Raw genomic sequence first — 144,179 nt, 5'->3', positions numbered from 1 at the left:
GAAATTACCTATAGTTCTGTGATGTGTATTTAATCCATGGGAAATGACTGATCATCCTCATCCCTGGGCCTGGTGACAGCAGCAGGTGTCTCTGGCAGAATCTGGTGGAGGAAGAGAGTTCCCTTCGCCCCTCACTGAAACACAGCTGTGTCTGGGATGGAATAAGATACCTGGTCCATAGGGAACAGGACCACAGTACAGCCATGTGGGGCAGGAAGTAAAGGAACCTGCAGGGGCATTCTAGGTTGGCTGATTATTTCCCGAGCTGGTCTGACTTGGCCAGGTCACTGGAGCTAGCACCTGATTGTCACAAGCAGTGCAAGGGGATCTTTAATGCCCACAAGGGGTCAGGGCGCAGAAGTACAGCACCTCCTGCCTCCACACTGGGGTCCGTAATGACTGAATGGGAAGAGCACGCAATCACTGGTAAATCCGAATCACTGACATCATTCCCTGGCGTGATTGGCTGCTCCCCAGGGGTCTTCATTCCAAGGGCTGACCAGGCCTTGTCCTGCTTAGCAGGGGGGTTAGCAACACGAGCGGGGGTGGCTGCAGCAGGCAGGAATGGGCTGATGTGCTGTGAAGGATGGGAGTGAAGAGGCCGCTGCGCTCCTTGGGGTGGCTCTCGCTGGACCCTGCTGCACGGCGCCCCCAGGGGACGGAAAGGAGAGGGTAGAGCAGGAATGCTTTGCCAGCTGGCCTTAGATGAGCCTTGGCTCTGGGATGTTATTCAAACATCCACTGGGGTTATTTTGAACAGCTAACGTCAGAACTGGAGAGGCAAACCAGACAATTAGGTCTCATACAATGAGAGCAAAGTATTTCCTCCTGCGCTGAGCGGGAGCATCTCAGCAGGGAGTAGCCATGAGGTCCTCAGTCCGCCAGGAGCTCTGTGTCTCTGCGCTCCATGGGAACATGTACAAGAACCTGCTGAGTCAGCCTAGGTGAAGCCCCGGAGTAGGCCAGCTGGGGTGGGGACGGCAGGGGCTGCCATCCACAGCTCCTCACTCTCCCACTCCAGAGAGCCACCTCCTTCCCCTGCCCCCACACTTCCCACCAGCTCCTGAGGTGAGAGCCTTGGCCTGCTGCCATGGCCTGCTGTCCCACAGGCCAGGGTGTGGTGTGTTTGCGATGCACAGCAACATGCCCGCCACAGCTATTGAATAGCAGGCACAGCGGCTGCTTGCGTGTTAGTCTCTGAGAGGCAGGTTTCACTCTTTGTCATCCTGACACGAGCTCCTCCTGCCACTCGCTACAGGACGTGGATTTCAGGCAGGGCTGGGAGAGTTTGTGTGAGGAGATGGCGGTGCTCTGTGCTTTGGTAATCGGCAAGCTGGAGCCACCAGATCACGTGGCTTCCTCTGGCACCTGCCTCTGCTCCGCCAGGAGAGCAGGCTCCTCAATACAGCCAGGTTGGGAAGACTCGCCTATTAATTATTATTACCTATGATTTATGGGATACTTTACAGCCATTAGGGCATCAACTTTTAGACCAGACTGTGGAATTTGCACGTGCAGTGATCACGTGGCCATGTGCAGCCATGGTATGTTAGAGTGGATTTTTTGGTTGCACTAATGTGCACACCCAGTTCCAAAAAGTGGGGCCTAATTTCTGTCTTCTCAAAACACTAGAGCTCCAGTGGCTGGGTCCCCATGAGCTGGACCCCCTGCTGCTCCTTTGGTATCTGGGGACAAGCCCACATGGTTTGAAGGCAGAAGTCCACTGCACAGATGTGCCCTACAAGAAGTAGCTGATGGGGAAGGTGGCATCCCTGGAGCTGGAATGCTGCTGGGAGCAGGTGCATTTTCAGCAGGAGTTTGCAGGGGAAAAGGACCTGGTGAGCAGGCGGTTCTTTGCAGAATGGGGGCAGCACCAAAGAAGGTGTGAAGCTGGGTATGACAGAGGCAGGCAGACAGCCAGTGGGAAGTGTTGTTAAATGGATTTAACCCTTCAAATGTTACCCAATTTCCGGGACATGGGAGCAGAGTCTGCAGGGGGGCTTGCTGCAGGGGGCTGGCGAGGGCTCTTTCCCAGACTTGGGATACAGAGAAACCAGCAGCTATGAGGGAGAAGTCTGGCCACTTGCTTGGGAATGCAGGGCTGGTGCACTGGGAAGAGAATGGGGTCTGTCCCTGCAGCTAGGGAGGTACTAGGAGGGGTTGGCTGCATCCATCTGTGGAGGCATTTATCCATCTCTGGCACACCAAGGGTTTATGGACCTAGCCAGAGTGCTTTCTGCACAGGTAATTGCTGTGGTATGTTTCCTCCTGCTCCCCCATTAGTCCTGGGGTGTCTGGCTCCCCTGCATTAGTCCCGAGGCAGGATTTACTGGGTTGGTTGGCTCCATTCTCTGCTCAGTTCGGTCTCCTCTGATGTAGGTTCAGCTGAGAGCCCATGTCTGTGCTATGTCTGCTTGCCTCCCCCTGGACAGATGCCAACCTCTCTGTCTCAGAGGAGGGAGCAATGCCCCTCACTGGCTCAGCAGAGCAGCCCAATAGGCCGCTCTCCCTGCAGGCCTGAGAGCTGGCAGCTCAAAGCGTCCTTTCAGGAAAGGGCAAAGATCTCCTGGCCCAGATGGTACAGGGCCTCCACACCCCCACCCTGTGCCCACAGCGGTGACGCAGGCTGAGCACAGCCACAATGCAGGGGTTTGTATGGCACACAATGGGGAGGGACAGTGCCAAGGGACTCGCTGAGCAGGACAGGCTAGGACTGAGGGGGAGGGGCCCAGATTGATGCTACCGAGAACATTTTGGCCTTTCATATGCTGCCCTTCCCTCTCCCACCATTCAGTGCAGTATCAACCTCCCCCACCCCATGCAGCAGCCCCCTGCCTATACATGTGGATAACCCCCACCTCAGCGCACTGAGGACACGAATGCCCTGTCTCCAACCCCCCTCCACCCACTGAATGCAGCTCCTTGTCCCTGACAGACCCTTTCCACCGGGCTCCCCCGATGCACAGAGTGCCTTGTCTGGTGTAGGCAGCTCCCAGCCACAATCCCTGTTTGGCCATGCTCTGCAGGTTTAGTATGGACAGGCCTGAGAGTGGCTGCCTGGCGACAAGCTGCACCCAGGAAAGGACTGTGGCTGCCGGGGCTACCCTGCCTATCTGCTAAGCTGGCTCCAGCTGGATACCCTGAGAGAAGGCAGCCATAAACTTCACACTGCAGAGAGACACAAAAGGTTAAACCTCTAGAGCTCAACTAGCCTGGAGACACCTGCTGCCCCACATGCCCCTGCTTCAGGGCACCCTGGGGCCCCTGCCTATGCCTCAGTGCTCCCCAGAGAACCCACAGGCTCCCACCTTATTCCCCCCATGGGACCTGATCCTCTCAGACCCTGCATCTGGGGACCCCACAGACCGCGACTCCTCCACATGAAAAGTGGGTATTTCCTGGCCCTGCCCTAGAGGTGTTTTGTTTAGGGAGGTGCTCTTGGGGTGTTTGCCAGTCCCAGGCAAATGCCCAGGCTCAGAGCTAGGTAAGCTTGTTCCCCTGAGGCTGGCATCCCCGCAGTGCTCAGAGGCACCCAAGAGATGGGCATGGTGACCCTTCTACTTCTAGCATCCTTCTGGGCATATGGACACAGTGAGGCTGCTGCGCGGAGCTTATAGATTAGAACAGAGAAGACAAGTAAACATCTTGCAGTCCTGGGATCTGGGCTAAGAATAGGCAGCTGGGTGAAGCCACCTTCCTTGGATTGTATGGTAATGAGCGTTATGTAACCCTTCTGCCCTAAGCTGTGTCTTTGTCAGGTCTGAGCGGGATTCCAGCACAGGCAATGACATGCGGGGAGCAGCAGCTGAGATCTGTAGGTGTCTTATGATCGTATTGTATTCCCAGCATGGCCTAGCTGGGTGACTGGCCATCTCAGGGCTAAATACACGGGTCCTGCCCCAGGGTGGTGAATGGGTTTTATTTACCAGCATGAGTCTTTCTTACCTAAACACATTAGGCTGTAACTGCATCAACTCCTATGGACTAGTCAAGGTCAAGTGTGGGCAGCGTTTGGCAGAGAGATCCTAGGGAAGCACAATGCGGAGTCAGCTGTTAGCTGATGTTGGCTCCGCATAGACTGAGAGGGGAGCTCTGCTGCTGGCTGTCCCAGCTGTTGGGATTTTTACAGTCCCACATTACATTATGACAACATAAATGCCACCTGCAGTTTCACTTGGTTATGGGTTGGCTACTACTTCATCTCTTGTCTAGAACTACTGAGTATGTTGTGACGTTAAACAGCTGTAGTACTTCACCCCAGAGGTGGCTGCATTTCAATGGCGGGTAAAGCAATAGAGCTAGGGCCAGAGTCTGATCTAATTTCCTGCAGTGTAAAACCAGAGCAACACTACTGAAGTTTGTGGTGAAGAGGGGCTCAGGCACTGGCCCTCTGGGAAGGTTGTAGCATGCTTTGGGAAGTTGACTTGATGGGCAGCCTTATACATGTCAGCTCGTCAATATGATTTTAATTTTCCTTTGGCTGGCCTGGTCACAACGCTGCAGGGAATGCACAGGGGGCAGGGTGCTATGGGGCTCCTGTAAGTGTCTATCTAGCCCAGTACTTACATGGCCCCAGCACTGCAGTAGCTGTGCACCTCACAGACAGTAATAGCACTCTGTGCAGCAGGGAAGTGCTGTTATCTTTGTTTTACAGATGGGGAAAGCAAGGCACAGACAGCCCATATTGTTGGTGCCCTGCTGTTTTTTTTATACTAGCTCTGTAGGCGTAAAAGACCTATCAATTTTCTATAAGGGCATGGAGAGAGCCCCCAATAGGTGCAGAGCCAGCATAGTCAGCTCTGTGCCCCCCCCCCCCACCTTGCATGAGTCCCTAGCAGAGTGGGCGAGCTGAAGACATTGTTCAGAGTAGGGTGGTGTGGTAGGCCCTTCCTAAGACCCTGCTTTTCCCAGCTGCTGCAACAGCCCATAGGGGCTCTGTGAGCAGCTGGGTGCAGGTTAGGACAAGCCCTCAGGCTGTGCTAACTTGCCCTGGGGGCAAAGGGACCTTCAGCAGCCCCAGACTAGGAAGGCACAAAAGTGGGATAAAAGCCACCTTTACTCCCCTCCTCCACATCCTGTGCTGAGCAGGGATGACATCAACTCAGAGATCATGTGACTTGCCCAGGGTGACAGGGAATTCCCATGCAGGCCTCCTGAGCCCCAGGCCCAGACCCTTCAGGGCACCATCCCTCCTGCCACTGAGGAGTTGATTCTGTCTGAGGGGAGGTGGCTGTGGTGATTGGTGCTGTCCGAGAGGTGAAGCAGTTTGCGTCTGGTAGGAATGCAACGTAGCCTGAAACTCGACATCTCTGCCAATGTTGCACAGGAACCCAGCTTACAAATCACAAGAGGATTTTTCTGTCTGCCAAAGCCACGAATTTCCCATGGACTGAAAACTCCAGCTCGGTTCTTTCTGCTTCTTTGTGGGATGAGCTGCTAACTGGGGTGCTGATGTGCAAGGCAGAGAGCATTCCAGTTTGCTGTCCCCTCATGGGATCAACTGCTGCAGGACTAAGGGGGCTGAGAGTTTGTATGTATTAGTAGGGTCAGTGGATCTAATGGGGTAGGGCTGGGGGGTGGCTCACAAGAGGCACACAAGCTGAGTAAGGAGCCATTTTCCCAACCTAGTCACCTCTCCAAACAATAACCCAACTGGAAGGTGGCATAGCCCATGGTGTCGAAGTCAGGACACTGAGATTTTGGTTTTGGTTCTTCCACTGACCCATCATGTGGCTGACAGGGTGTCAGGAGCTAGGACCTGTTAGCTCCAACCCAGGAGTACTAAAGGGTTGGAGCCTGTCTGAGTGGGAGGGAACTGGGTGTGGGCACACCCTGGGCCTGAAGGGAGCAGTCTGAACCCCCTGTCTGCCTGCTGTTCTGAGGGTGCAGAGAAGAGGGGATGCTGCACATTCCCTGGAATCTTTGGGCATAGAATTTTCCCTTTCTGTCTCAGTTTTCCTATTGGTAAAATGGGGCTAATACTACCCCACTTTTGTAAAGTGCTTTGAGACCTCGGGAGAGAAAATACTATATTAAGTATTATCATTACCATCCCCTCAGCTGAAGCAGGGGGTGCTTGTTGTGGCTGGGGGGGCGGGGGAGGTGCAAAGGGATTATTTGGGATTGAAGCAGAAATTGGGGTATTTGTGTAGGAAGCAGAGCAGGGGCATGGCTTGGGGGGTGGTGGGGACAGCTGGGTTGGGGAGGGGGTCTGGAGATGGGGCAGCATAGTGGGAATAGGAGCCAGCAGTTGCAGAGCCTCTCAGATCTGGGCAGACCTGGAGCGGGGATTGGAGTTTCCTCCCAGAGCTGACAACAGCAAAAAGATAAAGGCAAAGTGCTGAGCTGTATTAACTCGTGTCCTGGGTGCATGAGGTGAGAGCAGCTCCAGCAGCTGAGGACACAGACATTGTCTGCAGCTGCTGCCTTGTTACCAAGTGACTGTCTCAGGAGCAGAAGAATCTGCCCAGAGCAGTTCAACAGAAATTCAAAGGCCTCTTTCTCCTGGGGGACACAAGGGTGGGAGAACCTGGCTGCTTGTTTCCCATCCATTCACTCTGACTGGGGTGGGAGACACTGACTGGAGCTGCAGGAATCTGATCCCTAGGTTGTTATTAAAAAGAACAAAAGGCACGCACACACACGCACACCCCGCACTCTGCATCCCCCGGCTACACAAACAACCTGCACTCCTGCCCCACACACTGCCAGGCTGTGTGCAAGATACCGGGGCAGATTCTCCGCTGGTGTAATTCCCTTGCAGTTAGTGGGGCTGCTCCTGGGATAAATTTGGCCCATTTCTGTGTGTGGGCAGAGGAAGGGGAATCTCCTTTTCATTCACCCCACTGGACCATCTGTGAGGGAATTGGAATCAGCGTGTAACCTCTGGCCATTTGAAGGCTGTTCGTGCCCCTGAATCTCCCAGGCACCCTTAGCTGAGCTCTCTCCTCAAGCCAGTAGCTGTGCCGAGGTACCAGACCCTTTATTGGATGTTAATGGCTAGGGAGCCCCAATGTCACATGTCTCAGAACAGCTGGGACCAAGCCTGGTTGTTTTCATTTTGCAACGTGACTGTGGGAGAGGTTCCTTCCAGGTTGTTCTGTTCCAGCAGCGAGCCCAGCCCTGTGCAGATGTATTGCAGAGATTGGAGCACATGGATCCAGGGAGGGATGCGGAGAAGGAATCTCTCGGGCCAGAGGCAGCCTGGCTGGCTCATCAGTCTGCCGCTCATGGCAAGCTTTGTGCTTCACTAGTGCTTTCCTCGGCCCTGCATGGCTGGCCTGCTCGCCGGTCCAGTAACTGCATGTACAGTACAGTGCAGTATCGCTGGTGCCCACGTACCCGGCTGGTTATTCAGCTTTGTGCATCCAGACTGGCCCATCAGCAGCCTGTTTCCTTTGGCACATGGGGCTTGGCCTTGTACACCCTGGTCAGGGAGGCTTTTGGGTAAAATGTCCAGCTGGAAGAATTCCTCTGGGTTTCTTTCTCCCTTGCTGGTGGCTGGGGGGATGTGACAGGTTGTGGCAGGGCCAGCAGGAGCCAGTGCTGACCTGACTGACCTGTCACAGAATCAATTGCTTGATGGCACTTGCGGGGTGGAACGGCTCCCGCTCTGGGGCGCTCTCTGTGCTGTAGCTCAGACGGGCTTGCAGCTGAGGCCCAGGGCTGGTAGTCAGGATTTCTGATTCTGGTCTCAGCTCTGCTACTGACTGGGTACAAGTAACTTTAGCAGCAGGTGTCACTGGTGCTGCTAACTACAGAAGGTGCAGGGCAATGGTGAATTTCATGCTCTGTGCTTGAGCTCCTCTGTCTGTGAAATGAGGGTAAAGCTGACCTGCTGTCACAGATCCACAGGATCTATCCTATGCCCCCAGCTTTTACACAGCCCCTTAGAGGAGCCCTTCAGAGTGGCAGAACCCCCAAAGGGTCCCACTCTTCCTTCAGGGTAGGCGCTGCTGCCTCACCACCTCCAAGACTGAGCGCCAGGGCTCTAGCACTCCCGTTTCACACCAGGAGCTCTGTCCAGCTGGGCCAGACTCCTGGTGGAGACTTGTCCGCTCTTCAGGGAGCCATGCGCCTCAGCAAGTGTTTGAATGGCACCAGGCAGTGTTTTCAAAACAGAGTAGGGTTTGGTAGTCAACTGGAACTTAGCAGAGGAGAAAATAAAGCACAGAGAAATAAAGGTTAAGACACAGTCTATCTGGCCAAGCCAGTGCAATTAGCCAACCAAGCTGCTATGGACTTCATTCCAGGCTCTGTCTCCTAATTAGACCCAGCTGAGAGCAGATGAGCCTTCCCAGAAGCCAGCTCTTATCCCCTTACTGTCACCTCACATCCCCTGCCTGCCGCAGCTTCCCTCTGTTAAGCGTGCATTGTACAGTCCCTGTTGTCTCTCTGGGTCCTCTGTTGATTTGGGTCGGTTTCAGCCATTCATTCCACCCAGACAGCTAGGTGACACACACACCTCATGTCTCCTGCACTGCCCCAAGAGCAGTCTTAACCCTTCCCCACCTCCAAGGATAGCCATGTAAAATACAGAGGGAAACTGAGGAACTCATAGGTGTGATAACAATATTACAGAACATCCCTGCATTGTCACACTGCATCGCGGGGAACTGTGAGGACTGATGGATGTATGATTGTAAAGTGTTTTGAAATCCTTGTTTGGAAGGGGCTGTGGGAACCTTTTAGATGACACATGTTTATTCCTTGAGCTTCTGTGGGGCTCCAGCCACCAACCAAAGCTGCTCTATTGCAGGAGGTGGGAGGGTGATGGTGGATCACCCCAGGCCCGGGATCACAATATTGGGGTGTGTCTATCATGGGCTGGGCAAGGGGATGGCTCAGTTTCAGAATTCTGGACGAGGAACCTTGTGCATCATATGAGACCCTGGGCTGCCTGACTCGAATGCCTGGAACAGAGAGACCTCCCTCCACTGACACAAACCAAGGTTGGTAATGTTGGGTCTGCCAGCTGTGGCCCAGTGTGTCCCATGCTGGCCCATACTCACTGCAGTCCTGAGCAGCAGAGAGGGCAGCCTGGCTCTTGGGTCCCCTGCCTTGGCTCAGCCCAGGCCCTAGCCCTGGTGCGTGCTAAGTGTTAAATATTTCCTGCATTAAAGTGTTACAGTTGATAGCCCCCTGGTGTCCCCAGGACCTGGGGCTCTTTACCTGTGCAGGAGTCATTCCTTGGCTGAACAGCTCAAGGAAACCCTGAGTGCTCGCTCCCTGGCATATATGACAGGGCGGGAGGTGTGACCCGGCGGAAGTGCGCACATCCCAGGGTAAACAGGACGCAGTCGGGACAATAGAGCTCGCTTTGCATTTCAGTCTAGGCAGCCGAGAGTCTTAACCTAGGGAGTCACCAGAGCATGGCAGGGGACGGCTCCCCAGCGTGGGTCCAAGGGCCCTGCATGTGTGATTCTTCCCAGAAAAGGAGGAGGGAACCCAGTCACTGAATCAGGAACAGGAAGCTCCACAGCGCCAGCAAGTAAAGGATCCAGATGTGTCTGGTTTGTGCTGGTGATCGGCATGGAGAAAACAATATGTATGTCTACATATGTGCTTGCACCCACCCACCCCTTGCTGTTTAGGAAAGGTATTAGAGTCTTTATTTTTAATGAATGCATGTTAAATGTATATTTACATATATAATGCTGCATGCACGTTTTCCCTGTTTCCACTCATCAGTAAATCAGGAGAAAACAATACATGCCATGAGTAACTCAACAGGACACCAGCTGGGGCCCAAGGCAATGGCCTAGCCCTAGCCAGACAGAGGAGAGGGACTGGCCCAGCAGGAACTGGCAGTGCATGGGGCTGAATGGAGGCTAGCACAGCAGCGGCACCATGATGCCAAGCAGCACTATGCTCCCTGGGGCTGCGTTAACTTATACACGCCCAGCACCACTCCATGCTAGGCACTGTGCAGGGCAGTGTAACAGGCCACATTTGCTCTCTGACTTGCCTGTTTTGCTTGGCTGCATTGTGGGATCTCAGTGTCTCTGCCTGTCCAGCCACTTGCAGCAGCACAACTCACAAGCCGATCAGGCCAAAAATGTGTGTTTCAAACATAAAAACAATGGTATAATCTGCCCTATGGCCCCCCAGCCAGGGCAAAGACACTGGCTTCCATTCTGTTTCCAGACCCTTTTATTCCCTTCCACACTCTCCCACTCCCCCTGCTTCCCAGCCCAACTCTGCCGAAAGCTTTCTCTTGGACTAATTTCTTTTTCTCCCCTCCTCAATGTTCGTGTCACTTGTACTCCAGAACCAGCACTAATTGTCCTGTTCATATGCCTGGCTGGAGGAGAATTCCCGTACTCCCATGTAGTTACACTTGGATGCTAGGTAATTCTGTTCTCTGCCACACCAGTGCACGGACTTCAGCGGGATTGCATGGGTGTAAAATGAGAGTAGAATTTGGCTCCTTCACTCTGATCTCGCAGTTTCTCCTGCCTGCTAATTCACATGGGCATGCTCTGTACTGCCTGCAGGTCTAGACCAGCTCCAAAATCTCTGTCCCAGGATGGGGAAAAGGGGGCAAGCTTCCAACCTCAGTCCCTGCTTGTGGCTCTTTCTAAAAAAAAATCATTGACTGGATCTTGGCTGGGTCATTTGTTCCAACAGCATCTGGGGCTCATTAGGCCCTTTTGGCTTCATATGGTGCCTTTGGACACTGTAAATGCCTTTGTTTTGCTGAGACAAGGTGGATGAGGGAATATCTTTTACGTGCCCAACTTCTGCTGGTGAAAGAGACAAGCTTTCGAGCTCCGTGGAGCTCTTCTTCAGGTCTGTTGTGCTGCACTCACGCACTATCTGCTGCAGTTAAGGGACACCAGCAGAACGAAGGGGTTGAATGCTGAGCCCCCTACCCAGCCTTTCCTCTCACGCCATGATTTCCATAGGAGCGTCTCTGTGCCACTTGTGTCAAAGGTGCCTCAAGTTTTCTATAGGAGGTGTGTGATGTGAATACATAGATAAGGTCTATCATGGTAGGGCCTATAGTCCATCCTCACCCACCCACCCACCCCACCTCCAACCCAAGGGCCAGAATTATTTCTTCCATCCTATTCTCCAGGAATTGCTCCAGTCTAGTTTTAAATGCCCCAAGCATTGGGGCTCCCAGCACCATGCTCTGTGGGAGATGATTGCAGCCACTCTTAGGATGTGGTTCTGATATTGACATCCTAAATTGTCCTTGACTGAGTTTCATCCCGTTATTCTATTTGTGCCCATTTGTCCTGCCTTCAACCAGTCCTCTCCCTCCTTGGTGTTTCCCAATGTTTGTGGACGGTTCTATCCCTTCACAGTCTTGGGAGGAGGAGATGTCTCTGTCACAGGGAGGACATTAGCTGCTGGTTACTTCTGGCAGCAGGCAGTGCTCCACCCCTACTCCCAACCCACTCAGCATGGTGATGGAAAACCAATATGCTGCCCTGGCAATGAGCAATGAGGAATCACTTCCAAAAGTGGAGGAGGAGAAGCTATGTATCCTCAAGGCTGTGAGGATTGCAGCCACCACTCCCAGGAGGAGATGTAGGGTAATGCTGGTTGGTGACTGTCTTCTGAGGGTGACAGAGGTGTCCATCTGTCACCCTGACATGGCATCCCAGGAGGTATGTTACCTGGCAGGGGCCCATATCTGAGACATTACAGAGGGATTTTTGAGGATCATCCGGCTCTCTGACTACTACCCCATGCTCCTCATCCATGTGGGCACTAATGATACTGTGAGGTATCACCCCGAGCAGATCAGAAGTGACTACAGGGTTCTAGGAGTAAGGGTGAAGGAGCTTGGGGCTCAGGTGGTGTTCTCTTTGATCTTTCCAGTCAAGGGTAGAGACCCAGGCAGAGACAGATGCATCCTGGAAGTGAATGCCTGGCTGGGAGGATGGTGTTGCCAAGAGGGCTTCAGCTTTCTTGACCACAGGATGCTGTTCTGGGAAGCAGAGATTGGCTCCACCTATCGAGGAAGGGGAAGAGCATATTTGGATACAAACTAGCTAACCTAGATTCGATGGGGGCAGGAGACAAAGCCCATAGGTAAGTCAAAAACATGGAGACCTGCAAGAAGTGTCAGAATATGGGGGTAGCATGGGCCGTTATGGTGTGGATAAGGGAAAGACGAGAGAACATGGGGGGGAAATCAAATCAGTATCTTAGATATCTGTATACTACGTGTGAGAAGTATGGGGAATAAGCAGGAAGAAGTAGAAATGCTAGTTAATAAACACAACTATGACATAGTTGGAATCACAGAGATTTGGTGGGATAATACACATGACTGGAATATTGGCATAGAAAGGTACAGCTTGCTCAGGAAGAACAGGCAAGGGGGAAAGGGAGGTGATGTTACCTTATATATCAAAAATATATACACTTGGATTGAGGTTGAGATGGAATAGGAGACAGACTTGTTGAAAGTCTCTGGGTAAGGATAAAAGGAGTGAAAAATAAGGGTGATATTATGGTAGGGGTCTAATATAGACCCCCTAACCAGGAAGAGGAGGTGGATGAGGCCTTTTATAAATAACTAACCAAATCATCCAAAGGACAGGACTTGGTGGTGGTGGTGGTGAGGGACTTCAACTGCCCAGACATCTGTAGGGAAAATAACACAGCAGGGCACAGCTTATACAACAAGTTCTTGAAATGTATTGGAAACAATTTTTTATTTCAGAAGGCGGAGAAACCCACTAGAGGAGAGGCTGTTCTAGATTTGATTTTGATAAATAGGGAAGAGCTGATTGAGAATTTGAAAGTGGAAGGCAGCTTGGGTGAAAGTGATCATGAAATGGTACAGTTTATAATTCTATGGAATGGTAGGAGGGAAAAGAGCACAATAAAGATAATGGATTTCAAGAAGGCAGACTTTAGCAAACTCAGGGAGTTGGTAGGTAAGATCCCTTGGGAAGCAAGTCTAAGGGGAAAAACAGTTAAGAGAGTTGGAAGTTTTTCAAAGAGACATTAAAGGCACAAGAGCAAACTATCCCACTGTGTAGGAAAGATGGGAAGTATGGCAAGAGACCACCGTGGCTTAACCAGGAGATCTTCAATTATCTGAAACTCAAAAAAGAGTCCTACAAAAAGTGGAAACAAGGTCAAATTACAAAGGATGAATATAAACAAATAACACAAGCATGTAGGGACAAAATTAGAATGTCCAAGACACAAAACTAGATTAAACTATCTAGAGACATAAAGGGTAACAAGAAAACATTCTATAAATATGTTAGAAGCAAGAGGAAGAACAATGACAGGGTAGGTCCGTTACTCAATGAAGGGGGGAAAACAATAACAGAAAATGTGGAAATGGCAGAAGTGCTAAATTACTTTTTTGTTTGTTTTCACCAAAAAGGTTAGTAGCAATTGGACGTTTAACATAGTGAATGCCAGTGAAAATGAGATAGGATCAGAGACTAAAATAGGGAAAGAACAAGTTAAAAATTATGTTTTCAAGTCACCAGGACCTCATGAAATACATCCTAGAATACTCAAGGAGCTGACTGAGGAGATATCTGATCCATTAGCAATTATCTTTGAAAAGTCATGGAAGATGGGAGAGAATCCAGAGGACCGGAAAAGGGCAAATATAATACTAATCTATAAAAAGGGGAATAAGGACAACCTGGGGAATTACAGACCAGTCATCTTAACTTCAGTACCTGGAAAGATAATGGCATAAATAAATAAGCCATCAATTTGCAGACACCTAGAAGATAATAAGGTGATGAGTAACAGTCAGGATGGAATTGTCAAAAACAAATCATGTCAAACCAACCTAATAGCTGTCTTTGACAGGGTAACAAGCTTTGCAGATGGGGAGAAGCAGTAGATGTGGTATATCTTGACTTTAGTAAGGCTTTTGATACTGTCTCACCTGACCTTCTCATAAACAAACTATAGAAATGCAACCTAGATGGAGATACTATAAGGTGGGTGCATAACTGGTTGGAAAACTGTTCCCAGAGAGTAGTTGTCAGTGGTTCACAGTCAAGCTGGAAAGGCATATCAAGTGGGGTCCCTCAGGGATTGGTTCTGGTTCTGTTCAATATCTTCATCAATGATTGAGATAATGGCATAAGAGAGTATACTTATAAAGTGTGCAGACAATACCAAGTTGGGAGGGGTTGCAAGTGTTTTGGAGGATAAGATTAAAATTCAAAGTGATCTGGACAAACTGGAGAAATGGTCTGAAGTAAATAGGATGAAATTCAATAAGGACAAATGCAAAGTACTCCACTTAGGAAGGAATAATCAGTTGCACGCATACAAAATGAGAAATGACTGCTTAGGAAGGAGTACTGCAGGAAGGGATCTGGGGGTCACAGTGGATTGAAAGCTAAATATGTGTCAACTGTGTAACACTGTTGCAAAAAGAGTGAATGTCATTCTGGGATGTATTAGCAGGAGTGTTGTAAGCAAGACATGGGAAGTAATTCTTCTGCTCTACTCCATGCTGATTTAGGCCTCAACTAGAGTATTGTGTCCAGTTCTGGGCACCACATTTCAGGAAAGATGTGGACAAATGGGAGAAAGTCCAGAGAAGAGCAACAAAAATGATTAAAGGTCTAGAAAACATGACCTATGAGGAAAGATTGAAAAAATTGGGTTTGTTTAGTCTGGAGAAGAGAAGACTGAGAGTGGACATGGTAACAGTTTTCAAGTACATAAAAGGTTGTTACAAGGAAGAGGGAGAAAAGTTGTTCTCTTTAATCTCTGAGGATAGGACAAGAAGCAATGGGCTTAAATTACGGCAAGGCCAGTTTAGGTTGAACATTAAGAAAAACTTCCTGTCAGGGTGCTTAGGCACTGAAATAAATTGCCTAGAGAGGTTGTGGAATCACTGTCACTGGAGCTGTTTAAGAGCAGGTTAGACAAACACCTGTCTGGAATGGTCTAGATCAGGGGTCCCCAATGCGGTGCCCGTGGGTGCAATGGTGCCCACCAGGGAAGTTGTGTGCACCCACAGAACACTGCGCCACTGAAATGCCACCACCGAGCGCAGCCACCGGAGAACCACCCGCCGAAATGCCACGGAGAAGCGATGCTATTTCTCGGTGGCATTTCAGCGGCGGTGCTTCTTGCCGCTTCTCGGCGGCATTTCGGCTGCAGGGTGTCTGGCGCCCGCCACCATCTTCTGGGAATAGGAATATGTTATTCCCACAGAAAGGTTGGGGACCACTGGTCTAGATAATACTTGTCCTGCCATGAGTGCAGGGGACTGGACTTGAGGTCCCTTCCAGTCCTATGATCCTATGATTATTTGGACAAGTTAGGCGTATTTAGGTCTTTTAAACTTTCCTGGGAAATCCGGCCCTTCATTGCATGCATTGTTCTTCCCTGAATTCTCTTAGTCTTCTCCATCTCTTTCTGGTACTGAGGGACCCAGAACTGAACCCATTATCCCTCAGAATGGGGCTTAGATCACTCATTTTACTAGATTATTGCCACACTTTGGCTATATAACGTGATGATGGACAAGTCAGAAGGTGGCAGGAGCATGGATCTCATCTGTTTTTGTGAATGGAACACAAGAGGTGCCTGGGGGAGGGCAGAGGTTTGCTCGCTTCAATCCCAAGGAAGGCAGTTGTTGCTGAAATGTTGACTGAAGAGTTGTTTACTCCCAAATTAAAATTGCTGGAGAATATTGGAGAAGCTGAGAGGCACGTGGTGTGATACGTATGCCAGCTGGCGATTGGCACAGAATGGGGACTGGGGAAAAGCCTGTGGCAAGGGGGAGAAAGCCCAGCGTTGAGCCTGTCTTTGAAGCCAAGGCCAATAATGTGAAGAATACTTCAGAAGTGGTGCCACCCTCCAAAGGCCCAAGAGGGAAGATATGGAGATGGTTCAGGGAAGTTGTAGGCCAGAGAGCTGGTGACTTGCTATGGGGAGGCCTGCATAGGATGCTGCAGCTGCAGGGGTGACAGAGACTGTCTGTAAGGGCCACAAGGGAAGTGGATGGGACTGTGGGGCAGAAGGAGAGAGGCTGTGGGCTCAGAAGGTACCACGGGGAAGTTGTGGGGAAATGGTAGGGAGTGTTGCAGTCGGGGGAGCAGTTAAAGGCTGAGTGGGGAGGGGAATAGAAGGCACCAGAACTGTTTTAAACTCCTTTAGTCTCTGACATTTTAAAAATAAAATCCATCTACTTTAAAGGGTAAAAATATAATCTCGGCAGCCCAGTGTTTATACAGCTCTGCTGCTGCAACCTCCAATTATCTCCCTCATGCCGCTGTATAGTTTATTTTCCTGAGGTGAAGCTGTTGTGATGTGGGAGGTAAGATCTTGTGAGTGGTGACCACGGTACCTTAAAATTACCCCTGGTACTCCATTGGGTGTCATTATGGCTGCCTCAGAATAGGCTGTGAGCTGTTGTCTGCTTGTTCGCATTTTGGTCCAGGAGCCCCACGTTTGACAGAGCCATCCTACCTGCTAAGCCATGCAGCCAGCCCCCCACCCCACACCCCTGAGGGACCTGTGGCCAGGGAGGGTGAACTGGGGTGATGATCCTTCAGCCCAGGACATAGTGTTGCTCTGGGAGGCGGCAGAAGAAGCCAGGACCCAGTTGGAGCCATGGATGCGCAGGGTGTAATTTCCATTCAGTTTTATTTTCACTCCCTCCTAGGTAACTCGCCATCTTTGAGCTCTCTACCCACACTGTGGATTTGGATTTCAGGTGTCTGCTGCAATTCGGTAAAGCGCCCCAGGAGCCAGCTGGATCCGCCCCGCTGCATGGAGCTCTCATGGGGGCTCAGAAGTACATTTCTGCTGTGAGTGGGATGCCAGCTTGGCAGCACTGGGGGCTGAATCCTCCATTTGTCTATCCTCTGCACAGATTCAGCCTGGGCAACAGCCAGGGGAGCTCCAACAAGGGGCCACACAGGGGCCATTTTTGTGATGTCCCCTGGGACTGCAGTGAGCGCCCCCATTCCTGTCACAGACGGATTCAGATGGTGATAACTTCCTGCCACTCCAGACCTGCTCTAGACTAGAACCAGTGTCCTGGCTGGAGTGGAAGGCTCTGTATCCCATTCCCCTGGCCCCTAAGGCAGCTAGCCCACTTTGACCCAGGGTCTTACTGGGTGCAGTGCCACAGAGATGAAAGGCCCTGCAGCCTGTTCACAAGCCTCCCCTCACTTTTGAAAAGTGCTCTGGGATGAACCACCTTTTATTATTTCATGGGCCCGGCACACGTACAAAGGATGAATGGCTTTGCCTCGGAAGCACAGGACTGGGAGTTAGGACTTCTGGGTTCTAGTCCCAAAAACTGCTACATACTTGCCCCTTGCCGGTGGGCAATTTATGACACCCCTTGGTGCCTCAGTTTCTGGGAGGATACATTTGCAAAGTGCCCTGCGCTCCCGCAGCGGAAGGAGCCAGAGAATGGCAGTGGATGGTCATTATTAAGGTATAATCACTAACAGAATCAGAGCTCCAGGGGCTCATTTCTCTCTAGCCCGTGGCCCCGCACGGGCTCAGTGCTGGCAAGATGTCATTGACATCACCGCGGTGTGAGAGGACGGAAGCGGAGCACAGGAAAGCTGCTCTGAATTTGCTTCTACATCTTTCTGTACTTCTCTGCATTTTGTTAAGTGTGTTGGGGTAGCTGGAGGAGGAAAGGGGCAAATCCCAGCTCTGCGCCTGTCTTCTTTTCTGCCTCCCCCTGGGCAAAGGCATTCGATTCTCTCTGGGGTTTTATGCCTATAGCTACAGAAGGCAGAGAGACCTAATCCAGGCCAGCCACTGGACATAGGCTAAGGAAATCCAGCAGAGAGCTGACCCCATGGCATGCCGCATTACCTCTATAGATGGGGCATATCTCCCTTTCCTTAAACTCTGTGATCAAAGTCTCAAGCAACAAACTACATGATAGGTCACTCCAGGTCTGTAATTACACCTCCACTTTAAATATGCTGGTGGGGGTGACATAGAGGATCCTCAGGGCTTGGGAAGGAATAAATGTCAAGATGCAAATGGAATGTGTAATCGGCAACAGAGAGCAGCTGGGTGAAGGCAAAGAGCTTGTTTTTGCTGAACAGAACTAGCTGGGGCAAGCCAGGCAAAAGGCTGTGGTAGTTTGTCTTGGGACGTGCAGTGTGTGAGTCTGCATAGAAGATCCCTTTGACAGCACTCTCCCACACGCCACTCTTGGAGAACTGGCTCCTTTCCCCTGCTGTGCTCCCTGGACCCACACAACCTTTTGTCGTCTTCGTTTCTAAGAATTCCAGCTGTTGACAGCAGCTGAATGTTCCTTCTTTGCAGTCTGGAGGGAGGGGCCCAAGGCTTGGGAGTCTATAGATTCTGAGCACAACAGATTATGCAAGAGAACTCCTGAAAGAGGAGAAGGAGGAAACGAAACAAAACAAAACAGCCCTCTCTCTTCAAAGAGGAGAAATTCCAGCCAGTCACCCAGAGACGGCCAGCACTCTGACTTAGGTTTCTGTTTACTTCTTGCTCTATCACTGAGAGTCAGGATTGGAAGCAAGGCTGGCTGGGCAGTCTCTCAGTGGTGTTTTCAATTAGGGCTCCTCAGATGCTCCCTTTCCCTCACCCCTTCCTGACAGCCTGCTGGCCTTGTTTACACTATGCTGCTGGTGGACCGCCACGTCCTCCACTGGAGGCTGTTGAGATGATTTATTCTCCTTGTGTGGTGAACACCTTTCCCTGATGTTAGCAGGAGACTTTCATTTTGGTGCTTGTCGTCAGTGGATCTGGGGAGGGGAAGCTGCATGAATGAGATTTTAACAGTTAAATCCGCAGAGGTTTAACACTGACCGTCCTAAGGAACATGATGGTCCTATGGAAGTGAGTTCAAAGCAGTGCTCCCAGCCTGGAACCACATAGCACTTAAAGGCCCTACATATAAACCAAGTCATTCCTTGTTTGTTTCTATACAATGCACACCTCTGCATGGCACTGTAATGCCACATATTACATTATGGGAAGTAAAGATCACGCATAAAGGATTTGGCCCTGGAAAAAACCAATGCATCTATGTATCATGTGTGTCAGCCATCAGTTCTGTGCAGCTGCCCACATATACATATGTTGTCCTCTGAAGAGTTTATGCAGAGTGGGCTGCATATGTCCAGCTACTTGCATCTATGCAGCATCTATATGGTCATCTGCAGGCAGTGCGTGGATAGCTGGCCATGGGCATGCATGCCTTTGGAAACAGAGAGCATGCACAGAGCATCTAGTGTGTGAGCATGGAAAGGCGGCCCACCTATTCGTATTGTTTGAAGACAGAAAGGCTTGTAGCACAGGTACGGTTGCCATGGAACTAAGCATGAGAACTTGCGCATTGATAGAACAACTTTACCTTACAGCTCAGAGGCTGAGAAGTGCCATTGCATCCAGTCCCAGGACAAATTGAAACCCACCTTCTTCTGCAGGTTTCTTCTCAAGATCCTGGATCTAGCAGCCCCTCTTCCAGATGTTGTGGGGAGGTGAAACAGTTACTAACAAACTAGCAGTGAAACTGTCTTCCAGCAAACATAGGTGGGCACCTGCCTAGGTAGGTGGCCAAACATGTGGCTGCATGCGGGTTAGAGTGTAGTCCAGTGAACAGTACACCAGCCTGGGAGATGGACGACCTCAGGTCTAGTCCCAGCTCTGCCACTGACTTGCTGTGTGACTGTGGGCAAGTCCTTTCCTCCGTCTGTATCTCACTTTCCCTATCTGTAACGTAGGCATGGTGCTGTTTCCCCTCCTTTGGAAACTGCTGTGAGCTTTCTGGATGAAATTGCTGGGAATTACTCATGTGTGGACTGCTGGGCCTACTGGATCCACGTCTGCTTCTGCTGGGAAAGACTCCTTCCTGTGTGGCCTTCCCTTCCATTGTAGCATGATGTTGTAGTGCCACGTAATGCGATTTGTTGTGTGCAAACCAAAATGAGGGCAAGAGTGTGTATTTCTGCCTGGCAGGAGAAGGGTAGCACCGCCCGCCCCCAAGCTCCTGGTTGAACTTCAATGAACAGTTGATAGTTTCCTCTTGTTCGAGGGTTGCAGACCTAGCTCATCCTGCAGGGTGAGAGCCCAGGGGACAGTGAGGCCTCATCTTGACTGTAGTGTTTCAGGTTTGACTGCTCAGCGCTCCCCTCTGACCCTGGCCGCTGCTGCTATTTGCTGAGAGCCAGCAATGTGTTTGCTTGGTGAGGATTCGGAATGCAATGTAAGGCCCAACCCCTGCCCCAAAGTGCTTCCAGTCTAAGACACACAAAAGGCAACCATTCAGATGCAGCTAACTCCAAGTGGCCAAGCAATGGAGTCCCTGCAGCTTGGCAACAGCCTTAGAATGAACTCACAAGCAGGACACTTAATTAAAAAGGCTAAAAGTGAATTTCAGTGAAGTCCAGTTAGCTACCCCCTTTGGCCCCCCAAAATTAGAGTTTCTTTCCCAAAATCTACCTTGTAAAAATACCCCAAGGTCAGAAAATCTGGAAGTGAAGAGGTCAGGGTTCTATCTAGTTCCCCACTGCCATATCATCCCCAGACACACACTGTTGCCCCACTGCTTTACACCATCCACAACTTGGTCCCCTGATGTGGTTCTGTTATGGAAATAGGCTGTTGGTGATAGCTATTGTCTATGAAGTATGTGACACAGATTTCAAATGGAATCTATTCCCGGGATCCATTAAGTGCCATCAGAGGACATGGTTGTGGAGTAGAATAACATTTTTATGACTCGATGTGGAATGGTTTATCTGTGTGCTGTCATGAACTGTGTTGTTGAGGCATTGCAGGATTATGTCAGTGTAGGTAGAGCTCGCACGTTTGTATTTTTGCTAGCTCTCACCTTAACTATGGAGTGGCAACCACTGAACCATAATCACAGGACTTCTGAAGCCTGCCCAATAACGCTAGGGAGGGATTTGAAAGCAGAGGGAAGATGTTTGTTGCACTGGGGTCAGGCGGGCGTTCCAGGGGCAAGCATGGAGTCAAGTGGAAGAAGGATCCAGTTGGTCATTGGGTGGAGGCAGCAAGGGAGAGATGATCGGTACAGTTGTGGAGAGCCTTGAGCAGCAGGAGGAGGGGGAAGCTGGTTTGGATTTTTATCGGGAGATAGCTCAGGCCCCACAGCCTGGGGTCCAGGAATTCCCCCCACCCCAAATAAAGCCAGGGGGATATGTTGTAAACTACAGACTGGGCTGGTTTGTCTAGGATAATCCAAGCAACAGCAGGACGCTAATTGTGTGCAGCAGAAGCTGGGTCATGCAAATGCCACCCTCACCTGCAGAGATGGCCCTCGGACACAGGAAACAGCACTGATTAGACCAAGAGGAGAAAGGAAACCCAGGGCCCCCTTAGGTCGCTGTGCCTTCAACCCCCGCTCAGTACATTGTGCCAAGCACAGGGTGAGGCCCTGGCGCTGTCAGAGGCTGTGTGGGAGGTGGGGGTTTGCTGCATTTGCTTTGTGGCACATGCTGTGCTGCTGACTTCATGGAAATAAGGCTCTATTATCCTCTGTGCAAACAGCAGCTGGGCACATTCCAGGGAAGGCGCTGCCTGCACCTGGCCCCAGAGGTGCTTGCTGAGTGCAGAATGGAGACTGCGCTGACAGCGAGCTCGTCTTCAGCAAAGCCCTGGGCCAGCTGCAGGGCCAAGGGAGTCTGGGCAGGGGACCCCAGGGGATGGTCTGGCTTGGGGGGGCTTGTGTCCTATTGTAGGCGTACAGGTGAGCCAGGTGTGTGGAGCGGGGGGGCAGGATGTCCTCTTAGCAGGAAAGGAGAGGGGACAGTGTTGGAACCAGAAGGTTCTGGAAGGGGCAGGCTGCCGGGGAAGTGAATGGTCAGCAGCAGGAAGCCCTGGGAGGGAGCTTGTGGGGAGCGGGTGCAGGAAAGGGACAGAGCAAAAGGAGAAGCCAAAGGGCTCTGGGAGAAAGGAAACCCCTCCGCACAACAGGTCAGTGCAGCTCAGTGGGCAGTGGCAGAGACATTAAATACCAAACAAACCCGCTTTTCCTCTCTGGTGCCCTCCCCAAGTGGGGTGAATTCTCGCCCCTGAGGCGAAGGGGCACGGGCTCCCGGGAGGGGTGAGCAGGCTCAAGGGGCAATGCAGCTCACGAAGGATTTGTGCGACACAGTGTGGGGATCAGGCCCAACCAACACAGCAGAGGTCCCAGGTCACTCATTGCTACTACAGCCAGCAAAAATCCTCCCCCAAACCAGGGTTTAAATCTTCAAAGACAGGAAATAGCAGCACAGTGGCCATCTCCCCAACACACCAGGAACTTGCATTGCTCTGATCCTGCACTGCTGCCTCAGAGTCATAGGCTTTAAGGCCAAAAGGGACCACTAGGCCATCTAGTCTGACCTCCTGTATATCACAGCCCTAGGATTTCACCAGATACCCCCACACACAGCCCAGTAACTCGTGTTTGACTAAAGTATATCTTCCAGAAAGGCAACCAGCCTTGATCTGAAGTCTTGAGATGGAAGGACCCACCCCTTCCCTTAGCAGTTTGGTCCAGTGGTTAATCACCCTCTCTTAAAAAAAGAAATAAAAAATGATGCCTTATTACTAATCTGAATTTGTCTGGCTTTAACTTCCAGCCTTTCTTTCTTGTTGTGTCTTTCTCCTCTAGATTAAAGAGGCCGAGGCAATCACCAATTTCCAGTCCAGTGATCAGTTCATCTTTATCCATTAGACTAATCACTCCCACCTTGGCTTTTGTTAGCCAGCACGTGGATCCATATTTATTCAAGATCCTGAGGATCTGTATTATCAATAACTAATATCAGGACTGGTGCTTCCACACACACACCTCTTTCACCCATTCAATCCTTCCTAAACAGGCTGTAATCAGCGAGCGTAACATTCCGGTTACGGGAATCGTCTTGTCAGGTGTCACTAATGACCGCTCATAGAGTGCTTTGTGCCCTTTACCTGCGGTGCACTTCCACCAGGCTGCACTGTGGCCTCTCCGGCACCAGAGCTGGCAGTAACAGAGCTTCATTTACACACAAACCCTTGGCTGATCTGCAGTGCTGGGAAAAGGCAGGCAAACCTCCAGGGGTCTGGGTGAAATCCGGCTTTATCGGAAGAGGGCTGGGTGTTTGGGCAGAGACCAGTGCAGACTTTATCATTTCATTCTTTGTGTTTTTTAAAGGGAACTGAACTCCCCCCATCAGTGGGGGAAATTGCCCTCGTTTTGCTGGTCTTGCTGTCACCCCCTTCTCCATGCCCCAGTGCTGAGGGGGATTGGGTTTGTTATGCTAGCTGTGTGAGGTAAGGTTTTTGTCCCTTTGCATGCACACAGCCCCTGGGCTGGGGGAATTAGCTGTGATCCAAGCCCCTTGCTGTTGTGCTGTCAGGTGAGAGTTGGGGTTCACCACGTGGAAACTCCTATTTGTGTCCTACAGGCCCTTTGTGAAGCTCCTGGGCTTGGTGTGTGCAAGTGCACATGAGAGGGAGTGGCATTTTAGAAAGAAGTCAGAGAGCAATAATAACAAACAGCAAAGAGTGCAGTTATAGCAGATCTCTGCCCTTCTCCAGAGGGCTGCAAGCTTACTGCCAGGACAGATGCAATGCTCCCCCCCACCCCAGCCTCAGAGCAGGGCAAGGAGACATTCCTTGTTCACTGGTAGCAGTTGTAAAGCATTACCACACGGGGTCTCGCCCAGGCAGTCATGGCCACCCACTTTTCCTTGAGGGCTAGCTGGGACAGGGGTCCCAAAGGTTTATTCTTTTGTAATGTGAGGTTGTGGTATGGAAACGTTGAGAACCACTGCACTGTACAAGTGTTAAGGTTGGTTCTGCTTCATCTGTGACCCCTTGGCAGGCTCTGAACAGTGCAGCGGGCCGAGCGATCTCGGTATGTTTACCCTGCACTCAGGAGGGGCTACTGCAGCAAGCGTAGATGTACCCGAGCTAACTTTATTCTAGCTAGCTCAAAGCTGGCTCAAGTAACAACAGCAGTGAAGGTAGGGCAGCACAGGCCGCTGCATGGGCTAGCCCTGCCTGCCCAGGACCCTGGATGCACACTTGAGCAATCAATGCTGCTGCTGCTTCACTGCTGTTGTTACTAGAGCTAGCTTGGATCTAGCCAGAATAAAGTTAGCTTGCGTGCGTCTACACTTGCTGCAGTCACCCCTGACTGCAGGGTAGACCTACCCTCTGAGGATGTGTCTACATTTGGAGCTGGGGGTGTGATTCGTAGCTCAAGGACACAGGCGCTAACTGTCAGCGAGCTAGCATGCTAAAATAGAGTGTAGCCACAACAGTACAAGCAACAGGAAGGGCTAGCTGCCTTGACTATGTGCCTGGGGTCCCTGGTGGGTATGTGCCCTCCCTCCGGCTGTGCAGCCACAGCTACCCTTTAACTGGCTCAGTCTCAGCTAGTATGAGATTCACACCCCTAGCTCAAAGTGTAGACATACCCTGAGAGGTACAGGGAGGGATCCAGTGAAGAACTGCGTGCTCAAAGGGCTTTGCTGCTTTGACGAAATACTTGCTTCATTTTTGCTGCTTCCATGCCTGACCTACTGGATCACTACATGCAGGGGAGCCTTCAGCTGACAACCAGGTTCCTCCTTTCCTCTCCCATTGCCTCTTTTACACATTGGTGGAGTAAAAAACATTAAAATGATAATCCAAACCCAGCTCTTAGCAGATTCCACAGCAATATGTAAGTCTGCACTAAACAGAGTCTAATGTTCCCAAGAGACAAAGCTAACCTCTGGCCTTCCCCCAGGCTTTCATTCTGTCATTAGCTCAGCCCCTCTCTTGAGGAAAACCTAGCTGAGGAGCTGGCTGGCCTTGTGCATTCGGCTATTTTAATCTTGGCTGTTTTTTTTTTTTTAAATACTAGTGAGATCATATAAAGGGCTAAGTGGCAGATGAGTGCTTTCTTACACACTTTCCCTTTCACAACCCACCAAGAGGGGGAACTTTTTGGTTCATCGGTCACCCACATTTATACCCAAGAGAGAATTGGCTCAAGGGTCACAATAAAACAAATGGGACCAGAGCCTGCTGTCTGTGCCGTAGGGTGGGGTCCTCTGTCTGCCATGAAACGATTCTGTCTTTGCCCTGTGTGAGAGCTGAATGAGCCGTACTGACTCAGGGCTGATCTACACAGACAACTTGCACTAAATCAGTTTCCCAATGGATTGGGGTGACCAGACAGCAACTGTGAAAAATCAGGACAGGGGGTGGGGGGGTAATAGGAGCTTAAATAAGAAAAAGATCCAAAAATTGGGACTGTCCTTATAAAATTGGGACATCTGATCACCCTAAAATGGATGTAATTAAATCAGTGCAGCCCTTTCATGTGGACACTCTTAAGCTGGTTTAAGAAAGTCGATAGAAGGCACTCAGAAACCAAGTGAAGATTTCACACCAGAGGGGTGAGTGCAAGGCATTCGTTTCACTCAATCCATTTGGAATCTACTTAGTCAAACTGGGGCAATTTCCAGGGTCTCAAACTGTAAAGTATCAGAGGTAGCAAAAGCCTGAATGAGGTTCTTAGCCTTTAATTGATTATCTGATGTCTTTCAAAAGATAGCGGCTAAAAGCAATTCTCCTTTACATGGTTCAGTAGTGACCTGGCGCATCTCTAGAGCGCATGTAGTGATTATCACCTTAGTCCTATGGAGAAGTTAATTTACATGCTCCCTACCATGAAAGATGTTGAGCATGCAAAAATCCCATGGAGGCCAGTAAGAAGCTGTGCAAACCAAGTTCTTACTGTGTGAATAAGACAATACAGACAGTGACAGGGCAGGTGAAGTGGATCAACTTTGGTGTCTTTTTCACCAAGAGAAGATGGTCCAATATAAGATATTACCTCACCCACTTTGTCTCTCTCATGTACTGGGACAAACACAGCTACAACAACATTGCGACCAATAAGACAATGCAGCAGATAGGAGGGGGAGTATGTTGGGATTATTAATGATGAGAAGGGGCTGTTTAAAGAGGTGGCTTCTAAGGAAGGATTTGAAGGAGAAAGGAGATATCTGTTGGGGAGACTGTTTGTTAGAGGGGCCAGCACTGTAGAAGGCTCAAAACAAGGGAGCATGCAAAGGAGATGAAGATAAGAGTCAGGCAAAAGAATTGGGATGAACATATAAAGTGGGAAATTAAATAGGAGTCTCAACACTGGGAATAAACCAAGGAGCACAGGTGTGCTTTGATGCACTGGGCCCAGTCCCACCCTTTGATCTGCTTGCAGACATCTGGTTAACTCCATGAATCTCAGGGCATAGTTGGGCCCAGTGTTCTAAGTACTAGTACAGAAAACTGAAAATGAACTGAATGCATCCGATGAAGTGAGCTGTAGCTCACAAAAGCTTATGCTCAAATAAATTTGTTTGTCTCTAAGGTGCCACAAGTACTCCTGTTCTTTTTGTGGATACAGACACAGGCCGCTGCTACTTGGAGACCTGATTGTTTCATGAATCTTTACTGCCCTCTGCTGGGTATTCATCAAACCAAAGACTGCTTCATTTCCACTGTATTTTTTGCATTGTGTGCTACTCACTGTTCTTTGAACTTTGTCTCATTTTAAGTGATTTTGTGTCATTGAATGATAAGACTCCTGCCATATTACACAATATTACTTCCTAAATGTACCTGACAGCAGCCCCTGCCTGGGTAGAATGGTTGAGAGACTGATTTCAGAACAAAGTAATTGCCACACTGAATCAGACCCTAATTCCAGCTAGGCCAGTTCCCTGCTTGTAATGGGTAGAGGTTGACTTCAACGTTAAAGCAAGAAGTTTTATATCCCTGCTTCATTTTATTTTATTTTAACTACAATAACTGGATATTCTTCCTATCCATATAAATGTCCAGTCCCTCTTTGAATTAGGCCAAGTTCTTGGTTTCAGTGACAATCTTTGGCAGTGTGTTGCACAAATAAATTGTGCATTGCGCAAAAAAGTGGAACCCAGGGACCCCCCCACCGTCTCGGGGAGGTGAGTGGCCAGTCTCCCCCCTGGCCAGCTTCCTGGGCTGCCCTCCAAGATGGCAGGCAGGCTGCCAGCCATACAGCCATTCTATGAAAACTTCTGAGATGTTTTTTCTCCTGTTCTGCTAAGGAATTAATTTTTTTTTCAAAATCTTGGACTTTTGAACAGAACAGAAAATCCTGTATCCATCTGCTCAGCTCTACTTTTGACCTTAATCTCTCTGTGCCTCAGCTCCCATCTGTAAAATGGGGATAGTAATACCTAATCATCTGACAAGGCAGTTGTGAAAATAAATTAATATTTGTGCAGCACTCAGATGCTATAGTGATGAGTACTGTAGAAAAACCCTGAGGAAACCAATAAATCTGTCTTCAGAGCAATGTTTGAATAACATGCAGTAAATAAAGCCTAGGGCCACAATTGAACAAGGAAAAGACAAATACTGAATAGCTGCTCATTCAGTGAGCACTATGCATCCAGCCTATGCACTAAATGAGGCAGGGTTCTGGTGGAGAAAATACTATGTGATTATGCAATTAAAGACTGTATTGCAATGCAGATGCACAAGGGGGCTGAATTAACTTTATTAATGTTCTTTTAACATCACTGTTATGTCTGTAATGGTATATACTTATATCATGTCCCCTCTTCTTCATCTCCTTTCTAAGGTAAATATCCCAATCTTCTCAAGCTCTCTTCCTGTGAGAGTTTTTCTAGCTCCTTGATCACTCTCCTTGTTTGCTCTGAACCTGCAATATTCTGCAGTAGTATTTTTGAGATGGGGTGATCAATACTGCACAGGGCATACCAGACAAGAGTGAACCTTTGATTTATATAATGGTATTGTATTTTTTTCTGTATTATTCCCTATCTCATGCCGTATACATCCTAATATTTGTCCCCAACCGTGGAGGATGATCTAACTTATAGTAACTTAGTGGGCGTCCAATGGGGTGTTCTGCATTCCAAAATAGCCAGAGTACAAAGTGCTGTGGCCTCACTCTTCCTACCCCTCCCACCTTCGCCCATACCCTAAGGGTGGCAAGGTGCTGGGGGAGCATAGGGCAACATATGTCAGACCTATGCTACTCCTGCACCATGTAGTTCCCCCAGGGGCTCTCACAGCCCGTTTACACTGCCGGAGCAGCATAAAGGAGGTGGAATCCATTCCAATTTTTATTTTATAAAACTCATGTCCACATTCCAGAATCATGGCTCTACAACACCCTGTAGTGACTGGGGTCCATGGAGCTGGGGTGAGGAGGGCACCAGGGGAATGGTGGCTTGACACTGGAGGCAGGGAGGGGGGCAATCAGTGAGAGTGATTCAGTGTGGGGATATCCTCAGATGAAAGGCAATGGTAGCCAGTGGCCACACAGCAAAGGGTTTATATGCTGCGAGGGGGTGATGGGGTGGCAGAGGTATTATGTGACTTGGGGGAGGAGATGGGAGTGATGTGGCATGGGAAGAATGGCATATGCCTGGCGTGGGGGCAGAAAACAGTAATGACCTGGCTGTATCAGAGGGGAAGCCGTGTTAGTCTGGATCTGTAAAAGCGGCAAAGAGTCCTGTGGCACCTTATAGACTAACAGACGTATTGGAGCAAAAGCTTTCATGGGTAATACCCACTTCATCGGATGCATGACCTGGTGGAGAAGCTATGTGGAGGGGTGAGGGGATGCCCTTGGGGGCACAGGAGCCAGGTGGGGTGGCGGGTGAGGGGCTGCTCCATGGGGTGGAGGTTGTCGCTGATCCATGGCGGGGGAGCAGGAGCCATGCAGGGGGGGAGGGGATGCCCCAGGCAGGAGCCATGCAGGGTGGCGGAGATACCCCATGCGGGGGGGGGAAGGGATGCCCAGGCAAGAGTCACGCGGGAGCAGCAGACTCGCTAAACCGGGCCAGCAGGGGGCGCGCACGTCTAACAGAAGGGCAGACCAGGAGGCGGGGCTACGCGGTGACGTCACAGGCATGGATGACGCAGCGCGTTGGTGGGTGGGTGTGTGTTGACATCGAGAGCCGGCACCTGGGGGCCGCGTTGCGCCGCCGGCCTCCCGCCCGCCCGCCGCCATGTACCGGGCCCTGTACAGCTTCCGCTCCGCCGAGCCCAACTCGCTGCCCCTCGCCGCCGGGGAGACCTTCCTGCTGCTGGAGCGGAGCAACCAGCACTGGTGGCTGGTGACCCGCGCCGGCTCCGGGGAGACGGGCTACGCGCCGGCCTCCTACCTGCAGCGGCTGCAGGTCAGGGCAGCGGGCGAGCGGGGCCCCGGGGCGATGGGGCTCGGTGCCTCGTGGCGGGGGCAGGTGCGCCCTTTCCCCGGGGGAGAGGGACGCGACGGGCTGGGGGGGACGGACACGCTGGGGGGGGGGACGGGCTGTGTGTGGGGGGGGCACACGCTACGGGCTGTGTGGGGGGACGGGCTGTGTGGGGGGGGCACACGATACGGGCTGTGGGGGGCGGACACGGGCTCCGGGCTGTGTGTGGGGGGGGGACCCTCTCCTGCAGTGGCTGCAGACCAGCAGTTGGAGGTACAGGGCTGGGCACTATCCTGGCTGTCCTCCATCTGAGGATGAAGCGTGGCCCTTACCTCTCTGTAGGACAAGGCTTAGCATGAAGAACAGGGAGACTGTACTTCAGAGACTGACTGATCTGACCTTCTGGAGTGCAGGCTTTAGAGGGTACGTCTTCTGGGGAAGGGCTGTGCGCTAGCCTCCTCCCTCAAAAGTTACAAGTCCTGGGGTGCTGTACTAGCAAGGCAGTCCATGCACAGGCCTCGTGTCCCCCAGAGAGGATTTGTTAAATGATAGTCATGAAGTTCTTGGATCAGCTTGTACTGCTCAGGGGAGATGTGACTCCTCCTATCTGCATCAATATAGGATCTTGAGGCTAAGAGCAGGTATGAGGACCACCACCCTGGAGAGTTGGGCTTCTTATGTCTTGCAGAGGTGACACTTTGGACATTTTGGTGCTCAAGGGCCAAGAAGCACTGACCTGGTGATGTGAGCTGTGCACTGAACTTCTGTAGGTCAGGACCAAAGAGAAGAGATATGGGGCTTCACTCTAAGGACACAGGTTATGTGTTGGCCCCTACCTATAATGGTTACTGGTCAGAAGACAAGGGAGTCAGGGGACATCAGTATGGGAGAAGAAGTTACGTGCTGGTTCCCTATCACCTGCACTCATCAGGGAGCATGAGGAGGAGGAGAAGTAGTACACTGGCGAGACTAGATATATTCTTGGTCTACTTCCAGAAGCTATGAGTGAGTGGATGGTAGGCTGTATGCTGCTTATAACATTTGGAGTTACCAGTGTGGGTTGCTTTTAAATTATGCAGTTATCACAATCTGTATGTTAGAATAGATATGCAGATAATTGTTTTGAGAATGACTATTCACAGCTACTACTGTGTATAAGTGAGAATGTTTAGCAGGAGATCATCAATCACACCCATTCCACTAACGTAGAGAATAATACAGGGGCTAATAACAGGCCTGTCCCAGCACTGATGAGGGGGCTGGGAGAGAAGCCAGAACAACCAATTGTAATGATAGTGGCAGTAATTATAATCAAGTCAGTGACATTCATAATTATAGAAAATGAGAGGACAGACTTCTCCAACCCTAATAGGAGTCAGAGTAATGAGGGCTCATGCAGTAATCGCAACAGCAAGGATAACCCATACATTTTTGTTGGTGTTGTAGAAGATAAAACTGTATGCCCTCTTTTACGGTGTGACAGCATGTTTTAATGGAGGGTTCCTGGGCAAAACATGGATCTTGCAATACACTTGTTATATGTATAGTTTGGGTCAAGTGTTTTATCCTCCTAATCCCAGGGGTTTGAAATGATGCCTACAATATATCTAAATTGCATACACCAAATAAGTCTGTATAGAAATACGCACGTGTTGCAGGTACATTTTTGGTGTCCCTGAGAAAATACAGCCCAGAATGTCAATAGAAACCAATTTATTCTAATATGCTGGTGTATACATCTCTAGTCTTGTGATTAAAATAGTAAATTTGTTTCTAAATAATTTCAGTGACTTGGAGATACGTTCTCTAATTAGATTTCACCAATCCAATAACAGATGTGAACTCCTGAAGCACTAGAACCGTCTTATCGTGGAGTCACAGACAGTCCCATTGGGCACTCCAGTCTGTCTTGCCACTCAGGCAAGCTGGACTTAGTGATAGATGGTTTCCATACCCCAAAGGTCACAAAAGATTCAGGTTGTTTCCAGTCCCAAGAGATCAGTCACTTACCCTCGGTCAGTTTGTACCTCAGATCTCACACCAAAGACAACACTTGTAGCCAATCCTATAGTAAACTAAGGATTTATTAACCAGGGAAAAGAAATTAGTTATTTACTGGTTAAAGCAGGAAAACCTATATACACAAATTAGTTACGGTCTGTGGTTTTAAAAGATGACAGAGTTGTTGTCACTTGTCAACACTGAATGTCTTAGGGCTAACCCAGGTTGACCTAGGACCTCTCTGCCTCTGTTTCATAGCTCCAGCCCTGTAAGGGTCAAACAGCAAATGAGAAAGAGAACGAGAACATCTTATGTCCCTGTTTTTATCCCCTTCTTCCAGCATTCAAGCTGATGGGACGGGCTCCTGCACGTAGCACCTTCATGGGTTTCAGAGGGACATTAACCAAGTCTTTATATCCTGATGTTCCACAGTGGCCCATTTAGTTTTGATGGTCCTTCTTGATGTGCAGTAGGCCATTCCCCACAGGTTCAGAGCAAGCATTTTTACAATTGTAAAGCAAAACTTACATATCCCCTTATAGCATGGGATAGAGACATTATGAGTGAAATTAATGCATGCAGCAACTTACAAGCATTCCATAGAGTCTAAACACATTCTTATAAGTCTAACACCTGTCTTGAACTATACTAACATACAGGTGAGCTGGTCTGGTTTCCAGCTATGAATTTGTCAGTGCTCAGCTGATGCCTACAGCCTTGGCAAGAGCTGGCACCCGGTCTGCCAGTGTCACACTAAGATTAGACCTTTGCCCTTGAATAAGGATCCTATCCTGCAACCCTTATCCATGACAATGGTCAGACTTCAATGAGATTACTTGTGTGTAAGAATTGGGTGCTAAGATATTTCACAGCAGTTACAAAGCAGAAAATCTACTTAAAACAATATATATTTAAAAATCCTCTATGGACCTGCTCCAACCTACCTCTTATGCCATTTCTTTCTGCAGTCTCTTGCTTCATCTGCTCATGTAGTTCCTTTTTGTCCTTTCTGCCTTTCTGTTTTGCTTTTAACTCTGTAAAGTATTTTCAGGCTGCAGGCATGAAGGATGCTTCAGAATGGTTGTATTGATAGTATAATAACTTAATATTAAAATGAATATGAAAGCAAGGTTATGACAAGCCATGAAAATGGCTTCTGGTACTTCATATTTGTTCTCCTTTAGTTCAAACCCGACTTTCCTAACTGCTATTTCAACCTGTTACCAGGAAATAGCATGGGGCTTTTTCTGCCACCTCTGTATTTGTCAATAAAGGTTCTGGAGCCAGACCTTGACTGGTGATCACGCTGATGATGCATGAGGCAGAATAAAATTCAAATGGCTGCTCTGTGGTTACAACAATGCTTAGTTGTGTTGACTGCCTCTCCTTCCATGATTTCAGAGTGCTTTCAGGTCAACTTTTCAGAGCTGTCACAAGCAAATTTTGACTTTAATCAGTAAACCAAGTAGAACTGACATGGAAAAAACTTTCTTTGACTGAAGCTTGGCTTTAAACAGTTCACTGGACTCTCTGAGACAAGAATGCAAACAAGTCACACCACATCTCTATTTAATAAGTTTGCTAATTAATGACAAGATGCCGAGAGGTAATTAATGTCACCATGATCACTGCAAGAATAATGAAGCTAACGATTAGTGACAGTGTGTACTGAGTAGGGAAAGAGAGCATGTCGCCAATGGAAGGAGTCACCATTGCAAACATAAGTCAGCAGATTCACTAATAGTGCAGTCAGGTTGTTGGTAAGCAGTACATGTCACGACAATCACAGTCAAAAGAAGTAAACATCTCATACTGCTAATGCTTCCCAGAAGAATCTTACTCACAACAAGGAAATTAAAATAATGTCAAAGGAGAACCTTTGCGGAGAGCAGGTGAGTTTTCCTTGGCACTGTCCGTACCAGGAGAATTACCTTTCTTTTTAAGTCATTTCTTATTTTCAGGCTCCTCCCTCATTTATAACACAGGTGGAAAATTCATACCTTAACTTCTTCAGGAAGAAGATGCAATCCATATTAAAAACAACTCTTCTTCTTAACATATTCTTCATAAGCTGCCAGAGAGTACTGAAGTGAAGTTTCTAGTTTGTTGGTGTCCTCTACTTACAAAAGTGCTGACATTTTCTACTTTAATCCCAATAATTTAAACGGTATTGCCATGAAATAGGGAGACTCAAATGTAGTAGCAAACTTCTTTTTAGAGACATCTGATGCCTTCAGAAAATAGGTTGTGGGCTAAGCGAAGGGAAGAATGCATGGTGCCTGGTGTGATTTGAGGGTTACAACCGACTGCAGTTAATGGCAGATTGGTTAAAAAACATTTAATTGCTGTTGATATTTCTATAAGTTTTTCACTGTTGTAGTTCTATGTTGGCTATATTATGGATTGGTAAAGAGTATTTCAATCGTTCGGGGGGTAAATACTAGTGATAGGTTCCCAAAAAATAAACAAGGTCTTTTCTACACTTGAAAAGTTTTACTGGCGTACCTATGTATATAGAACTATACTGGCAAACCATTCTAGCATAGAGGTAGCTTATACTGGCATAAACGTGTTTCTGTTGGCACAGTTTACACCAGTTCTCCAAGAGACATAAGCTATACTGACAAAGGCACGTTTTTGCCCATATAAACTGCCTCTATGCAAGGGTTTATACTGACATAGCTATTCTGTGTTTTGTTTTGTTTTTATTTTTAAAAAAAAAGCATTCCCCTAATCTACATAGCTTTTCCTATATACATTTTTAGGTGTAGATCAGGCCTGAGGGAAAGATAATGGGTCCGCTCCTACTTTTGTGTAAGAACAAGCACAGAATTTGAAGCAGAAGTGGTTGCTTGCTTGAATTTAGACCTTCTATGTGAAGCCTTGGCTGAGCTCTAAATTGCAAATAGAGATTTCACAATGGTGCTGGCAGACTCTGAAATAGCTTTGTAGTTTGTTACAGTTTTGCTTGCTAACATTGCTAACAGGTGCTGCTGATAAAAAAAAAAGTGAGAATCTGTACTTGACACTGAGCCGTCCAGTAACGGCACATAAGATAATTGCCTTGAGTTATTGACATAGCAGAGACAAATGCTGCTAATAGCTAATTCCAGGCAGATGCTCTCTTACTGAAATCATCAACACAAAAGCTTCGTATCTTCTGATTAAATGGGAAGGAGCCAGTTAGCAGGAGGTTTAGTTTTCGTCACAAACTGCGTGGGTGACACTTAAGTGGTTTCTGAGCAGCAGAAGAATATGGAGATTAAATTGGAGCTGGCTTTTCAGTCGGAGACAGTCATTCTTTACAGAAGATCAGACTTTTGAAGTCTTATATGAAGTAGTAAAAAATTCAATTTAAAAAGCTTCCTTTGGAGCAGAGGTTTTATTCTCTGTATCAGGGAAGAGAGTGGCTGCTGAATAGGGGAGAAGGCTAAGTGTAATGAATAACAAGGGTCCTTTCACTGGGTTAAAGAGCCCATATGTTATCATCATAATGGTGAGATGTGTAATTACTTAATGGGAATCTGGAACTGTTCCAAGTTCCAGCTTCCAGCCTGTGAAGGCTTGGATTGAACCACCACAGCACTAGAAGACTGCTTACTCTCCAGCAGAGAGGACGATGGAGTCGACACTAGCAGCATCTAGACTGCAAGGCCAGAAAAGGCCACTTGGTACATGGAATCTGACCCACTGCAGTTTGCAAGGCTAACTTCTCCTTTCTTGGAGAATAAAGTAGAGAATAGTTACCTAGCCCTAGTGGCCAGAGATCCAAGCCTCAGGTTTCCAACACCTAGCTTTCTGGCAGGGTCACCTCAGCCCTTTATCCTTCCTAGCACAGAAAAATATGGGTTCCATGCAGCTTACAGAATATGGGGGAGACTTAAAGAGGAGACTTTAAAAAGTAGGATTCTGTCTGCTTTGTGTCAACTTTAATGATTTCCTGCTGATTTACATAAGAGTTAGGGTTTGCCCTTATGTTCTTAACTAACACTTTCCCTCCCATATTCCACTATTGTGCTTGTTGCTGTGTGCTAGTTGATTGCTGCCTGCCACCCCAGAGTTGGCTTCATGTCAACAGTGCTGTATTCGTGTAGACTGCAAAGCATTTTATCTAATCTCTTCTAATATCACTGCAATCGGGGCGCCTCCACTACCCAACTACTGACTCTAAAAATGTTTCCCTAATATGTCACCTGAACTCTTTCTCCTTTAGTTTCTGGTCATTCCTTTTTGTCCTGTTGTCTCTGAAACTGAATAATTTCTATCCTTCCTCTTAAGGTTACCGTGAAGGTATTTATAAGCTGTGAAGAACAGAAAATTCCAGTAAGATATGAACTACTAGTGACACTTTGTTAAGGAGGCAAGTGTTGCAATCCCTGAGCCCTGGACTGGTGTATTGTGGCAGTCAGTCTATCACAGGGTTCTCCTAGGATGTTGCTGGCTAAGTGTATGACTCTGAAATGACAAGCCTGTTACAGGGAGGGGCTACTACTTTTTTCTAGAGCAGTGTTTCTCATTGACCGGTCCATGGACTGGCGCCAGTCCCTGAGATCTCTGTGACATAGTTTAGGAAGGCAGCAAGCCGGTCCCTGGTGTCAAAAAGGTTGAGAAACACTGCTCTAGAGGTATCTGGTATTGGGCCCTGCTAGTGTCAAGACACTGGGATTTGATTGACCTCTAGTCTCACCTGGAGTGGCAAATCCTATCCAAGGAGGAGTTATCTCATGAATCGTAGAATATCAGGGTTGAAAGGGACCTCAGGAGGTCATCCAGTCCAACCCCCTACTCAAAGTCGGACCAATCCTCAATTTTTGCCCCAGATCCCTAAATGGCCCCCTCAAGGATTGAACTCACAACCCTGGGTTTAGCAGGCCGGTGCTCAAACTACTGAGCTCTCCCTCCTCCCAATGCCTTTGAAATATTAGATTTGTTGCTGCAGATTTGCAGTGATCGCTTTAGTGGAAGGCATGGAATGAGAACTTTCACACTCTGCTTTTCTAATGTAATCTTACCCATTTGCCACTCGTGCATTGCTCTCACCATGCCCCATCACAACTTTTGTTCTTCCCCATCTTCCCTATTTCCCCCCAATGGCTCCATTTCCCCTTCCTTGTTGCCCTCTCCCCTTTACAGTTCTAACAAGTTCAACCAGCTCCTCTTTCTGTCCCCATCCCAATCTCCCTCTCTCCTCCCACCAACACAAATCCTTATCCCACATCACACCTTCCTCCTCCTCACCATTGGTGACATTTTCCCTGTCACGGAGTGTGGGGGAGTCCAGGCCCTGCACCCCTCTTCCTGGGATTCATTGAGACTCTCAGCCAGCCAGTAAAACAGAAGGTTTATTGGACAACAGGAACACAGTCCAAAACAGAGCTTGTGGGTTCACCCAGGACCCCTCAGTCAAGTCCTTCTGGGTGAGCAGGGAGCTTAGACCCCAGCCATGGGGTTCCCTGTGTTCCTCCACCCGGCCCCAAACTGAAACTAAACCCCCCCAGCAGGCTCCCTTCTGCAGCCTGTCTTCACATTCCTGGGCAGAGGTGTTACCTCCCCCTTCCCCTCCTGGCTCAGGTTACAGGCTCTCAGGTCTCCAATCCCCAGGGCACGTTCCCAGGTCAACACTCCCCCCCTCCCTGCTGCGTCACATCGTCACATGCCCCAACCTGGCCCTTTCTCCATCTCCTCTTCTGTACCTTCCACACCCAGCCCCACCCCTCTTATGTTGCTGTTCCTGACCTCATGCCAATCCTTCTCCCTTACTCTTTCTGGAATGCTCACTCCCTCTCTTGAAACCATAGCCATCTATGACTGATTCATATCTCGCTACCTCTAGTTCCTGGCTCTGATATCTAGATCTCTTTGTCTGACACTGCTTCTTCAGCTGTCCTCTCTTATAGAGGCCTCTCTTCCTCTAATGCTCCCTCCCTTGTGTCAGACCGTGGTGGGGATGTTAGGTTTCTCCTCTCCCTCTCTCTTCCCCCTTCTAATGAGAGAGAGCAGGAACAGCACTGCACCTGACTTTGTCTCTCCTCTCCCCCTCCATGTCACTGTCATCCCCTGTTTGCCCAATTCCTCCCCATGACCTACCTCTCTGATTTCAATTCCTGGCTCTCACTCTTCCTCTCCTCACAATCTCCCACATACATCCTTGGGGATTTTAATTTCCCTGTTGCTGACCCATCCAACGCCCTAGCTTCACGTTTCCACATCCTCACCTCTTCCTTCAACCTGCTTCCCTAGATCAACTGTCCCACTCACCAGAACGGCCGCTCACTTGATTGGTCTTTGCCAGGGCCATCCTTACCCATACGCAAAGTACGCAGCTGCGTAGGGCACGAGGAAATTTGGGGTACCAGATTTTGTGGTGCCCTGCGCAGCTGCATGCTGCTCCAGCCCCTGCTGGTCCAGCTCTTCCCCAGGGCCCCTTTCCCGCCCCCGCTCCCCTGAGTTCTGCAGCAGGGCTTGGGCTGCACTCACTGGGGGCGGGAAGTGCAGCAACCCGGCCTCAGCCGCGCTGCAGGTGAGCGCTGGGGAGGTTCCCCCTTACTCCCCAAGCCAGACCCACTCCCTCCCCTGTGGAGGCCTGGGGCCACCCTCCTGCTTCTCTCCCCCCCCCCACAGAGGTCTTGGGCCCCCCCCCGGAGGGGGAGGGGGGCTGTGTAGGGCCCCAGAATTGCTAGGGACGGCTCTGATCTTTGCTAAGCACTGCTTTTTCTATCTCTCTGCTACCCTATTCCCCCTGTCCAGCTCGCTCCTGGTCTCTTTCAGCATCGGCCATCAGCATCTCCTGCATGCCCTCTCTGTGACTTCCATTCCATCAGCACTGATGACTTCTCATATGCTTTCATCCCTCTCTTTCCTGCCGTCTCTTCCTTGCTTCCGTTGATGTGGTTGTTGATTCTCTCCATGCTTTACTTGCCACCATCCTTGACTCTGTTGTCCCTCTACCTCATTACAAGGTTTGTCCTGCCAACCTCCAGCCCTGGTCATCCCCAGCATCCACTTCTGCCACTCCTGCTTTTGGGCTGCTGAGACAGTTTCTGCCAGAAGTGATCACCAGATTGACTTCCTCCCTTACAAATTAGTTTTTTGCAGCTTCAGTTATGCCACCTTCCTTGCTAAGTAGCTTTACTTTTCAGCTTAATTGAATCTCATGCTCTCAACTGCCACCTTTGACCTACTTTCTCAAACCTTCTTGTCCTCTTGACTCCAGTTCTCTCTCCACATAGGATCTCTGATGGTTTTTTTAAGACATGCTGTTTTGTCAATTTTATAAGTCTCTCGGTTTGCCTTCCTTTCCTTTCCTACAACTGTTGCCTCTTTTTCCCCAGTGACAGATGCAGAAGTTTCTCATATTCTGTAACCTTGCTGTTGCCCCAGTGATCCCATTCGATCTCTTGATCACCTTCACACCCACTATCATCACCTCCCTTACTCTTTGCCTTGAACTCTCACTCTCCCCTGGTTCTTTCCCCTCAGTACAAACAAGCATTAGTCTTTCCCATCTTAAAAAACCAACCTGTCCCCATTTGCCTCTCCAGATACTACCCCATCTCCCTTCTCTCTTTCATCTCAAAGCTTGGTGCACACACTGTTTATGATTGCTCTGTGGAGTCTGTCTCCCCCAAATTCTATCCTGAACTCTCTCCAGTATGGCTTCTGCCTCTGGCACACCACTGAAACTGCTCTTGCCAAAGTCTCTCTGACTTTTTCAGAGCTGGCTCTCAGAATCACTACCCCATCCTCATCCTTCCTGACCTGTTAACTGTCTTTGACACAGATGACCTGCTCTTCGTGCTGGCATTCTGTAACTGTCTTCTCCTGGTTCTGTTGTCTCTTTAATTGATCCTTCAGTGGAGGAGCCTCCTCATGGGAGTTCCATAGGGATCTGCCTTTGGTCCCCTTCTCCCTCCAGCTCTGGCTAATCTCTGCAAACACAAATTCAACTGCAATCTACATGCTGCTTACTCTAGGACAGGGTGGGCAAACTTTTTGGGCTGAGAGCCACATCTGGTTGAGGAAATTGTATGCAGGGCGGGGGTGGGGGTGGGGGTGCGGGAGGGGGTGCAGAGTGCAGGAAAGGGCTCAGGACAAGGGATTGGGGCAGAGGAGAGGTGCGGGCTGTATGAGGGGGCTCAGGGCAGGGGGTTGGGGTGCAGAAGGGGGCTCAGGGCAGGGAGTTGGGTGCAAGAGGGGTGCGGCGGGGCTCAGGGCAGGAGGGGTGCGGGGTGCAGCAGGGGGCTCAGGGTAGGGGGTTGGGATGTGGCAAGGGCTGAGGGCAGGGGGTTGGGGTGTATGGGGGTGTGGTAGGGGGCTCAGGGCAGAGAGTTGGGGGGTGGGGTGCAGGAGGAGTTTGGGCTCTGGCCCAGCGCTGCTTACCTAAAGTGGCTCTGGGGTGGCAGCGGCGTAGGCGAGGCCAGGCCAGGCTCCCTGCATGCCTGCCCTGGCCCCACATGGTGCCACTCTAGGAAGCGGCTGGCACCATGACCCTGCATGGCCCCGGGGGGGGGGCCCAAAGGGCTCTGCGTGCTGCCCTTGCCACGCCTCCAGGTACCTCCCCCGAAGCTCCCCATTGGCCACGGTTCCCCATTCCTGGTCAATGGGAGCTGCGGGGAGTGGTGCCTGGAAGCAAGGGCAATGCACGGAGCCCTCTGCCCCTCCCCCCCAGGGCCGTGGTGCTGGTCGCTTCTGAGAGTGGCACGGGGCCTGCGGCACCACGGGGAGCAATCCTGCGGGCCAGATCAGCGCCCTGAGGGGCCGGATCCAGCCTGCGGGCCATAGTTTGCCCACCCCTGCTCTATTGTCTACCTCTGTACACCAGACCTATCTCCTGCTGTCCAAATTAAAATCTTTCTGACATCTCCTTGTGGATGGGTAGCCACCGGTTGAAGCTCAAAGGCTAAAATTCAACTCTTAATCTTCTCCCAAGCCACTTTCTCTTTCTCCGTTCTCAATCACTGTGGATAACACCACCATCCTGCCTGTCAGGCAGGCCCATAACTTGTGCGTCATCTGGACCTCTCTAGGTTTTCACGTCCAAGCTATGTCTAAATATTGCCATTTTTTTCTGCATAATATCTCTAAGATTTGGCCTTTCCTGTTCATGCACACAGCTAAAACTCTCATCCAGGCTGTTGTCATTTTGTGTCTTGATTACTGCAACATCCATGTATCTAACCTTGATAAATACAGACAGGCCCAGCTTATACCCATTCAGAATGCTGCTGCAAAGATCATTTTCCTAGTCAGTCACTTTGAGCATGTCACCCCTCTCTTTGCATCTGTCAGGGTTCCCCCCCACACACACACTCTGAATTCTGGGATACAGATGTGGGGACCCGCATGAAAGACCCCCATAGCTTATATTCTACCAGCTTAGGTTAAAAACTTCCCCAAGGCACAAATTCCTTTCCTTGTCCTTGGACGGTATTGCCGCCACCACCACCTAGTGATTTACATAAAATTTCAGGGAAGGGACACTTGAAATCCCTATCCCCCCAAGCCCCTTCACCCCTTTCTTGGAGAAGCTTGACAATAAAGGGGTCCTGCACTTAGGACGGAAGAACCCAATGCAAAGCTACAGACTAGGGACCGAATGGCTCGGCAGCAGTTCTGCGGAAAAGGACCTAGGGGTGACAGTGGATGAGAAGCTGGATATGAGTCAGCAGTGTGCCCTTGTTGCCAAGAAGGCCAATGGCATTTTGGGATGTATAAGTAGGGGCATAGCGAGCAGATCGAGGGACGTGATCGTTCCCCTCTATTCGACATTGGTGAGGCCTCATCTGGAGTACTGTGTCCAGTTTTGGGCCCCACACTACAAGAAGGATGTGGAAAAATTGGAAAGAGTCCAGAGGAGGGCAACAAAATTGATTAAGGTGCTGAAGCACATGAGTTATGAGGAGAGGCTGAGGGAACTGGGATTGTTTAGTCTGCAGTAGAGAAGAATGAGGGGGGATTTGATCGTTGCTTTCAGCTACCTGAGAGGTGGTTCCAGAGAGGATGGTTCTAGACTATTCTCAGTGGTAGATGAGGACAGGACAAGGAGTAATGGTCTCAAGTTGCATTGGGGGAGGTTTAGTTTGGATATTAGGAAAAACTTTTTCACTAGGAGGGTGGTGAAACACTGGAATGCGTTACCTAGGGAGGTGGTAGAATCTCCTTCCTTAGAAGTTTTTAAGGTCAGGCTTGACAAAGCCCTGGCTGGGATGATTTAATTGGGGATTGGTCCTGCTTTGAGCAGGGGGTTGGACTAGATGACCTTCTGAGGTCCCTTCCAACCCTGATATTCTATGATTCTAATAATATACAAACAAACTGGTTAGCAATGTGAGCACAGACCAGACCCTTTGTCTTCAGGACACTGAAAATCAATCAGGTTCTTAAAAGAAGAACTTTATTTATAAAGAAAGTAAAAATTACACCTGCAAAATCAGGATGGAAGGTAACTTTACAGGGTAAATAAAAAGTTTTAAAACACAGAAGATTCCCCTCTGGTTCAGCTTTAGTTACAAAAACAGGAATAAAACTACCTTTGTAGCTTAGGAAAAGTCACAAGCTAAAACAAAAGATAACCTAATGCATTTCCTTGCCTTACTTATAATTTCTGTGATTTTTTTAGATGGAATATTCCAGGTATATTTTCAGGAGATGATGTACATGCTTGGCTTCTCTCTCTGTCCGGAGAGGAGCAACAAAGAGAGCCACAAGCAAAACCTTTCCCTCCAGATTTGAAAGTATCTTCTTTCCTCGTTGGTCCTTCTGGTCAGGTGCCAACTAGGTTATTTGACCTACTTAACCCTTACAGGTAGGGCAATTCAGTACAGCTGCCAAGGAGGGATTTTATGCTACCCTTCTCTCCATATTTATGACAGCATCCCTCCATTGGCTCCCCCCTTTTCAATTGCATCCAACTTAAGCTACTTGTCTGCATTTTCAAGGCTCTTCATGGCCTATTCCCCACCCTACTTGTCATCTCTGTCGCTAGTGAGATGTTGATTCCTGCTGCTGATCGGCCTAGGATGCCAGCCTCCACTTGCCTCTTGTTACGTTTTCAAACAAGCATCTCCCATGCTTCCCCTCATGCGTGGGAGGCGCCTTCCCATAAACATCTTCCCAACATGGTGGAAAAGAGTTTGGAGGGGGGGAGCACAGAGCTCCTGGCATGAAGGAGGAGTTGGGAGGTGTTTCAGGGAACCCAGGAAATAGAAGGGGGTGGGAGGGTGACCCACGGTGGGGTAGTGGGGAGGAATGCAAGGAGCTCTTAGCGTGTGCAGCCTACTGAAGCAACCAAGTGTGCAACCCTCTAGTTTTATACTGATGCACACTATTTGGGGCAGGGACTGTCTTGTTCTGTTTTTGTATAGTGCTTAGCCCAATGGGGTCCTTGTCCATATTTTGGGCTCCTAGGCACTTCAGTAATAGAGGTGGTAATAAATTAAATTGACAGGCCTAAATGGATATAAAACACCAACAGTGCAAGGGTAGACTTAGTTTTTCCTTTGGCTTTTGGAGGCCCTCTTGGCCAGAGAGATGTCTTTCTTTCATGCTCTCTTCAACTTAAGGATATGCCTTTTTGTTGCTCTGGGACTTCGTTTTTCCTTGTAAAAAGGAGTTGACTCTGATTGGGGAAAATTACCGTTGTGATGTTATGGCTACATTGGGAATAATTGACCTTCCCCCTGCACAGGACACAAGTTCCTGGCAGTGAAAGAAGGTTCCACTGTTGCATGGCTTCCTCCTGTGAGAAGGAAAAAGTCACTTTACTTCACTAGTTTAACTTTCTGTTACGGTAATTATTAGAGAAGACAAGTCAATCTTGGAGCAGCACTTCCTGTTTGCAGCTGCTATGCCTCACTTTGATCTCTACCTTTATCAGAGCTTCTGAGGCCCAGCTTGGCTTTCGCATCATTTATGAAGTCTTTTACTCAGGGCTAAGAATTGAGAAGCTTCTCTCTACTCCCAGAGCTGCTTGCTTAGAAATGGCTTCCTTTTTCTGATCTTCAGCCGGGTGCTTAAACTACAATTTAGCTTTGCCTCTGTGGCTCAGTCTCTTCACTGTCCCAGTCCCTAATCCACTATTAAAAATAACTGATGATAATACTGCATTATGTATAATGAGGAGATAATGTCAGTCTTATAAAACTCTGGTCTCCTGTTGCTGCATTGGAATTTATCAAGGATAAGTGGCAGGTTGATGTGGAGACATTTCTGTCTAAAGTGGGAGATGTCCTGTAACAAATAAGCTGCTGCTCAGCTATATTGAGGGAATAAAAAATAGCATGGAAAATATTACACTAGCATTGTCAAAATCATTTGAGCCCTCCCTAACTTGGATACCGCATTTGGTTTGGGTCTCCCCTTCTCTGAAAAGCAGGAAATATAGATAGGTTTCAGAGTAGCAGCCGTGTTAGTCTGTATTCGCAAAAAGAAAAGGAGGACTTGTGGCACCTTAGAGACTAACCAATTTATTAGAGCATAAGCTTTCGTGAGCTACAGCTCACTTCCTCAGATGCATATCGTGGAAACTGCAGCAGGCTTTATATATACACAGAGAATATGAAACAATACCTATTCCCACCCCACTGTCCTGCTGGTAATAGCTTATCTAAAGTGATTTCCAGCACAAATCCAGGTTTTCTCACCCTCCACCCCCCCACACAAATTCACTCTCCTGCTGGTGACTCAAGGAATATTTCCAAAATACCTCTGAACAGCATACTAATCCACAGAGGTCTCCCTACCAACACTACAGAAAGAGGGATTCTAGGTGGACTCCTCCTGAAGGTCGAAACAGCAGACTGGACTTCTACATAGAGTGCTTCCGCCGACGTGCACGGGCTGAAATTGTGGAAAAGCAGCATCACTTGCCCCATAACCTCAGCCATGCGGAACGCAATGCCATCCACAGCCTCAGAAACAACTCTGACATCATAATCAAAAAGGCTGACAAAGGAGGTGCTGTTGTCGTCATGAATAGGTCGGAATATGAACAAGAGGCTGCTCGGCAGCTCTCCAACACGAGTTTCTACAAGCCATTACCCTCTGATCCCACTGAGAGTTACCAAAAGCAATTACAGCATTTGCTCAAGAAACTTCCTGAAAAAGCACAAGATCAAATCCGCACAGACACACCCCTGGAACCCCGACCTGGGATATTCTATCTACTACCCAAGATCCATAAACCTGGAAATCCTGGGCGCCCCATCATCTCAGGCATTGGCACCCTGACAGCAGGATTGTCTGGCTATGTAGACTCCCTCCTCAGGCCCTACGCTACCAGCACTCCCAGCTACCTTCGAGACACCACTGACTTCCTGAGGAAACTACAATCCATCGGTGATCTTCCTGATAACACCATCCTGGCCACTATGGATGTAGAAGCCCTCTACACCAACATTCCACACAAAGATGGACTACAAGCCGTCAAGAACACTATCCCCGATAATGTCACGGCTAACCTGGTGGCTGAACTTTGTGACTTTGTCCTTACCCATAACTACTTCACATTTGGGGACAATGTATACCTTCAGATCAGCGGCACTGCTGTGGGTACCCGCATGGCCCCACAGTATGCCAACATTTTTATGGCTGATTTAGAACAACGCTTCCTCAGCTCTCGTCCCCTAAAGCCCCTACTCTACTTGCGCTATATTGATGACATCTTCATCATCTGGACCCATGGAAAAGAAGCCCTTGAGGAATTCCACCATGATTTCAACAATTTCCATCCCACCACCAACCTCAGCCTGGTCCAGTCCACACAAGAGATCCACTTCCTGGACACTACAGTGCTAATAAACAATGGTCACATAAACACCACCCTATACCGGAAACCTACTGACCGCTATTCCTACCTGCATGCCTCCAGCTTTCACCCTGACCACACCACACGATCCATCGTCTACAGCCAAGCTCTGCGATACAACCGCATTTGCTCCAACCCCTCAGACAGAGACAAACACCTACAAGATCTCTGTCAAGCTTTCTTACAACTACAATACCCACCTGCAGAAGTAAAGAAACAGATTGATAGAGCCAGAAGAGTTCCCAGAAGTTACCTACTACAGGACAGGCCTAACAAAGAAAATAACAGAACGCCACTAGCCGTCACCTTCAGCCCCCAACTAAAACCCCTCCAACGCATTATTAAGGATCTACAACCTATCCTAAAGGATGACCCAACACTCTCACAAATCTTGGGAGACAGGCCAGTCCTTGCCTACAGACAGCCCCGCAACCTGAAGCAAATACTCACCAACAACCACATACCACACAACAGAACCACTAACCCAGGAACTTATCCTTGCAACAAAGCCCGTTGCCAACTGTGCCCACATATCTATTCAGGGGACACCATCACAGGGCCTAATAACATCAGCCACACTATCAGAGGCTCGTTCACCTGCACATCCACCAATGTGATATATGCCATCATGTGCCAGCAATGCCCCTCTGCCATGTACATTGGTCAAACTGGACAGTCTCTACGTAAAAGAATAAATGGACACAAATCAGATGTCAAGAATTATAACATTCATAAACCAGTCGGAGAACACTTCAATCTCTCTGGTCACGCGATCACAGACATGAAGGTCGCTATCTTAAAACAAAAAAACTTCAAATCCAGACTCCAGCGAGAAACTGCTGAATTGGAATTCATTTGCAAATTGGATACTATTAATTTAGGCTTAAATAGAGACTTGGAGTGGCTAAGTCATTATGCAAGGTAGCCTGTTTCCTCTTGTTTTTTCCTACCCCCCCCCCCCCAGATGTTCTGGTTTAACTTGGATTTTAACTTGAAGAGTGGTCAGTTTGGATGAGCTATTACCAGCAGGAGAGTGAGTTTGTGTGTGTATGGGGGTGGGGGGGATGTGAGAACCTGGATTTATGCAGGAAATAGCCCAGCTTGATTGTCATGCACATTGTGTAAAGAGTTGTCACTTTGGATGGGCTATCACCAGCAGGAGAGTGAATTTGTGTGGGGGGGTGGAGGGTGAGAAAACCTGGATTTGTGCTGGAAATCACTTTAGATAAGCTATTACCAGCAGGACAGTGGGGTGGGAATAGGTATTGTTTCATATTCTCTGTGTATATATAAAGCCTGCTGCAGTTTCCACGATATGCATCTGAGGAAGTGAGCTGTAGCTCACGAAAGCTTATGCTCTAATAAATTGGTTAGTCTCTAAGGTGCCACAAGTCCTCCTTTTCTTTTAGGAAATATAGAAGGTCTAGAGAAGAACAACAAAAGTAGGATACGGGGTGGAACAATGTTTCCGTTTGTGAGGGAGTGAAAGTATGGACTGCCTAATTTGGAAAGGTGATACAGCCAAGAGAGCTAAAATGTTTAAGGTGTGTCTCGGGCTGCTATTTACCCTGTCCCTTTATACCAGAATAAACAGGCACATGATTAAATTAAAATTCTACTTCATGCAGTCCGTGTGTAAGCAATCTGTGAAATTCACTCTTGGAGCAGAGTGTTGAGCCAGTATTTTAGTGATACTCAGAAAAGGACTGGCTATTTATATGCATAGGAGTAACAGTGTTAATTATTTTACCCAGGTTGCTTTAGGGTGTGAACTTGAGGTAATTCCTTGAAACTCGTCATTGCTTTTTATTAATTTGTATTGCAGGATTGGAACCCTATTGTACTGGGTGAGGTAACAATGCAAAATAAGGCAGGTCCTGTCCCAAAGAACTTCTTATCTCAATCAGTTGTTTTCAGCCTCTTTTTGATGTACAAATCCCTAAAAATTTTCAAATGGAGGTCCGGACCCCTATGCAAATTCAATCTGTGGTCCATGAACCCCTACCATAGAAATCTTAGACTGAAAACTGACTGAACAGAATTCAACGATAAATGTTGCACGTGCTTGGCACGGCATTTGATGCAGCATGAGAGGGTGCTAAACTGTGGGCTACTAAGGTAATGACAACACTTCTGGGTTTTGACATTGGGTGGGGTATTCACATACTTTTGATTGATCAGAAAAACGGAATGCCTTTTCTGGGATCTGAAACTTTATTTTCATAGTCGCCTCTTGCGGGCCCTTCACACAGTGTGCGGACCACAGGTTGAAAACCACTGATCTAAATAGTGAAGTCATGTCAGGTGGCAAGATAATTGAGATGGAGGAGAAAGACAAGAGTGACAGCAATACGAACTCAAAGTTGCATATATCGTAAAGTGCAGTGTTGCACAATTGAGGAACAGCTCTATTAGATTTTAACTCTTTATGAGGGAGCAAGTACTGGTCTTTAACTGGGGTCATGGGAGTAGAAGCATTCGTGGATAAGATCTGCCTAATAAAGGCTCTCCACACTAGCTAATAGATGAAATTCTGGTCCTCTTTAAGTCTATGTGAATTTTGACATTGACTTCAGTGAGTACAGGGCTTCATCCTGTAGAAATAGTGTTACCTTGTAAGAAGCAGAACTTGTTCTTGAACAGGGCAGATAAATGTATATACAGGTGCAATCTGTAATTATGTAAATCTCTTAAATTTCTGTGGAACTTGATATCTTTTTCTGTCTGCTTCTGTTGTGGCAGAGCTTCTAACAGGCGAGAGAGCCTAATCAGGGCATTCACATAGTCCCAAATAAGCACTTAGGCTAAGAATAAAGTTTTATTTTAGAGACTAAGCAGCGGGTAGTGATTTACAGCTGAGCCTGCACTTCTAAGCACTCTCAAGAAACTGAAATAAAAGAGCCTTTTTCTTCAGGCAGTCAGAATAGCTGAGATGATATGTCAGGGCCCGCTAATGCCTTGAGATGAAATTTTATTTGAAACTAAATTACTCAGTCAAGGGAATTATGGCCCTTTCTGATTACGGTAGCTAAAGACTTCATGTTTTAACCTGAAATTCTAGAATGTTTTGAATGATTAAAGTAGAAATACACTAGTGATCTTTAGCCTTTTTTTGTTTGACTGCTAAGATAGGCTCTCATCACCTGTGGCATATTGATTAAAAATAATTAGGCTTTTTTGAATCCAGTAAAACTTGTCTCCATGCCCTGGATTGCTGCGTGAAAGCTATATTGGTGGCCCAGATGACATACCTGTTACTCCTTAATAGGAGGCATTCATGAACATGCTTAATAAATGTGTACAGTGGTCATAAATGGGTGGCAGGAGGGACCATCAGTGGTCTCAAAGTGATTTCCCAAAAGTGGAGATTTTACATTTAAACCAGTTAAAGCAGTTGCTCTCAACCTTTCCATACTACTGTACCCCTTTCAGGAGTCTGATTTGTCTTGTGTACCCCCAAGTTTTGTCTCACTTAAAAACTACTTGCTTACAAAATGAGACTTAAAAATACAAAAGTGTCACAGCACACTATATTACTTTTTCATTATATCATATAATTATGAAATCTATTGGAATATAAATATTGTACTTACATTTCAGTGTATAGTGTATATAGAGCAGTCATTCTCTGTAAGAAATTTTAGTTTGTACTGACTTCACTAGTGCTTTATATGTAGCCTGTTGTAAAACTAGGCAAATACCTAGATGAGCTGATGTACCCCCTGGAAGACCCCTGCATACTTCCATGGGTATGTGTACCCCTGGTTGGGAACCACTGCGTTAAAGGGTCAAATGCAGCTTTCAGGTGGACACGGCACTTCCATTTACTTGAAATCAATTAATGGTATAAGCATGCATCTTGAGAGCACAACTTCATCCTAAATAGCATGGGTTTGGTTATTGTGTTTGAGGCTGTTAATGGTAAGGGAAGAGAAAGGAGTATGAAGGGAAGATACAAAATGAAGGTTTGGTGTGTGCTGTTCTCCTCAAGGGCTTCAGGAAGCACTTTAGTAGATTGGTTGATATTGAGGATGGAAAGTGTCTCTGGGGTGACTCAGTCAATTTTGCTGCCTCCCCATCACATTCAGTGTCTTGCAGCAGTCAGAGTTTTAGTATTGGTTTTGGAGCACATCCCCAATAATGCCTAGCCTCAGCCTTGAGCCATTTATAACTAGTTCTCATCTAATTGTCCATTCATTGTTTTTGGTTTTTCCGTTTCTGCTGCTAAGTTTGTATTACTACTTCTTGATCTGCGATATTGAGATTTCGGATCTGTTTAATCAAGAGATCAATTAAAGTTACAAAATGCATGCAGTATTAAAGAATCTTTCCTACTGTTTATGTCTGAACAAATGATAGACCATTGCTTAATTACAAGGGAAGAGTTGCTGTTTCAGATACAACATCTGTACATTGCTCTTACTAGGTGATGTGTCCCTGGAATGGGCTGTCCGTGGTGGGGAGCAAACACAGATGTCCTTGTTTTGAACATTACCTATTTGCAAGCAAGGTCTTTACTTCTGGTCTGAGGTTACATTGCACGTGGTGTTTGTGAGCAAGTATGCTCTTGTGGTTAAGGTACAGGACTTGGAGTTAGGCTTGTCTTCACAGACTTGGTGCATGACTGTGCAGGTCTCTCAATTTTTCTGTATCTTGGTTACACCTAGCAAAGGACATGCAAGTCAAGAAGAAGTTTCTTAATTACATTAGGAGCAAGAGAAAATGAATACCTACACTTTCCTTCTACTTAGCGGGGAAAGAGCTAATAACTGATGAAGAAGGCTGAGGTGTTTAATGCCTGTTCTGCTTTAGCCTTCACTAAAAAGGTTAATGGTGACCAAATACTCAACACTACTAATATTAATAAGGGGGAAGGAACAGGTTAAAGAATATTTAGATGCGTTAGAGGTATTCAAGTTGCTAAGGCCTGACAAAATTAATCGTAGGCTACTTAAGGAACTAGCTAAAACAGTCTGGGAACCATTGGCAAATCTCTTTCAGAGCTCATGGAAGATGGGTGAGGTCCCAGAGGACTGGAGAAGGGCAAACATACTACCTGCCTTTAAAAAGGGGTCAGTGAGGACTCGGGGGATTATAGACTACCCAACCTGTCTTCGGTGCCTGAAAAGATACTGGAACAATTTATTAAACAATGTTGAGGATAATAGGGTTATAAGGAATAGGCAGCATGGATTTGTCAAGAGCAAATCATGTCAAACCAACTTAATTTCCTTTATTGACAGGATTACTGGCCTAGTTTGTTTGTTTTTGTTTTGGGGGGGAAGAGTAGACATGATAGATCTTGATTTTTAGTAAGGTTTTAGACAGTCTCACATGACATTCTTGTAAGCAAACTAGGGAAATGTGGTCTAAATGAAATTACTATGAGGTGTATGTACAACTGGTTGAAAGACCATACTCAAAGCATAGTAATCAATAGTTTGCTGTCAAAGTGGAAAGGCGTATCTAGTGGGGTACCACAGGGGTCAGCCCTGGATCTGGTAGTGTTCAGTATTCTCATTAATGACTTGGAGAATCCACATAATACTAGATAAATTGTTCCAATAGTTAATCACCCTCACTGCTAAAAATTTACACCTTTCTTTTTTTTTCTAGTCAGAACTTGTCTTATTTCAACTTCCAGTCTTTGGGTCTTGATATACCTTTGTCTGCTAGACTAAAGACTCCAGTATCAAAATTTTCTTCTCCTTGTGGGTACTTACAATCTGTGATCAAGTCACTCCTTAACCTTCTTTGTAAGATAAATTGATAGTTTCTTGAGCCTTTTACTATAAGACATGTTTACCCATCCTTTAATCATTCATGTCATGTAAATATTGGGATTATGCTTAGTCTGAGTCAGAGGTGGTTGTGTGGGGCTGTCAGTGGGTCTCCACAGGGGCTTCTGGAGTAAGGTGGTGGTGCAACAGCTTACAGTTACAAGGGACTTTATTGGGAAGGGAGAAAGATGCCACACTTCTTAAAATTCTGTTTGCAACTGACTCATAAAACATAAGATAACCAAGGCTCCAGTCCCAAATACCATATCCTAGTCCCTTGCTAATCTGAGGACATTCCTTGCATGATCCAGGCATATTTATGTGGCCATGGGAAAAATCAAATCCCAGAACATAAAATAAGCTCTTTGTCTGACAGTGAAATTTGGAAAACAGATGAATCTGTCTGTTAACATCATTGTTACTAGAGCTCTGCTTCTGTTCCAAGGAACAGCCTTGCCTTTCTCTTCTCCTCCCTGTACAGTTTAGATGTAAATAAAAATAAACAGAATTTTTAATAACATCTTGGCTTGTTCCCCAGTGAAGGATTTAAACTTCATGTCATTCCAAGCCAAGATTATCTATTCAGTAACTAAGCTGTGGGTCTGGGTACTAGTAAAAGAATCAATTCCACAAGGGGTATTATTAGAAAAAGAAATACAAATAACTTTAATACAGAACCATAGCACTGTACAGTCTTCAAGAAAATTGGACGTCGGAGACAAGGTCCTATATAGCCAACGTCATAACCCAAATTTTATGAGTCATAGGCTCTAGTGGAGCTATATGTGCAAAGATTTTAAATTAAATGCATGTGATCTATATTTGTTCCAAAGGACAGGGCAGGGGGCTTAATCTGAAACCTTTTTTCTTGGCAGCAGGCATTCCAGTTTTGTACTTTATTTCACTACAAGATGCATTTTGAATACAGAATTCTTACTGTTGCAAGAGCCAAGTGTGTCCACTGCCAGCTTGGTGACCGACTGGTACTCAAGCTATAATAGATCTACCCCAGATCAGTGGATTTCATTGTTTTTCATCTGATCTGTTATTTATAGTAGTGTTTGTTGCAAAGTGCCTTGTTGATTCAGATGGGGTAGGAATGCCCTTTCCAGTCGAAAAAAGAAAAGGAGTACTTGTGGCACCTTAGAGACTAACCAGTTTATTTGATCATGAGCTACCTTTCCAGTCGAGTTTATTTAATTGCTGGGAGAAGAGCAGCCTTCTCTCTGACAGTGTGTTAAATGTTTTGCTGTGGTCTCTGCATACAATGACTCCTCTTTGAACAAATGCAGTAAACATGCTGCACTGCATGGAGGAAGGAAACTGATCTGACAAGGGTGGGTGACAGACTGTAATTCTTCTCGCTGCATGTTGGACTTGTGGTTATTCGTTAAATGTGTGCACATGGATTACTTTGTCATCCCCTTCAGGAGTCAATGAGAATTAACTTCTGAAGGGGAAGGAGTAGCCATTCTCAAGTCTTGGCAAGTGGACAAAGATTACAGTTATGCCATCAGGCAAGGTAGGAAGAATTTTGAAACTAAATGCACCCTCCCCAAGTGCGTGTATTAATGGGGTTCAAGGAGCAGCAGTGCTACAATAGAGAGATGGGCTCAGCATGTTTCCCACTCCCTCCCCTAAACTTGACAGTCAATACAGAAATCTCCATTTGAACCCTTTGCCAAGGTGTTGTCGAGTTTCACTTTGAATTACTTAATTGTAATAGTTTGCATATCTTTGCCCTTGTATATCTGAAGGACCCCAAACCATTTTACAAACACTAATATGTTAAGCCTCACAACTACACCTATAAGGTTTGGTAAATTTTATTTTCATTTCACGGATGGGGAAACTGAGGCAGGTGACATGTAGGTGATTTGCCAAAGACCACCCAGAGAGTTAGTGTTGGAGCAGAGATTAGAACTTGGGTTCCTGACTCCCAGCCCTGTGTTCATCTTTAGCCCACACAGGCTGTGTGTTATAGAAACTTGGTGTAAGTGCTCAGTCCCCTTTTCTGGCTATTCTCTTCCCATATAGGACTGAGGATGAATTCATCTGTCCAGTTGCTGCATCTTTCTTTTGGCTGGGAGCAGGGCTTTCTACGTCTTTGTTGCTCCGTAAATGGGATGATGTAGGAATACCTGACCTTCTAAATCTGCAGCCTACATAATCTCCATTACTGAGAGGAAGTGAGAATCCTAGATCAAGGATGTGAAATGTCTTGCATCTGTCTTGAGGCTTGCCTGGACTCTTCTGAAATGAAGTGCCCCCTTCTCTGTATAGATTGGCCAAGGGTTTCCTAATATGGGTGTGAACAGCTTCCTTACCTACCCTTGTGGTCTCCAGTGGAGTAGCTGTGGGGAAAAGTCTTCATGAGACCACAAAGCCCAGCCAGTGGGGTCTTCATGAATAGGACTTTGCAGGAACTCATATAAACCTGAATGTCTTGAAATTTACTTTTAGACCTCTATTTGTCTCAGAGACCTGTATGGGTCAAAATAACATGAAATGTGGTCTGCTCACAATGTTTCCATTATTAAAATGCTAAAATCCAGTGAGGAGACTGGATCCTGTCATGTTTTGGCTCCCATAAGGCTTCTTGAGGAATGTAAGGAAGTCTGTGGGGATGTGAAGCAAGTCGTAGTCCTACATCCTGTTGCTTAATTGGTGTGCTAGTGGATTGCCAGCCTGAGCAACTGGTGCAACAGACAATTGTTCCTGCGGTAGAAAGTCGTCAAACCTGCAGTTTTTCAGTACAGAACTGTTTGACTAGTTGTCAAACCCACCATCTCACTGGATGGAAATGACTTCTTATATGAAACTAGCCCCTTGGGAGGAATCAAAACCATGTTTCTTTTCAGCAAGTTCAGGAGAAGGGGTGCTCTGAAATGCCAGATGTGTTTTAAGAAATTGTTTTTTTTTAAGTGACAGTCCCAGTTTAGATCTGGTGAGACTGGGTTCCTCAGAGATTTTTGAAGATGAATGCAACTTTTTCTCAACTCTTTATTCTAGAGCTCAATCTTTGGACCGTTTTGACTTTGACCACCCCGTATCCTGATTGTGTCCAATCGCATAATAACTGCAAGAGCATTACATTCCAGAGTAGCACAACTTCACTTCTGCTGTTGGTGGCTCTTGAATAAATAAGAACTTTGACTTTTATGGAAGAGACCAGCCAAACCAAATTCCCTCTGATTTATTTCACACAGCAAAACCTTTGTGATACAAAATGTGTGAGACTTGTCATGTGGGATGAATGGAAATGAGACTGAAAACATGATTCATCAGCTACTGCATCTGTTTCTCTGTATTCTCCCCCTTGCCCCACCCCCCCGCACTCTCCTCCCCATCGTGGTCTGGAACAGTATTTTGAGAAAAGATCCATTACCACTAAAAGAAAGATAGTTGCCCTGGACCCAAGGCTTATTAACTTGCAGTAGTGATGAGGGTTTGCTCCATTTTAAGTTTGTATTCACTTCCTGCCATGTATGGTTAATCTAACTGGGTAGCTTGCTTTTTCTTGTGAAAGAACAAAATACCGGATTGTGACCCCTAAGAGCCCCTCAGTACCAACTGGCTGAGAGACCAGTGTTCTGTGAGCTCCTATCAGGCCTGACACACTTACTATACCTAACACTTTACTGTCATAGTATTTATCTGTAAAAAGTGTCAAACGAAAGCTCGTGACACACCAGTCAATAATATTGCGTGATTCATGTACGGATGGTGTGTACAGAGTTGTTTGTGCGCTGGAAATATGTTCCTGAAATATTTTCAGAGTCAGACTTTCCTGAGCTTTTCAGAATCAAAGGTATTGGAGCTGAGAGCTCTTTTTCAGGTGGCCAGAAGAAAGCAGAGTTCCTTGAAGCTTTTCAGTTTTAAATAATGAAGTTTGTGTCTGCCCTAGCATCATCTTTATTGACTAACAAAACCCCCCAACCCTACAGCCCTTTACATTAATTGTTGGAATTGATTTCAGGCTTATTTCTTCCATTATTAGAAATAATTGTGTGGCTGTTATTCCAAAGGATGATCTTGTGTGCTCCACTAGGTGGGGGGATGGAAGGAAATCGCCTCCAGCTGTGAGATTTGGAAAGTCTAAACTTGTTTGTGGTTAAGCTTTTCTTGTAAGAGCTCCCCAGAGTGACTTGGGCTGGCTTCAGGGACTACTGTATGAGTGGACCACATTTTGATCTTGCTGTCTAAATTCTGAAGCTCTGGCTCAGACGTTTCACTTCTTTCCAAGACTGGGGATTGCTGTTTGCCTAACTCCGGTGTAGTGGCTTCCCGAAGAATGCATGGCAGGGAATTGAAACAGTGGCACGCCAGGCCTAAAGATGAACTTTTCTTTTTTAGTGGCATCTGTCAGATTTTAACCCCAGATGCGCTGCCACCTTTTTAATCTTTACTCTGAAAACTTGCTCCTGCACTTGGGCACACATGTGCTTGTTAAGGGCTTATTGACTTGTGCAGTGATATTATCCTGGTCCTAAAAGTAAGGATAACAGTCAGCCCAGGTTGTGCTCTTGTTTCAGAGGGTCTCACTGTTGATTAATGAGACTCCAATTGACAGAAACGTTTAATGTGCAGCAACTACCTACCAGACCCCCTTCCCCACAACGTTATCATTAATTGGCTGGAATCCTAGAGCTCATAACTGACTCATAGATTCCTAGATGCTAAGGCCAGAAGGGACCATTGTGGTCTTCTAGTCTGACCTTCTGTAAAACACAGGCCAGAGAACTCCCCCAAAATATTTTAGAGCAAATCTTTTAGAAAAATATCCAATTTTGATTTAAAAATTGCTAGTAATTGAGAATCCACCTTGACCTTGGTAAATTGTTCCAATAGTTATATACCCTCACTGTTAAAAATTTACTCCTGATTTCCATTCTGAATTTGTCTAGCTTCAAGTTCCAGCAGTTGGGTCATGTTACACCTTTCTCTGCTAGATTGAAGAGCCCATTGTCAAATAGTTGTTCTTTGAGTGCTGGTCTCTCTGTGTACTCCATGCACCTGAGACCGGAGAATTTTAGCAACTAGTATCCATGGGTCTTTGCCTAATCCCTTGCTCTCCTTGTGCTCCATGCTGAGGGCCTAGGGGGCAGTGCAGAAACCTCTCAAGTTCTTCCTTACTGCCACATGGCCTGAGTCGGAATTTCCAGAACTGAAACTCTTTGACAATTTTTTTTTAAATATTTCAAAGTTCTTGTACAGTTAGTTGCTATTGTTAGTAGCTTTTATCAGTTTAGATAATTAAAATCTCTGCCCCAGGGGAATTCTCCGCTCTCCTGATGCAGGATTTAGAGTATGTACAGTGTTCTGGGCTTTAAGAATTGTGGTTCCTGCCTCCGATTATTTTTTAGTCAGCAGTGACCACTAGCACTGCCTCTCTTTCCTCAAAGTTCATATCTGCACTACGTACGGTACCTGCCACTCCTTTCCGAGCCAGATGCGGCAGGCAATAGAACTCCAGCTCTGGAAACACCTTTGGAACATGCCATCAGGCCCCGGCCAAATCCAGAGGAGACCCCTCTGTACATTGGTCTGAGACATCAGAGCTCACCTCCTAGTTCAGTGTCTGACTCAGGAGCAGAAATAACTGGAGCAAAGGACCTTTCGTCTGGGCCTTTTCATGACAGTAAGACACAAGCACTCTCATAAGCTTAAAAACAGATCTCCCTCTAGACCTACGAAGGGAAGGTATCCCTCCCCAACCCTGTCCAAGTCAGGTGAGTCCTCATGCCCAGGACACAGGGACTTAAGTCCTCTTAAACCAGGGATCTCAAACTCGAATCACCATGAGGGCCACATGAGGACTAGTACATTGACCCGAGGGCTGCATCAATGACACCCTGCTGCCCTGCCACCACTCCACCCCTTTCCCAAAGTCCCCACCCCAACTCTGCCCCCTCCCTGCCCCTATTTCAACCCCTTCCTCAAATCCCCGCCCCGGCCCCGCCTCTTCTCCACCTCCTCCCCCCTCCCTCCTGGAGAGCACTAAGCGCTGCTAAACAGCAGGGTGGGAGGAGAGCTTGGCAGCATGCAGGAAATAACTCTGGGAGGACACAGAGGGCTTGGCGGGCCGCAGGAAATAACCCGCGAACCGCGTGTTTGAGACCCCTGTCCTAAACCTTGTGGTCATGATCAGAAGGCACATAGAAGCAAGGCCCCTTCAGTACCACTCTCCACATCGTCAATACCGAACACAATACTGATTAAGACAAAGTGTTGGGAGCTAAGGACTGTGAATCATTTGTACTGATGATGATTGCTTGGTCAGAGGCAGTACTGTAATAGCCCCAGCAGAAACCACCAGTTATTAAGAATCCCTGTACATGGACACCGGTGGTGCAGAGCGATGAGATGCAGCCTCCTAAAGCTTCAATATCCTAAACCACTCCAGAGGAGGAGCCCATTTCCCATTCCATCTGCTAGCTACAGCTTCCTGACATCCGAACTGGTAGCACTGCTGATGGAACTGGACCTGACATTCTCATCATTGGGAGAGTCGGGGCATACCAGTGGAAAAAATATTCCACTCCAACCAAAAGATACTTTAGTTTGCAGCTGTGTTTCCTGTAGTAGCAGCACTATTCATCTGTGACATTGCACTCCATAATGTTTTATGGAAATATGCTTAGGAGTGTGGATATGATGTAACTGGAATATGCTTTATGCAAAAGACCTCTTGTAAGGTATCATAACAAAGTTTATAAACTACTGAATATATTCCTCCTATTTGCATTCATGTATCATTTTTGTATCTGAAGCTAGAGATATGCAGTATAATTCTGAGGTCCTCTTTTAATTAAGCGAAATGTGGGCCATTAATGGTGGTTTAAAATCTTGATGGCTCCCATTGACTAGGACAATTGGTTGTAAATGTTTTATTTACCTGCAAACCTTCCTGTATGCTTTGTGGGCTAACCCAGGAAGAATGGAGACAAGGGATCTTTGTGACATGATACTGGAATCCATCTTAATCCTTTGTACTTTTCCATTGATGAGGTGGGGGTGGGGACAAGCACAGACAAGATTCTCGCATTGTGCCAAACCTATAAAAGGGGATGGAGCAGGACAAAAGAAGTGGACAGTCATGAGAAAACCCCTGCTTACCACCTGAGATGTCTGATGTAACTAACAAGGGCTTTACACAGAGTAAAATGGATTTCTTTGGGGTTTGGATCCCATTGGGAGCTGGGTGCTGGAGACAGGTAACCTGCTGAGCTGTTTTTAGTTAGTCTGCAACTTTGGGGGCGTGGCCCAGACCCTGGGTCTGTGTTGCAGCAGGCTAGAATGTCTGGCTCAACAAAGCAGGGTGCTGGAGTCCCAAGCTGGCAGGGAAAATGGGCTCAGAGGTAATTTCAGCACATCAGGTGACAGTCCCAAGGGGATCTCTGTGACCGAACCCCATCACACCATCATCTTCCCATATGTGGACAACTGGCATCTTAAGGCAGGACACGTCCAAAAATTCATAGCATGAAGCTTGTCGCTGCACCATTTCTTCGCATCTGCTATGGGCAGATTTATAGATCCATTTATGCACAACCTTTGTACGTTGGTTCAGATTTGCCTTACTCTCCTGGATCAGATGGTGTCATGTACTTACATAATGCTGTTTGCCAGATGTCTCTGCTGCCTGCTGGTTTGGCTTTGAACAGTATATATACAGAGCAAACACAATATGAACACTGTAGTGACCATCTCCCCATCAAGATGAGGGCCTCTCTGGGAGGGTCGTAATTAGACCTCTCTGTAGGTAAACTCTCAGGCCTGGTGTACACCTAAAACGTAGGTCAATCTAGCTGTCGCTCAGGGCTGTGACAAATTTCAACCCCTGTGCAATGTAGGTACGTCAGCCTAACCCCCACTGTAAATGAAGCTACATCAACAGCAGAATTCTTCCATCAACCTAGCTACTGCCTCTTGAGGGAGTGGATTTACTACAGCAGTGGGGGGGGGGACCCTTTCGATGCCATAGTAAGTGTTTACACTACAGCAGCATAGCTGCAGCAGTGCCACTGTAACACTTGTAGTGCAGATTTACCCTCAGATTGCATGCTGAATATAATCTGTGTCCAGTCCACTGGAGGCTCCTTTTCCAGCCTGACCGTTAACTGGTCCTTTAGCTGGCAGGGTGTCTTTGATCCTCAAATCCAGAATAATCCTTGTTTAAGGAACTTCTTATGGCCTCTTTAAAGTTTGTGCTGATGTTAATGAAAGGTGGGTAGAAAGGAGCAGAGTCTTCTCTCAGGCCCTAGGGTTCTGTGACAACAGCTGCTAAAAAGGTCCTTGGGATTTTCTGTCTAGTTTACTGTTCTTTGTGTGCAATTCTCACGTCTGTCCAAAAAAACATTAACTGATGACTTTCCGCTCCATCTGCCCCTTGACGGTAAGAAGTGCCTTTTCCTCATTGGTGGCTTTAATAAAGTACATACGGTTGTGTTTATGGAGCATATACCTGAAATCTACATTTGTGCTCCATGTGGCAGACTTAGGTTTTGTCTGGTCTAAATCCACAGCTTATTTGCCACCCTCATTGATTCCTGTCTCTCAAATCCCTAGCTTTTCTTTTTCTGCACCTGGCCAGCCCTGCAGGTGATAGAGGTGCTGTGAGGCTGCTGGCAGCTTCCCTATAATAACTGCTTGCTGATGGTTGCTATCGATCTAGCAGCAAGCAATGGCTCAGGGGAGTGAGGTCAGCTTTATTTTTCTCCCTTCTCTCTCCTGTCAAGTCAGACCCTCTCTTGAAATGGTTGAACCAAGCTGTAGAACTTGCTGCTAATATCTGTGCCTGTGGTTATCGGCAATATGAGCATTGACAGCAGCACAAGGTTGTGATTTTTTTAATCCCCCACCCCCACCCCGGGGGGAAGAGAAATGACTGGTGGGGGAAGGGACACAAATAAAAAAAAACTCTATGCAAAATGATATTAAATAAAGCACAATCCACAGCATGTGATTGATCGTGTAAACGTATCCTTCAAACATAAAATTGTCTAAAATGAAAAGCTTGAAATTCTGTAAGTATACAATAAAGCCCAATAAAGCTTTGTATCTTCCCCAGTTTTTTGTGCCTGACCTTAGATACTGATATAATTTTACCATTTGTTGTTTTTTGTTTTTTTTTTTCCCCCAGCCCTAGTTTGCTACAAAGATTCGACCAATCCTACTGTGCTGCAAACACAGTCGATAGCTGCTGAGCTGGGTATGCAGAAGAGTTCTTTTGAAAAATGACAGCATTCAAACTCAGCTGTTCTGTCTACCATGATTTTACCTTCCATTTTCCACCATTTTGCTGCAGCCTCCTTCCTAAACGTAGATTTGGGTAGAAATATGGGTCTTAAATGATAGAAGAGAAGAAAGGAACTCCGCTTTAGGTTCCATCAGCCATGTTTCAGCTGTTGATTCCTCTTGTGGACTCCATCCTATGACCTCTGTCTTTAGGATGAGTCATGTTTGCCAAGTAATGGAAAGGTTCCATAGCTTCTGTGAATAGTCTTTTAGTTTTCTCCTTGTGTAGATCCAGTTCTTTCCTAATCAATTCAAGACAGATTTCAACTGAGACTACATCAGCTGTAATATGGCAAGTACCTCTAAAACCACCTTCAACTGCTTTTGTAAATTAGCACACACTTTGTATGACAACTGTGTTTTGACCAAAGTTTCCTTGTGATTTGTAGACATTTCAACATACTTGTGGTAACTGGATGCAGATAGAGCCCAAATATCACTGAGGAGCTGGGGCATCAATCCTCCTTTTTCAGCCATTAAATTGGAAGCTAATGGTGGTGGTGGAAGAGTTTTTGGATTTCTGTAACTACTACTACTACTGTTGGGTTTTTTTCAGTGAAGTTTAAATAGAATGCCGAACACCCATATGTCAGAAGTTTAGAATAATTGTCCTTGAGGAATTCTGTCCTTTTTCATAGCTTCATTAAAGACCATCTCATACTTTTCTCTTCATTCTTGAATGGCATCTTCAGCAAACACAGTGGTCTCCAGTTTCCTTTTCAGCTGTAGAAACAATAGCTGAAAGAAGGTGCCTGTTGTTCCCTGTGTAGGTGTTTGTAACCATCACAGGTCACTTCTCAAGATTGACTTACCATTTTGTTCTTGTGTCGATGTGGATTCTTTTTGTTCTTTAATTTGTTCTCTTGTTTCACCGCTGCCGTCTAGTAGTGGATATGTGAATTTAAATCGGTTTTGAAGAGCATATTCAGGGTGAAGTGCTTCAGTCATTTCTTTAAACTCTTCATCTTATATTTCATTGAAGATTATGTTAGTGTAAAGGGTGCAGGTCTGATCTGTAATAAGTTATAAATACTGTATCTGACATAGTCATTATCCTGCTGGGTTATTGGATGAGTTTGTTGCTGCTTTGTTAGCACAAATATTAAAGAATAAGACTTTCTCAAGCTGTTATCTTTCCTAGGTAACGTCCATCTCTAATCTTTGGGTAACAAAGAATTAGTTTTGTGTTGTCAGTCCTTGGATGCATCTGCACTGGAAAAATAAATATTCTGATTTCAACAGTGCTACTGCACCAGAGCTAAGCTGCTAATGGAGGGCTTGGTGTTCATACTACTGTCAGGAGACCCTGAGCAATGACTTGACGGTAAAATCATCTGAACCCCTGTCCTTGCCTAGGGAAGATTGTGGAATCTCCATAGTTTAAGAGCAGGTTAGACAAACACCTGTCAGGGATGGTCTAGATGATATTTAATCCTGCCATGAGTGCAGGGGACTGGACTAGATAACCTCTCGAGGTTCCTTCCAGTTCTATGATTCTATGCTATCTCTTCCAGCATTGGTAGCACTGAAGTAGTTGCACTGAAATGTGCGAACTGACTTTGCTAAAGCACATGATCAGATGTCCCCATGATCATGAAGAACTGGGAGAGACTGGAAGAGATGGAATATTGTTACCTTCTGTCTAACCTTCCCAAAGGCAAGGAAAAGCTTGTTTTAGAAGGGAGAGTTTGCAGGGCCTGTCATATCTGTAATGGGCCAGTGCAGTAAATATGTAAATCTTACACACATGCGTGTGCACAGAGCATGGCTGTAGTCCATGTTCACTGTCAGCCCATAAGAGTCTATTTGTTTAGAGGAATGCTTGTCTGAAAGGTATGGTTATTCTGGACTGCGGAACAACTTCTTCATTCTGATTGCATTTAAAGACCCCAGGCATTTTGCAGAATGACGCTTGCAGATGAACGCAAAATGAGGAAGGAGGAAAGTTATTTTGGTGGTATTGGGGAAGTAGGGAGGGAGGACTGTTGAGGGGAAAGGTTATAGTGCCATTGTAGACAGTACACGCACTGGGGTTTTCTGAGAAATGCTAAAACCCTGAATCGACTTAAATTTCTCTTCCCAGTACTGGGAGAGGGATAGCAAGGATACTGACCTTCTGGATTTTATTTTTCAGTAGTGGGGAAAAAAATCGGATTTCAAGGGGGTTTAAATATTTCCTTAAGACAAAAGTGTCCTCAGCAGAATGAGGATGTCAGATATGAGAAATGCATACTGATGTCCATCCCTGTCCCTTTGGGATCTGGGAAGGGTGCGCTGCTCCAGTCACAGATTGAAATGTGTTAGTGATCGGCTGTGCATGGTGGTACAAAGTGTAGATCTGTATTTGCCTCTCCTTCCCCCATCATAATGTTTGCTATCCATGCTACAGGGTGGAAGAGGAAGCCTGCAGACCAGCTCTAGCGACATGCTTCCTGTTTGCTCATGCTATTAGTAGAGAGAGAGAAATACTGATTTATTGAAGGTTCTATAATTCCATCTGCTACGCTGTAAAGAAGGAAACCTCCATTCTTATATACTGTTAAAGTGCATGATTTAAATGTAACCTGTTTGTTAAATGAATTTCACATGCATAAGAGGAGATTCATGTGTTTTGAGGAGCCCCATTTTATAGGCTATAGACTGAGGTATAACTAGTTCAACCTCTTATTACTAGTGGGGGCAGTGACTGTCAAAGTTAACTGCTCTTCCCTCTGGCTTGCCTTTGGTGTCCAGCCTAGGTGCCAGGCCAGTTGTAGTGCACAGTCTCTCTGATGAAATTTCTTTTAATTGATTTAACAAGAAACTTGCAATTAATCTCTCTTCTAGTGCAACCTTCTTCTGGAATGACAATCAGTATAAATGCTTTTTCAGATAAAATCTCAGTCACTACTGTCATGGTTACCAGGCTAGCTGCACCACTGTCCCATCTATGGATCTTATCAGGTGCATCACCACCTAGTGTCAGGTCTCAAGCCTTTAAAGGTATGTCTACATTGCAGTTAGACACCCATGGCTGGCCCATACCAGCTGCCTCAGGCTCATGGGCCTCTGTCTGCAGGGTGTTTATTTGTGGTGTAGATGATCTGGCTCTAGCTGCAGTCCAAGCTCTGGGACTCTCCCACTTCTCATGGTCCTAGAGCCCGGGCTCCAGTCCAAGCCTGAAAGTCTACACTGTAATTAAACAGCCTTGCCCTGGAAGCCTGAGTCAGCTGGCATGGGCCAGCTGTGGGTTTTTAACTGCAGTGTAGATGTACCCTAACTCCTTGGATGGAATTCTGCAGTTCACCTGCTCTGACTGGGACCTGGATTACAGCCCTTGGGCATCAGCTGTGACTACTTCAGCAGGTCCAACTGGGTTTGGCACCCAAAGCTCTTTTTCTCTGGGTGTCTGTGACACTGTATGTTTGCAGTGATATAGAAATAGCTTCTTCAAAAGATACAAAGTATTTAGGGTATGTCTATAATGCAGTTAAAAATCTGCAGCTGGCCCACGTCCGCTGACTCGGGCTCGTGGGTCTCTTTAATTGCAATGTAGACTTCTGGGCTTGGTGATAGGATGCCAGAGTTTGAACTGCCTGAGCCCAGAGGTCTACACTGCAATTAAAGAGCCCTGCAAGCCCAAGTTGGCTGTAGGTGTCTAATAGCAGTGTAGACATACCCTTAGAGCAAAGTGTAACAGTAAAAGGCCTACACTGATATTAGTTACACCTTCATAAGTCCCTCATATCCCAGTTAACTCTGTCTCTAGCAGGGTTTAGCAGCCTGCTCACATCATATGTCTCTCCCTATCTCTGTGAGTCTTCCCAGCTGTCAGCTTTTCCTTTCTGACCCAAAATCCCCTCTCCCTTTTCTATGGTCTCTTAAATTTTTTGCCTCCTTTGATCTCAGCCTTGGGGAAGGTACCCCATTCTAGCCTGGATGGAGCCATCAATTGCTATCTTAACTCCTTTACAACTGTGCAATTGAAGCTGACTTCTCTGTGTCATTGTTTTACATTCCTTGCTTGGCACCTCTACAGCCCCCTTTGGTTTAGCTGTATGTGTTGAGCAGGCAGCAGGACAAAATGGAACAGGGAAACTGAGCGACACACAGTATTAATCAAAATATTTTCCCAGTTCATCACAAATACATCTCTAAAATATCAGTCTGACTCCATCCATGTTAGCTAAGAGTATCCTATTGATTCTTCTTCTTAGAACACTGCCTGCACTATTGTTTATAGTTGTGGCTCGAAGGCCCAGTCATGGTCCACCACTACATTGTACAAACGCAGAACCACAACAACAACATTTCCGTGTAGGTGGTTAGAAAAGCAAGGAACATCTGAATAGACATGTGAGTATGCCTTGCTGCATCCTTGTGCATTCACTTCCCCACCTGGGGATATATAAGATTGCAGCTTCAACCACCCACTCACTTTCTTCTGGTCACCATAGTCAGTGTGTCCATTTACTCCCTGTCAGCCCTCGTTCCCTTTCAGGAAAGTTTACCTTTCCTTGTCTACACAGTTCTTTTCATAGCCCGTACAGTCAATAGCTAACAAGAATTTTATAGTTCCAGTGACCATTTAGTTATATTTAGGGCTCCATGATCCAGGATCCATACTGTTGTGGGCCTGCTGATTTGGTCTAAGTCAAATGCATGGGCATCACACTGTGCCCTCCTGCAATACATCCATCCAGGGATACACGCTACCTGCCTTACTTCCCACTACTTCAGTCTTACTGTAGATGCTTGATCGAAGATAAAGGCTGGTCTACGCTAGACAGTTAGATTGACCCAGCTATGTTGCTCGGGGGTGTGAAAAATCCGCACCCCTGAGCAATATAGTTAAGCCAACCTAAGTCCCCATGTAGCCAGCACTAGTTTGGTACAAAAATTCTTCCATCGACCTAGCTACCTCCTCTCAGAGGGGTGGATTTACTACAGGGAGGGGAGAACCATCCTCTCGCTGTAGTAAGTGTCTATACTGAAGTGCTACAGTGGTACAGCTGCAGTGGTTTAAGTGTAGGCATATGGTAAGTGATGGCTGGGACTATGCCTTATTATCCACAGGATGGAGGGAATGATTGTATAATGGAATGCCTCTGAGGGAGATGTCAGCAATGGAGGTCAGACTCCACACCTCTGGTTCTAAATGCATGAGTTTCGACTGCCTGAACTGAGACCTGCTAGAGCAAAGTCTGTAGCAGATTCGTAAACCTCTGTATAGTCCAGCCAGCAGAGTGTTACAGAGCCATGCTATGCTAGTGTGGGTTACATGTGCATTAGCAGTGTGCATAAACCCCAGCTGATACTACTGCTCAGAAATTCTGCCCTCATGCTCCCAAGCCCCATAAATCACCTGCATGCAGTCATCTCAAAGAACCACAGATACTATGCTAAGTAATGCTCTTTTTAAAGTACAGTGGAAAAAGGAGAGAGAAAATGGAAGTAGAATAGACCTTTAAGTGCAAATATTGTTCTGAGTTTCTGAGATGGCTGCTGGTTAAGTTACAGGGGGGAAAGAATTTGTAGCTAAGACATTTGCAATTCTAACTATGAATTTTGCCTTTACAGAATCCATGGTCCTTTCCGACTGCACAGAATTTTTCTCTCTTCTCCCAGTGGAGCCTTGCCAATGCCGTTTTGATTGATTAAGAAATGTAGGAGTGACTTATGCTTGCCATTCCTGGCTAGTCTGGTTTTCAACCAGAACACCTGGTCAAAAAGGGACCCTGGCAGCTCCACTATTAAAAGTCCAGTTGGTGGTGTAGCGGGGGCCCAGGGCTAAGGCAGGCTGCCTGCCCTGGCTCCGTGAGGCTCCCGGAAGTGGCTGCCAGGTCCCCGCAGCCCCCTAGGTGCATGGGCAGCCAGGGAGGTTCTGCATGCTGTCGCCAGCTCCACAGCTCCCATTGCCTGAGAACCGTGACCAGTGAGAGCTGTGGGGGCAGCACCTGCAGGTGTGAGGGCAGCACATGGAACCTCCCTGGCCGCCCATGCACCTAGGGGCCACTGGGACGTGGCAGCCTGCACTCCCCCTCCTGCACCCCTCGGCCCCAGCCCGGCCCCCTCCTGCACCGCAAACCACTCATCCCCAGCCCCACCCCAGAGCCCGCACCCCCAGCCGGAGCCCTCACACATACCCTGCCCCGCAGCCCAGAGCCCCCTCCTGCGCCCCAAACCCCTCATCCCCAGCCCCACCCCAGAGCCTGCACCCCCAGCTGGAGCCCTCACACCCCACACTCTAACCCCCAGCCCGGAGCCCTCCCACACCCTGAACCCCTCAGTTCTGGCCCCACCTGGAGCCTGCACCCCCATCCCAGAGTCCATACCCCCCTCACTCGAAGCCGCTCGTCACCCCAGAGCCTGTACCCCCAGTCAGAGCCCTCACCCACCTCCCACACCCTAGCCCGGTAAAAGCAAGTGAGGGTGGGGGAGAGCGAGTGACAGACGGAGGGGGGATGGAGCGAGCAGGGGTGGGGCCTTGGGGAAGTGGTGAGACAGGGGTGTTCAGTTTTGTGCGATTAGAAAGTTGGCAACCCTAGGTAAGAGAATGGGATATATAACACATAAATAGAGTTAACAGTGTGGTGGATTGCAAATTTCAAGTTAGTTCTGTACCTTGATTTTGTTGTTTCATTGCTTTCCATGGGGATTAGCTGGATGGTAGGGCACAGGAATGTAGGGGGAAGGAGAGGCTGCAGCAAGCAACCAATCAGCAGAAGGTATGCAACATAGTTATACAGCACTGCAAGCATGGTGCTCAAATGACCAAAGGTGTAGTCCTTGCCCTGAAGAGCTTCCAGTCTAAGTGAAGGTGTAACTGAGCAGTGATTAACTAAAAGCACTGGGCCTTGTGGAGGGTGAGATGAATCACCATAAAACCATGCAGTGGCAAGATTTGGCAGTGGTGCACACTTTGTGTAAACCCTGAGAATTGTTTTAATTGTGCGGTTTGACGCAGCGAATGGCTATACAGGGAGTTGAGTGCGTCATTTGATACGAGCCCTTTGACCAGTTCAGTGGTGGTATTGAGGGGCTGTGGCAAGTGCTGCATCACACTTTTCAGCCAGGACATTTGGAAGCAGTGCAGGGGCTTTGCAGGTGGAGGGACTAAAACATTTTTATAAGAGGAGATGTTGGCAGCTTTCAGAGAAGTAGCCCTCCCTACCCTGAGGAGGGCACTGAAGGTTTCGTTACTGTTATACTTTCCCAGCCCCAGAGGGGAAACACAGCTCACCTAAGGTTTCTCCTATCTTTTCAGAACGTGAAATGCCGTCTCTGAAATGCTTTGCCTTTCCTTCCTTCCTTCCCAAACACTGCTCTAAATATATTCAAGTAAGCCCTGCTTTGGCTTTTAAATTAGATCTTTCATTAGAGGTGGAAAAGCCTGCCTAGGAGGGGGAACGGTTGGGGGGGCTTTCTCCCAGGGTGCATGCTGGGCTGTTTGAGGTAGCTTAGCCCACATCTGTGGTGTTTAATGAGCAGATATTTTTATTTTAACATACTTTGGATTTGTCTCCTATAAAACCAATTCCCCTGCTGTTTTCTCCTTATCACTTGTTTTACAAGAAAACTAAAAATGGTCCCTTTGAAAAAAATGAAGTGTTTCAGAGAGGCACTTTCATTCCCTGCCTTGTCTGGCATTTTTCAGTGTTGTCTGCAGGTTGCTGTAAATACACATTTGGCTTAGTAATTAATCAATGCATAAATAATACACAGTGTGTTATCGGAGCACGCACACCAGTGCTGTGGAGGCAGCGCATTCTCCCGCTGTGGAGAGGGATTGCCTTGTGCTGCTCTGTAGCAACCCCCCATGGCCAATTAAGGTGCATCCTTGATGAGCTTCCGAATGCTCTTTGGCCAGATAAATGGTTGCTGTGATGTGGGCAGGGGGTAAAGCAAGGAAAAATGAAGGAGATCTTCAGCATTCAGACAGATGGAGTGAATGCCTGATTAAAACCAAAAAACCCACATGCACTGAGCTAAGAACACAGGCATGGTTATTTAATGGTCAGCACACTCAGTTGGGAATTAATACTCCTGGGCTATCTATATTCAGGGTTCTACTATTGACTTGTGACCTTGCACAAATGACTCACCAATACACAGTCTACCCTGGACTTCAGTTGCCCTGTGCCTAAAAGTGAGCCTTGCGTAATGATTGTAAAGCACTTAAAGAACTTCAGGTGGAAGTGCTGAATATGTGTAAAGTCTTAATGTACAAAACAGTTTAGGAATATTTCAAGCGTAGAGGCCAACTTGAATCTTTCTTGTCCTTTCATTCCAGTCATTCCTTGTAGTGCGAGCCATTTGGCTCTGGTCCAACCTGCCTTTTGTGGATATGCACCTAGTCTGGTTTTTGTAGCATAGTGTCTGCCTCCATCTCCGCTAAGTGGGTTGGGAGAAATGGATCTAGGATTTGAAGTCTAAACAGACAAAGCCATGGTGCAAAAGCACTGGGGAATAGAAGGTCCCAAGTCATGTTAAAGGAAGAATGAACTGTAATTCAACACGGTTGGGGAAACTGCTTCGGTTTTAAATCCTGCCGGTGAGGTGCAGTATTGGTTTTGAGAATGACAAAGTTAAACCTGTTCCAAGGCTTTTGAACATGGTCTGACTGATGAATTAGATGTTTTCTGTTGTTTTTCTTCTTGAAAAGCTGGTACTGTCAACAAAAAAAGTGATAAACTGGCTGGCAGGCGTGTAGCTAGAAGAGCAAATGATACAATGATGACTTGAGTGGGAATCTGGAAAAGCCATTTCAGCAGCAACTAGAAAACTCGCAAGAAAAATGTGAATAAAAGAGCAAACGGTACTGTTTGAACTGGCATGAGAAGTTCTCCAGATACTTGGTGTGCATGTTACTCCAGAGGTGGAAAAGTATAGCAGAAGGGAATAAGCATGGAATAAATTGTGTTGCAGTGGAAACTCAAAAGCTTTCTGTGGCAATCTGAATGTGAAATTGATTTGAAGAGCTGTTCCATGCTCTTTGCAATTGATGTTCATATAACAAATTGTAGGAATTCAGGGCCCAAAAGGCAAATGCATGGAGCTGTGGTGTGTTTTTCATCTGTAACAATAAATCTTGAATAGACAGTGCATTTTGTGTACACCTGCACATTTTAAAAAAAAATAAATTTTTTAAAAGTTGATTCTTCAAAGAGGTAGGGAACAGACCAGGACAGTTGACACTGGTTATCACATGCTGTGGTTCTGGACAAATGAAGCCTTTCTCTTATTTCCATTAGTCATCTGAGTTCTCTGCACTGTCTGCTCCTGGGGATTTCTTATGCTGTCAGCTTCACTTACTGTGAAGTACGATGGAAAGGAATCTGAAAATGAAGACCTGGTAACGTGTAGCGTGTTGTGTTCCTTAGGTGCTGGAACAAGATGTGGTTTTGCAGTCCATTGACCGAGCTATTGAGGCTATCCACAATGCAGCTATGAAGAATGGAGGCAAATACAACTTGGAGCAGAGGGATGTTCTCCAGTAAGTACAGCCAATAGCTGGGACAGATGGGAAAAGAGCTTGAGCTGTCGAGTCCCAAAGAGGCAGGGAAAGAGTGAACGTAGTGGTACAGCCACGGTAGGAGGTTGTTCACTGTTCCAGTCCTGGGTGTAGTTAATAAGGGATGGCCGGGTTGGCAGTTGGTAATTGGAACACCACTGCTGTTAAGTAAACAAAGGACTGAAGTACTTGGGGAGCCCTCCAACTCACTGATGTGAGAGCCAGGTGATGGACAGATGAGTCTTCAGTCACCACTGCAGCGTCTCCTCTCAATCTCTGTCCACAATTCCATTTTCCTCTAAGCAAAGCAGCTTCTCCAACTCACTGGGCACCTGTCTGCTAATCTAACCCACTGCAGGTGGCTTGGAGTGTCACATCGGCTAAAGGCTTGCTTGGCAGTTCTCTCTACAAGTGCGAGGGAGATGGGGGGAGGAGGAGAATACTCTGGTTCAATTGCAATCCGGGTTTGGGGGAGAGATTTTGCATCTTCTTTGGCCATTCCATTTTGCCCTCTCAGATGCAGCTGCCCCACTGGTTCCTTTCTCCCTGCCCCCAGGCTGTTAGGTCACTTGGCCTCTAGATCCTTATCTTTAAATCTGCTCGTGGTTAAAACATGAACAAGAGGACATCTCTCCCCTAAAGTCAGTGATGCAGTGTTAAGGTCTAGAGACTCCTTGTTTCTCTCTGTCTGTTGGCCCTTGCTCCTCCCAGGGTGAGGACTCTGCCTTTCCTGATGATAGCACAGTAATTGTACCTTCTGCAGCTGCTGTCCAGCCAGTGGCACTGAAACAACTAGGCACTTTTTAGAAGATAGCTCAGAGAAGTGATACTTCAGCATCTTGACATTGCTACAAAGTGGTTTCAAGGCTGAATTTGCCAAATGCATCATGTAAAGGAAACTGTGCAGCTAGTAGAATCACATATAATTCCCCTGCCCTGAAATAAAAACCCATCTGAACAGTGGTGGTCACTGCATCATGCATGGCTTGCACCTCCCCTCATTGGGTGGTCTGAGTTGTGCTTAATGCTCCAGATGAAACGGGATTGATTCCATAGGCACTGATGATTTTTGTATGTGTATGTTCACCCACCCACCCACAAATGCACAATTTGTGGTGGTTGGCTTGGAGAATGGCATCTCTAGAAACTTTCTCCACTGCGAACAATGGACCTCAACCCCCTGCATCCCTCAAAAAAAAGTCCAGACAGATCACTGCATTGTACACACGCTTTTCTCCATGGGAGAGGGTCTGAGGGAGAATAGATCCACACATGACAAAGGTCAGCCACATTGCTTAATGCACTTCCATAAGGCTCTGAGACACTACAGTACTGAGGACAGTATAACAACCTGTATAGAATACGAAGAATAGATATGTTACCTTCAGCGGGCAGCAATTGCAGGGTGATCCTTTAATAGCCCACTCCTGGGGGACAAAGGAAGTGTCATTTAAAGGTGGAGAGAGGCTGAATTGGTGTCCAGAGCTTGCTGAAGTTGAGTTTCGCTGGGAGGGGCATGTTGACGATTTGGTGTATTTGTTTCTTTCCTTCATTGCTTAAAAATGTAAATCTATTGGGATTAGCAAACTTAGTGTTTGAGACAGGGATGTCAGAGCATGGTGTCTTTGTAATACACCATTAACAATTGCTTGCTAGGAGACTTTTGATACCTTGAGTTATGGATTGAGGCATCTCTGCTTCACCTCAAATCAAACAATCATGGACATTGTAAGGGAGCCATAGAGCTAAGGTGCAGGCAAGTCTAAAGCTCGTGGCATAACAACTAGGCCTCCATACCATGAAGTGGAGATATGTCACCTGTGAACCCTGATTCACAAATAATGTGCTTTTTACAAAGACTTTTCCTTCCTCTCTGAGAGGTGCTTCCTCAGTAGTTCCATGGAGTTGGACTTTTTCTATCTTCAGTAAAGATCCTCACTATGGAGATGTCTATTGTAGCCACAGTCCAGTTTCAGACTTAAGCTTCTTGGCATTGGGTACTGACTTCAGCGCTTCACCCATGTCCCTAATGCCCCTGTTCCCGTTCCATTTGCCAGGAAACTGATCCATCATCGGAAGGAGACTGTGTCACGCAAAGGTCACTCACCAACCAGTCAGGGAATGATTATGACCCCATCCTCCAGTGATCACCATTTGGATTTAGCACGACAGCCCAATGGCATGTGCCGGACAGGTTATGAGCGACACCACAGCCTGCCAAACACGGAGATCCAAGAGGATGATGAAGGCCTTTACCAGGTAACGGCATCTTGGCCTCTTCTAGATTCTTATTTAAAGGTTCCCTCCCTCTTGTATCATACATAATATTCCCTGTGCAGTTTCAGTTGCACTTGTTGCCTTGAACTATAGTGTAGCTTCACTGTTTGCTACTATACAGCTACTGTGTCCCATCCCAGGCGTGGCTGGTATGATCCCTGTGTATTCTTTACATTTATAAAGCACTTTGAGATCACTGAGGATACAAGACTATGTAAACGTGCAAGATCTTTTCTAGTTTGTGCTACTGTCTCTTTCTTGACACCTTTTTAAAGAGCTGCCGAGTCCTCAGAGAATACTTTGAAATACATTGTTTTTAGAGACGGTTCTGCTGAGGTCATATTTTTTCTGTGCTTTAATTTTCTCCTTGTTAAATCTGCACAAAAACAGGATCTTTGTTCCTTAGGAATTCATCTGTATGTTTGCTTATTCCTCTGCTCAGGTTGTGAACATCCTGTTTTCTTGTGAACATCCCTAGTAGTAACAAATTAGAGGAGGAAAACACAGGAAATGTGACTTAAAAGCAGAATTCTACCTAAATGGAACAAAATTACTGTGAGCTGTCAACAAGTTTTCAAAGAGACTGGCCAGGACAGACTTAGCAGCAATTGTTTGGGATAGATTCTGTAACTCATTACATGATGGGAGATAGCAAAGAGATGCAAGTTCCCGTCAGACAGATGGCACATTTTGGTATAGGGTTGCTGCATCTGTCCAAGATGAGTGTTTATAGTGCCACCATTACCCCATCACTGCTGATAGGAGGGGCTAGTTACTGACTTAATCAGGAAACATAAGTCTGTGGAGATGATAAAAAGGGGCTGGTGTACAGGCTTCCTAACAAATCCTCTATTTTTCTATCCCAGTACTCTGCCCCTGTAGGCAACCAAACCAACCCAATTCTAAAGCCCTCTGATAAAGGAGAAAACTAGCTATGCTTTTTTAGGCTAGCCAAATGGCTTGACAAACCTCCAAGTAATTCCCAGCTTCTTTTGTAAATCTGCACTCACCTGGCTGCAGGGAAGGTCCAAAGAACATAAATTCTTTGACTTAACGAGAGGGCACCGTTCCCATCTGTGATGGATGAGAGACTGACAACTTTGGGTGTGTTCTCATTAGAATGTGCTTGCCCATGTTGAAAGAACTAATTAGATTATAATTATAACCCCTGGATGGGGATATTTCTGATATGCTATGAAAATACAAATTGGAGCAGAAATATCCCTCCCCCACCTTATGCAAAAAAGCAAAAGCCACACTACCTTATCTGTAAGGTAATTTCTTCCTTTCTGCTTGTAAAGCTGCTTTGGGGGGAAAAATGCATTTTAAACCGTTTTCTGTGGTGTTTGAGAGGAACAGAGGCTTACAAAGAGACACCTTTTAACTGCTACGGGTTTCTAGTCAAGTCCTATTTTTGCACATACTGTAACTTTTGGCAAGATTTTGGTGGGTGGTTTACAGTGGTTCAACAGTGATGCTGCCTCCTTGCTTCTCGAAGGCTGAACTGAACAGAGAGTGTAGCTGGACGCTTCAATTCACCAGCCTAAGGTAGTTATGTGAGGACCAGTTCCTATGGAGGAAAAAAAAATCTAGAGCATTATAGCAGAACAACATCTCTGCTAGCGTTAAGGTTAAGGCCAGCTTTCTGTTTGTTTTAAGTGCTCTGAAATCGATATTATTAATCAAATTTTGTTGAAATTTGATGCACCTCGTGGAGACATTGGGTACTGTCAGAGATCTAAATTTGGGGCCATTTGACCAAGGGGTTTGTCAGATACAGCTCATGGGGGAAAAGACAACTTTTCTTAAAGTTGACACATTTTTTGCAGACCGACAGAGATCAAACCAGAAATGTAATCTGAGGACAGCAGTATAGTCAGAAGGTGCTGAAACCGCTTTTTGTGGGGGAAAATCTACTCAAGCAAATGCTCACTGCAGGGAGAGTAATTAGGGGGTGGAAGACCTAGATGGGAATAGAGAAGAGGGGTTGCGGACTAAAGAGTGCGAGGAGAGGCATGGAACATTGGGAAAGGGGACATGGCTGTCCGTGATGGGGGAAGTGGGGAAGAATAGGGCCAGAGACATCTGTCCGCCCCACATTCCCTTCCCATGTGTGTATCATGATCTGGGGGCCCCTGGCCCATCCTCAGGGATGTGACTCCTCACTTAGGCAAGCCTCCTCCAGAACATGGCTCACACACCTTAGGTTATACCCTCCTCTCATCTCCCTATCCCCCATGTGAGCTGGAATCTGGGGGTCCCTGACCCCCAGTAATGTGTGAGCCTTGCACTTGTGTGTATGTGCCAGAATGTGAGAGGCCTCTGCCCATCTATGGGGATGTGACCATCCAACCCTGCCCCCATCCTGAGTCAGGTTTGAGGCAGCTTGTCTTTCTAGGGGTGTCTGAGCCCCTCTCCCTACCCCCGCTCCCCATGTGAGTCAGGATCTGGGGAGGTCCTTCCCCTTTGGATGGGGAGCTCAAACTGATATGCACCAAGAATATACTTCTGAGACTAGAGTGAGGAGCTGAGAACATTCGTGTTTGACACATATCATAAACTCTCTGGGGGGGGGAGGGAACACTGTTAATGACCGATTAATAATTAATCGATAATGAATAACCAGTTGATAACTAATACTTGTAAAAATTGCAACTGTGATTAGTGAGAGGGGTTCTCTTGAGTCCAGGTTAGTTTATTAATAACAAACCTCAGATAAATCAGCTTTGTCTGTAGTTGTTGGTTTAACAGTTAATGAAGACAGCACATACTCAGAGAGGCATGAGGTACCAACAGCTGTGGAAGCCCTTCCCCGTTTGTACTTGCTGTCAGTCCAGACAGCAGATGGTCTCTACTTCCTCTTGATTTCTCAGGGCAGTTATACTTGTATTACCCTTTTGTGTTTATCATTCCAATCCTTGTCTATTTCCTCCTTTTTGGTGCCTACTTCTTATCTTAGGTCATTTTCTAAGATTTCTGTTCCCTTATAACTTTACAATTGCCTCAGTACCTTATGGTTAGTCATTGCTTATTTCTGTTTTGGGATAATGTTGTTATATCTCTTGTGCATGTTTTGTGGTTAATATTCCTAAAATATCTCTTGCGACAATTTCTAAAGGTTATTGCTTAGGGCTAGCCTACACTGGCAATGTTAAAGGGCTGCCATGGCAGCGCTTTAGCGTGGCTTGTGTGGTTGTGGCAGAGCACTGGGAGAGAGCTCTCCCAGCTCGCGAAAAAAACCCACCACCACAAGGGGCATAGCTACCAGCTCCGGCGCACTGTCTACACTGGCGCTTTACAGCACCGAAACTTGCTGTGTTCAGGGGTGCGTTTTCACACCCCTGAGCAAGAAAGTTGTAGTGCTCTAAAGTGCCAGTGTAGACGAGCCCTTAGTAAAATTCCACTCCTGAAAGTTAACTTAGCTGCAGAGCATCATGGGACTCTTGCTGCCAGGCAAGCCGTTGGTTCTTTCTTTGACCTATTTTAAGTGCCAGCACCTCCCACTGATGTGAATGATCACATCAGTTCAGACATCTCAGAGGAATTGTTTCAGGCTATATTCATCTCCATCAGGTATTGTTTCAGCTGAGAACATCTCACTGAGATGAACAGGCCACTTACCACCTCTCTGAGCCTGCTGTGCTGCTCATAGATGTGTAGAGGCCCTCCCCTTCATTCTCCCTTCAGTTTTATACAGTATTATAAAATTGAGCACCAGCTCTGCTCTAGATAAGGTTGGGAAGCCCTTCCTGTTAAAAGGATGACTCCTCTTAGTGCTCTAGAATCGGTGTGCTTACATGGATTGTCTTGAAATTTGTTGTGTCTCATGGGAGTGTAGGGTGGAGATTGTAATCCAAATGTTGGGCCATTTGAGCAAGGGGTTCCCGAGATACAGCCCCAAGGAAAAAACAGCATTTCATTAAATTCACAGGGTCTAGCAACTTTGAAATCAACCCTGGTTAGAAGTCTGAGAATGAACTGTAAACATCTGGTAAAAATCTACACTTCTCAAAAAAATTTGCTAGAGGCAATCTGAGTACAACAGAATATTCAGAAGACAATGAAACTATTTTTGAAAAGAAAAGACTGTTTGTGACCTTACAGGACGGGAAGGGGTGATTCAGGGAGCAAGACAGTGTGGTATGGTAATGAGGGAGAGGGTTTTGGGTCTGCAGCGAGTGATCCAGATATTATGGGGGGATAAATAGGAATGGATAGTAGGAGAGGGAAAAGGGATTGGGGAGGGATTAAATAGGGGGTAGATATTGGTGGTGTGGGTGAGAAGATGAGAGGGGTAACAGGAAGTTGGGGGTTTAGTAGCAAGGGGCTGCCAACCCTGAATTCTCCCTTTTCCTGTGAATGCTGTGATGTGGGGGAGTCCCCTCCCTCTGCCCACTGTGTGTTCTGGGATATGGGGATCATGCTCCTCTTTGGGGGTGTCTGAGCTCCTTTTCCTAACCCTCCATGTGATCTGAGATCTGGGGTGGGGGGGTAATGAAGGTAACACAGATTTACACAGCTGAAACTCAGAAAATAAATAAACTACACACCACCCCTGTGTGGGGTGGGGAGGCTGTTCAGTGTGCAGTAGGGACATGATTTGGAGGAGAGGCAGACTGGGTGCACCTCGGGCAGGGCTGGGGAAGCCTGGCTGAAGTGGGAGCAAGAATCCCAGCTGACAATGGGAGCAAGGGACCCAGCTCATTGTGTGGTTTTGGGCTACATAGCCAAGATAGTATGTGACCCTCCAGTAAGCTGCTGCCTGCAATGTGTGTAAGCAGCAGTAGGGTAAGACAGGAAACTGCAAGGAGCAACTTCTTACATGTCAATGGCTTCTTTGGTTCAGCTAATGGCTTTATGGGCTAGGAGGGGTCAGGGGAGCTGAAAAGTGGGCTGGGACTACATGTTGCAGGGATTGATGGGGCAGGGAATGAGACACACACACTCCAGTCTTTTTTTTTTTTTTCTCTCCTCCCCCCCCAGATTGCTTAAAGTTGCTGTAACCGTAAAGTAATAAACTTGGCAAGGTTTTGGGACAAAAGCCAGGATGAGATCTCTCTCACTGGCCCTGTTGGTAACTACACATTGCAAACGTTTCCGAGCACGGCAGTTATCCCCAGCCCACTGTAACAAAATGTGCAAGAGATGGGAGGAGCACTGAAGAATCACACAGCAGTTGTGTGGCCTAGTAGGAAGACCACTGGACTGGACTCTTCCTAGCTCTCCCACTGGCCTGCTGGGTGATCCTGAGGAAGTCACTTCACTGCTCTGTGCCTCAGTTTCCCAGCTGTAAAATATGGATAATGATGTAAAGTTCTTTGAGATCTGATGATGAAAAGCTAGATCATTCAATTATTACCTAGCCCCAGTAGCATATCAGCTCCGAACATAGTTGAGAACTACAACTGTCTAAATGACCATTAACTCCTAACAACAAATGATTCTCTTTCTATTTAAAAAATTAAGCAATTAAATGGCAAAACACTTTTAACATGGCGTTAAGTTTGCCTGGCAATAGCTTGTGCCCTTTCAGAACGTCAAGTTGAGCAAAACTCAAACTTCTGAAAACTAGGAAATACAGAGTTAAGGTAATTGCCCACATAACTTTAATTCTGCCCTCTTTGAGTTATGCCCTGATACACCCTAACACATACACTCCCACTGCCTTTTCACTGTAGTGGACAGGTGCTGCCTGCACTCTCCCTACCCTCAAACACTGAGTCTGCTCTCTGGACAGAATACTACACTTTTAACATTTAAGAACCACTTCCTACCCTTTTATAATCCTTTCACACTTGCGCACAGGGTACCACCTAAACCTAACCAGCATTAACTCCACAGTCTGCTCTCATATCCCACCTCACTACTGCCAGTACCCATGGCAAGAAGGCCCCAGTGTCCTGCTACCAACAGCCTACACAATTCTGTATTGAAATAATGCAGACAGGAACCTCAGGGTACACATGCACTTCTCTTGATAACACACATAGGAGGGACTTAGACCCAGATCTTCTCATATCGCAGTCACCGCTCTTCCAATGTACTTCAGCCTATTCCTCCGCCATTCAATACAGCAACACCCAACACAGTTGAGGCAGCTGCAGTTCAGACAATTCCCAATGGCTGTTGCTAGCTCCAGGGGGCAGCATTAAGGTTATATAGGTGTTTATTTTAACTCTGTATTTCCTGGCTTTCAGAAGTCTGAGTGTGGCTGAATTCAGCATTCTAGAAGGGCACGAGCTACCACCAAGCAACCTTAACTCTCCTTTCATGAAGTTTTTTTGCCATTTAATTTTGACTACCTGACACAATAGGGAAGTCTTGAAGCCTTAGAAACTGGAAAAGCTATAAAACTCACTGTTTGTTTATGCTCAGCAAGCTACTTTCCTGGGTATAAACTAATTGTGCTCCTGCTCTTCAGGGCTTTGCTATATACAGTAGTGTCCATCCCAGCAAAGTTTTTTTTCTCAAGGAGTATATTATACTTGTTTAAAAATAATGAGACCGCACAACTCTGAGCTTTGGAGTTTGGGGACCAATCTTGATCTCTTACTGCCCACCCTTGTGGGATAGGAGTATCACCATTCAGTGCCCCCTTCCCTTCTCCAGGTGGTGCTTGAAGAAGCATTGATTAGTTCTTGCAGCACACCTGCCTTCGTTGGCCAGAGCAAAATCCTGCATGTGTCTGGAAGGAAGGAAGTGATGGACACAGAAAGGGTGAGGAATGAATGGTTTTGGGAGTCCCTTGCCCTTGCAGAGAAGTCCAGCCACCACCCCCAGCTGCTGGGAAGAGGGAGCCAGCTGAGATTCTTACAGGGCCCTGCCTGGGCCCTGCCTAGAGGCATTTTTTTTGTATAAGTCTCCATATAGCAGGTGTCAGATCAATTTGAAGCCTCTAGCTCAGCCTCTTCTCAGTGGCTGCTGGAAGGGAAGGGGCTGTCATCTTGACTGTTGATGTGGGTCTGCCTGCCCTAACCCACTCAGCTTCTTGGTGCCCAGTGGGCACGGGAGTGAGAAGGGAAGTATCTGTTGTTCTATCCCTCTTCCAGACTCCTCTCATTTGGACTCCTGCCTGTGCTGCTGTTCACAGCTTTGCCACCCATTGACAATATGAATCCACCGGATTATAGACACCTTCACTGCATTGCATTTTGGTCAGTTTCACTGAGTTATTCAGAATTAAAGGGGTATTCGGGAAACTCTGCTGCCCATTTACCAGTACTCACAGTTGTGAAGGGAAGCCTTTCAAATGTGATCAAGGTGGAGGAATCCGTCACAGCCAGGTCATCTTCCTCAGTGTGCAGAGAGAACACGCAGCACCGCTGCTGCTGCTCACAACTTTGCCAAACAGCAGAGGTGCGGGGTGTTCTCTGTGCACATTCAGGAAGATGGCCCTGCCTTGCTCACATTCCCTTCACAACTGTGAGGACTCAAGGCTTATTTTTAAAGATATCCTTAAAATGAAGATTAGATTCTGCAGAAATAAGTTTATCTTGCCTCCTCTTGGCAGGAAGGATTTCCAGAGCTCCATGTATAGATTATGTTCTATGACACTTTGACTGCTGTACAAACACAACTCTATAAGAATAGAGGTCAAATATTTGACAAATTTGGTAGTGTAGGGTAGTGGTAGGGTAGTGGAGCCAGTGAAGTGTCTAGAATGAGCCCTTTCCCTGGCTGCCCCCAAATAGTGGCATGCTGATCTTCTAAACTAACTAAAGCAGGCTGCTAAAACCTGCCACTTTTATGTATGTGTGATTGCGCTAAGCTAAGCGGCTTCATGGCTGTAAAGATGGGGCTGACTTTAGCCCAGCTGCACTTACAAGAGCTTGGGAGGGGCTTCTGCCAGCATTTTACAGGGGCCTCCTCTGTTCTAATTGTGCCTCTCACAGCTGTGCAGTCTTCGGGCCAAAGACTAATAATTTCTTAAAGGCAAGTAGGTGTGGTGCTGGATTCTGGCCAGTTCTGCCTTGAGAAACAAGCCTTCAACCTGCAGGAGCATGGTCTGGATCTTAATAAATCCGGGCCCTGAACTGAAGGGGGGGAAAGCAGATTCCACAATCAAGAATCTTTCACTGAGAAGAATCTGCTTCCAAATCAAAACCCCCTTTCCACTTAAGCAGAAGCTTGAGTGCTTCCATTTGATCTCCACTTTCACTGTGTTGTATGAGGAGAGAGGTTGTGTCTGAAGTAACCAGAACCTAATTAGTTTACTGTTCAGTGGGTAAGGCTGACACCTTAATTGAACCCAGAAAGAAAAAAGAAGCCAGCACAGATTGCAGAGCACAGGTGAAATGAAACATCACTGAGCAGGCAGCTGGGACTTCCAAGTAGAGCAGCCTGTGTGGAGTGCATTGCAGTGATCTGTCTGGGGGAAGCAGTCTCTTTAAGAATGGTGTCACTATTAGGCTTCGGAGATTGCTCTTCTTGGAAAGTCTATCTTTGTGTTCTTGAAGCTGCTAATATTGCTGGGGATGTGCTCCTAGTGCTGCAATTCAGATGGAGCATGGTGGGGCCAGTTGTGGTTAGCCCTTTGCCACTGTAGTCCCATTAGAGCATTGTATACTATTTGGGGCTCTTATTCATTCAGATTTCTAACAAGCCTTATTCAGGGCAGTGTTGCCAACTTTCACAATTACATTGCAAGTCTTGCGACATTTTCATAAAGCTCTATCTACTGGAGTCTTGTTATGGGAGCATCTCAGGTTTCATTTAGAACAAACGTTTCTGGCCCTCATGGTTACAGAGAAAAACTTGAATATGTGTCCTCAGTTGGCTCATAAACAAGCTAAGAAAAAAGAAACCAAAACTTATCTCTTAAAATCTCCTTATTTTGGAGAGCCTGGTTCGTGATTTTGAACTCTTGGCCACCCTGTTTGCTTTACAGGCATTATAAAACATACTGAATTTCTGTATGTCAAAAAAGACCACCTTCTTCCCAGCCCATCAATATAAACTCCTCCCCTCCCAAATACCATTAAAGAGGAAGCCTGGAAGAAATGTAGCATGGCCTCAGTGTTGTCACATCAGGGCTCTGTGGGACCAAGCTGGAGTCTAATGCACCTCATTGAGACCACTGGCACTAGTCCCTCCCATCTGATCCGAGAAGTCCCAATGTGAGCACCTCCTGAGTGCAGCCATTGCAATATCACATGAGGATAGAGGCATCTTTCAGGCAGTCAGGACCCAAACAATATATCTTTGTAGGTCCAGAACCACACCTTTAGCTTCCACATGGATATCAGCCTGTGCAGTTCAATGGGTTCTGGTGCAATGCCCTTCCTGGAGGGAAACACCACTTAAGTTGGCTGCTATTTTCAATGCTGGCTGCAGTTTCCCAGTGGTCTGGGATCATAGTCCTACGTAGAGCAAACTGCAGTCATACAAACGCTAAGCAATAAAGATGATTAATTGTGGTGAGGTCCCTGTATCCATAAGAAAAGGTGATAACTCAGGAGTCTTGGGGAACTCACTGTTGTTCCACCCACAACCATTGCCAGGAGGAGAGAATTATGTGGGAAGTACTAGCTGTAGGGCGTTTTGTGAAGCTCTCTAGTTGAAGCTTCTCACAGCAGGGAACACCACAGGCGTTATGGCAACACACAGCTACTTTAGCCCTAGTTTCTCACTCTCTGTATGAGATTTGCTATGGAAGTATGAATTAGGAAGGAATTTACGTAGTTCCAGTCCTTGGCTTTGTCTTTCTGCAAGGATATTTGTGGCTGATGTAATGGATCTCTCCAAAAGTGTGTTTAGATATGCACACTGTTTGCTGCCTCTGTGGGGCTGTTGAGATCACTGTAAAGTCATGGTAAACATGTGGGATTGCATCTGGAATAAGAAAAGAGTAAATGCTTGACATGTCTCTGACACACACATTGTGTGCTGCTGAACATAGCAATTAAACAAGGGCTGCTTTTCCTGTCAAGGAGAGGAAATAAAGCAAGGTTTCGGAGTTTCTTCTTTGTTCTTGCAGGAAGTCGCCTATTAATATCTTTATAGAATGATGAGAGAGATGTAAGGACAAATTAACACACACGCGCGTGCGTGCACACATACACACAAAGATTTATAACAGGGAGTGTATCTTGATTGTCAGCCTCCTTTGATTGCTCTAAAATGTTCCCTTTTAGATCCCGCCACAGCCCCGACGTGCTGCTCCTGTAACACCCCCACCACCAGAGAAACGCAAGAATGCGCAGATGGACGCACCCAATAGAAGTAAGGAAAAGCTTTTGGGGTTTTTATACACATGTTGGGCAAGAGGCAGACAACACTGAACTAAAATATAGGAAGATGTGTAATGGTAGCAGCAATTCTGGCTCAGAAAAGCATCTCTTGGATTTCTGCTCAGGTGATGTTGGGCTGAAATTTCCATCACAATTTTAATCCTAAAACTCCAGTGTTGGGGACTACTGTTTCCCTATGTCCTTCCTCGGTCCTCAAGCGTGATTTGTGGCTGATTGGCACCTGTGGCTTCTTCTCCCACCAACTCGGCGCATTGGATGCTGGGCGTGGTGTTCTCTGGACTTCCTAAACTGATGGATTTTGGGGGAAGACAACATTTGCAGAAGAAGCGTTAGAATATTCTGCTTGGTTGTGATAAGGATATAACCAGTGTTTTGGGGTCCTTGTATAAGTTATTCTCTCAGGAGTATCATAGGGATCTTTCAACAAGGCAGTATGAGAATTTTTTTTTTTCCCCATCTGGATGTGATAATGCCATTAGATCACCAGAGGGCACTCACTATTAATGCAATGACTGCTCTGTTAAGTAAAAGCTTTTTGCTAGCTGTCCATCTAACTCTTTGTTCATATAATGGCCACACCAGTCAGACTTTTGCATAGTTGGTGGCTTGCCTGTGCAAAAGACGGGAGTATGGTGTCTTCTCCCCCTAACCCAGGAGAAGATCAGAGGTGCATGCAGTGCAAGTACAGTAGCTGTGGTGGTAGTGAGAACTTGCAGTATTGATCCCTGGAGTGCTACTGGATCAGTACTAAGCAAAAAAATTAATTTGCGACCTTTAGGGGTTAGACCTGTGGGGTAGAGGAGAGAGGAGTGAACGTTATTTTGTTGTGATACAATTCATGTTGTGGTGGTTGTGTATTGCCCCAGCGCTACACTGTGCTCATACAGTTACATTGTCATGATGTTAGTTCTCCCTAAACTCAGTCCAGGATTTGTTAATGTCGGGTAAAATGAGCTTGCAGGGTGCAGGACAGATCTGTCACATTCTGGGCAGTTCATTGAAATTTGGAACAGGCAGCAACCTGCTTCATGGTACTGAGCCATTCCACACTACAGTAGTGAGAATTTCTACCCTTGGGAATGATTTTCTTGAATCCATTATCTATTCCATTGAATCTACTGGAAGTATGTGGATGATCATCTTTAGGAGGAAGATGAAGAATGGTAGAGATCTCCATGGGAGATGTGTGCTCTTATTCAGCCTCACATGTCGTTGGCCTGAACAGTTGAAGTAGACAATCCCACTATTCCCTTATTCATAGGGGTGGAAGGCCTATTGACAGGCTTCTTAGCCACGGATATGCAGCTAGTGTTCTGGCTTTTGACTTGGGGGTAAGATTGTGAGATTACCAAAAGATCACCCGGGACCAGCAGAAAAAACAAAAGGCTCTTCCAGAGGTGACTGGCCCTTTGGCCCAAGAGACGCTCTGTTGCCTAAGGTATTGTTGACTAAGGAGATTATTATTTTCTATGGATAAGCTGGAGTCAATAAGGAGCAGTGAATGGCTGGGTGAACATTCATGTAGCATGCAAAATCAGAATAAATTCACCTTGGGAATCAAGTTGTTCCTAAAGCAGTACTTTTACTCTCCTACAGATCTCAAATATCTTCATTTGGGATTCACAAAAAGTAGCTGATCGAGGCCACTTTTTGCCCAAGTAACTATCTTCCTGGCCAAGCTGTGAGAGGTTGGGTGTGGGATAAAAGTTTCCACAGCCCCATTTTTACAAGTTATGGGGCAAAGTATATGAGTAATTGAGTAATGAAAAATTTAGGCTAGATGTTAAGAAAAACATCCTAGCAGTAAGGTTGATTAGATTGTGGACTAGTTTCCCTAGAGAAGTGGTGTAAGTACCATTGCTAGAGTTAGCCGAAACTAGACAGGACAAAACACTCAGAAATATACTCTAGCAAGTACTCCTGTACTGGCTGGGAAAGGGCGGTATGTGCTAATGGGTTTATAATCAGATTACCTAGAGTGCAGAAAGTGGACTACACACGCCTGTCAGCCAAATGCTTTTTTTCTTGCTGTTGACGCCAAGCAGAGCATACAGTTAGTGCTGCAGGGAAGGATCTTTACAGAAGAAGGGAGAAGCTTGCTGCAATGAGTAATCTTATGTACCTTGAAATTTTCAGATACGTCAATCAAAGTACTGGCTACATGCAGTATGTTTGGGGGGAAAAAAGTTATTGTCTAAACCGAGGGGGGGAAGGGGGAGGAGACTCCTCTCTCCTAGTTATGTTTTTCCTGTAAAACAGTGAACCTTTTGAAGAGAATCTCTACAGAACAGCTTTCTTCCCCTTCCTTAAGAGTTTATTTTACTGGAGTGTTCCAGAGAGACCTAATACAATTTTGCTTTGAGATAAGCGAGCCAGGAAGAGGAGCTTTGGTGGCATGCACAATGAGCTTCTTAATAGACTCTGCTGCAGCAGTTTGTTTTTCCCTTTTTCTTTGATGCTGTTGCTAAGGCCTTTTAATTGTTCCTTTTCAGATGCTGTTGAAATCACCTCTGGGTCGGTTTCCAGTACCTCCTCTATAAGCACAACTTCCCTTGATACCTTGTACACTGGTTCCACTGCATCCGAAACAGGTCTCCCAACAGCCACTTCCAGCCCCACCAACACTCCTCCCCCTGTCCCCAGCAGGAGTGCCCACACCACAATATCACGCAGCTTGGATATTAGTCCTTCAGCCCACCTGAAGCATGGGTCTTCAACAAAGCGTGGTGCAACCAAATCTCCACAGCCCAAGAGGGCTGCCCCAGGACCTCCTGTTGAAACAGCAGGTCAGAGGTCTCTCCCTATGGATGGGGAGAAGAATCTGCAAGTCAAGAAGACTGCTCTAGCTCCATCCGGGGGCTTAGAAGCCTTCAACTCTCTTTGCCTTGATGATAAGAAGGCAGTTGCTTTGGAGGAGTTGGCACCAGAATCCAGCAGCCAGGCAGTGTCTGTGCCAGAGACAATAGGTGCGGAACTGATCGAGCTGGTGCGCAGGAACACCCACCTCAGCTATGAGCTGTCACGGGTTGCTATCGGTGTAGTGATTGGCCACATTCAGAGCTCCATCCCAGCAACCAATAACGTCATGGAGCAGATCCTCATCTCGTTGGTGGAAAATAAGGTAAAGGAAATGCTGAGCTCTGGCAAGAGGGCACCCTACAGGGACTGGGCAAAAATATTAAAATGTGATTGAAGTAGTAATCTGCATTTTGCTCCTGGAGCTCAGAGGCCAACCCAAGTGAGGAAAGAAGAGTCCAAATTAAAATAAGATGAGTGAGAGAGCAGAGGTGATGGGCTATCATAGAGTGAGTGAGTGAGTTAAGGGGGAAAAAAAATCCAAGTAGGCTTAGCTAGCAACAAGCAGAGAAATGGCGGTCTGGTACATTGTGCAGGGTATTATTCCAGACGGGCTATGAAATTAAGAACTGACTCTTTGCGGGAATAAGTGAATGAAAAGAAGAAGCTGGTGTCAAGAGCCGTTTGGTGATCAGCTTGGGTTGTAGAAGCATTGTGTGTGGACTGGAGGGGAGCTGGGCATTACAGGAGACTACATATGAGGGGGTGGGAGAGAGCCAGGATTAACAGCTTGGGTCCTGTAAAACTAACAGCGAACAGGTTAGTTGGTAGGAGCTGTGGGGGATAGTAGAATTTCTAGATCCAGAGGGTAATGCTAGTAGTAAGACTTCAATGGGCACAAATACAGCAGGATCCAATGCACTCTGGGGGATTGTACTTTGGTCCCGTTTCTTTATGAAGTCGGGGATGGCTACATATGGACAAAGTATAGCTGAAAGAAGAGGAGTACTTGTGGCACCTTAGAGACTAACCAATTTATTTGAGCATGAGCTTTCGTGAGCTACAGCTCACTTCATCGGATGCATACTGTGGAAAGTGTAGAAGATCTTTTTATATACACACAAAGCATGAAAAAATACCGTCTCCCACCCCACTCTCCTGCTGGTAATAGCTTATCTAAAGTGACCACTCTCCTTACAATGTGTATGATAATCAAGGTGGGCCATTTCCAGCACAAATCCAGGGTTTAACAAGAACGTCTGAGGAAGGGGGGGGGGGGCGGGTTAGGAAAACAGGGGGAAATAGGTTACCTTGCATAATGACTTAGCCACTCCCAGTCTCTATTCAAGCCTAAGTTAAATTGTATCCAATTTGCAAATGAATTCCAATTCAACAGTTTCTCACTGGAGTCTGGATTTGAAGTTTTTTTTGTTGTAATATAGCAATTTTCATGTCAGTAATCGCGTGACCAGAGAGATTGAAGTGTTCTCCGAGTGGTTTATGAATGTTATAATTTTTGACATCTGATTTGTGTCCATTTATTCTTTTACGTAGAGGCTGTCCAGTTTGACCAATGTACATGGCAGAGGGGCATTGCTGGCACATGATGGCATATATCACATTGGTGGATGTGCAGGTGAACGAGCCTCTGATAGTGTGGCTGATGTTATTAGGCCCTGTGATGGTGTCCCCTGAATAGATATGTGGGCACAGTTGGCAACGGGCTTTGTTGCAAGGATAGGTTCCTGGGTTAGTGATTCTGTTGTGTGGTATGTGGTTGCTGGTGAGTATTTGCTTCAGGTTGGGGGGCTGTCTGTAGGCAAGGACTGGCCTGTCTCCCAAGATTTGTGAGAGTGTTGGATCATCCTTCAGGATAGGTTGTAGATCCTTAATAATGCATTGGAGGGGTTTTAGTTGGGGGCTGAAGGTGACGGCTAGTGGCGTTCTGTTATTTTCTTTGTTAGGCCTGTCCTGTAGTAGGTGACTTCTGGGAACTCTTGTGGCTCTATCCATCTGTTTCTTCACTTCCACAGGTGGGTATTGTAGTTATAAGAATGCTTGATAGAGATCTTGTAGGTGTTTGTCTCTGTCTGAGGGGTTGGAGCAAATGCGGTTGTATCGCAGAGCTTGGCTGTAGACGATGGATCGTGTGGTGTGGTCAGGGTGAAAGCTGGAGGCATGTAGGTAGGAATAGCGATCAGTAGGTTTCTGGTATAGGGTGGTGTTTATGTGACCATCGTTTATTAGCACTGTAGTGTCCAGGAAGTGGATCTCTTGTGTGGACTGGACCAGGCTGAGGTTGATGGTGGGATGGAAATTGTTGAAATCATGGTGGAATTCCTCAAGGGCTTCTTTTCCATGGGTCCAGATGATGAAGATGTCATCAATATAGCGCAAGTAGAGTAGGGGCGTTAGGGGACGAGAGCTGAAGAAGCGTTGTTCTAAGTCAGCCATAAAAATGTTGGCATACTGTGGGGCCATGCGGGTACCCATAACAGTGCCGCTGATCTGAAGGTATACATTGTCCCCAAATGTAAAATAGTTATGGGTAAGGACAAAGTCACAAAGTTCGGCCACCAGGTTAGCCGTGACATTATCGGGGATAGTGTTCTTGACGGCTTGTAGTCCATCTTTGTGTGGAATGTTGGTGTAGAGGGCTTCTACATCCATAGTGGCCAGGATGGTGTTATCAGGAAGATCACCGATGGATTGTAGTTTCCTCAGTAAGTCAGTGGTGTCTCGAAGGTAGCTGGGAGTGCTGGTAGCGTAGGGCCTGAGGAGGGAGTCTACATAGCCAGACCAGCCTGCTGTCAGGGTGCCAATGCCTGAGATGATGGGGCGCCCAGGATTTCCAGGTTTATGGATCTTGGGTAGTAGATAGAATATCCCAGGTCGGGGTTCCAGGGGTATGTCTGTGCGGATTTGATCTTGTGCTTTTTCAGGGAGTTTCTTGAGCAAATGCTGTAGTTTCTTTTGGTAACTCTCAGTGGGATAAGAGGGTAATGACTTGTAGAAAGTGGTGTTGGAGAGCTGCCGAGCAGCCTCTTGTTCATATTCCAATCTATTCATGATGACAACAGCACCTCCTTTGTCAGCCTTTTTGATTATGATGTTAGAGTTGTTTCTGAGGCTGTGGATGGCGTTGTGTTCCGCATTGTGTTGTTCTTTAGATAAGCTATTACCAGCAGGAGAGTGGGTTTGTGTGGGGGGGGGGGTGGTTGAGAAAACCTGGATTTGTGCTGGAAATGGCCCACCTTGATTATCATACACATTGTAAGGAGAGTGATCACTTTAGATAAGCTATTACCAGCAGGAGAGTGGGGTGGGAGGAGGTATTTTTTCATGCTTTGTGTGTATATAAAAAGATCTTCTACACTTTCCACGGTATGCCTCCAATGAAGTGAGCTGTAGCTCACGAAAGCTTATGCGCAAATAAATTGGTTTAGTCTCTAAGGTGCCACAAGTACTCCTCTTCTTTTTGCGAATACAGACTAACACGGCTGTTACTCTGAGAAGTATAGCTGGCTACTATCCTAGAGGAGAAGGAGGTGGTGTTGGAGCATTTCTCCATGGAGTTCATTCCCACACTGTGACTGCCACAGGGAGGAAGGAGAGAGAACTAGTGGCTGCCAGTGTGTTGTATTAGCCTTCCCATTGCCCACCACTGGATCACTTCTTCCTAAAGTCTGCAGGCTTTTGCTGGATCTTTCAAATGCATGGAAACTTTCAGCAGAAGTGCTGAATTCAGCATTCTTCCAACCGTGAATGGGAGGATAAGATTGAGGCAAGTCTGAGGACAGGTATCCCGACTAGTGAGGACAAAGCAAGCAAAGGGAACTGCCAACACGGAAGGTTCAACAAGCATTGCTGATTAGTCATTCCATGTTTGGGCCATGTGTGACCAGACACAGGCCACTGGAGAGCATGCTGCCTCCCGGGTGGTGGATCTCCTTACGTAGAAATGCCCAAATTCTTTATGTAGAAGCCTAAAACATGAGGGAGTTGGGACCTGATAGGCGCAAGAATGACTTTCAGTATCCAGGAAGAGAACTGAAAATCGGTTTGGTCAACTGAAAAGATCCAAGAGTTTTATGGTGCCCAATATGAGTGAAAAACTGAAGGAAATGCGTTAGAAACCAATGTGTGAGATTCAGGAAGGCTTGAGATGCACTGAGGCTTTTTCTGATGAGGTCTGACTTTGGGATTAGACTGTCTCAACTAAAGCAGAGAGGGCACCCTAAGATCAGAATTTGTGGGGCTGGTTAGCAGGTGTTTTAAACCTAGATAGGAAAGGGCAGAGGCAAAACTTTTGCTTAGCTCGACTGGTGAACATTAAGCAGGTGGTGAATAACTGAGAAATATTAGAGAAATAATGAAAAATAAGCAAAATGGGATGGGATTTGTACTAAATAATGCAGACTGATTTGGTGGGCATAAGTGGAATATTAACATTGCTATACTGTACCTAATGTAGGGGAGATACAGGAGTTGGTGCGTTAGTTCTGGGTAGCAGCTGGGGGATAACTTAGCAATGGGGTGAAGAAGTAAATATATTAGTCATATGACCTGGGTACTGTGCATCCCAATATCATAAGAGAATTAGCCAAAGAACTTGAGCCATTAACAGTTGGTTCTCTGAGAATTTTTCAAACCATGGAGGTAGCACAGGACTGGAGAAGAAGTTGTTGTGGTACAGATCCTTTTTAAAAAGTGGCCGTTATTTTCTGCAGGTAGTGGAACAAATATTAATGCAACATCTGTAAATGGAGGAAAATAGAACCATGAGTAATGAACAGATGTTTATGAAGAATTTCTGTGCATAAACTCATTTTTCTCCAAACGTGTTAGAATTACTGTGTAGGGGTAAGTGTGTGCATAGTTACGCAACATAAGTGGATGTAACAATTAAGCACCTTTTTTTGACCACAGAATACACTAAACTTACTTTGCACCTTTTAGACTCTTTGGTTGGTCTTCCCATCAGGACCATAAAGGTTCAAATAGTTTTCCCCAAGACAAAGTTTCTCTATTGCTCTCTATACTGGGCTGTTCCACAATACATTCTTCAGCCCTCTTTTTGACCCATTTAAGGAATCGTTCCCAAGCCTCTTGAGTAATACCACCATCGTGAACTCATGCCTAATAAACTAATACCAAGCCTTCACCACCTCACTCGATTACATACATGCACAGACAAAAATAAAAGAAGACTGCATCTTGCAGTAGTCATTGAAACAGACAAATGTCTAGGCAGCCATTACCTTTGAATGGAGGGATAATAAGTTTCAGCTCCCACTTGTTAAATGCAAGGAGTACGTTCCCTATAAACATCTAAGATCAGAGTTCCAGTGCTGATGGCCAGATTACAGTGAATTGTTCAGAGATGTTCAGATTTGCAAAACTCCTGGTATTCAAAATTTAGATCAAATAATAATCCAGTTAATTATCTGCATTGAAAAGATCACCCGTAAGTAATCATAACAGCTCACATTTTTGTGGCCATAACCAATCAGGTAATTGCTTTCAAACTCAGTAATAATATACTTACTGTCTGATCTAGATTCAGAAATAATTTGTAACTGATGTATCATGCAGATGTTCTGGATTTGGCCCAAACTGTATGAATTCTTGCTCAGTTTCCTTTCCCTCGGACCCTGAACAGCCCTCTAAAAATAGCTTGAGCTTTATCATGCTCTGAGAAAACAGATTTATTTTTTCCAATTTCTGCAAAGAATCTCCAACTTTGTGGGTTGTGAGAGTGAAAACTGTGTACCAAGTTCCTGAAAGTAGGATCCCTCTTCTGTCTTATAGCTGTCGCCATATCAGAGAAACATGGGATTACGTTTTGTAATTCATTGGGGGGGGAGGGGGCAATGTATTTTCATTTTGTACTTGGACTGAACAAGGAACAAAAGAGACTGCCCCTGTCCAGAGAAATGTAGTCTATCAGTACATCTTCAGCAGTATTTGTCTGAGGGTAGACACCAAGGCCTGGTCTACACACACGGTTTTTGTACTAGTATAACTATTTTGGTTAGGAGGAGGATGTTTAACCAAAATAGTTATGCCAGTACATCTCCTAGTGTGATGTAATTATACTGGTACAGAGGCCCCTTATATTGGTAGAGCTTATTCACGTTACCGTGTAGGACTGGCAACTTTGTACTGGTATAACCCCAGCCACACTGGGGGAGGAGGGAGGGGGTTGTACTGCTTGCATTATACCAATATAGTTAAAACAATACAACTTTTGCATGTGGATGAGTCCAAAAATAATTATCATTATACGCTTATGTCCTTGATCATACCAAATCATTCCATGTTCCCAAGGGGATTTTATTTACAAACTGACACAATGTACAGAGTTGTGGCTGTTTTCAGCTTTAAGTCAAGGGCATATTTTTAAAAACACTTCATAACACTCTTTGGATCCTCTCCTTTCATTTCATACAGTACAAACACTTATCCATGGGGGTATTCTGTATTTTTTTAAGTGAAGTGAGACATCATTGATTAAAGCATCAGTATACTCCACAGTAAATCTTATGCTCATTTCAAGCTTTGTATTACATTCTTTAATTAGTTGTGCCCTTTCTTCTATTCTTCTAGTTTTAATTTGAAGTCAAATCACTGGTTTACTAAATCAATTTTAGACTGTTACCTCCAGCTTATTCCCAGCATGCTCTTCTGAAGATTGAATTGCTTGTGGTATTTTCCATTCATTTATAGTGCTCCTCTTCTGTAGAACCCGGTGCAATGCACTGATCTAGGAGGAGGAAATAACCTCTTGTGCCTCTGACATTTCATTTCCCCTAAGTTAGTCTTGTGGGTGTCTGATGCTCACTTCGTAATGGGAGTAACTTCTAAAAGTGTGAGCTCAGATTGCTAATGAGCCATAGTTCCCCATCAAACCCTTAAAAGGGGAAGCAGAACTAACCAACCACTGTGTGCTCAGGATACCTAGAGGCCCTCCCATTATAAAATGACGTCAAGACAGAATGTTTTCCTTAGGGAGATTTGCTGCTGTGAGTCAGGTTTCCCAAAGTGGCTTCTCCAAGCAATCATTGACGTTGTCTAGGCTATGGTCACTGCCTCCTTTATTAATGAATTATACAGTTAATAGGTGATAAGAATGAAGGAAAATGAAAAATCTTGCTTTTACAAAAGTATTTGCTGCAATGTCTATTGGAAAGATATATTGGAATTGGCATGCATAGGAACACAAATGTCTCAGGAATTGGAGGAGTTGGTCTGAGGATTTATTGAGCTGAATATCAGACAAGAAAAATTGTCTATTCCATATATTTTAAATGGTGTAACTCCAGTTCAGGTGCTGCACTGCTTGAATAATCTAAAAATAGACTAGACGAAGCCCTCAAATGCTTTGTAAGGACAATTCTGCATTTAGCGGGTGGATTGTGGGGGTGAACAAGATAACACCTAATGGGGTAAAGACCTAACTCTTTGTTTTCTGCATGAAGTCTTCAGAAGCATAGGAATTGCCATACTTTATCAGACCAGAAGTCCATCTCGTCCAGTGTCCTGTGTCTGATGGTAGCCAGAACCAGATACTTGAGAGGAAGGTGTGAGAATCCTAGTGGGTAGAGGGGGATAATCTGCTCCCCATGTTAGGGCTTATCCTGGTCTCCAGTAGTCAGAATTGGCTTAAACCCTGAGGTTTAATACCCTTCCAAAGGTTGTGTTAGCACTAACTAGAACAGTTCTGGTTATTCTTGTTATCCATATAAATGTCCACTAGTCCCTTTTTAAATCTGGCAAAGTTCTTGACCTTTTAGTATGGCTTTTGACACAGTCCCACATGACATTCTCATAAGCAAACCGGGGAAATGTGGTCTAGATGAAATTACTATAAGGTGGGTGCGTAACTGGTTGCAACTCTATACTCAGAGTAGTTATCAGTAGTTCATTGTCAAAGTGGGAGAGTGTGTCTAGTGGACTACTGCAGGGGCTAGTCCTGGGTCTGAATATTATGCAATATTTTCATTAATGACTTGGATAATGGAGTAGAGAATATGCTTATAAAATTTGTAGATTACACCATTCTGGGAGGTATTCAGGCACTTGAGGAGGACAGGATTGGAATTCAAAACGACCTTGACAAATTGAAAAATGGGTCTGAAATCAACATGATGAAATTTGATAAAGACCAAATGCAAAGTACTGCACTTAGCAAAGAAAAATCAAATGCACAAATACAAAAAGGGGCATAACTGGCTAGGTGGTAGTACTGCTAAAAAGTATCTGGGGGTTATAATGGTTCACAAATTGAATGTGAGCTAACAGTGTGGTGCAAGTTGCAAAAAAAAAAAAAAGCTAATGACATTCTGGGATGTATTAACAGGAGTATCATATGAAACACACAAGAGGTTGTTAGCCTGCTCCATTCAGCACTGGTGAGGCCTCAGCTGGAGTACTGTGTCCAGTTCTCAGCACCACATTTTAGGAAAGATATGGATAAATTGGAGAGAGTCCAGAGGAGTACAACAAAAATAAGATTTCAAAAACCTGACCTGTTAAGAAATTTTTTTAAAACTGGGTATGTTTAGTCTTGAACAAAGAAGACTGGGAAGCGGGGCACTAAATAGTCTTCAAATACGTTAAGGGCTGTTATAAAGAGGACTGTGATCAATTGTTTTCCATGTCCACTGAAGGTAGGACTGCTTATCTGCAGCAAGGGAGGTTTAGGCTAGATATTAGGAAAAACTTTCTAACTCTTAAGGGTAGTTAAGCACTGGAATAGGCTTCTGAGGGAAATTGTGTAATCCCTAGCATTGGAGGTGTTTTAAGAACAGGTTGGACGGACATCTGTCAGGGATGGTCGAGGTTACTTGATCCTGCCTCAGCACAGAGGGTTGAACTTGATAACTCCTCAGAGGTCCCTTACAGCCCTACATTTCTGTGATTTATCATGTTACGTGACAGCTAGTTACACAATCTGCCTACACATTGTGTGAAAAAATGTTTCCTTTTATCAGTTTTGAATTTGACATCTTTTTAATTTCATTTAATATCTACTTATTTTCCCTGTCACTACAAGAACAGAAGCTCCTGATGTACCGTCTCTTGACAATTATTATTTTATATACTTTTATCATGTCCTCTATTATTCATCTCCTTTCTCAGGCAAACAATTGCGATCTTCTATCTCTTCCTGTGAGAGTTTTTCCAAGTCCCTAATCATTCTCGTTGCCCTTCTCTGAGCCACCTCTAATTCTGCAACATCTTTTTTAGATGGCGTGACCAGTACTGCACGCAGTATTCCAGTTGAGCCTGCATCATTAAATTACATAATGGCATTATAATATTTTTCTCCATGCCATTCCTCACCCATCCTAGTATCTTGTTTGCTTTTTTGAACAGTCTTCACTGAGCTGTCTGCAGTGATGCTCTGTCTGTGGGATTAGTTACCTTAAAACCCTATAAGATGTAGGAGTAGTTTAATTTTTTCCTTCTAATGTGCATTACATTTTTCTTCTGGAAGAAGTTTAATCTATGCCTCCTGTAAAATTGCAGTGTCACAATGTTCCACTTACGACATGGGAGTCGGAATCAATCTGCACTTCCATTAAAATCAAGCTTTAAATCTGTTGACTGTACTTTAAGCTCTACTTTGGTCAAAGGAGTTCTAACCTAAGTGGGATGGCCAGCATGGATTGGCACAAGCCATGTTAGACCAGTCATGCTTACAGTTAGCTGATATTTTGGTTTGACCCTATGCTTTCTGGAAGGCCAGACTACATTAGAACCCTGTTTGGACACAGCCTGCACACGTCAGCAACAGGCATGCTCCAAGCAACCCCCTGGAGTGTCAGAACTTGTTCCACTGGACACTCTCAGAATTCACCAATCTGCTGTTCCTAAATGAATGGAACACCTCAGTTTACCAGTTGCACTTCAGGATCACCTCTCAGTTCAGCTTACAGCACTTAAAATTTGTTTATAGTGAAAAGAAGTATAAATAGAGATTTGAGAAGAAGCAAGTAGAATTAATGGAAATTGTAAACAAATGGGTACATAAGTTTAGGCTCCAGTTAAAGTGTTAACTAACAAGATATTCATTTGCCTGTCTCATAAGTCAGCTCACCCAAAGTTTCTCTCCCAGCATTAAACAGCAAGACTGGCTGTGATGCGCAGTTCATAAGACAAGCCAATAGGCTGCTTGTCTCTAGGTGAAGGATACCTGTGTATACTTCTGCACCCCCAGATATACAGTAAAACCTGTCTTAGAGATCACCTCTGAAGAGAGACCACTTGTCACAAGTGACTACTTGCAGAGGCCACAGAACATCACTATGCTGTGGTGTGCAAACCTTCGCAGAGAGACCACCTCTGTTACAAGCAATCACTTTTCTAACTCCCATTAGAGGTCGCTCCTGGCAGATTTTACTGTAGTTCTAACCTCCATTGTCTTCACTCGTAAAATTGGGTATCCTATGCTGCTTATTTATGTCCTTCAGAGCATCTCTCCTGAAGACTTTGCAATCTCTTGATTAGCATTTTGCTCTGTCAGTAAACAGGCATCTATTGTAAAGTATATAGTACGTAGTTTACATGTAGCTAGGTAAGCATCTCCTGCCTTAAAGAAACCTATCACCTTCTGGTGGCCAGCCCCAGCTGGCATACCTTAAGAGCATAATTATCAGGGTGTATGCATAACTCCTTACATATTATCCACACATACCTCTAGCAATGATTATGATGAACAGTGTGAAACAGGCTTTCAGTGCAGACCTCGCATGTCACCCATTGACCAACTTATTTAGAGACCAGAATGAGGGGATCCCTGTAACACTGTGCACCCTGCCAGTTGGCACCAAGAGGTCCCTGGGTCACAAGGACCAGTGTGTAAATCCATTAACATCCGATGGATTCTTGCAGGCACTGGATTATGATGCATTTAGTGCATGTATGTGAACTTTGCTACCTTTCATTCTGTAACTAGCTGTGGCAAATCTCATTGCTGACACTGTCAAACCGTTGCTCCACCTCTGCCCGGTACTGCTGCTTCTGGAAGCAATCTGCCCTTTGCACTGAACGCAGTTTCCTTCTGTAATTCCATGTTGCTTAAAACAAATGACATTTCTGTCTTGTTGAAAAATTTTTTCCACTCTGTACACATTTAGGGCATGGCTACGCTTGTGAGTTAGAGAGCATTAAAGCAGTCCAATGCGCTCTAACTCTCAACACATCCACACTAGCAAGGCACGTAGAGCCCTCTGGCTCCGCGGCTAGAGTGCTCCTGGTACTCCACCTCGGTGAGTGGAATAAAGTTTGATGCACCCCTACTGGAGCGCTGTGGCACCAGTGTGGACACCCTGGCCTGTTAGTGCCCTCTGATCGGCCTCCAGAAGTGTCCCACAATGCCTGCTCTATCCACTCTGGTCATCACTTTGAACTCTACTGCCCTGCACTCAGGTGACCAACCATCAGACCCGCCCTTTAAATTCTCTGGGAATTTTGAAAATCCCCTTCCCGTTTGTTCAGCCAGGTGTGCAGTGCTCTCAGCGAATCTTTCCAGGTGACCATGTCTCCATGTGCCAGGCGATCCCCAGTATGAAGCAATGGCGAGGTGCTGGACCTCATCAGTGTTCGGGGGGAGGAAGCTGTCCAGTCCCAGCTGCACTTCAGCCATAGGAATTACAATACCTTCGGGCAGATATCAAGGGGCATGATTGAAAGGGGCCATGACTGGGACGCACTGCAGTGCAGGGTTAAAGTGAAGGAGCTGCGGAATGCCTACCACAAAGCCCGTGAGGCAAACAGCCACTCTGGTGCTGCCCCTGTGACCTGCCGTTTTTACAAAAAGCTGGACGCGATACTTGGCGGCGACCCCACCTCCACTCCGAGTACCACCATGGACACTTCAGAGCACAGTCCAGCAAGGCAGGAGGAGGAGGAAGACACCCCAGCCAGTCGCGGTGGTCGGTGCTTGCGGAAGGACAAACACCAGAGGAGGCTTCCGGTAAGTGGCTTTTATTGTGGGAAGGAAGTTATTCGGTGCGGGCTCTTGGGGCGAGGAGGGTTAGGGCTGCGTGCATGCCTAGATGCGGAATAGGGCATTGATGTGCCCTCTCACATGGCAGTAATCTCTTCAAAGGTCTCATCCAGAACTTGGGCAATGCGCTTGCGCAGGTTTCGTGGGAGAGCCACTGTGGTCCTTGTCCCAGTCAGGCTAACATGTCTGTGCCATGAAGGGCCGGGGCGGACCATTGCTGCACACAGGCAAGCTGCATATGGGCCAGGGCGGAAGCCACATTGTAGTAGAAGACCCTCCCTTGTTTCCTAGGTCACCCTCAGCAGCGAGAGAGATTCCAGGACGAAGTCCTGTGGAAGATGTGGGGACAGTGAGTATAGGGGTCCCTTGCAGTTGTTGGCTCTCCCCAAGGCACAGAAACCCAGAGGACAGTACAGCCATGAAAGAATCAGTCCCCCTTGACCCTGTGCTTACTCACCATTTTGGGGCTCCTGGGGGTTGTGTGCTTGCTTTAGGACTGGCAAATTATGCTATTGTGTAGACTGTGCTTGCCCTCCTTAAGTACACGGGAATCATTGCTCTGTCTGGTGTGAACAATGCTGCCTCTGTTAAGTGTTGCATTTTGCCTTTACAGATGCAACCTTCAGATCTCAGCCGTCCGTGTTATCACCAACTGGGAGGCTGCAAAGAATCAGGAAGAGGCCATGTAGAAGCAAAGAGGACATGCTGCATGAAATCATGCAGCACTTCCTTAATGAAAATCAAAAAGTGCAGGAGTAGCAGGAGAGTGAAAGGAGGGTCCACCAGCAAAATGCGGATTGCCGGCATCAAAACACAGAGCAGCTGATAAGCATCATGGAGTGCCAAGTGGACTCAATCCAGGCACTCGTAGCCATGCAGGCGGAGCACTACTGCAGCCCTTGTCCCAAAACTCTTGTGCCCTCATGTCACCGCCAACCCACTTTCCCCAACATCCTGGGTTTTTATCGCCGCCAGCTGCCTCCAAGACCTGTAGCTTCATCACCCAGCCTTGCAAACTACGACCCTTACCCACTGCACTCAACCCCCATCACCATGCAGTATAGCCATCCTGAAGTGCAGCACTCACTGCACAGCACTCCAAACAGGAAGGCTGAGTATGATAACAGGACATACACAAACCTGTGATTGTACCGTTCCCCACCCCACCCTCTTGCCCTTTGTGTTTCCCAAGCAGTTATTTTCAATAAATGCATTTTCTTTTCATTAAATGGATTTTTTTGCTTTGAAAACATTCTTTATTATTGCATAATGTAAAAGATACCTTAGCCCAGGAAAGCAACAGGCACTGCAAGTCAGTGTATCATACGTAGCAAACACCGATTCCTACTAACACTGGAACTGCTGGACTTTACTCCTGTGCAGGGCACCAGACATTACTGGTGGCTTTCAGCCTCAAATTGCTCCCTCAAGGCATCCCTAATCCTTGCAGCCCCACGCTGGGCCCCTCTAATAGCCCTGCTCTCTGTCTGTTCAGATTCAGCCTTCAGGTGTTGAACGTCTGAGTTCCATGTCTGAGTGAATCTTTCATTCCCTTCACAAATGTTATGGAAGGTATAGAAGGCGGATATAACCGCGGGGATGCTGTTATCGGCCAGGTCCAGCTTCCCATACGGAGAATGCCAGCGGCCCTTTAAATGGCCAAAAGCACACTCCACAGTCATTCTGCACTGGCTCAGCCTGTTGTTGAACCGCTCCTTGCTGCTGTCAAGGCTCCCTATGTAAGGTTTCATGAGCCACGGCATTAAAGGGTAAGCGGGGTCTCCAAGGATCACAATGGACATTTCAACTTTCCCTACAGTTATCTTCTGGTCTGGGAAAAAAGTCCCGGATTGCAGCTTCCTGAACAGGCCAGTGTTCCGAAAGATGCGTGCGTCATGCACCTTTCCAGGCCAGCCTGCGTTAAAGTCAATGAAACACACACAGTGATCCACAAGCGCCTGGAGAACCATAGAGAAATAGTCCTTCTGATTAACATACTTGGAGGCTAGGTGGGCTGGTGCCAAAATTGGAATATGCATCCCATCTGTCGCCCCTCCACAGTTAGGGAAACCCATTTGTGCAAAGCCAGCCACAATGTCATGCATGTTACCCAGAGTCACGGTTCTGCTGAGCAGGATGTGATTAATGGCCCTGCAAACTTGCATCAACATGATTCCAACGGTCGACTTCCCCACTCCAAACTGGCTAGCGACTGATCGGTAGCTGTCTGGAGTTGCCAGTTTCCAGATTGCAATACCCACCCGCTTCTCCACCATCAGGGCAGCTCTCAATCTCGTGTCTTTGCGCTTCAGGGTGGGGGTGAGCTTCTCACACAGTCCCATGAAAGTGGCTTTTCTCATCCGAAAGTTCTGCAGCCACTGCTCGTCATCCCAGACTTGCATGACGATGTGATCCCACCACTCAGTGCTTGTTTCCCGAGCCCGAAAGCAGCATTCCACGGTGGTGAGCATGTCCATGAATGTCGCAAGCAGTCTTGTATCGTATGCATTATTCGAGTCGATATTATCGTCAGAGTCCTCACTGTCACTTTGGATCTTAAGGAGTAACTTGACTGCCAAACGTGATATGCTGGCGAGACTCATCAGCATATTCCTCAGCAGTTCGGGCTCCATTCCCGCAGACCGAAAGGGAAGATAGAGCGTGCAGTACAAAAAAGTTGAAAGATAGCACCAATTGTGGATGGAAGCAGAGGGATTTCTGGGATGTGAACTGATGCATCATGGGGCGTTGGGACAGAACCCAGAATGCCCCCCCATCCCCTTCCCACAAGCCACAGTGCCAGAATGGGAAGAGGTTCTCTGTGGGATAGCTGCCCACAATGCACTGCTCCCAATGCCGCTGCAAGTGCTGCAAATGTGGACACACCAGTGTGCTTGCAGCTGTCAGTGTGGACAGACTGCAGCGCTTTCCCTACTGCGCTCTACAAAGGCTGGTTTAACTCAAAGCACTCTAAGTTTGCAAGTGTAGCCATGCCCTTAGCTTTTTGCAGACTTGTAAGGGAGGCTAGTTCCCCTTGCTTGTTCGGGAGCATGGGGAGCTCAGGAGTGTGAACACTTGAGAGGCACTTGTACAGCAGCTTTGTTCTTGGCACAGGCCAAATAAGGTTTTTGCAATATCTCACTAAGAGAGGGCATGAATATTTTTTTAAAGTTGTTAGTGCTTAGGAGGCCTTTTGCTCTTAAATTGCTACAGAAGTAGCCCGGTTTGGGGAAGTCACTGCCAGACCCCTTAAGAACACCATCTTCTCATTTGCCGTTCTTGATCAAGGGTTGCCATCAGCCAGAGAAATCTGCTGCTGAATAAATCTGTGGAGTGAATGTTTATTGGCCTACAGATGGCTGGAACACCTGAAGGGTGAAGTCTGGAAGATGTTACTGAAGCGTAGCTAATGTGGTGGTCGAAAGCCAAGTAACTCCTCTCTTCTCTCCCTGTGACACACTTGCACATCTGTACGCACCAGACTCTGCCTCTCTGCAGTACAATCTTGCTCTCTAACAGGATTATATTTCCAGTGAAGATTTCTTTAATTATTACATGCCCAGCCAGGGAGAAAAACTCGCTCCTAAATGAAAGCGTTTTTTTCAGAGAGGTTACCCTGGAGAGTTTGGCTCAATAAATTAAATTAAGTGTCTCTGTTAATCTGGACTAGAGTCTCCTGGGGAGAGCTGTTGAGGAGACTAGCTCTTCTCTGCATTAGCTGCTACTTATTGAGGGGGTTTACCCCTCTCTTGTAAATGAAGGCTGGAGGGCAGCCTTTGTTATAATAGCAAAGAGTGAAATACAGGAGAGTCCCTTTTGTGTGTCTCCTGAAGAGCTGCTGTATGCTGATCTGGAGGGGAGTCTCTGGGAAGATGTTTGTACTCAAAGCACCAGTGATTTTCCAGAACTGGTGGCTTGGGGAGAAGGGGGAAGTCGAAAAGGAACAAAAACAGGAGGAAGAAGAAGCAGGAAGAACAGCTTTGCAGACCAGAATCGACAATCTGTTTGTTAGCAGTGGGAGTGAGGTGGCAAGAGACAAGTTTCTGAAAATAATCCTGTTCTGTTTAGCAGAAATGAAAGCCCTGCAGTGGTGTATGGTTCTCCTTCTATTTGGAGGGGACCAGCTGTTTTGTTAACAACAAACAAATGAAAAGTAAATTTCATTATGAAAACAGTTACATCCACTCACTGAAGGTGTCCGCTGCCTTCCCAAGTAACCGTCTGATTCCTGGAAATGACCTCATGGAGTGTCCGCAGGGCTGTAATAGTTGCCAAGCTGCTTAATAAGCAGAGACCAGACCTCATTGCTGGGGCTGGGGGAGATGAGACTGGTGCTGAGATTCCATTAAGACAGCACACTGTATGGTTCTACTAGTCAGATTGGAGCACTTTGTTAGGAGATTGATCTTATTCATGTCCATTAGCAAATTTATGTTCACTGGAATTGGAAAGCCTGTGGAGGGGGGATTGTAAAGGCATAGATTTGAGTTTTGAGAGCCCAAGAAGAGCCTCAGTTAATCATCAAAACAAGCAGACGATTTAAAATGGCATCCTGACTGTGAACTCTAGTAAGAGCAGACTTGCATATTTCTGGACACCTACTAAGATACTGGCCACAGTTAACCCCCTCACAGGGGCTGGCCCTTGGATGTAGAGTAGTCTCCCAATGAAGTTCCATCACTTGGGACACTTGAAAATGGGCTAGCCAAAGCATCTGAGCTTGTGCTGAAAGAAACCAACCTGCAAAGGGAAGGATGTGACCAAGTAGGTATCTTCCATCTACCTTCTGATTCTGTGATTTAAATCACTGTTTAGCATGGTTGCTGTAATCAGATTGTGCTTTGTGTTTCTGACAGTCACCCTCTGTCTCACACCAGCCTGCTGGTAATCTAGCTGGCCACTCCTCCCTCCACAGTGTCCCAAGATGTCTTTCTCAAGAGCATGCGGTGGATTGTGATAAAGTTAAACCAACACGTTCCCTCCTTCATTATCTCAGCCTGACAAAGATTGTGTAATTAACAGCGACAAGAACATGTTGATTCAGTGCTTCAATTATGTAGTAAAAAAAGGTCCTAATTAGTTCACACCTCAAATTCCACTAAGCAAATTATGAACAGGTGTCTCTCTAAAACAGCTTAAACATTGCACTTAAGTTTTCAGTTCAGGGTTGTTGGGTTTCAGCTGCATTGGCAATAGCTTGTTCTTTGACATTTTGAAGTGTTTATGGCAGCTACCAGTGCATGCTTTGAGATGAACGGGGCTGCATTTGTGCTTTATTTTAAAAAGATTTCTGCGCTCTTCTCTAATATGAATTTGTGCTGCTGTGGTTTCTAATGAGAGTTACTTCTCAAAGGTTTTACTGTCTGAGGTGCTGCATAAGTGGCAAAAACGAAGTTATGACTAGATTCAGTTCTTCGCCTCACCTGTCTCTCTTGAGTCGGCGGCCCGGTGCGCATTGTATCATATGTGTAATGAAAAATAAATTGTTCCCAAATTTAAATAGTGACGACATGGGGGGGGGAGATCTCTTTTCTCATTGCACAGAGAAGGGCAATATTTGTTGCTCCCTCGTAAACCACTCCCTTTTGTTCCTTTCTCTCATCAATGTGGCCCATCAATCTGACCAGGTCACTTCCATCTTTGAACCTCTTCTGGCTTCCTCCCTCCATTTCATCAAGTTCAAGCTTCTTGTTCTTACCTTCAAGGCCCTGAATAATTTTTCCCCTTCTGATAGTCTATTCTTACATCTTCTGGTGTTGTACCCTTCCAACCTGACCCATTCTCCACTTCTTCTTCTCGGACATCTCAATACCTTCAGTGCTCCCCCTTTATCATAGAATCTTCTCCCTGAATTAATCGTCAAAGACAATACCGTCTCCTCATTCAGACCCCTCTCTACGGCACTCCTCTACCATGATAGCCGCAGCAAACTAGCTAGCTGATAGCCAAGATGTAGGGTAAACTTTCATTTACAGAAAAAAAGTGGTATATAAAATTCTATTAGGATGTGGCTGGCTGTCACCTGGCCACCTTTCTCTTTAGTTGTTAATCTGTCCCCTACCTTCCATCTCTCTGTTTTGTCTCAAGCATGTAAGCTCTTCAGGGCAAGGTTTCAGCCTTCTTGTGGGTTTTGTGTGTGCGTGCAGCATTTTGTACATGGGAAATGCTACAGATACGTTAATAGTAGTAATCTGAGAGAGATCTGCTCTGAAAGTAAGATTTACTGATCTTTGACTACATACAAACTCATAAAGCTGTGGTGCACTGTTATCTCACTTGGCTATTTAAAGAAAAACAGAGCCTAAGCAAATTGAGAGGAATTGATTCCTGCACAGGTTAATCCAGAAGGCAGCAATCCTAATACTTAACACTTACTGAGCTTTAGCATCTTCAAAGTGCTGTACTCATATGAACTCATCTGTTGTTAATGATTGACAAAACTGGCAGGTGAAATTAAAATCTGCCAGTTCAGAGTCCAGGAAAAATGACAACTGTATTGATGGGATCACATCCAAAAAACTGCTGGTTGAACTTTCAATTTTGTGGGACAAAACTGTGACTTGTAGAACTATGCACGCTGCTGATTGACCTGGCTCCAGTAATCCAGGTTGTCGTATGGTATGCGTCCAGTACCAGAGCAGTTTCTCTTACTGCTCTTGGCCTGGCAGTCTGCATTTATCCTGTTCAGTTCAGAGGGTGCCCACCCATGTGCTTAGACATCTCATGTGCTTAGTACCTGCATCTAGGAGGAAGGTGATCTTATTCTTATGGCATTGGATTTGTACACTGAGAATAATACAACCAAGTGGGTGGTGTGAAGTTAAACTAATATTTGTAAAATGTGTTGAGCTGCTCAGATGGGAAGGAAAGTAGTATTCTTACTCTGCTGTATGTTAGGAAAGTGAAAATGGAAAGTAAGCTGACACTTTAGGTGGTGCCACCAGTGTGGTGGCTTGTTGGGTTTTTCCCCGTAAATATTTTGAAATTGACATTGTGGTGGTCAAAACAAGTAGAAGCTAGTTTGTAGATTATTTTTCCTCTGATGGAAAATGCATAAACCTCTCCACTCAGCAGTGTCTTTCCAAAGCACTGATAAAAGGTGTTCTTTTGCAGACACGTGGCATTCCCATTTCCTGTTAACAGAGAGGGAAGGATTTTTATGTACTAAGCTATAATTATCTGATCTATGCAACCCCCAGGTATAAATTTCCATGGCTGTAAGAATGTTTTCTGGAGCTGATCAGATGTTAGGCTTCTCATTGATCCAACTGAGACAACCAGCTGCTCTGGTGTCCAGCCTTACATTTCTGCAATGGAGCCTCTAAGGAGAACTAAGCATGATTTTCATACCCTCTGAAAGCAATACTGCCTCCCCAGCATTGTGGTCAAGGTTTTGGAGATGTAAATATGAGTTCTGACTCTGCACCATTCCTGGAGCCTGCTTTCACTGATTCAGTAATTGCATTATCTTTGCAAGAATGGAAGGGGGAGAGAACCAGAAAACAGTGTTTGGAAGCTGAAGCAGCGGGTGGGCGTGGGGGTGTTAAACTCGCTGTCCACCTGCTGCCAGTTGTTGTTTGAATGAAGTAACCTGTCAGGACTGAGGCAAAGGATACCTGTGGAAACAGTTACTCTCCAAAAAACTGCTGTGTATCAGGAACCCTATTACTGGTATTTCTTTTGTCTTCTTGCAGAATCTGATTTCTGGGCTGCCTTCGGGGCAGATCTGCCATGATGAGCAGCGGCTTGAGGTGATCTTTGCAGATCTGGCCAGGCACAAAGAAGATGCCCAGCAGCGCAGCTGGGCACTCTATGAGGATGAAAATGTCATCTGCTGCTATTTGGAAGAGCTTCTCCGTATTCTGGTGGGTTGCTTTCTTAAGTAGGTTTAGTGAAGCTGAGATTCCCTTGTAGATTTCCTCTCTCAATATTCTTTCCTTAGGGCTTGTCTGTGTGGAGCGTTAGTGTTTGGCAAGCCAGGCGCGATTCAACAGTGCACCAGCTTGCCACAAAGTAAGTCGCTGTTTGGTCACTGCTACAGTGCAATAAGGGTCCTGGAGTATGACTTGAAAGCACAGTATGCTAAGGCACACTGTGGGACTTTTGCTGCTCTATAGCAGTGTCCACACAGTGAGTTACAGTGGAGCAAGCTGGGGCATTGTAGAGTCATACCCTGGGTTGTGCCGCTCTAACTCACCCTGTAGACAAGCCCTTAGTGAAATCTTCGGACAGATGTTCAAGGGATTATGTTTCCATTTATTAATAACGTGTGTTAAACAAGCCCTACCATATGTATGTATATCTACTGTAATGCAGCCTGGGACTTAAGTTGCAAGATTCTGAATAAGGCTTTGTCTGCCTGGGGTCTGTCGTGCTTAGGAACCATGTTTAAATCCACCTTGCAAAATTATCATCCACCCATGTTTTACAGTGCTCAGTTCTTTATTCACCCATCTTTAAAAAGTAAATAAATAAATAGCCACCAAAAACCTCCTCTCCAGATGCACTGCAAGCTCAGTTGAACACTGTTCCATTGGAAACTTGTTTCATGATTTGGCTGGCCAGCATGCGCAGGCCAAACAATATCAGTGTTCTATCCTAAGCCCTACCAGCGTGCTAACACTGCCTTGCCCTGCCCATGCTGGCCTTTAAACTGCATGAAAAGTGTTATTGGGGCTGTTTGAAAACATGGCTTCCAGCAAGCACTGTGTGAAGGCCAGCGTAGAAGGTCCTAACTCTTAATTCATTCTGAAGCGCATGAGTTTCACCTGCTTCTCCAAGGACACGTCTATACTGCGGACGATAAAGCAGCACGTCTATGGAGCTACAGCTGTGCTTTCGTGTAGATGCTTGCCGTGTCAACAGGAGCGGGTTTTCTGTTGATGTCCTCAATCCATCTCTCCAAGAGACAGTAGCTAGGTTGACAGAATAATTTTTCTGTCCACCTAGCTGCATCCACAATTGGGGCTATGTCAGCACTTAAGGCATGAAGATTTTCACAGCCCTGAGTGACGTAGCTAGGTTGATCTAATTTTTAAGTGAAGACCAGCCCTAAAACATACAGCTCATCAGATGGGTTTAATCCAGCTTCCTCCATGTTTCGTCCCTCCCCCCACTAATTCTGCAGGGTGAGATCTGCCAAGTTTGAGGCAGACAATACAGGCATAACCAAAATGGTGTTAGATTATAGCAGGCATTGTGTGCATGTGTACATGTACAGCACTCAACATGACAAGCCCAGCCCTGACTGGGGCTTCTGGGTGCAACTGCAGCACAAACAGTATTTTCAAAACCCTTCATGGATCACCTTTTTCAGATGCTTTCAGCATGTAAGTCACGGAGGGAGAGACTCTGCTTGGCACTGAGGCAGTTCCAGGAGTTCACTTTGATATGGAATCTCTAGGGTAGCTGTTTCCCCTTGCACTGTCTTAGTGCTTCCCTCCTAATTTCTTTGTAGGGTGGTTGGGCTGTGGGGACTGAAGTCCTGGGGTTGGAGGAACTGGTGAGATGGGAACAGTTCTTTATCCTGCGGAAAGGCCAGCCTGACTTGGGGCCTCTGTGTTCCTGATAGAGACCCTTTGGCTTCTCCAATATGCCAACAATCTCACTTGTTCGATTGTGTTTCCAGACAGATGCAGATCCTGATGTTTGCAAGAAAATGTGCAAAAAGAATGAGTTTGAATCAGTCCTGTCCCTTGTGGCATATTATCAGATGGTAAGAGGTGTTGGATTCTTCCTATCTTCTATTGAAGGTTTCCCTATAAACCCAAAGGAGAAGGGTTAACAAGCATGAATGTATGTAAAACTTTTCCCTGTTTGGACAGTTTTTACTGTCTGAATTAGACTGAGTTTCAGAAAATCCTTCTTGCACACTTAGGTAACTGTGCATTATACTTGTGGGTTGTGCAGAGCTTGCTTGGACAATGAGGAGGTAGGACTTGGGTCTAGTTTCAGGAGCAGTATTTAGTACTGTACCTGTAAGCAGTCAGAACGGTAAAGATTGCAGCTTTCTTTTTAGCTCCACAGAAGCAGCAGCCCTACTATAGTCTAGAGGAAGGATTTCCGAGAATGCCTTGGGAAAGCTGACAGGCTGTGGCTTCTCCTCTCTTAATTGATGCATGGCTCTACATTAGTAAACAGCTCTGATTAGGAAAGTGGGTTGTGAGGAAGAGCCCTGGGACTGAGGAAGGAAATTGATGTTCAGAGGAAGAAGTGTGGAGTTTGCCTTCTGTGCCTATAGAAATATTTCTCTACCCCATTCCCTTTCTAAGGCTCACTGCGGTAGCACTTAGGCATGGATAGGAGATTCTTCCTTAGTCCCCAGCCACAGCACAGCAAACCGTGCAATCAGCTTTTAATAAAACATTGCTCTGTATAAACCCAGAGCTTGGCTATGGAAGAGGCCACAACATATTTGAGAGAACTGGGAAGCCCAGTCAGGAGTACAGGAGTCTGCTGGCTTTCCCAGTGCATTGTTGCTCTCCATGGTATGCTCTGTGAACGTGATTTCACAGGATGAATGACTGTATGGAGAGCGGAACAGTTACTCATTGGACTTTAGTACCTAAGACGCTTGGTGCCAGGATTCCTCTCTCCGTTCTTTTAGGTTTCTTTTGATCTCTCTGACCAGTTTGTTGGCTGGTATTTGGAGTGATATCAGGTGACGCTTAGCCTCAGGGCTCCTCTCAGGTTGAGGGTGGGCTTCAGGATCAAGCAGACCACTGCCTTGAAAAGAGTCTTGACGGTGCAATTTCTGCTTTGTGCACTCAAAGCCTTCTGATTAAAAATCCATTCTCTCGGCGTGAAACCTGACAATTTATAGCAGCCCTTCAAGATCCTTTTCATTAATTATCAGAGATGCTGAAAAATTGGTTTAGATTTTAATAGGTCCTGATAGATCTTGAGGAGCTGAAACTCCTTTTCAGTTCTGCACTAGGCACTTCACTATGATTACTCCCTAAGTAAACAGGGGTGTTGCAAGCTATAGGTCTCCTAGGAGCACTGTATCTGCCCCCGGCGTCATGAAAGCTCTGCATCCCTGTAAGAAGCACAGGCATTCAGAGTGAATCAGGCCTGGTTTTGGTGGGGCCAAAATAGGATCTTACACCCTAGGCTCTCCATTTGTCTTGTCACAACAGTCAAACTGCGGATGAGATGCACAGTATTTCAGATGTGAGCTATTGCTGCCCTGTACCCTTTGTTAGCATCAGTAGTACAGTAATTAGAAGCTGATCCCATCACAAAGATGAGTTTTTAAAAAAATCTGTACAGTTTTTAAAAGCTGGTATTGGGGCTAGATCAACTTGTACACTGGAAAGATCTGTACCATATCTGATACTGGGTTGAAACTTTGGGCTGCCTAGCGCTTCTGCTCACTCACCTGCATTGGTCACAGCACGTGTGGACTTGCAAGCTTCCTGCTTGGCTTCAATCTTGAACTGAGTACTCAATTGTGGTTTTGCCTTATTGGAAGGATTCCTGTCTTTCTAGGAACACCGAGTGCCATTGCGGCTGCTGTTGCTGAAGTGCTTTGGAGCAATGTGCAACTTGGACGCTGCTATTATCTCCACTCTCGTTAACTCTGTCCTTCCAATGGAGCTGGCTCGTGACATGCAGACTCATACACAAGGTGAGCCGTGGTTATGGACTGCTCCTAGATGTGACTCCCTAGGGGCATGGGTTTCCATTAGAAAGGTTACATGCTGTTGGGGAATTTTAAATTTTGGAGTTCTAGCCCATCCTGAGCTTCTAGTTCAATGTGCCCTAAGCATTCTAAGGGAGACATACACATATTTTAAAATAAGTATCAAATTGATGAAACCTTATAAAAACTAGCTTTGGTTTTAATCCTTTGATTTAGGGCTAAATAAATAATAAATACCTTCTATATTATAGCACCCCACATTCTTGCTGTTGAATATACAGTTACGCAGGAAGTGGCATAAATTAATACCATTTCAGCTTATTATTTATTTCTGTCAAGTGTTGCTTTAAGAGTCTTTCAGCTTTGTTTGTTTCGTGCTGTTAATGGAGGATGCATACAGATCCTTGAGGAAGAAATCTGGCCTCTTTCATGCAGGCTTTGTCTCTGTACACCACCCTTTTCACCCCATTGCTAAGTGTACATCCGTTGCTGATGACTGGAGAGATGTTACTGGTTAAAATGGAATAACCCTCCTTGCGATTAGTCTTGTTGGTCATTGCCAATGACTAATGGATGGTGATATTGAGGCTTCCGGTTAGTGCAGAGTGTGTAGACGTAGCTCCTTTCACTGGTCTTCTCTCCTTCTGTTAGTCCTTCATTAGGGTCAGGAGTTACTCTGCCAGGGGTTTAAACACGTGAGATTCCAAGAAGCTAAAGATGGGATAAATCCCATCAACCATTCCACCAACACTAGGTGTCAAGGCAGGATTGTTCCTGACACTATACCTCCTGGCCACTTGTCCAGTCAAGTTTTCAGAGCAAGCAGTGGAGCGTCTACCCTTTCCGACACATCTCATCAGTGTGACAGTTCACTTTACTAAGTGTAACTCTTCCTTTCTTTAGTTTATCCCATCACTGTGGGTGTGTAAGCGTGTGCACTATTGTAAACCATTCTTCTGCAGTTGCTCTCTTTTGCGTTCTTAAGAGAAAAGTGCCTGATAGCTGTGCAGTGCAGATGCCCTCTTTTTTTGTAGGCCTGCAACTGTGAGGATTTCTTCAACTTCCTTGGCCTTTTAAGATGAGATTTCCCTCCCCAGTGAGTGGTCTGGGCCTGCTGCTAAGGGGATAATAGCAACGCTCTTACCTGCCAATCTGGAATGGAAGGTGGTGGTCTCCCCCTTTCAGATGCACTGGTGAAAATAGGAATGAGGATGTGGAAACCTTGAACCTGTCCCTCAGAGGAATGCGTGCAGGAGGTGGTGTATGAGTGAGTGCCATACAGAGCACATTCTGGATGCATGCTGTGTGCCTGGCTCCCGGGTAAAGGACCGATATAGAAGCTGACGCTTCATTAAGATTAACAGAAAACCTGCTTCACTGGGGTCATCGGCACCATTGCCCTGGGAACACACATACTCTCCCTCCCTCTGAAGTCAGCTGGATTCGGATTCCTCGTATAGCCTGAGCATAGCTGAGAACTGGTTGCAAATGAAAGCATCCTGCAATGACAGGAATGGGCTGGCTCTGGTGTGTAGGGCTCTCACTATAGGTTGTTTCAAATGCACTGGATTCAATATTCTTCGAGGTGCGCTCCTAATCTATTAAAGCTGGTTTATTCTGCTGACTTTCTCATCTACTACCTGAAACTAGACAGCTGAAAACAACCCCTCCTTACCAGGGGCTGGCAGGGCGAGAGGGGGTGGGAGAGGTGAAGCTAATGTGTCAATATGTACAGCTTAATTAAGGGAATGGGTGGTGCTTCTATGTGAAACACAAATAAAACTGTTTAACAAGCCCCTCTAGGCTGCTGCTGCCTCTTAGAAAAACCAAAGAATAAACCTTACAGCTGGAAACTCCCCTGAGAGCTTGTTCACTTTCCCAAGCTGAGCGTGGTTCTCTTTTGCCTCGTGTTACATGATGCCCGTGCTCAGTGCAACCCTCAGTGCAGGACGTGAGGACACTGTCACAGTCTGCCCGCCTCTCCCCTGTGTGAACTGTCAGATGCAACCCAGAGAAGGAAAGCATTAATTAAAGCTGTGTGGAAATGGAGCAATGAACTGTGTCCTCCTTTGTATCAGATGTAACTCTAAAAACCCTACTGAGCTGGGAGGGAATAACGGGAATGTCGGTCCTTATCCTTATGGAAATGAAAAGGAGCCCTGAAAGGAAGAGGATCAGGCAGCTTCCAAAGTCTGTCTGTAGCTTAGACGTGTCTAGCTCCGTGGTGTGGAGCGGTGGGCTGACAGCTGAACTAGGGCATGGTGTGCAGGTAAAACCAGGGACAGAAGGGTGACTTATTTCTCACCCTCACTCCTGAAGGCACTACACAACGTAGTCTCACTCTACATGTACGAGAACTCCGCCGCTGCCAAGGATTCTGCCTTTCCAGCTGTCAGGCTGATTCTCTCCTGACTCCTTTCTATTTGATGTACATACTCTCTTCAGAAACCTGCCCTGTCTCTTCCTGTTGGTTTCGGTGGAAAAGCTCCATTTAGCTAGGTTTCTATAATGCAAGAGGGAGCATTAGGAGGTTGTAATAAATACAGGTCAAAAATAGACTCTGGTCTGACCCAAATGGCAGATTTTCAAACCTCTCCCTCCATAGGATTTAAATAATGAATTAAGGGCAACTCAGCACTTAACCAGCTGCTGATACTGCTTAAACAGAATAGTCTGTACTGAACAGGTCCTATCTGTAATAGGTTGTGTGGCCTTTACTGTTACGCCATTTTTCCTTCACTTTTTTCTCTTCTCTTTTAACCGGGGTTCTGAGGGCAGTGGGGGCTTGATGATTGGTTTACTTTAAAATGTTTTTAAAAGTTCCATCCATGTGGTTCCCAGACTCATCAAGCAACTGCCCGTTTAAGCAGATCTAATTGACCTGATCAGCAGCTGGATACTCTGCTGATGGACACTATAGAAATGGTAGTACACCCAGGTTAAGATCTCAGCCATACTACTACTTCCCGTCCCTTGGATGTAAGGCCACTCTTGCCAGACCTTATGGAATTTCAGCGTAGGCTAGGGTGCACACAAATGAGTGGGAATGTAAAGGGTAGTTGAGATGTAAAGGGTAGTTGCCTGAGGCCAACCACAGAGCTTCAACACTAATGACAGGAGTAGGAGACCAGAGAGCCAGTTACCAGCACCTGGCATATCAGTGAAGTGGTTAATTTTCTTACTGTAGACTTCGGTAATTCTGCTATCTCCGGATTCTCTGGGACTAAGGAGGAAGAGCAATTAACTCTGAAAAGCTGTGACATTTTGTAATGAGAAGCAGTAGCAATGCCGGTCAGTACCTTAATTGTAAACAGCCTTTTATGCTTTCCAGCACTCAGGTCTCAGGTTGCTATTCCACTATACCTCACCTTAGCAAGCCAGAAAGCTATCTCTGATCTTCCTTTTCTTTTCTGAGACCACTATTAGATCAGCCTGTCTTCAGTGAAGGGTGTGGAGAACATGGAAGGCTTATGCATTATTCTTAGGAAATGTTATTTTTTGTGACTCAGTTTAATCTTGTGCTGCTTGTTACCTGGTCTCAAAGGGTTAAAGTCTGTCTAGAGAGATTCTCTGGAAGCAGGGAATAGGCAGTCAGAGGGTTAGTGTGTGTGTCATGTAGCCATGTTTGGGATTGGTAATTGGGCTACCAGGAACTGTCGGCAAGTGAATGGAGCTGCCATGAAGATACAATGGAGCCTGACAACCAGACCATAGGAGTTGGTCCTCGCTCACCTTGTCTCAACCAAACCACTAACTTTTTGGGATGTGGATGGGAGATGACTTATCTGACCATAGTCCCTCCCCTGCCTAAGCTTGGAGAAGGAGCAGTACCCATGAAAACAGGCCAGGTGACTGGGACTTGAGGCAAAGACACAGTTGTTAAGGGGCTTCTGTTAGTAATGTGCCCTTCACAGTGCGGGAGCCTTCTCTAATCTGGGTCTCCTGAGCTCCACTGTGGGGCAGGCAGTAAGGAAGATGCTGTCTGACAGAAGCAAAGCTGCCAGCATGCAGGAAGTCTCCCAGTCCAATATTAAGTGAGGCCTACCTACCTAAGCAAGGGAAAGCGAGACAGGTAAGATTCCTGTGTATGGACTCTTATTTTAATCCATTTCTCTGAGCACCGAGATAAGGAGTCATTGAGAGAAAAGCATCCTGAAGCCGGGGATCCAGTCTCAGAGTAGAAGGGCCACAGGGCTCCCCTTGAGCGAAATGGAGGCCCAGAGCCTATCTTGGAGTATGTTTACACTGCAGTCTCGGCATCTGTGCCACTCAAGTGTAGATGCTTCCTGCATTGACACAGAGTGTTTGCATCAATGTATATAATGCACCTCTCAAAGAGGTGTTAGTTTCTTCCATCAGCCTAGCTACATCTACACCATGAGTGATGTCAATCTAGATACATCACACAGGACAGGACATTTTACACAGCCCTGTGCAACATAGCTTGGTGAGTCTAATTCTTAAGAGTAGACTAAGCCTAAGAGGAGTGCACTGATGAGAGACTGTGGAATGGTCAGAGACATAGCGTGCCCTATGGATCCTTGGCAGGGGGCTGCTTGTTATCAAAACTTGTTCAGTTCATCCCCTTAAATTTGGGGCTTTCTCTGAGATGGCGACTGTGTATTTACAACTAGCTTGTTCTGCTGGGTTTGAGCTGCTCCCATTCAGGAAATTAAGGGCCTGACATCTAAAATGTAAAATTAGTTTAGTAGCTGGGATGTTTGTGTGGAAGATTGGAGGCCTGTGCCTTTAGAGCAGCTTGAGATGTAAAGCCATGTGACTGGAGTGCATTAAACATATCCCTTTCCACCCCTCTCTTCTCATACCTAAAATGCTTTTTTTATTTGGAAGCTGTTTATAAAATGCTTGTTCTTGCTGCTGCTGCCAAATCCAAATGATCTAAAATTAACCATTTCCTAGCACTCCAAAGCTGTTGATTCAGAGTCCTGGAGCCTTTCCTGCTCCCCCATCTATTCCAAAGTAGGTCCTCTTGACATTTTCTTGTGGTCTCTTCATCATAACAGAGCTGATGTTGTGGGTTAATTTGCATATTCCTGCTGCTCTTCGTCATTCCGTTTTCTGTCAAACACACTATACAGTCCCTCATCACAAAGACTGGTAGCAGGCATTGGAGAGTGGGTTTTAGTGGAACTACTGCTTGTAAAAAGTGTTTGACTCTCAAACTTGGAGACTGATGCCCTATGCTTACAGGTACGATGCAAGCAACAGCAGTGTAGGCTTCTTCCACACTTCACTGCTAATATGCCTAAATCTTGCCCTGGAGGAACCACCTCTGGCATAAGAAGGGAAGGCAGTCTCTGTTGTCAGTTCATTCCTAGTCTCTCTACTGAAACAGTCAGATGGCCAGCTGTCAATTGCAGTGGTGTGTTTTTGTTTTTTAACGTTGATACTTTGCCTGTTAGAAACTGGATTGAGAACCCATTGCCTCACTTTAAATGGGGGCCCACTGAACAGTCCATCATGTGGTGGTAGCTTTTAGTCATTGACCACTTGGGCTAGATTAGAATCAGTAATTTAAGTGAAAGTCTCTCTCATTATTAATACCTTGAGCCCAACCTGTGCCCCATCCAGGCTCCTGTGGTGTTAATATGCAGTGATAACCTGGTAGTTTTCTACTCAGTGAATGAGGAGTCAGTCTCCCCTTGTTACACAGGTACCTTGGTTTGGAGTCTATCTTTCAAGGAGATGATTGGGCAAAATTTAAATTCTTGCGTCCATTTCCCTGGAGCTAAGTAAATTCCACACAAGCTGCCTCTGAGAGATGGGGTCATGGAATTTACTGTGTCTCTAACTCACAGGCTGCCCATACCAGCCAAGCAGTCTGTGTAATGGAAAGAACAGATGTCGCGAATTTGGTGGCCAAATGGTCCAGTGGCAGGAAGTTGAAGCTAGACAAATTCAGACTGGGTGTTTTTCTAAAAGATCTGGTCTAGGAATTATTTTGGCGAAGTTCTCTGGCCTGTGTTATAGCGGAGGTCAGACTAAGATAATCACAATGTTTCCTTCTGGCCTTGGGGAATGAGGGTTGAGCCTAATGCGGTGCCCTCTGCCCTCCTCTGTGCTTAGACTCTGACGTTATGCATTTCAAAAGGGGAGTATTGAAAAATGCTTTAAGCTTGGAGCAGCACAATACATATTGGATTAATACAGCAAGGACTCAGTTCATTATGCTTAAACAATATTCTTTAAATTACATTGGCTTATCAGTCATACACAATGAGTAAGGCTGAGAGTCTCTCACGGAAATCACAGATTCCATCCTTGACTTTCCGTGACTTCTGCAGCAGCTGGTGCTGGCCCAGGAGCTGCAGGGACATGGAGCCGGGTAGGGAGCCATGCCAACTCCGTCCCCAGTACCAGCGGGGGTCCTGGGCTGGCCCTCCCTCCCTCAGTACCAGCGGGGGTCTGTGCCACAGCCTGGCCCCTATATCAGCAGGGGTCCCAGGCCGTGCACCATGGCATAGCCCCCCTCTCCTCCAGCACCAGAAGGGGTCCTGGGTCACCTTGATCCCCCCCCCCAGTACCCGGACTGCTGCCAGATTGCCCCCCCTCCAAGCGCTCCCCCCTCACCCAAGTTTTAGTCACGGTATGTATTTTTAGTAAAAGTCACGGACAGGTCACAGGCCTGTGAATTTTTGTTTACTGTCCGTGACTTTTACTAAAAATACCCGTGACTAAAACATAGCCTTAACAATGAGTATGACACATTGCATTTCTTTCTGCCTGAACTGGAAATGCTTGGAGCTGGAGCTCTGATTGTTTGCTATAGCAGGATGCTCGCCTCCAGTTCAAGGTTACTCCTGGTTTGCTGCCATCTAAAAATAAACTTTCTCTTGCATCCATCACTAATTCATAAAGTTTGTCTCCAGGCGGATGTTTTTGTGCTATATTCAGTACTAGGGCAGTGCTGCAGCATGCTCAAACAGGCTGCAGCATTCAGCCTCTCCCCGCCCTCCATCTGTGCAGTTAAGGTAGACTGGCCATCTCTTCCTTTGGAGCCCCTTGGCATCGCTCATTAACTGGCCAGAGGGGTCACTGTTCCCAGGGGCTTTGTGGCTCCCAGTGCTGCTAACCTAGAAATTCAATCTGGTTCACTTAGAATGGAAGCGTCCAGCTCCGACAGCATCTGACTTGTGCATATCCTTGCTGAGCTCCATGTGAGTGGAGCATCATAATCCTGTTTGACAAGCATTCAGCTTTCTTTGTAGAATGGGGTCATCCTATAGCTCTTCTGGTGGAATCTGGCTTCCCTACAGCGGAATCTGTCTTCACTATTGGGCAACTACAAAGCAACACAGTGGTGGAGACCGGTGGAGCAGGGACTGAAACATTTTCATTTTCTCCTGTTGGGCTTCTGCTCTGCAGCTCCCCAGGATATGGCTACGCCGTGTTTTAAAACCCTGTATCACTGAGTCTCCGAGTCGGGGCCTGCAGACTCGGGCTCGTGCTAAAAACATCAGTACAGTGTAGATGTTGTGGCTCAAGCTGGAGCTCATGCCCTGAAGTCCAGGGAGCAGGGCTGGGCTTCAGAGCTGCAACTCAAACCCCAATGCCTACACTGCTATTTTTAGTGGTATAGTGTGAGCTCTGCAAGCCTGAGTCAGTAGACCTGGACTCTGAGACTCATTCTCTGTATCCCCTCCCTCCCTAACCTTCACCTGATGTCTTTAAACTGCAGCTGCATTCTACCCGTATAAGTCTTTTGATCCATGCAGCACTGTAGTATGTAGGCATCAGAGAAACACATCTGGAAAAGCTCCCATTCTGCCTAAAGGAGATTTTCTTGCTGCACCCGCCCTGGCTTACATGGCAGGAAGCAGAGGCTGCTTTTAGCTGGGGCAGCTGTACAGAGTTGTGTCTGGATCCTTTGTTGCTGTGTGTTATGCATGCCAGGTGTACCTCATCACGTGTCTGTTGCCTGTGCTGCGAGAAACCCCTGTGTGTGCTGATGATGCATTCACTTCAAGGGGAAGTTCAGTTAAACAGCAGCTCATTGTAAAGCAGGAGGACTCCAGCCACAGAGAAAGTGAGTGGTGAGAAGTGATAATATGGGCCTGTATTCTTGCCCCGGCAGACCTGCAGGGTGTTTTGTTCCCTATCCTCCAAAGATAGATTTGGAGGGCTTTACAAATATCCACGTACCATTTTGGAGCTAAACACTAAAGTTCCTGTCACAGAGAACTAACTGCAAACAGTACCTTGAATGAAATGACCTTGAATCGTGAAGTGACTTAAGCTTATTTTGGCTCTAGGAATTTGAGAATAGCAGCTCCTCCATTGTCTGATATATTGCAGAGTATCTAATCCCTTTTGTGGATGATAGGGGCCAGAGCAATCCATGCCAACCCTCAAGCAACTGGGGACTGTAACGCTGGCTGCAGGAGTTCCACAGGATCCTGCATGACTTGTTACAGAGGAACACTTGAGGCTCAAGCCCTCTGCATGGATCCAGGATGCCTTTGATGAGGAAGCACTTTACCTTGGGGTTGATGCAAGCACGTTGGCTGCTGTCCAGGTCTTCTGACAGATGCTTTGGTTTTATTGCTCCCGGACAGTCATTTTCCTGTGATGCCGCTGGCTTGCAGATCTATCAACATGTTGTTAGAAGGGCTTATAATAAGACACATTGAGGCAGAATTAACCAGAACAATTCTAAGGAAAACAGGTGGATAATCTCCTCTGTAATCATGACCATCCCTTGTTGCAGTTCAATATACATACAACTCTACTGTCAAATCTTTTCACTTGAGCGTTGGAGACAATCCTCACCACTGCTTAATTTGTGCCAGGGCTGAGCCCTGGCACCTCTAGCAGCTCATAGCCCTGGCACTTCTGTGTCAGTTATTATGTGTCAGTTTTTAAGTTGAAAAAAATTGCTTGAGCCATGGCACCTCTTTCATTATGAAGTAAGCACTGATCCTCACCTACCCTGCCCAACTTTTCCATTGCTGCATTTTGAGGTGGGGTAGAGTAGGGTTTATGAAGACCTTCAAGCTTCAAAATGTTTCAGCAAAGGACTCTTTCAAAATCCCACAGCGAGTTTGAGAAATCTGTGGCAGGAATTCACTAGCATGCCTTACTGCCCCTTGTAACCACTTGAGCTGTGTGCGTGCTGTCTGATGTCAATAGAGCCCCTCAGCTGAATTACAGCCTTGTATTCTTTCAAAAGAATTTGTATTAATGCTATTTTTTTCCCATCTGGCCATTGGTACAATCCTAAAAAAATAGTCATGATTGATTATTGCCTCAGTTCTTCGACACATGGCTGGCATTGTAGAGGGTACAGTGAGTGTCCAGTATCTTGAAGGGGACTAGGCAGGGTTGGAATGCCCCAAAACATCAGCCTGTCGTTCAAATATAGGTGTGAGGTCTTTTTTAGGAGTGGTGGGTGAAATTCTGTGGCCTGCATTGTGCAGGAGGTCAGACTAGATGATCATAATGGTCCCTTCTGGCCTAAATATCTATGAATCTATGAAACATACTGATAATAAACCATGTACTTGTATCCGTATTGAGTGATTACACTGCTCTCAAGTCAGCGTTTATTCATGTTCTAGCATTGCCTTTAAAGCTCAAGCACAAACCAGAGCCTTAGTAGGAACATAGGAAGAGTCCAGCATACTGCCTCTGACAGTGGGCCCCACCAAATACTGCAGAGGCGGATGTAAGACCATTACACCTGGACAGTTATGACAGGAAATTTCTTCCCAACTCCAGGTAGTGAAGATAGGCGACTGGTGCCTTCCCATACTGGGTGGGTACCAGCTAAAGGGAAGGACACGTGACCACCCCACGTCTCCCCTGCACAGTGATCCCTCCTGCCCTGTGCCCAGCCCAGGGCCGCAGCGCTCTCCCTGTCCTACGTTCCCTTGGGGGGGGGGGATCTCTATCCTTCTCTCCCTGTATCTCCCCTTCCCTTTCCTCCCCCCCTTTCCCCCCCGCACGTTCAGCTGCTGTCCCTGGCAGGTGGGCGGGGAGTGGGATGGAGCTGCTTCTGCCTGAAAGAGCCTGGCTGGGAGGTGTATGGGGGTGTGTGCGCGCGAGCGAGCGAACCTCCCAGCCAGGCTCTTTCAGGCAGAAGCAGCTCCATCCCACTCCCCACCCACCTGCCAGGGACAGGGAGAGCAGCCGAACGTGCAGGGGGAGAGGCACGGGGAGAGGACAGAGAACTTCTCCCTCTCCACTCCCCGCTGGTCAGTCTGGGGAGTCAATTGACCCCCCACGACCCCATATTCTCCCTATGCATCGCCTCTAATTGCACGTTCCCATTATCCATACAAATGTCCAGTCCTTTTTTTAAAATTAAACTAAGCTGTGGCCTCAGTTATACCTCGTAGCAGACAGTTTCACAGATTCATTCTGAATTGTGTTTTTCAAAATGTCATTGAGTGTCCCTCATTTTTGTATTATGAGTCGAACTAGGAATGCCCAGTTTACCTTCTCAGCCATTCAATCTGTTGACCTCTATCAGGTAATCTCTTAATCTTAATAATGCTGTAATATTTTTGGTTAAGCATCATTGACCTAGACACAGTCTCTCTGCCCAAGGAGTTTACAATCTGAAAAGTTCTGGACAAGCAGCTTGTGTGTGATGGTGTTTGGTTTTTTTTGACCCCACTCTTCAACTGGATTCCCTTAGTCTGTGTGTAAAAGACCATTAGTATAGATTGCTTTTCAGGAGCATTAGACTGTATAAGGTTCTTTGGCACCTTCTTCTCTGATACAGCTACTGCACTCAATAATGATCACCAGGTTTCAGTCAATTCCAGTGGCAGTAAGATACCCCAGTGATAGCATTATAGTCTGTACATGCAAGAACAAACTCTGTGTGGCACAAGACCCTTCGCAGATGGTATGTTTAGATCTGGTAGGATGGGGGAATCAGGTGAGGTGCTTTGGAAATTAATTAGGGACAGAGTGCCTCTTGTGGTAAATGGCATCATTATGGAAATACATGTTGGATGGAAAAACTTTTATCAAATCTACATTTTCAAGGTGTAAAAAGTACCTTTCTGTTCAACTTAAAAAAACAAAACAAAACATGACAGGTTTTATTTATATCAGTTGAATAAGTGGCCCAATCCTATCAGATAGCTGTAACTGAACATAATATTTAGCCTTTATCTAGCACTCTGCACTTCCAAAGCACTGCACAAACATTAATGCTCCACTTCCTGAAATCTTCCAGATGGAATTGAGGGGCTATATACTGTATTGCATTGTGACATATGCACTGTTGTGTGGTTCAACTATAAACCCCTACTGAAACACACCAGCTAATTAAGATTCAGGCAAGACCGTGGTTGTGATTCTGTAGAGCATTCATGTATAGCTACTGCCAGTGCAAATTGTGCTAGACTAGCAGGTTGTGGGACAGATTGATGCATGAGACAAGTGTATCCTGGAGAGCCAGCAGAATGCACACCTGGAGTCTTGAGCATTGTGTGCCGGAGTCTCAGGTGACGTTAAACAACTTAGCCAGAGCTGATCCATTGAAAATGGAAGAATGCAGACACAGTAGCAAAGAAACCTAGCTATGACATATTAACAATTGAAGTATTTAAAGATGACTAGAAGGATGGGTGCTTTTCTGGTTCCAGTTATTATATAAATTGTTGGAGGTGTCCAGGGACGGCACAGGGAGATTTTAATTATTCACCTGTCACGTTTATTAGGAGCCTCTTAAGAAAGACGGAAAAACCAAGAACATTCATTATGATCCCCAAATTGATTGAAAACATGTCTGCCATGTTCATTCCCACCGTACTTCTTTTGCCTCTTCCCTTTCCACTGGAGCACTTAGCTGATGTGTTGGTGTAGTTCAGGAGTGTAGCCTCCAAAGCTGGATAAATTATGCAGTTTCTATAGAAATAATATGTATCAAAGGAAACTTCAGCCCATCAGACTCCCCTGCCGCGTCTCCCCCCCCCTGCTCCCCTCTATGTCTCTCACACTGTATTTTCCAAATTCTGTGTAAAATACATGAGAGGGACTAGAGTCTGACATGAGTTATGGTAGTGGCCTGTCTTCTCTACAGATGTGAATTCAAACCCTGCCTTGGGTCATAGATGAAAATGGGTTTCCTCTTTTTAACTCTTACCACCTTTCATGAACTTTTTGTTTGTAACTGCTCTTTCTTGCAGGTTCAGATGTCGAGATGCCATCTGTGTTAGTGGTTAACACGTGATTGGTACTGGACCTCACATTCACAAGAAGTCCAAGATTAGACTAGCAGGCACAGTATATGTCAGAAGAGAGGTGCCTTGGCAGAGCTAGGCGTGTGCTTGTGAGTAAAAGTACAGGATTAGACTAATGGGAGGTGGTGTAAATCAGGTTTGAGGTGCATTGGCAGAGCTGCAGGGAACCAAAAATCCTCTCAAATGCTGCTTGCTTTTATTTTATTTATTTATTTATTTTTTTAAGAATGCATGTTGGGAAATTAAATATGGCAACTGAACTGGGAACTAAATCTAGATTTCCTGAGTCTATCCTGTGCTACCTCACTGTGCTGTTAATGTCTTTATCGTTATAGTGCTCACAGGCCCCCATGAGGATCAAGGCTTGTTGTGCTGGGTGCTCTCAAACACATAGGAAAACATGGTCCTGGTCCCAAAGAGTGTACACTGGAATATTACAAATGATGTGAACAGTGTAGAGAGGGATACAGTCAAATACATATAAAGTTAGATATGTGTGTTTTTGTATTGCAGCACGCCAGCTGTCCTGAAATGCTCCTCTGCTTTGCCATCATTAATTGGCTGGATGTCTTTTCTAGGCGTCTTTTTTCTTTTTTCTTTTTTCTTTTTTCTTGGGAGAGCGTAGTCGCCTACCTTCCTATATGTATTAAATCCCTTATCACCTCAAACCAGGGAGCAGACACTTGAGGGTATTAATGGCTGGATCTATGGTTTTATCTTGCAGACCATCAAAAGATGTGCTACTCTGCACTGGTTCTGGCTATGATATTCTCTATGGGAGAGCCGCTGCCATATCACCACTATGGTAAGAACTGAATGCATTGCAGAGAGGGAAAGCGTCTACCTAGACATCTTGTGGGGGGCGGTTCCTGGTGGCCAAGACCGCTCCAGAGTGCTAGAGGGGGATTCTCCCTGCCGCATGCATGGGAGGAGAGGGAAAGAAGCCTCCTACGCCACCTCTATTCCCTTTCCCAATTTTGCACCAGCACAACATAGGAGAGTCATTGGCCCAACATTGCCAAGAAGCCTAAGAGCTTGTCTGCCCTTGAAACACTACAGTGGTACAGCTGCGGCAGCGCTTCAGTGTGGACATACGCTATAGTAAAGGGAGGGATTCTCCACATCCCTGAGAGACATAGCTGCTGTTGGAGAGGTTTGTGTAGGAGTCTCCTTAGCCAGTTCACTAGACTCCATGATAAAGATGCACAATCTCTGAAGCCAGTGAAATGGGGAGCACAGAATGAATCTCTCCAAGCTTTCAGAAAGATGTATTCCTCTCCTAGTATAACCCGGTGGTTATTTCCTGCAGGTGGTCTTGTTTGCATGGGCTGCAGCACTTTCCTAATAGCTAGGTTAAAATGAGTTACTACTAATGATTTGCATTAATGTTAAATAGACTAAACTACTGGGCAAGAATATAAATCTCTTCTTGCCCATAATGCTTATGTTCCTTGGTTGGTTTGCTGCTGTGACAGTAGCTAGAGTAGAAATTTGGGAATGCATTTACTCGGCAAAACTGCTCATCGGGTGCCCTGCTCCCAGCACTGCTGTGAAATGTGTAGAGTTCTTTTTTGGAGCCATTCACATCTCCTACCACAAAGACCCCACAGCTGGCCATCCAGTGACCAGGGCATTACCTCCTGGGTGGCTGAAATTGCAGCTGATTTATGCTCGTAAGTGTAAAAGAAGCAGGCAATGTCTTGCATCAGGGAGGGTAGTGTGTTTGATCAGCACCAGATACTGAAAGCCCTTTTCTCCTCATGTACAGAGCACCTCAACTCACAGTTTGTCCAGTTCCTGCTGGATGTGATTGAAGATGGGCTGCCCTCAGATACCACAGAGCAACTGCCTGACCTGTTTGTTAATGTCCTTCTGGCCTTTAATCTCCACATTCCAGGTCAGTGACACTACTTTTCCTCACTTTCACAGGATTCTGGTGGTCTACGGGAGGGGTTTCTTGACTTCCAGGCTGCACTGTGCTAACTTGCCAAGCTCCCTTCTCTTATTTATTCCCTCTTCTAATTCTCCAAGCCTTCCATTGTAGGCACTGAGCAAGGACGTAGAGAGAGAATGCCTTTGGGGGGCAGGGGGTGATTTTAATTGCCCACTAAGGAAAATGTGTCCAGGTGTGTGTGAGAGAGTGAGTGAGTGAACACAGTCCCTGAATCCTCCATTCTCTGGCCAGGACTGAGTTGGCGAATACAACCCCACCTGGGATTCCAAGTGAAAATACCATTTTAAGTGAGTGAAAGCTTGTCAAAACCAATTAACCCCTTGGGGCAGGCCAAGCCATCTGGGCCCACATGATTCCCTCCACTCTTTCAGTTAGTTATTTTGGTGGGGTTTTATATGGTGCTGTGCACTTGTGTGGGTTAACTTCACAGGAACATCTAACTACTGTAATGGGGCACGTATCAGTATAATTGCACAACTACTAATCTTCTCTCTTCTTCAGGTGATTGGCAGAGCTGCTACTTATCCCTGGCTGTGCCTCCTGAATCCCATTAAACGTAGATACATTAGGGTCAGTCTCATAAACATATTCTGCTAGGCATCACTTTCTCCTGGATTTCTTGATCCCTCATCATGCCTACCATGGTGAGCTCCTTACTAATAGACAAAAGATCTAGTCTTGTGGAAAGAAGCTTAACCTCTCCCAGCTGCTGCTGTTTGCAAGAGTTTGGAGTCCGTAAGCATTAGAAGATAGAAGTGTAATATTAGGGCCTAGTCTTGGATTCTGCTTGTTAATCTTGAATATGCAAGATCTCCTGTTGCTATGTTGTAATTGTCGTCTTGTTTCCTTGCTGCTGTTCTGTTCAATGCCTTTATCCTTGGCTTCATGGAGAGGGAAGGCTAAAGCAGCAAGGACATGTCTAATAGCTTACCCGTTGTTTTGTGTTCCGTTTCGTTAACATTCAGGTAGTAGTGATTTTGTTTCTAATTTCATAGGAGTTTATCGCACAGGGATTGATTAAATATGCTGTCTCAGTTGCTTTCATTCATTATCCTTTCTTACTGTTACCCAGTGCATTTGCTGGCTTCTGTAATTAGGCAATAACACTTGATGGGCAGTGCATTTCTGGGGGATTATTCCCCACCTGGAGTGCAGCGAGAAGCTGAGAGCAGAGCGACGTGTTCTCGTATTCTGAGAACTTGCTAAATGATGTTCAGGCTTCTTATTAGTAGGTTGAATTTTTATTCCCAAGCCTTCAGAGTCTGTCAGAATATTAGCACTTCACTAGTGCAGAGGTAGTTAAAGCTTTCTTAGGATCTCTTAATAGATTAACTCCTTTCAACCTGAAGGATCCTGAAGTACTTTACAAACTAAACAGTATAGACCGGGATTCCTATCCCCACCACAGAAATGCTTTGGCAATGTTCCACCCAACAGTTCAGAGCAGGAAGAGATGAATAAATCTGTATTCGAACAAAACCTTAGGGAGGCAATATAACTCAAGTAAGACTTTGGCTAGGATGCTAGGATTAACCCATCTATTCTTGCAAAAATTTAGATCTTCCTCTAATCGGTTTGTCATCTCATACAAAAGATGACACTTTCTGCCTCACAGAACCCCTTTTGCACCATGCTTAGGCTTTGGGGTCATATAGTGCAGTGCACTTCATCAGCACCTGGGTTTTCTATTGGGCGGTGTTATACAAGTACATGCCCAGCCCTTATTTACTTTTGAGGTCTGAAAAGGTGACAGCCCACCAACGTATTGCTGACCTGACAAAGTGAAGGAGATCCTGTAGTGGGGTGGGTGGGGCCTCTGGTTTCAAGTGTTGGATCTAAAACAGAATGGAGGTAATGTTTGAGTGTAAAGCCTTGCAGAGTATTCCAAAGGCTGCTCTGATCCCCTGGATGGGAGCCAGCAGCAAGCCAGCTCACCAGGGGGAAATAGAAAGTGTAAATTCCAGTGTTTATGTATTAAATTTGGAGGCGATTTTCTGTCCAACCCTCTGACATTCTCATTCTGAGCACAGCAATGGTTGTGACACCCCAAAGATTCCCACATCAGTGGTGTGAAGACAGGCTTAGCATTTTGTTTCTTTTCCTTTGCTGCTCACTTAATCCAACCCGAAATGTGTTGCAAAGAGATCTGTCATTGCAAGTGAGCCTGTTTCATCTCTTAGTGCCAGAACACAACGTGATCATGACTACAGTGAGCAAGCACTCCAATGTCAAGACCTTCACAGAGAAGGTGCTGTTGCTACTGAACAGGGGAGGTGAGTGTTTCTGCAACTTTATTACATTCCCAGCAGGTGGGAAAGGTTAATGGCAGCACAGAGCTAGAGAGCTGAGGCTGATATCATTGAGAGGTCAGAGAGTTAGAGGGGGTGGCTGGCAGATGAGCTCATGGCTTCACTAAGATTTGCTGCGCTCATACACTGTGAGGTGGACAGGGCTGCATTCCTGAGGAAAAAACTGTCTGAAATAAAGCCCTGCTGATGACATCTGCTAAGTAACTAATAACAGCAGGTGGACTGATGTTCTCTTGCAAGCCAGTCCCCATGAGCTGAGATTAGTGCAGCCTTTTGTGGGAATGGCTAGGCTAGGCTTGGCAGGATTCGGTTTTAATTGAGAACTGTAGGTAAAAGTCCATTTCAGCCAATGCTGAAATTGACTAAAAGAATCAATTGCTTACATGTGGGCATGCTGCAGAGATCAGGTGTGCCCATCCCCACTCACTCACCAGCCAGAACTGCAGGACCATCTGCTGGCAGGAGCCATTCAGCAGTGGGATTGCCTCCCCAGGAGCCAAGGGCTCATCCTTCTCCTTGCAGTCCTGGCTGGGAGTCCCTGCTCCACTGGTCCAGAACCCCAGCCTTCCCCACACCTTGTGCCTGCAGGGATTGGGTGTCACCAGCCCAGTGGCCATGCAGGGAGCCCTCTGCTGAGCCAGGATGACCACAGCCTCCCCTGTACCCCGGTGTCTTGAGCCTCCCAGCCACACAGGGAGCCCCCTGCAGCCCAGCTGTCAACACTGCCCTAACCCCAGCCCTACCCCCAACTACCATGGAAATAAATATAGTTTAAAAAAGGAAAAAAATCTTAAAAATAAGAATCAATAAAAATTCTTCACGATTAGAAAACTCTAACAATTGAACTCTGCTGAGCCTACTTGTGGCACAGCAGCGTTCTCTCCTCCTGAGAATGGAATCCAGTTTTTCCCTTGTCGTCTTGGCCCTCCTGAAATGGTATTCTGTACCCCACATGCCAAGATCTGCCTGCCTTTCTCGTCTGTCGAGCTCTGAATCACTTCTCTGATGGCCCATGCTGGGGAGCAGGTGCCCCAGATGGTGGGTCTAGAGGGAATACTGTTCTCAAAGAACATTGCTTACAGGTACACTTTCCCTTTTCAAATCACCCACCTGATTTGCCAGATCCAGTATAGCATTAAATCCACTGTATTTGTAAAGCAGATCATTGAAATCCCATAAAGCTCAGCTCCCAGTCAGCACAATGTCAAGTATTTCTACCTGTTTATCTGCCACTGCATTGTACTTTTTAATACCTTCTGGAGCACTGGGGCCCTGCTGCCTTCGCTTTGTTTTGTTGACGTGCTGTTAAATAACCTCTCCTGTGTCTGTGATACTTGGTTCTTTTCTCTGGCTTCAGTTCTTTTCAGGGTTGTAAATCATGGTCTTTGGACAACATCAGTCACACTTGCATATAGCCTCCATGCTGTCCACCTGACTTCCTTCCAAAGCCTTTACTTAACTCTTTCACTGCCTGATTACCTAATGCTACCACCTCACCCTGAGTGGCTGCAGAAAAACAGCAGGAGTTGAGACCCTTTGGTAGCAATAATCTTTTGGGGGAGACTTCAGCTTCCTCCTTCCCCTAAGGCAGAGGAGAGGGGCCAGTGCACTTCAGAAGCCTCTCTGGGATGTGTATGAATATTTCGCTCTGAAGAGAGCGGAGATGCTGTTGGCCTATTTACACCTGGAGGCGTTTATTATTTTCTTGCTTCCACATAGGTTATTAGGCTGGTCTCCATGGTGAAGCTCATTTCAGATACAAGCTCGGCTGGACTGGGGGCTGTTGAGGGGGTTTTGCACCAAAATAATATACCAGGGAGAAGAAAATGAGTGTAGCTGCTCAGGGAGGCCAGCAAGTTCTGAGGAGCACTGGGTGGTGCTGAAGTAATGAGCTTTCCCTGTGATGTGTTAGTGAAACACAAATAATGATTAATACTTAGACTAATATGAGTTTGGTCTCAGCTCAGTGCCCTGCAGAGCTGTCATCCCAATTATGCTGCCCTGAATTAGGCACTGTGCTCACCAGTGCTCTCCCAGTATTCACAGCTACCAGGCATGGCGTAGTGTCTGAACTAGTGCTTTGGAGTAGCTGTCTTAGGTCAGGGAAAACATCCTCAGTAAGGCACGTGGAGCTCAAGTCCTGGTGCAGAGATTCACCCCAAAGAAGGTGGATACAGGACTTGAACAAATGTTGACTGTAGATTTTAACACAGACCTTTTTTCTATGACAACCTGCCTTCATCCCTTCCCCGGCTTGGCCCCCAGATGATCCGGTTTGTATCTTCAAACACCAGCCTCAGCCTCCACATTCGGTGCTGAAGTTCCTTCAGGACGTCTTTGCCAGCAAAGATACCGCAAACATCTTCTACCACACGGACATGATGGTGATGATCGACATAACGGTGCGGCAGATTGCAGATCTCTCCCCTGGAGACAAGGTGCTGAGCCAGAGGGACTAGGGCTGGGACCTGGGGAGGAAGGGAGCTTTCCAGTGCAATGGAAGAGAAGGCTTCTTGCTACCCAAGCCATGGTGGGGAGGGGAGGAGGCGGCAGGTTCTAGCAGTGAAGCAAAATGGCCCAGGTGAGTAATGGGTGCTCTGGAATAGAGTAATCAGTGATTTCTGGATCCCTTTTCTTTCCTGTCCTCAGCCTGCTTGGTAGAGCTGGCCTTAGACCAAGCAACACATAGGGACTTCTTGGAGTCCCATGGCCCATTGTTAACTCAGCAACTATAGGCCGGCTTGCACTCCTCAGCAACAGGACCAGAGAGTGAGGCAAGCCCAGTCTGCCCTTGTAGCAGCTGGAGGAATGACACAGTCCAGGTACTTGACTGAAGGCTCCTTTTAGGGAGTTGTTGCCAATTCTCTGTACCTCACAGAGCCCCCACATTGCTGTCGGATCAGGTGTTCCAGCCCTTGGGACCACTACAGTGATCAGGATGCCAGGATCAGCTGTGAATAGGGAAAGGCATGAAAATTTGCCCCATCCATCCTCCATCCACTCACAGAAAGATGTAGGAAGAGCTTACCTATGAGAAACGTTTCTCGAAGTTTCAGTTGGTGGGTTCACTCCCCAGCCTGGGTTACTGGCTGCTGTCCCTTCCCTCTGGGGACTTCCAAGGGAAAAGGAGTTCCTTGCTTTATCCCCCTCACTAAAAGTAGATGAATGGGGTCTGTTGATGTAACTGTTGTAATTTGCTCTGGGAAGAGCATCAAGATTCCATAGATATTAATGAGTCCCACAGAAAAGCCGGTGCTTATGATGGAATCTCACTCCTGATGGTAACACAGCAGCAGCTGTTCCAGTGTTAATGCTTTTTGGAATCTGGAACACTTGTTTATCTCATTTAAATACTGCATTGTGCTCTGTCTCCCCCCACTGCAGCTGAGGATGGAGTATCTGTCTCTAATGCATGCGATCATGCGTTCCACATCCTACCTGCAGCATCAGCATCGTCTTTCTGACCTGCAAGGTACCTTGCAGCGCATTTTGGCTGAGGAAGAAGAGGGGCAGCAGTGCCAGATGGACAAAATGATCATCTGGGAAATGTATAAGGAGTTCCCAGAAATGTCTCCAGGAACCAGCTAATTCCAGACCATCGGATTGGACTGAGAGAGCCACTTGGAACAAAAATATCTCATGTTGACACTTCTCCACATCCCCTTCCAGTGCTGCTTATACTTATTATTCCTCCGGGTGAGGCCTAGGGTTCAGACAGGCCCTGTAGAAGTGTCAGCAATAGAACACCCCAGCAGAATGCATTTTCAGGGCACTCCTGAGGTCTGGCCCTTTATGAGAGTTGTTACCTTGAATGGAAGAGGGCAATTTGCACAAGGGTCATGCTCTGACTGGGACAGGAAGGCATTCGTCAGCTGTGTGGGTATTGTTAACGGGAGGGGACACAGAGCTTGTGAGGGACTTACCAACCTGGATGCTGGATAGCTTTGGATGTTTAGCTGTTCTGGGGTCTGCGGTCCCGAATTAAAAAGCCTTTGCCATAGAGTGTCCTTTGTCCCTGTACACATCTCTCCCTGCAGTTACCAAGTGGAGTAGGCCAGTGTTTGGAAGAAGCTTTCGTAACATCTGTTTTGTTTTCTGCTCCTAGTGCAAATATGCTGCAGTCCTGGCAAAAGGGGATAGCTAACTGCATCTTCACTACTGTGTCTGGTGAGCCTTTTGCTTGCTCTCTGGGTTACAACCCACCAACTGGGGTCCTAACAGCCGAGTCAAGCAGCTGCTTTTTCCAGTCTTCTTTACATAGTGATGATTAAATCAGAGATTCTCTCACACTGTGCCGGCAGAACAGTAACAGTTGTCCAGGCAACGTTATTCTTTTCAGAGGCCTCTGGCCTAGACACAGTGCTAAGGTGTGTCATGCTAACTGAAACCTGCAGCTTGTCTCCTAGTGTCTTCCCAGCCTCTGGTGCGCCACACAGAGGTGTGTATTTGTAGCTAGGAGCATGGGGTGCTCTGTTCTTAAAACCTTCGGATTTCTTGCCTTGAGCTTAGTAGCGATTGGTTCTGCCTAGCTGTACCTCCTCTCCGTGTGCCAGTGGCCTGAAGGTTGCTTGAGCCTGATGTCCAGTAGTTCTGCTTGTGAATATTCACAGGTGTGGAGAACCTGCTATATTTTCTCTAGGTCTCTAACAATGGATTAATCTGTTTCTTATTTATATCTTACGGATGTGGTCACAAGCTAACATGGGTCTGTAATATCTGTTGCTATGCACAAGCACTGCATAAGTGATTGCTCTCCTTTGCTGGAGCTTTGCAGTGTTTTGTGTAGAAGCCATTAGAAATGAAACTGGGAATACTTAGGCAACTGGTTATTAGCAGATGAATGAGCGAAACTTGAAGTCTGTGTGGTGAGGGCTTGGGCCCTAAGTGCGATGTGAGTGTGAAGCCCAGGAAGGCCCTGCAGCCTAAAGAGGATGAGTGGATCATGAAATCAGCGTTGGAGCATTCAAGGCTAACGAACAACCCTGTTAGAAATAAATCTATTTTCCCTATCAAAATGTCTGAATGTCAAAAGGGAGCTGTATTTTGGTAATAAATAACGTAAATGTAACACAACGGAATAAAAACGTCTTAAACGCTGGGCTCCTGAGAACACTTCTGTTGCCTACTGCATTTGATTACTGTCTGAGACTGTGTTATATCCTTATTGTGGGGACTGAGGAAAGGCCAGTGCAAAATGGTGTGAACCCTATCCTTGGTTTTGTGTTAACTAAATGTTAGTGCAAAGTATACGGTTGCTAATCTTTTTAAATGGGAATTACTGTAATTCAAGAGTTGATTTTCAGACACCAGAGTCTCAGGCAGGGAAATACATAAACCCAACTCCCCTACCCCATCTCAATGAAAGGATAGGCAGAAATGGGGAGAGCTAACTGTTCTGGCCTCTGGGAGTTTCTGATGGGAGTCAGAAGGAGTAAACATCTGAGGGACAGTGTTGGGGAGGAGGTTCCAATGAAAGGACTCTGCCCAGCCTGGACCAGGTAAAGCCATGGAATGGAGAGCAGCAACAAGCCATCCTGTCTCTGTCACCTTTGGTGCAAGCCACATTGCAATCAATAGCCTGCAAAATATCTCTCCGATAGATTAAGCATTTGCTTAGAGTTGCAATTCACATCCTACAACACACACAACTTCAGTCTTCTTCCAGCAGAGCTTCCGTTTCACCTGGCATCATGCGTCACAGGATTTTGAACTGTCTTTATTAAGCACTAAGGAATCAAGCTTCTGCTGTTGAAGCTAGCTGTATACCTGTTACCAAACCCTCAACCCTTCCCATGGGGTAGGTAAGAATGAGGTGGTGAGGAGGGGTTGCTCTAGCCTCATTATGAGGTGCTCGTTAGAATACTGTCTGATAGAAAGCGTATGTGTTGACTCTGCTATGGTGAAACCTTCCACAGTTGCCTTGGAGGTAGGACTCGTTTGGCTGGTACTCTGAACATTGGGCTCCTGAAGGCTGTTCTAGGCTTGCATCATGGTAATTCCTTTCAGTTTCAGCCCCTCTGAGTTGGGGCAAAACTTACCAGAGCCTGGGGCTCACCTGCAAGCCCCCCTTCTTGAATGGTACCCTCCAGAGGAGCTATGTCAGTAGGGGGACAGTTGCCCTCCTCTGATTCATTCCACGTGCTTGGGCTGGCAGGTCTGGGCATCAGAGCGAGTCAGGAAGAGACCCGCTCCCCCTCCACAGCTGGAGGCAGCGGTGGCTGCTAGATCGGGTCCCTGCTCCACAGGAGGTGGGCAGTGGCTCCTGTGTCTGGAGAAAGTTAGCAAGAGGGGAAGAAAATATGGAGCTGTGAGGAGCGAGGAGGCAACGCTGCAATAGGACAGATGCAGTCCCTGGAGCGGAGCCAGCGTTCTGGCCGCTGGTGCCTGCAAGTCTCCAGGATGCTGGGAGGCCAGATGCCAGCTCGTGCCCAGGCTGCAGGCATTAGCTAAGAACAGACAAACTCCTAGCTGGAGACCAGACCAGCTCATCTGTATGTTTGTTTTGATCAAAATAGGTATTAGAATCATAGAATATCAGGGTTGGAAGGGACCCCAGAAGGTCATCTAGTCCAACCCCCTGCTCAAAGCAGGACCAATTCCCAGTTAAATCATCCCAGCCAGGGCTTTGTCAAGCCTGACCTTAAAAACCTCTAAGGAAGGAGATTCTACCACCTCCCTAGGTAACGCATTCCAGTGTTTCACCACCCTCTTAGTGAAAAAGTTTTTCCTAATATCCAATCTAAACCTCCCCCACTGCAACTTGAGACCATTACTCCTCGTTCTGTCATCTGCTACCATTGAGAACAGTCTAGAGCCATCCTCTTTGGAACCCCCTTTCAGGTAGTTGAAAGCAGCTATCAAATCCCCCCTCATTCTTCTCTTCTGCAGGCTAAACAATCCCAGCTCCCTCAGCCTCTCCTCATAACTCATGTGTTCCAGTCCCCTAATCATTTTTGTTGCCCTTCGCTGGACTCTTTCCAATTTATCCACATCCTTCTTGAAGTGTGGGGCCCAAAACTGGACACATTAGTCTTAGAATGTCTTTGGTGTTTAGACTCTATGAAATGCTTGTGAAGTGCTGCATGCATTAATCTTACTTGTAATGTTGGGATTCCCACTAAAGAAAATACATAAGTTTTGCCTTATAACTGAGAATGTTTGCTCTGAACTTGTGAACCCAGGCATGGGAATAGTCCCCTTGCCCATCCAGAAGCTATCAAAGTTAGATGGGCCATCAAGGAACATGGCAATATAAAAGATTGATTAATGGCCCTATTGCACCTTGGAAATGCTACATGCAAGGAAGCTCGTCCTGTGGACTTGGAAGCTGAATGAAGGAAATAAAACAAAGTCACAGGAAAATGCTCCTTCTCTTCACTGTTTGAACTCTCACAGGGCTGGAGCCACCAAACTGAAGCCAGAGATCCACTGGGGTTGGGGGGGGGGGGATGTTGGACAAATCTGCAGGTGCCTCCCTCAGCACTGATCAAATGTGAGCAGTTACCCTCAAGCCATTCTTGAGGAACCCCAAAGAGACCACTGTCAGTCTGCCTCAAGGCTAGCCTGGGGTGCTGTGACAGGTAAACCCTCAAAGCTACAGCCTGAGTCAGCCAAGCTGGCTGAGTGCCGGACTTGGTGCTAATGTTGCCCACATTGGAACAGACTCTGCTCAGCCCAGTGGGGCAGCGTCACCAGTGAAATACCCTGCGCTGTTGCCAGCACAATAGAGGGTTCCCCCAAGTGTCGGTTTCCCAATGCACTTGTCTCTGGGTATTAGTACATTGAGTTGCCACTTCACCTGTTGGCTCCTGGTCCCCTGCCAGGCTGCTGTGACACCCACAGTACTGGCTTCAAGGCTCTCCTCTCACCCTGAGTTAGGAGCTGTTGACCTCTGCCCAGCTGGAGCACTTGAGCTGAGGCAGATGCTCCTGCACAGAGAGTTGATGCTTCTGGTGCAGGAAGCTCTTCTCAACACCGCCCCCCCCCCCCGCCCCTTGTGCCAAGGACTCCAGCCAAGACAGCGCTGGTGCTTCCTGGAGCATTAGAGTGCACCAGGTCCCCACGTTGCGGAGGGAACTCCAGCCACCTGCTTGGGGGCAGCCTGAGGATCAGGGTGATGGAGGCTGCTGTTTGGATTGATGTGAGCTGAAGGATTCTTTTGATGCCCAAAACTTTTCTGTTGGGCATTCCCTGGATCTCGGTGGGCGGGGTGGAGCGGGTGGGATGGCAGATGGGGAGGGATTGGGCAATATGACCAGCTGATAATAAACATCATGAAACAGGATCCACTTGCACACATGGGAGGAAATGGAAGGGAACAGTGATGGGATGGGAAAGTCTGACCCTTCTATACAACAGGAGATCACTGAAGTGAAGGAGCAGAACATATTCCGGGGGGGAGTTCACTTCAGCTCTGATGCCATAGTGAGAGGCTCTCTGCCCTCAGCCAGGAGGGTGAGTGGCTGTGCGGTTTCCCTAAGCTAGTGAGTTTCTGTGTGAATGGGAATCCTGTCAGGTAATCCGTGTAACTGCAGTGAGAGGAAAGGTCTTTGCAAATCAGAGAGAATCAAACTAGCTTTTCCTCTGTAAACTCATTATCCTGGAGCCTGTTTAGCCGTGCCAAGGCTGAATGCAGGCAACAGGCACAGATAACACACTTGAGTTTTCATTATATTTAATGGGCCATTATTAGACCAGTATCTCTACAGATTAGTGTGTTTTCATTAAAAAGAAAGGGAGTACTTGTGGCACCTTAGAGACTAACCAATTTATTTGAGCATAAGCTTTCGTGAGCTACAGCTCACTTCATATCCGATGAAGTGAGCTGTAGCTTACGAAAGCTTATGCTCAAATAAATTGGTTAGTCTCTAAGGTGCCACAAGTACTCCTTTTCTTTTTGCGAATACAGACTAACACGGCTGTTACTCTGAAACCTGTGTTTTCATTGTGTCTCACTGGTGAATGGCATTGGGGGCTAGCATAGGGGAAGCTATCTGTGGTCTATGACCCTTTGCGTTTGTCTTGGTGTCTGGAATGATTCAATTACAACAGTTGTGCCATGCCACTGCCCTGACTAATTCTAAGTCCCCCCCCCCCCAAGTGACATGAGCTGGGTAATTAGAACAAATAAACTTGGAAACCCTCAATTTTTTTTAAAGCATCACTTCTCCTCCAATTGGATTTCTTGACACAAATCCTGTGTTTAAGGTGATGTGATGTGCAATCAGTTTGATGGCTGAGGCTCTCATTAGTTGGGTATGTGTCTGTTATGTACTTACATTTACACTTCCCCCTCCTTTAGTAAGACCTCTGGAGATTTCTCAAGCATGTCCATCCATTTCTGACTTGTGTAGCTCCAATTTCTCTCCCCTCCTTTCTCAGTCAGGATTGTTACTTTATTTTTTTACCCTGTCCACCTGTGTGGCAGACACTGGAGCAGTGGCTGCCAGGACGTGCGTGACACTTTTGGGGGAGATGAGCCCCATGACTGTAGTCTATTTGGGGGGGATTATGAAGTGGGGTTTAACTTATTAGTGACTGGTTAGGAAAACCATTTATTTGTTTGCCAGGCCAGGGTCAAACACCAGCCTGAAACCTGGGACTTAAATTTCAACAAAGCAGCTTCTGGTGCTGGCTGTTGATAATCTGCCCTTATACACTTCATCAAAGCTGCTTGTCTGCTAATCTGTGTCACTCTGCTCCTCCTAATAGTGAAATACAGCAGTGTCTGTAGAGAAACAACTAATTGTACAGAGCGGGGTTTGATAAGTGGTTTCCAGGGTACTGTATGAAAAAGGTGGACAGCTTTTGTATAGCCTTGCTTGTATTTCAGTAAGCACAGTTCTGTAGAGTCTCCTGTATGTTGTGATGTAGTTAACCAGAGAAACTGGAATGGAGTTAGACTATAGTGCATTAGCTATTGTCCATCAGATGCAGCCTTATAGTGATGTCTGTAACCAAAGAAGCCATTGAGAGAGGAGTTCTGTATCTTTCCATGTGCTTGCATCAATTATCTCCTTCCTCATTCAAAATGGGCTTTTGGTGACCAGCAGGATGCTGAGGGAGCTCTGAGCCCCCCTTTAAGCCATCTTGAAAGGTTTACATTCTCTTGGTTCCTTGCCTTGTTAGACACTTCAAAGTGAACCTTCTTCACAGATGTTTTGTTTCCATTGTGACACTCTGGTATCCTCCATTTCCCTGGGTGTTCTTAGACTCCAGCATGGCTGTTGCGTTGATGGACCAGCATCATCACTGTTAGTGATTTCGTCCGATCTCTGGGGACAGAATTGTAAATGGTGCTCTGCACAATAGCTGTAGATAATACTGTGGAACTTGCTTAAATGCTGGCTTGAGCTGTGCTCCATCTTTTAATCAAAATGATGGGTTTGCCTATAGACTAAGCAGGGAGTCTTCCACTGTTCGGATTTATGGGGCAGGCCCTCTGATTCTCACAAAGCCATCAGTGAGAACCTCTCCACATATGACCTGCCATGCTAAGAGCACCCCAAATGAAACATGGGCTTAGTGTGCATTGTAGTCATACCTGGTAAGTTTGATTTTTGACACCACCAAAAAATAAAAAACCCATTGACCTAGAATTTCACAGGCCAGCATAGGGGTTTTATGCAACGTTTGAGATTATTTGGGCGGGACACTGTAAAGAGGAGGGTTCAAAAAATGAAGTAGTTCAACTGCAGGGAAAACTTTCTGAATATTTTATGGCTCATCACAACTCCAAAATGCTAGGTCCAGATATTCCACAGTCTGTTTTAATGTGATCCTGGTGAGGACTGGTGCCTTTGGGAAGGTTGGGGAAGTTATTAAAAGCAGATTGTTTATATTTGGGCACTCTACAGGGCTTATAAATTCACATCTCAGCTTCTTTAGGAGCTTGGAAATCCACGCCCATCAGATGGGAAAAGAAGAGCCATACACAACTCCTAAGGCGTGCATGGTACTTCTGTAAGTTTGAGAGACTTGTATCCAGCCCATAGAGAATTTCCTATGCTCCCCAAAGGAGGAAGGGATGAAGGTGCCACTTGAGAAGAAATCAGTACAGGGCTAGGAGCTAGGAACTCCTGAAGTCTCTCCCAGTTTCTACCACATGTGAGTCCTTGACTGAGCAGGCAAGCTACTGAGGATTTAACTTTTAATCTGTCTGTGATACGGGGGAAAGATTTATGTCTGCCTTGCATGGAGAGCACACGAGCTGCTGAGGATACAAAGACAACATTAAGATAAGTCTTCCAGTGTTTGTGTTTTCATAATTAGTAACCTTTGGATTCCCTGGTTTAAGACATTTTTTAAAAAAGCTATAGGGCAATGTAGCTCCCCCCCAACCCCCATGGCTAATATTACTTACAAAAAACTACAGTTGTCATTGTCCAAAGAGCCTAAGAGTTAAGTACCCAACTCCCATTGAATTTCAATGGAATGTGGATGCCGGAATCCCGTAGGCTCTTTTGACAATGACATTTCTTGTTAAAAGAACATTACTCAGGCTGCAAAGTCAAATACTCCAGTTAAGGGAAACTTGGCCATGTGCTGGAGACAATACTTAGGTTCTAATAAAATAGGGGCGCACATAAAGCTATTGTAGCTTTCCTTTGATGTGTCTTCATAAGAGGGAGGAGCTTGTTTCTGTGCATAGAGCTTGTCCAGTTATGGAAAGAGTGACTGGCCCTAACCTGAAAATGCCCAGTGAGTTCCCATCTCCCTCAAGGAAACAGAGAGAGCAGAGGAGAGTGGGGCTCCCAGCCAGGCCTCTGACCTCCACCCTGGCTTGGCATCAGCAGCTGGAGCACTGAGAGCCTGAAGACTCTTTTCTCTACTTACTGTTGGTGTCACAGCACCCCTGAGTAGCATGGGTGAGTCACAGCAGGGAAACCCATTTCAGTCCCTGCACTGCTACTGGAACAGCCTTCCACGGGGAGCAGGGGGAGGAAAAACCTAACTGGTTTCAAGACTGAGCTTGATAAGTTTACAGAGGGGATGGTCTGATGAAACTGTCTACAATCACATGCAGTCGATCTGCTACTGCTAGTAGCAAATATCCCCAGCAGCCAGAGATGGGACACTAGATGGGGAGGAGTCTGAGTTACTCCAGCAAATTCTTTCCCAGGTGTCTGGTTGGTGAGTTTTGGCCACATACTCAGGGTCTATCTGATCACCATATTTTGGGTTGCAAAGGAATTTTCCCCCAGGTCAGACGGGCAGAGACCCAGGGGCTTGGGGGGGAGAGAGGTGTTTCTCTGCCTTCTGCAGCATGGGGCATAGATCACTTGCTGTCTTGAACTAGGGTAAATGATGGAGTCTCTGTAACTTGCAGTTTTTAAATCATTATTTGAGGACTTCAGTAACTCATCTAGAGGTTAGGGGTCTATTACAGGAGTGGGTGGGTAGGTTCTGTAGCCTGCAATGTGCAGGAGGTCGGACTAGATGATCCCGATGTTCCCTTCTGGCCGTAAAGTCTGAGTCTATGGGGTTGGAACAAACCCAGAGGGAATATGACATATCATCTCTGGCAACCATTTGCATTTTACTCCTTTAAAAAAAAATCTATAATCTTAACTCAGAAAGTAAGACAAAAGCTTCAAGCCTTCTACTTGCCCTGTGTTCATGCAAGCCTTTTAGCACTTTACTGTGAAAAGTCGACACAGAGCTCAGCCAGGAGCCGTTAACACAACACAGTGAAGACATGGGTTCAATATACACCTCCCTCATCTCCAGTCCAATGGCCTGCAGCTACCCTAGCTAGACAGAAGGGAGATGGGAGTGGCTCTCTAAATAGAGAAGACTTTGGGGGCTGAGAAGGCCTGAGTTGGACTTTACTTTGTTTTGAGTTCCTTTTGTGACTAAAGCCCCACCCCAGGAAGTGGGTAAGCTCTGACTTACTCGAGCTTGAGGAGATGGTGTTTGGAGAAGGGTGGGGAAACCACTTGCTCACAGGAAGCATCTTCAAAATGGCTCCCTAGTAACCACTGCGAAGCTTATTGTAGTATACTGGAGGGGAACATGCTTCTCACCTGCTATTAAAACAAAAGGGAGAGAAGTTCTTTCTGGTGCCATGTGATCAACAACAAAAAGACGCCAAAACTAGCAGAGGCAGCTTCTGTGAGTGGTTCTGTTCCTCTTTCCTAACACTCATTACGTTCTTGCGATGGCTCTGGCACAAGTGAGCTAACCCATCCCAGATTAGCAGGGTATAAATGTGACCAGTCTTCCGGGGTGAAGTGAGCTGCCCAGTTCCAGGGCGCATTATCATTTCCCGTGTCCAGCTGTTTCCCTAGAATGTTATTTCTTCTCTTGCTGAGCTCTCCAAAGTGAGATCATTTGCTTCAGTGCTCCCCCCCCAACCCCCCGTTCCCTCTCCTGGCAGCAAGCTACTCCCGCTTGCCCCTGAGAGACGGTATGAAGCGCTCTATGACCCCTTTGGTGCCTTTGCCCTGGGAGACTATCCCTGCCTTGTAATATGCATGCTCACTAATTGTCTTGCTCAATCCCAGCATCTAATAACGCCAGACTGCAGCTGCACAGACTGACCTCTGCACAGAAAATGAAATACTGTGTGTGTTTAAGCAGTTCCCAGTGAGCTGTCAGTTTTGACTCGTGTGTGTCTGTCTTGGCTGCGCATCTGCCTAATCCCTGCTGTCCCACAAGGCACTCTGTAATGTGATACCAGCAGCCTGCTGTCCAATTAAGGAGAGCAAGATGAGACCGACGCGTATTTAAACATGCTGGGGGCTTCTGGATGGACAGGGGTTAAATGTGATCTTAGGCTAAAGCAAAGCTTGACAACTCTGTGCAGGTTCCCTGCCTTTTGTATTGCCATAAGGGAGGTCACTTTCCTTCCCGAGGGCAAGCTGCCCTCTCTCCTTAAAGGTTGTTTTCGTTCTCCTAATACAGAAGATGGCTTTGTGCCTGTACAAACTGCATGTTGTGATCTGGGCCTTGCTGAGAGGGAGAGTCAAAGGCCTTGGGGTGGAATAACCATAAGGAGAATACGGTTTACAAAAGAGGCAAAACTGTGCTAAGAAAGGCCTGTTTCCGTCAGTTCCACAGGCCCAAGTTTAGGAATAGCTAGCTGAGAGAGTGGCCGTGTTAGGGATTGTAAAGCAGCTAGAGCGGGGAGAGCATTCAAGAACCTGCAGTGCCAGTTGTGCCACTTGTAGCTTTGCTAGCAAGACCACTTGAAACAGCCATTTTTTTACCATTAAAAAAAAAAACAGGCCTTATTAGTTTTATTTGCACCTTATTTCAGCAGTGACAACACTCTCTTCTTGGGCTTAATCACCCCTGGGGTTCCATGGGCCATCACCTTTTCCCAGCCCATCTTTAATCCCTAGGAGTTACCCTGTGCTGTGAGTGTTCTTGCTTAGATTTTAGTTGCTGGTGAAGGAAGCTGAAATTTCCCCCTTGTTTCCCACTCCCTCTATTGCTGTGGGGTGTCGGTGTTTGTGACCAGACAGAGCTATGCATGTATATTGTTTTGCTGAAAAGCAGAAACTGAACCCTTCTACAAATAAATGTGTTGTCTGAAATGCCCTACTAAAGTCTCTTAGTGAATGCAGGTAAAATGATTCTATATGTGTGAACTGGGATGTTATCTGGAAAAGTCCATGGCCCCGTAACATCTCCTCTCCCCATGGTGGCATCAGCTCTGTGCCTGTTGTTCCACATTTGCATTTCAGAAATGAAAAATCTCCCAAATCAAAAGCAATAAAGGCTCTTGGTGATTTATTTTTATAGCACCCAAGATGGCAAGCGAGGCCCTTCTCAGAGGACATAAGATGTTTACATGTGCGGTGTACACAAAATACAGTGAACTGTGGGTGATAACCTTGGGGGAGGGATGAGGGGAAGAGACAAAAGAGCATGTGGTTATTCTGTGTAAATCAGGGGTTTAAAATATGAAAATAAAATACATTAAAACACTTAAAAATACTCAGTGGGCAGCACCAAAGGAGTCTGGGGCAGAGACGTGAATGAGGAGAGTAGTAGCTTGGTAAGTTAGTCAGGGGCACATTGCACAGGCCAGAGGAAACTTGTGAGAATGCATAAGGGACCTACTGTTCGATGTTTCTGAGTAGGGAAGGGACTGGCTCCTGGTTTTTAAATGGTCTGGAATTTACAGCTTTGGTCTCAAGATATTAAATGAAGTACAGTACTACAGTAAAATGAAACACAGATGCTTCATCAGCTCTAGCCTAAACTGCAGTGGTGTGATCTTCAGCTCCCCAGTCCACATCCTCCCACCAGAACAAATATAATGCATCAATGCAGCCATGCATATTTCTGCAGCCATCCTTGGTATGAGTACAAAGAAGTAAGGAATCTGGGGCCATGGCTGGTTGGACAAAGGTGGAAATGGGGTGGTTGTGAATTGGTGTTTGCCAAATGCATTGCAAGTATATTTGGGCTTCTAAGGGTGTCATCCAAAATACAATAAAATGCCCCACAAGCAAGAACAGATCTAACCTAAGACATAAGAATGGCCATAATGGGTCAGACCAATGATCCATCTTGTCCAGTATCTTGTATTCCAACAGGGGCCAGTGCCAGATTCTTCAGAGGGAGTGAACAGAAGAGGGCAATTTATTTAGTGATGCATCCCCTGTCCTCCAGACCCAGAAGCTAGCAGTCAGAGGCTTAGGGACTCCCCTGTAATGGGGTTGCATCCCTGACCATCTTGACTAATGGCCATTAATGGACTTATCCTCCATGAATTTACCTAATTCTTCTTTGAACTTATACTTTTGGCCCTCACAAAATCCCCTGGCAACGAGATCCAGAGGTTGTCTGTGTGTTGTGTGAAGAAATACTTCCTTCTGTTTGTTTTAAACCAACTGCCTATCAATTTCATTGGGTGACCCCTGCTTCATGTTATGTGAAGGGGTAAATAATATTTCCTTAGTCACTTTCTCCATACCATTCATGATTTTATAAACCTCTCAGTTGTCTCTTTTCCAACCTAAACAATCCCAGACTTTATAATCTCTCCTTATATGGAAGCAGTTCCAAACCCCTAATCTTTTTTTGTGGCTCTTCTTTGTACTTTTTAATTCCAATACATGTTTTGTTTTGTTTTTTGATAAAATGATATAAATATTCTAGCTCTACTCTCAGTAAAAATAAGAGGGACAGGTCCACCAGCTATTCGACTCAAAATTTAGAAAACCAGCTTTGCAGAGTGAGAGACTGAAAAGGCTTGATCTATTTAATTTATCAAAGAGAAAGTTGCGAGGTATCTTGATCACAGTTTGAATAGCTCTATGAGAAGATTTCTGATAGCCCAAATTACCCAGTGTGCATTCAGTGCACTTCTGTTGGGCCCCCAGATCAGGAGGACCCCCCAAGCACCAGATCTGGGTGGGTGGCATTGCAACCTGGCTCAATGTCACTCCGGTTTAGCCTGAGTGTCCCTCTTCGTGCCGAAGGAGCAGCTAGACAAATCTGAATGAGTAGCGTTGTGACCTGGCACACAGGGCTACAGTGCTGCTCACATTTGTCCTGGCCGGACCTCTGACATGAGGGGAGTAACCAGGCAAAATTGAGTTAAGGTGGGGGACTCCCAATTTCCATAGTGCACAAGACCCCAAAATAATCTGGCACAGTGGTCAGCCGAGAGCCATGTCTACACTGCCACTTACATTGGCAAAATATGTCGCTCAGGGATGTGAAAAAACACACCCGAGTGACACAACTTTTGCCAGCATAAATGGTAGTGTGCACAGCACTATGTTGGTGGAAGAGCTTCTCCTGCCAACATAGCTACCACCACTTATTGGGGGTGGTTTAATTATGTCGATGGGAGAGTTCTCTCCCATCGGCACAGAGTGGCTACACAAGCGATCTTACAGCTGTACAGCTGTGCCACTGTACAGTCACTAGTGTAGACATAACCTAGATGATCATAGTGATACCTTCTGACCTCAAGAATCTATGATTGAATCCATGATCTATCAAACACAGAGACAAGCTACAATATGGGGAGGTTAAAGCACTTCTTCTCCTTAATTAGAATGTGGCACTGGCATAGCTGGGAAAGAATGCAGGAGTCTTGGCTAAGGTATTCAGAAGTGGGCGCTAACAGATAAGCTCCTAAATAAGTGGTGTAATCTTCAGAAGTGTTGAGGACACACTAGCGCCCACTTTCAATGGGAAGTGCTGGGTCCTCATCATTTCTGAAAATCAGGTCCCTAAGGCCGTGTTTACACGATGCGCCCTACAGTGGCACAGTTACAGCACCATAACTATACCATTGTACCGCCATAGAAGTAGATGCTTCCTACAGCGACAAGGGGTTCTTCCATCCCTGTAGAAACTCCACTTCTTCAAGCTATGGAAGAATGCTTCCATCCATCTAGCTGTGTCTACACTGGGGGTTCGATCAGCATAGCTACAGAGCTCAGGCGTGTGAATTTGTCACACTCTGTGTAAGGTGGCTGAATCGCTAGCAAGCAGGCTCCATGCACAGAGCCTGAATACTGTACTCACAACACCAATATGCAATTCTAGCTTCACTGTATGTGCATTATAAGGACATCAACATACTGCATAGTGTAAACATTCGTGGAGTGCTGTCAGTGAGCTCCGTGCTGTAAACAGCATAGGGGTGGAGGCAGTCCCTGCGTTAAAGTCACCGAGCAAAGACTTGCTACTATTGACTTCAGTGGGACTAAGTTCATAGTACCTGTTCGCAGGCTCAGGCTCTTCATAACTTTCCCCTTCCTTGTACTTCTCCTGCTCATCCCTGCTCCCTTTTAGTTACCCCTCACCCGTGTTTGTCCCCCCTTTCCACTCCTCAAGGTGAATTTTAGATTTTTTCCATTCCCCAACATCCCCCCTCCCCCACTACCTAGCCAGCTCTCTTTGCATTCTGCTTTCTTAGGAGGGACTCTGCTGATGTTACTTTCTTCTGACATCTTGTGCTGAACGCTAATGAGGATGTAAACCCCTGTTATTCCTAAGCCTATTACAGGCTTTGGTGGATTAGGCTGCGATATTAGTTGAGTGAGATAAAACTAACAACTAAGTCATGAGCCTGACAAAGTAATAAACCAAAACTGACAAGAGAGCAGCCCTAAACGTAAAAGTTGGGGCATCTTTTTCTCAATTGGCAATGCAACTTTCCCTCTAGTCTTGTTCTTCTCAAATGTGAAAGGTTAGATTGTCCTTTCAGGGAGCAAGAGCAGATTAGCTAAATCAGTGCTATAGGCACATGCAGACTTGTTCACAGAGAAGAAGCCAAATGGCTGCAGCTGTTGTTATATTCCAGATAACCTGGCATCCTATTAGCAGGGTCCTGGAGAATCTCTGCCCAGCTAATATCCGCCTCTGCTCAACTCCTTTTTGCATGGAAAAAAGGGAAGCTGTCTGCCTGAGAAACAAAAGCCCATTCTTTGTGAATGTGATAAAATCGGCTCTGCTGAAAAATCTACATTCAAAGTCACTGGCGCTGCCTTGCCACTAAGATCCAGATTAGATCACAGACATTCTGGAAGCCATGAAATTCTGAAGCAGATGCGTCTTTTGGCACAATGATTTGTTACTGGTGTAATGTTTTTACGTGACTCCTAATGGCCTTCCGAAGCCCTATAGCAATGTGGAATACTGCTGCTGTGATAGGGCTCTAACCACTAGCAGCCTGCCAGACCATCCATTCCTGCCTACTGTTGCAGATGGCACTGAGTGAGTGGGTCTTTCTAGTATTGCTTTGTTTTTCTAAGACCCAAATGGCTCCCCAGAGTAGAACTGCACTAATTACAAGAATGGCTCTTCAATCCCTCCAGCTTGCACATCCTGGCTGCTAACACTTCAGAGGGAGACCCTTAGCCTGCCCCGAAAAACAGCCGTGTCACACAGCTAGGGGCAGGCACAGAAGCCAGCAGAAGAGACCGTTCCCAACAGGTTCACTTGCGCCTACCATTTTGTGTGTGTGCCATATTGGCTGGAAGCTCTTTAAATAGCACCAGAAGGAAGCCCTGGAGCGAGGCAACAGTGACTCGGCACTAATGTGTTTTCCCCGCCACCTCTGCCTGTATTTCAGCTACCAATCCCTTGGTTACTGTTTGTAAAGGGCTTTGAACATTCACAAAGTATTATTATAGAGAGCCTGCGGCTTCAGCATTATGCCACTGTTTGTGAAGCCTCCTGAACTGTTC

General features: G+C 46.4%; 1 protein-coding gene across 2 annotated transcripts; it reads left to right on the top strand.

The window, feature by feature from the left end:
* The first annotated feature begins 28,916 nt into the window (after positions 1–28,916).
* On the top strand, positions 28,917–130,116 carry NCKIPSD (NCK interacting protein with SH3 domain). 2 transcript variants are annotated; one of them, XM_084633052.1, is made up of 13 exons: positions 28,917–29,159; positions 69,422–69,534; positions 71,610–71,811; positions 81,963–82,050; positions 84,572–85,200; positions 104,586–104,756; positions 106,520–106,606; positions 108,382–108,520; positions 121,478–121,558; positions 122,522–122,650; positions 124,888–124,980; positions 127,282–127,454; positions 128,401–130,116. In XM_084633052.1, exons 1-13 carry the CDS (start codon positions 28,989–28,991, stop codon positions 128,602–128,604), a joined length of 2,280 nt encoding a protein of 759 aa, XP_084489178.1. In that variant the 5' UTR covers positions 28,917–28,988; the 3' UTR covers positions 128,605–130,116. The 2 variants fall into 2 exon arrangements, with proteins under 2 accessions (XP_084489178.1, XP_084489177.1); XM_084633051.1 differs by having other exon boundaries at positions 28,917–29,222.
* Positions 130,117–144,179: the final 14,063 nt, after the last annotated feature.

Source organism: Lepidochelys olivacea (genome assembly GCF_965140295.1).
Source record: "Lepidochelys olivacea isolate rLepOli2 genome assembly, chromosome: 7".
Classification (NCBI taxonomy): Eukaryota; Metazoa; Chordata; order Testudines; family Cheloniidae; genus Lepidochelys; species Lepidochelys olivacea.
The sequence above is the reverse complement of the archived record's forward strand: the minus strand, read 5'-3'. Positions and strand labels throughout refer to the sequence as shown.

Bases quoted from the DNA above. Each gene is read 5' to 3' on its own strand.
- NCKIPSD (XM_084633051.1), top strand. From the start codon at position 28,989: ATGTACCGGGCCCTGTACAGCTTCCGCTCCGCCGAGCCCAACTCGCTG. The intron at 85,201-104,585 runs GTAAAGGAAATG...GTCTTCTTGCAG, and splicing joins TCTCGTTGGTGGAAAATAAG to AATCTGATTTCTGGGCTGCC. The intron at 106,607-108,381 runs GTAAGAGGTGTT...CTGTCTTTCTAG, and splicing joins TTGTGGCATATTATCAGATG to GAACACCGAGTGCCATTGCG.